We start from the raw sequence: 121,896 nt of genomic DNA, 5'->3' as shown, positions 1-121,896 counted from the left end.
CGATGAGTGAGAATGACCAGAGGAGTAGTCATTGCAGAATTCATTGGCACACATGACTAGGTAAGTGGATCTCAAGACAGACTCTTCCTCAGTCTAGCCTCTCCAGTGGGCACAAGGCAATGGGTTGATGCAATGGGTGAAGCTTCTTAAGGCAACGCTTCTTACCATCCTGGCATTCGTGTCTTCTGAGGTGCAAGCTCTCCACTAAATTCACCTCCTGAGTCACATTGCTGGTTCTGGCTTGTTTCCCCTCCAGCTCCGCGGTGTAAGGGCACACAACTGCAGCTTTGTCCCCACACCAGTAAAATGAAGGGATGTGCTCAGGCTTGAGCAGCCTATCAAGTAAATCCTGATTCTGGATATAGCTGCAGAAAGAGGGGAGTTCCTAAATGTGGTGGCTGGTCTAATGTGATAGCAGACCCATCAAACAGGTGATATGCTTTCCCTTGAAGAAAGCACTGGAGTGTCAACCTTTATAGCAATTTAAAAACTACTATGTTGTTTTTAATGGCTCTTCGAACTAATATTTCAAATCCTTGTATTGCATAAACCAAAAATCTTTTTACTGACGTCAATGGCTTGCGCACACCACTAGGGGGAATAGTTTATCTGCCTTTTAAGTTAGAATGAAGCTGACACTGAGAAGCTGTATACTAAAAATTTTTGAGGGAGTGAGAAGGGTCTTTAATTCCAGTTACATGAACACTGGATAAACCAGACCTCCATTTCCAGAAACTATGTTTAAAACTTAAAGTTAATGCAAATTCTCTGTGACCCTAAGCTCACTAACAGCAACACACTTCTGCTCTGTGAAGAACCATGAAAGCCTCTCCTCCTGCAATTTGTGGAAAAAGCTGTTCTGTAGATTTTTGTTCTCTTGATGAATGCCTTGCTATAATTACTGAGCTTAAAGGTATTGATTTTTTAAAATGGGAATGCAGAAGCCCCATTAGCTGTGCCACTAGAGTGAAACCTAAGACTTCACAATGTCCCTTGCAGGATTATTTTGATGCCTGCTCCACAGACCTTCCCAAAGCATTTCCCACAGATGATGCTGGGACTCATTGCATTGTACCTTTGTGCACACCGTGAGAATGTGGATGAAATCCTGCAGCTACTTGCCAGGTAGCATAGTATGATCTTAATTTTACCAGTAAGAGTGACTCGTCTGAGGTCACAGAGGAACAAAATTATGATCTCGATCTCATCACGATTCTCAGCGGAGTACTCTCTGTCTGACACCTTAAACCGAAGGGAAAAAAATAAATCAGTTGAAAACCAGTGTAGCTTGTCAGCTCTTATCCCTCCATTCCCTGTACCTTTTGAGCTTACTTGATTGCCTTTTAGGGACATGGCTTTTAAATTTAATTAGCCTGTTATTACTCTTTCCTCTATCTGACATGGAAAAGCTTGAATTAATTGAGTATTGACTAGCTGAACTAGTTACAGCAAGGCATTGCTATCATCCGACGGCATGCTCACTGGTGTGTGCAAGAGCTGAGGATGAACTTGGGGCAGACTGGGCTGCTGCTTGCGGGCTGTAACCCCGCTGCATGCGGGGGGGCTGACACCTCCAGCAGCAAATACGAGACCTGAAAGAAATCTTGGCTCTCTTGCTCGTGTTGCAGAGGCAAGTTGCCTCGTCTGTGCCACCTCTGTCTCCAGCACTCACTGTGTACCACACACACATATTTTCTGTATACATATATAGGTGCATATGTCTACATGTTGTATGCATTTATAGGTCTATATGTATTTATCTGTACTGGGTCCAGCTGAGATGAAGTTAACGTTCTTCACAGCAACCCCTGTGATGCTGTGCTTTGGATTTGTGGCTAAAACAGTGTTGATAACACATGGGTATTTTGGCTATCTTCTTGCACAGCCTCAAGGTTTTCTTTTTACCACTCTACCCCACCCCGCAGCAACTAGACTGGGGGCAGGCAAGAAGCTGGGAGGGGACAGAGCCGGGACAGCTGGCCCAAACTGGCCAAATGGATATTCCATGCCATATAACATCATGCTCAGCTATAAAAGCTGAAGTAGAGGAGGAAGCTTTGGCTTTGGGGGTTTTGTCTTCCAAGGTGGCCATTGCTCAGAGACTGGGCATCCGTCTGCTTGTGGGAGCTGGTGAGGAATTGCCTTTGAATTGCTTGGGTTTTTTTCTCTCTTTTCTTTACTTTTTAAACTACTTGTATCTCAACTCACAAGTTTTCTCGCTTTTGCTCTTCCTGTCTTTTCCCCATCCCACTGCAGGGGCTGGGAGCAAGCAAGCAGCTGTGTGGGTGCTTTGTTGGTGGCTGGGGTCAACCCACCGCCATCCTTTATGGCACCCAACGTGGGTGCTTGAGGAGGGTGTTGAGATAACGATGGATTTGATCGGCGCATGTTAGACTGAATTTATAGCTGTGTGGCGGTTACTTGGCAGAGATTACTAATGGCTGCTTCCAGCCTCTGCCCTTTGGAGTGTTGCTGTGTTTTGCCCAGGGAGACCTATGATAAAAATGGCCTTGAGCCTGGTGTTTGGCCCCTGCAGTGCTGCTGTCCCATTGCTCCGGGGACCATCTCATGGAGGTAATTGTTGATCTCACCTTCCTCCTCTTCTCCACAGGGGCACACGTCTTCCCGACCATGCTGCAATGGACCCCCAACTTCTCCGGCATCTATGCACAATAGGGACACTCGTGCTGCTGTGTGCCATCAGCCCAGTTTGGAAGCTGCTCCCTGCTGATGAGGGTAATGACAGTGTCCCCATGATCCCCCACTTTCACCACCTCAGACCCCCAACACAGCAGTCCTGCTTCAGGCCTCAGCAGTGCCTCTGGGGACCGCCCCAACGGAGGATAAGGCAGAGGGATGCACCCTAGAGCAGCCGATTCCTGGGTGGGAAGGGGCATGGGGGGGCTTGGGCAGCTGCCTGCAGCAGTTTTCACCCCCAGGGTGTGGGAGCTGGCACCCGAAAAGAAGTGGAGGCCTGCTGAGGTGGCGGAGCACCTAAGGGCCAGTTGGCTTGTCCACGCCAAGAAGAGACAGCAGCTCCCGGAGCGGGCCTGGGGCCTGGCCTGCTCCTTCTGGGCCCTCCTCCAGCAGCCTCGTGGGGGCAAGCCGGCCTCTGTGTCCAAGCATGTGCAAATGGACATGGCGGCCGAAGCACAGACCCGGCTGTCGGCTACCACAGGGACAAGGCTGTCATTGCTCTGCTCTGGGTGTGAAGCAGAACTATCCTTCCAAGGAGGATCTACCAGGGGAATTGGACCACCATGCAGGAAGGTGGTCTACAGTGACCTAAATAATGACCGGGTCTCCAAAGATCTGGATGATGTCTGGTGCTTGTAGGCATTGTGGTGGCAGCTGATGCAGAGCATGATGCTGGCCTACACCTGCACCATAGTGCCGAGGGACTGGCTGCCGAGAGACTGGCTGGCCACCCAGGCACCCATCATGGAGGAGCTGTCCTGCCACCTCTCAGGAGGAACCTTTGCCTGCCGCAATGCCTCCACCAGGCTGCCCTGCCACTGCCAGCAGCTCCAGACCCAGGAGCTATAAATACATTGGAGAAGGTACACAGAAATAAATCATAATCAAAGTCCATCCCTGGAAGTGTTCAAGGCCAGGCTGGATGGGCCTTTGAGCAGCCTGGTCTAGTGGGAGGTGTCCCTGCCCATGGCAGGGGGTTGGAACTACATGATGTTTAAGGTCCCTTCCAACCCAAACCACTCTGTGATTCTATAAAGCTGTGCCTGCTGCTCGTCCTGCTTCCTCCTACCCTCACAAGCTTCTTCAGAAGGTATCTGTGTGTGATATACATATACATGTATATATACATATATGGCATATATGTGATATACATATACATACATATACATATATATACACATATATAGAGAGAGCATATATGTGTACTTTTTTTTTGTATATACACATATATGTTTGTCTGTATATATCCAGACTTACATATCCCATATATATGTTTTGCATATATACATACACCCATATACACATTTTGCCTATTCTCATATATATATATATATATATTATATACGAGTCTATATTTAGGTACATATACCTACATGTGGTATATATGCACGTTCATACATAGTTATGTACGTATCTTTATATGTATATATGTGTATTTATGCATACCTACATATACCCATAGATGTCCCCATACATGGTTTGTATGCACATATAGATGTTTATGTACCCATATATCCCTATGTCTCTGTATACATTTGTTTGGTGTATATACAGGCACGGATTATGTCTGTTTTGCACGTACACACACGTATATATTCTATATCAAGATGTATTTCTCTACGTGCACCCCTTTGTGGTAAGTAAGCTCGTGTTTTGCGTTCCCGGATCTGTACCTATACACACCCCCGCCATCCATAGGAGCACCTCACCGCTCCCCCGCGGCCAGGCCGCGCCGCGTCCCCATGGCAACGGCCGGCGCCCGGGCCCGGCTGCGGGCCGCCATCGCCCTTCGCCGCCGGCCAGGCCGGGCAAGGGAAGCCGGGGGGCGGCCAGGACGGAGGGGGGCAGGTGAGAGCGGGACGTTTTGGGGGCCCCCGGGGTGGCGGGAGCGCTGCGGGGCCAGGAGAGGGGTGCCCCGAGCAGCGGCCGGCGGTACCGGAGTGAGGGGGACCCTGCGCCACACGAGGGGTGCACCCCAAATCTTACATCAGCGTGAAGGCCGTTAACGTGTCCGTTTGTCCAGTATGTCTTGCATCCAGGCAGAAAGCGTGCTGAAGAAAATCGTTCGCAAAATCGGCCAAGAATGTGCCGCCCGGGGACAAACTGTTTCTGAAACCTTGGTGGTGTTCATGGTAAGCGCAAATTAAATGCTTAGGGTGGTTTTTTTTTAGTTATTATTTCATCTGCGTGTTTTTCTAATCACGTTCAAATTCTGTTGTCGTCCGTAAAATATTAAGATAAATATGTATTGATAGAATCATAGAATGGTTTGGATTGGAAGGAATATTTAAGACCATCCACTTCCAACCCCCTGCCATAGGCAGGGACACCTCCCACTAGACCAGGCTGCTCAAAGCCCCATCCAGCCTGGCCTTGAACACTTCCAGGGATGGGGCATCCACAGCTTCCCTCAGCAACCTGTTCCAGTGTCTCAGCACCCTCACAGTAAAGAATTTATTCCTGATATCTAGCCTAAATTCACCCTTTCAGTTTAAAATCATCACCCCTCATCCTATCACTAGACTCCCTGATAAGGAGTCCCTCCCCATCTCTCCTGTAGTCCCCCTTTAGGTACTGGAAGGCTGCTATAAGGTGTCCTTGGAGCCTTCTCTTCTCCAGGCTGAACAACCCCAACTCTCTCAGCCTGTCTTCATAGGAGAGGTGCTCCAGCCCTAACTAGCATATTGATCATGAGTTTCAAGCCTGGGTGCCCATAGCTTGGCAGTTCAGACTGGTTTTAAGGCCTTTGCGAGGCCGGGGCTTAATTTTACACATGGTGAATAGTTCCCCCGAAGTCACTGACTGGCACTGCTCAGGCTGAATGACATGAAGCGAGGACATCGACCATTCCTCTGGTCTTAAAAGTCAACAAACTTCCCTGCCCAGGCTGGGATGGCGGCAGCCAAGGCTTTCTGATTACCCGCATTGAGAAGTTTTAGAGGGGCATTCAGTGATATTCGATATAGGGTCCAAAATAACTGAACGAGTATTTCATTCCTCTGAAATGCTATCCATGCGAATATAAGGCCCTGAAAAGGCTCCAGATCCTGAGTCCTGGGAACTTTTTGAACCCCAACTTAAGAGTTCTCCCTCAGCTTTCTCCCACAGGCAGATAAAGTGAAAAAGAGAAGTGTTCTCAAGTTTTAATAACATTTCTTCCCACTCTCATAAATGAACAAAAAGGCATGGTGCATAGGTGAATGTTTATTGCAGCAGCTATATTTATTCTTTGATGTTTACTTCTTCTCTCTATTGTGATGGATTCTTTTGTTTGTTTTTCTCTGTGGGCAAGGCCATGTAATATAAATGGGCTGAATATTTGAAGGAGCGGGCTTGGATCCCACTTAAACTAAAAATGAAATGGAATCAATCTCGGTGTTGTCCTTGGTAGACAACTATAAGTATCCTATTATCCTACCCTATTATATGCTATAATATAGTCTGAATGCATCTGCAAAGCTGTGTCTGAAGAAAGATGGAGCTAGGTTCTTTCTTTATTGATGGTGTAAGAACAGAATCAGCTCTTGGTAAACTTATATGTGAATGTAAATGTTTCACAGCAGTACTGTTAAGTCTGCCATTTGTTTTTCCAAAAGGTAACACTGTGGCTTTAAAAAATACATTTGGCTCAAAAGCAGTATTAATTAATTAAGCATGAAAATTTTAATGAGTAAAAAACTTGTACGAGTGGCTGGCAAGATACCTAGCATGCATACCAGTTGCAAACATGCATATATTTCCCTGTATGCAGAACACTATGATTTTTTTATCCAAATGGTAAACATTTAGACTGATGCATGTAACACCAACTGAGAAATTTTTAAACAACCATGATAGTTTTTTATAAAATTTTACTTAGAAAAATATTTTTCCAGGACATTTCTAAAAGCGCTGTATTTAAATATTTCTCTGCAAAGTTTGCCTCACAAATAGATTTTTTTTTCCACTTACATCTGAGAACTGAGATTGAAACTGGCAACATGTGAAATGAAGTAACTTTGTGTCACTATCAAAGATTGAAATGGAAAAAAAATAATAGTAAAGAAATATTGACTGCATCTGAGATTTTTCAGAAAATAAAAGGTTAATTGCAAAGAGTATATGTTGAGATGTAAATTAATAGCTTTCTTTTGGCAATCTCTAGGTGAAAGCTGTTGTTTTAGATCCAAGAAATGACTTTAATGTGGATCAAACCCTTACAAAAAAAGATGTGCAAAATCTTATCCAGGTAATTCTGACATGATGTTGAGAGTCAGTACTTAGCTAAGACTATAGCATTATTTGCTACCTGTTCCTGTAACTAAAATGCCGTTTTATTTTGATATGAATACTTTCAAAAATTTAATGCTACTTTATTCTCTTGGTTTTGTAGCTAAAGACTGGACTGTGTGTTTCCTCATGTTTGCTTATACTTATAGATGCCTTATATAGAGAGAATGGCAGCGAGGGAGCTCTACTGCTGTAGTGAAACCTGTAGCACAGCTACTCTCGGTTCAGGTGTTTCCACAGTGATGACAAAGAACTCACTTGTCTGTCTCTCTTCTTAGCTCTGTGTTACCAGACTGCTTGACACAACAAACCCATCCCTGAGCACAATTAAGATGCAAGTTTACTTTGATATGAACTATGCAAATCGAGGTAATTTCAAATATGTTTTCATAGAAGAATTTGATGCCGAGCTTAGGTTTTAATATCTCTTTCTGCGGGGATAATAGTGATTCCTGTTAAATGACTGCTGTCAGTAAAGCAAAATAAAAAATGCTGGAAAAATATACTATAGAGGAGTATGGTGTTTCAGTACGGATATAGTAGGGAAAAAATGTACATTAGATTTGAGAGTACAGTAATCTCATCCTATCCAATGTACTGAATGTAATGTGAGATCAATTATGCTTTCAGGTGCAGTGGCTAGCTGCCTTCAGCAATAAAAACTTGCGCTGCACCTTTGTGTCTGAAAGAGAACCAGTACCCAGAAGCGCACTCGTGAATCTGAAAGAGAACTTGATGTTTTATCAATATCCCTAATTGACAGATATGAGCAATCTTGAACCATCAGTTACAGTTTTAACCAAGTATGCTTTGGTCTCATCAGTGGTAACTTCATATAGCCTGAGAATGGGAATGTGTAAGAGAACTGAGATGGGGAAAATGTCTCTGCTGTAACTGTAACTTCAGATCTCAATGGGACAGTGAAGACTGGCTGGGACACAGAAGACATAGAACAAGAGTAGACAAAAAATAAACATTTCTGTGCGAGGAGGTCATGAAAATGTTTTCTTGTTAGCATGGATTAAAACCAAAAATTAGCAACACTAAGAAGCTGCTCCAAAGTCTTCTGGACTCAATTAGCTCAATAACCTCAATAAATCCAGTAAGATTCTGATTCAGAATTTAGGCATGTAATTTCAGGTGTGTATGAAATATGTGCGTTAGGCCCTATGGTAGTCAGAGGAGTCCAGAGAGCCACAGACTTGCTGCTTAATTTGGCCTGAATAGTTCTCTGGACTCTACTATGATGTTGACTTTATGATGTTAATCATGCTAATTATGTTAATGGTCAACTCCACTGTTGTTAATTATAATGGTATGGTACCTTGAATATCTCTTCCACGTATCTGTGCTTTAGAAATGTTAAGTTGGTGCTCCGACGGTGGAAATTAATTGCTCCCTCTGTATAAGCCAAATTCCAAAGAATTTAGATAGCACTTTCTAACTGTCCTTCTTTCCTAGCTGAATTACTCAGTGAGCAGCACCGTGTTCTGGAGGGAAGGCTGGCTCCTGTAGTCAGAGATATCACAGAGAGTCGCCCTCATGTACAAGAAATAGAGAGTGTGTATCAAACGATCGTTAGCTATGTGCTGCTGAGCTCCGGCCTGGGATCCCCAACAGATATTGAAGTTGTCAGGGAGGTAACAGGTCAGTAAACTCCCAGATGTGAAAGTGGGCTTTTCTTATTGAAAAATAAAATTTCACCTTCTCTTTGCTGATCTTTAGATACAGATGTGGTAAACTGTGATGAATGTTTACTACTCAAAACTGTCACCACTCAGCCTTGAAGCCTAAATTTGCCATGGATTTCCTACTTTTTGCAGTTGTTCAGGAGAAGGTATTTTTGCTTGTTTAATGATTTTCTTTTCTGTTCCCTCCTATTGAGGGTTTTCTCACCCTTTGTAATGCTTATAGCTGGCCTGCAAAGTGTGTTCCCCCAGAGAGAGATGATTACTTTCATCTCACTCAGTAAGAAGAACAAAGAACAACAGCTGAAAAATCTTGCCAAGCTAGTCACAGGAATTCGTTTGTACAACAAGGAATGCGGGAAAGGAGGAAGCAGCATTGATGACTGTAAGTAGACAACTGCATTTGGGCTGTGTATTCCCAATTAATTCTTGTGGCTTTCTTCACTGGAGCAGCTCCAATAATATCCCATCTCGCTAGATAAACAGCTTTGACTCAGGGTCTGTAAACCTGAGGGAAAAATACATATTTGGTATTTAATTATAGGTTTCCATGTAGGCTACCACGTTTTAGCTAAGCGGGAGCCCAATGTGGTTGATATGGAACGATTACGTGTATTAACCTAATGCACTAATTTACCTCATGATAACTTGTTCCTTGATCCCTTGCCATTAAATGAATTAAATATGTAATGTTTACCTTTAAAAGCACTTAATTAAAATCTTGGAAGGACACTGTCAATCCAATTACAATTTTCTGTTGCATATGTGTAATGAGGAGTAATAAAAGTTGCTGGTGCATTATCTGTATTCTGATAATTTAGTGTAACCTCTCCTGATTCTTAACATGTTCTCAAAAATCTTTTGCATTTTGAATCCTCATCAGCAGAAATGTTTTTGTGAATATGCATGTAGTATTGAAGCTCAGACTTTGTAAGGAAGGTCTGCAGCCCAGTTTTAGAGGAAACGGAGAACTGAAAATTGTGCTAATTGCCTCAAGTGTCTCAGGAAACCCACGTCAGAAGTATCAACTGAGTTGTATCTACTATAAAGCAAGTTTTCTCACAGTCCTTGACTTGACTGTGGTATTTCCTCACCTTTAATTCTGACTATTTATGAGATGATCTTTAAGGTCCCTTCCAACTCTAACCATTCTGTGATTCTATGATTCTATTTGGAACCACTTGACTAGTAAGATACAGTGGCTGAATCTAGTATGCAAGCATTTGGAAATGCATGAATATAAGGACAAAATTTAGAAATTTTATTGGAATTCTACTTTGCTTGAATACTGCACTGTAATCTTTTGCTATTGATTAAATTAATGTTTTTATATGTATTCCGTATAAACAGTGCCAGCCATTCTGAATGAATCCATTCCATCAGCTACGCAGACTGTTGATGAAAGACTTAATACTTGCCATAGGCTTGCCCACCAGTACACAGCTCTGTTGGAATCCATGCAGGAAGACCAACACAGATATGCACAGCTTAGTTCTTTTAAATTAAAAGAAGCACTGTTCAATGTGAGACAATACGAGGCCTTCCTTTGCATCCTTCTGGTGAGATACCATCATGTTATATCCTGTGGGTTTTTATTGCAGGTGGAATGTATTCAAGTTACCTACTTGTACAGGACAGAAATATAAGAAAAATGATTCAGAAATAAATGAAATAAATTTAATCTCAATATATGAGAGCCTATATCATCTGTCATGCTGAACTTTGTACCTAATTTACTGGGACTGGTTACTGTCAGGTAAAAGACAAAATCTATTGATTGTTTGCTGCAGTGTAACTGTGCTTCCATTTCATTTCTGGAGGTTTCCTTTTGTGGTTAAGTTCATTAATGAAGGACTGAAAAAAGTAGGACTTTTTTCTTGTTTGCATACTGATGCCAAAAGGCATGAGAGAAAAAAATCTCCTTGCTCAATCTATAAATCATATTAACTTTAGTCTGCAGACATCCCAAACACATATGGAGTTATCAGAAGTCTTTGAAGAATACAATTTAAATTCTTTAATTTTTTTTTTTTTTAATGAAGACCTTTTCATTTGTCTGTTGAGAAACCACTGAGTTTTATTGTTTTTTCCTGTATATCATAAAATTTGGGAAAATATTTCTCTTTTACCTTTTTCATTTCTTTTCGTTATAAAAAACATAGAGGTTTTCTATAAAAATTACTAGTATATGTTTGAGAGAAGCACCTGGTTTTACAGCTGAACACTTAAGTAAAAATATATTTTATGGAAAGTTAGGGTACATTTCGTTCCTTAAAACAGTTGTCTGAAAATAGTTGAATGAAGAGGGCCGAGTAAATACTTATTACTAAATACTAAATAAATTGATTTTTTGACTGTCATACTTCTTACCTGAAGTAGTTCTCTTTGCAGTCTGATGCAATTACAAGTGCTCAAGAAGTGGAAAACCTGAATGTGCAGTTTGCAGCAACAATGGAGCAGCTGAAAAACACAGTGCAGAATAAGGTTTCCATAGATACCAAAGACGTTTTTGTAAGTGTTTTGAATGGAAAATGTATTTCTTGTTAATTATAAAGAATTACTGAAGTATTACAAAGTACTTTACCAGTGTATTTTTGTATAGTTTGTGTTAAGAAAAAGCCTACTTTATTTTCTATTTTAACAGCATCTGTGATTTTTGAAGGGGCAACTAAACTAAAAGACTTGATCTCAAGGTAAAAGCAAAGCAAGGTACAAAAAGGGAGAGAAGGAATTAAATAGTATTTTACTATAAGTGTCAGTATTTGTAGATTTACAGTGATATTTTCCATTTTGTGCAAATATTCTCTCCTGTTCCTTGCAGAAATAGTAAGAGCACAATGATGACAGATAACAGCACATCAGAGTGTGATTCTTTTAAAGACCCTCCAGAAAGCAATTCCTGTAATTACAGTATGACTCCTTGATATAATTTTTCTAAAGGAATCAGGTTTCTGTGATGGAGGTTTCAGCCTCTTTACCCCTCCCAATAGCTTTTGAGCCTGTTGGCCAGTTTCAGTCAAATTTGTCAGGCTGGAGATCTCAGAGTATGTTATTTTCTGCAAGTTTTGTGAAAAACCAAGCAATTAGAGAGGCACAATTAGAGCCCTCCTAAGATGAGGTCTGAAATGGGAATGCCACAGCTACCTGCTGGTTTGTGTGCTGTCTGGCCAGTGAGTGACCTCTGCGCAGTCGATGTTCCGTACTGTTTCACCCTTAGTTGGGAGCTACAGGACATGGGAGGGAGGAGTTGGAGGAAAAGGGAATGAGTGATGTGAACTGCAGGTATTGTGAAGGAGGGTGCTAGGTGACCTTGTGAAAACCTGGGATTATTATGATGGCATGGTGTAAAGGAAATGGGAGAGAAATGTATCGAAAACCAGCTTCATTTAATTTGCTTGTCATGGAAGAGCTCATTATTTCGTGTGATATGTCTATCATTTTGGTTCCTTGTCGTTAGCTGCTGAACTAGCATGCAGTTAGGTATGTTAGGTTATATTTCATCCTTCTAAACAAATAATTAGAAAGCAAAATAAAGTCTAATATGGAGGAGGGAGGAAGGAAGATCATGCCCCTACCACCTACTCAGGAGTATTTTTTACACTTCCTGTAAGGGCATCTGAGCTGGAAACTCTTGGGAACAGAATTTTGACTGAGATGCATCTCAGATGTGATCTGACACTTCAGTTTATGTGCGCTTGTGATTTTGTAAACCAGATATTCTCATTTGGAGAACATTTCCCCCTCTTTTTCAGCTGCTCAGAGCAGCTTTTTTTTCTTCTTCGTGGGTCTTAAGTCACTGATACACACATTACCCTTTTCCCTGCAATCTGTCTGCTGTTGTCCTCCTCCTTCCTAGCTTTTCTTCTCTCTTTGGGTTGGTTAGTTGTTTTTTCTTCTCTGCTGAAGACAGAATATGTAATGTGTCTTTCAATTTCAGGTCTTTTGGAGGTAGAGATTTCCCTATTACAGCACTATTTAAATAGTTCTTTTTTTTGGCTAGTTGCTGAGAAGCTGGATCCTGAGGGACTGTAGAGAAGTGGGTCATTCTGCCATCTAAAATCTGTAGGATAAGGCCTACATATGTTGTAAACATTTGTTTTAGGAACCATAGTAGATTTCATTAATATTCTTTGTTTATTCTAGTAAGAATGATTTTGATCTTGCTGGCTCTCCTTTAGTTTCTTCCATTTTTGTAACCATAACATTTCCACAATGTTAGTGATGCAGATGAATTCCAGAGCTGACTCTGTTTGCTGTTCTTATAATAATGTTGTTAACATGCATAAAATATAATGTTGTTAGCTTACATTTCAGGTTTGTTGAATCTCTTCCCATAAATGGTCTGTGTGTTTAGATGTAACAGGGCACATTTTATGTCACTGTCATTGAAATCAGCATTTATACTCAAAGCTCATAGGCTTCTTCTATGTTGTGGTTAGAAGAGGCTTAATTGAAAAGTAAAATTACGGAAAAGAAAATTGGTTCCATTTTACCTCAAACCAGGACATTCTGTATGTGTGTACACCTGTATGTCAGCATCACTACTGGGAATGGCAGCTTCCAGTTTTGTCCCGAACCCTGTACCACTCTGAAGAGGCTTGCACACCATTAATTTGACACACATGATGGCCTGGGGGCCGTAGTAGCCAGTCACTCTGGAAGCAGGGCAGACAAAATAACAAAACCTCATAGTTCGTGTGGTTTTACTTCATTTGGTAGTTAAACAGGTGCATTTCTTGTGGTCCTTCTCATTCCCCTACACCTTATTTTCAGTTATAAAACTGTACTGCCCAATTCCAAGGAGGGTCTCAGAGTAACGTATTTGGGAAGGGCTTTGGAGTAAAATGTAGAAAAGTACCATTCTGGACAATGGCCATACATGATGGACATACGTGCTTTGGGTGTACATGATGGGAGCTCCTCTTACAAATCCCAGGAGTTCCCCTGGAATTTCCAGGTGCTGAAAGCTTTGGAGATCAGCCCCACTTTGTCTGTAGCAGGGTTTGTTGTGCACAGGACTTGAGTTATGCTGCAGACATAAACCAGTTCTGGATTTCAGATCATTTTCTTTATTTTCTAGCCTCTCTTTGTTGCACTTTCTAACCTCTGGAGTGGCTTTCAGAATGAGATACTACTGCTAAGCTTCCTCACAAATATGACTAACAATCTGCAACAGTTCTCGGAAATCCAATCACAGCTTTTTCCTGAGGAAGTGCTAACATCTCTTCTGGAAGGAGTGACTGTGAAAAGCGACGAGGAAAGGATAAGAGAAACCATGGGTACTGAAAGTTATTACTTTTCTGTTTTCCTTCATTTTCCAAGATTCTGTGGTTTGAATTTTATTTACAGAAGGTGCTACACATTGATTTTTTTTAATAATCAGAATTTACACAGTAAATTGAAATGGGTTTTGTAGTGTGTGGGTTTATTTTCATGTAGTGTAGTTTGGGCTATTATTTTTATACATAAAATTAAAATATAGCTACTAGATACAAACATACCTTATGAAAATGGCAGAATGATCAGAGTAGAATATTTCTACATTATTTTTTTGTACATTTCTTAAGTTTGCTTATGTCTTTTTATGCCTTTCAGAGCTTCTGAAATGGGGGGGGGGGGGGGGGGGATAAAAAAGCTAATTTAATGATGCTTTGGTTACCAGAAGTATTTGTTCATAAGATGATATCCCTAGTAACCAAGTTGTACTCCAGGGGGTTTGTATTGCGTGAGTGTGTCAAAGCAAAATAGAAGAATAAGATACTGCCTTCCTGTTCTTGCCCCCTGTTTCCAAAGTAAACTAATGCTACTAAAGAAGGCTCATGCAGGACTGATTTTTCAGTAGGATCTCTCCTAAGGCAGGGCTAAAGTTTGGCTTTTGGGATCTGGGCATTGCAGGTCATCCTGTGAAGACCACAGGAATCCATTCATCCTATAACATTATTACATTTTAAACATCTGATGTTTTGTTACTGTAATCCTTCCTTTGTTAAACTTTTTCTTAGGAACCAGAGTGAATGTTTCTGATTTCAAGAACCAAGAATGGCTTTTTCCAGAAACTACTGATAATTTTGATCAGTTGCTAATCCAGTACCATGGTTTCTGTGCACATGCGATTGGTGTGAAAGGCCTAACCCTCCCAGGTACGCTTTGCAGTTAGGTCTTTTTCTTACTTTATCTGTACAGAAGTACTAGTGAAAATGTAAACGCATGTTCTGAATGTATCTTCTTATGTCAAGGCTGGAGTAGTGTATTTTCATGTTTGTAATTTTCACCCCAGCTAACTTATTTCCCCTGTTAGAGCATTTTTCTTTTAAAAATACCCAAATAAACTGTCCTAAATAGAAGGTAGAAGGTCTTCAAGAGAAAGCAGGCATGAGCAAGCGGAGGCAGAAACAAGATGGGATGGATAAATGTTTCCTCCTGGTATATGTGCATCTGTGTAACCGACACTGCATCTGAATGCAGGTTGTTAATGTGTTTTAATACAGGAAGAGGAAAACGGTCATTCCTTCTATTTTGCGTGTCTGTCTGTTGCAAACACACCCATTCATGCCTATGTCATATGTATTTTTAAACAGCGGTTATAAAGTACCAAAAATCTCTGAAAAGAATGCGAAAGTGCACTTGATTAAGTCAACTAATCATAAGAAATTTTTTGGTATCTTTGAGGGTCATTTGTCTTGAAAAACTTATTTCAGCTACCCCATAAGTTTGTGTTTTCTGTCTCCCTATCCTTTAGAGAACTTATATAGAATTTTTTTAAACCTACAGGACGTTGGAAGAAAAATATTGCCATTACTTGGCAGTATTAAAAAATAGGTATTTCAACAGCAATGTAAATTACTTACACTTATTTAGTATTGCATATGAGAACAGCTGCCCTGTGTTGGACTGAAGGTCTCTCTAGCCCTGTATCCAATTTCTGGATGTAGTCAGTCATGAACACATGAAGATTATGAGAAATCAAGGAGGAATGATCCTTCCTTAATTATATCCTTCTCTGTTCTAGCAATCAGTGGTATGGGATTTCCTCAGGTAAATATTGTGTCTGTACCCTTCTGTTGAATAATCCTTGATAGAGGTTTTTCATTTACCTAATTGCTTTTTGAATCCATTTAGAGTTTTCCGTGGGATATTCTTATTGTCAGGAGTCCCACAATTATACTTATATATATTATGAAAAGGTACCTCTTTTTGAGATGGTTTTAAGCTCTGGCTTGATAATTTCATCAAAGACCTGATAGTCTCTCTATTAGGAAAATTAGCAAATAGTAATTTTATATTGCACACAATTTGTGGTTTTATAACCCCGTATCATATTATTTCTCTTCAATTGCTTCTTTTTAATGCTGAAGGGGCCTCTTTCTTCAATTCCTTCTTCTGTGAAAGGTATTCCAACCCTCTCATAGCTCCCACCTCCCTTCATTTTACTTTTTCTTATTCTGCTGTGTTGGAACAAAATGTAGTGTTACAAATGTAGCATATAGGTTGTTATAATGTTGGGGTTTTTCTCCCCCTCTGTTTGCGTCCTAATAATTCCTGACATTCTTTTTACATTTTTGATTGACACTGAGTAGTGCCATTTAATATTTTCAAGGCACTGTCTATGATGATTCTAGGTCTTTCCTGGGCAGTGACAGCTGAAGCAGAGCCTGCCACCGACTTTGAGCTCAATTTGTGTTTTCCTGTATAAGTTATTTGGCCTTTATTGACATTTAATTTTCTCTCTTAATTTATTGTCCAACTTCTCAGCTGCTTCATCTGCTTCTTCAGTTAATTTCAGTGTTATGCCCTTTGGTGTAAATGGACTGCTGACCTGCAATCAAATATTTGCTGGAGATTATAGGGGAAACATTTGTGGGTATGGGCTGTTTTCCTATGCCTTTGCTATAGGTGTTTTATCTGATGTTTTTCTGACAGACATGACTGACCTAACGAAATAGACTTTTCTGTACTTAAAAAGCTTGCTTTCAGGGATTTACTATGATTTCAGAAAAAAAAAGGAAGTGAAACTGACTTGAGGGAAACATAGAATCTTGATTACAAATGTCTTTTGTATTGGATATCATACTGTTCAGTATTTCATTGTGTGGTTTGTTTTGGGGTTTTTTTTTAGGAAATCCTGCTATTGGAATTTTAAAGCACAAGGAGAGATGTTATGTTTTCAGTTCCAAAGAAGCTGCATACGTCTTTGCTCAAGATCCAGATAAGTTCATTCAACTGAACGTAGAAAAAGCAAAAGAACATGCAGAGCTAATTCTGCTGCTTGAGCTTTATCATCAGTTTGAATACCTTGCTCTGCATAAACAGGTACATATTGCCCATGCCTTTTGCTGAAGAGTTGTTGGGTCACTCGTTGTTCTGTCCTTTCTAGAACATAAAAAGAATAGATGATACCCAGCTTTAGAAAAGAAGTATAATCATCTGTCTATCATACTGAATATCTGAAGGTCCATCTTTTCCAGATCTTCACAGTGTTGATAAGAAACATTTTCCTTAAGGAAATGATGTTCTCACCTTATCTCTTCACAGGAGAATATGTAGAGACAAAGGATTGTGGCAGCGATAAAAGCTGTTTGTCCTTAGTCTAGAAAGATCCTGTGTCCAATGTTTCTTTTCCTCGTTTTTGCAAAAGTAACTTAAAGAAACAGTAAATAAATGCAACAGAAGATAAGCCAGATACCATATTAACTGGAGCTTTAGCTCAGCAGTTCATCAGTATGTGCTGGATGAGGGTGTAGTGATATCTGGGGACAGGAATTATGGAATATATTACAAAATGAAAGGGGACTCATTAATAATGAACACGACAATGCTACCATGTGAAATCCAAAGACTTGATTTGGATTCATAGGCATTTCTCTGATACATTGTGAATTCTAGGTCCCCAGCAATGGAAAGAAGGTAGTCTTGAACTGGGCCTTGGTGAGAGAGGTATAGTTTATATCCTGGCTCTGGCAGAGATGTACCCACTTCTCCCAATTATGATTTGTGATTTTTAGTCCATCCATAAAGATAAACTGAGGTGCCTGCATCATAAAATACCGATGGTGATAGTGGGATCCCTTTTTACCAAAATCCAATGACTGAGCACTCACTCAGGATATGAGAGTCTGAAATTCACCTGTGGCCTCTGCCTAAAGGGTTTTCTGTCAGAAATTAAATACATCAAATACTTAATGGTTTCTTCTTTTTAGCAGGGGGAGGGGGAAAAAAATATTGTTGAATGTAAAAGTCATTAGCCATTTGTGGTTTGCAGGTTTCTATTTGCTTTTAAAGAGTAGCATATTTTTCTACGTATGTATGTATTTTTTCTAAAAATATGCTATTTTTCTTAGATGCCTGTATTCTTCTCATTAATGCCTTGCTTGCTTTTGCATTGTTTTTTTTTCATCCAGGCCAGAAATGCAGGCAAATATTTGATGAAACCAACCACAAAATGTGACAGTAGTACTCAAACTGATACTCATATCTTGCCTCCAACAATTGTGACATCCTATGAATGGAATGAATGGGAACTGAGAAGAAAAGCTATAAAACTGGTTTGTACTGTTATTACCGTATTTTCATTATTGGATAATAGAGTTCAAAATAAATTATTGTAAACTTTTGTTCCTTGCATACATCTGACTTTATTAGATTTTAATATTAGATTTTTAATCTTATTCGAAGATGCACACTTCTGTTACAACTGGCTCAATATTTTTTTTCCAGGTATTTTCTCTCCTTATTTCTAGACTTTCTTAATCTCACACTTTTTCCGTATTTTTCCCCAGTTTTATGAGCAGTACTTCCACTGCTAAGTCTATTAATTCCAAATTTTTCAGTTGCGTTCTTTAAGTAATAAGAGTTTGTTGATTAGCGTTTGAATTTTAAAATTGTTTCTCTACGCTGAAATAAATTTAACAGGTTGAAGATATTGCTATATACTTTCTTTGTAAAAAAAAAAAAGGTTGCAGAAAGGTTTGCATCAGGCAAAACTTTATTGCAAGTTGAGCAATTTCTATTAATATTCCTCACCATCAAGTTAGAGGAGGAAAAATGTATTAACTTGCATGCAGGATGGTTAAGAATACCTTTGGAGGTGTTTGACGCTGCAGAAGATTTATTTATCCATCCTTGAAAGGTATCAAAGCATAAGATTGTTTCCTTTTTTTGTGTAATGAAATATTTTTCATTTGATCATGATTCTTCATGTTTGCTAAAACCAATTCTGCTTTTTTTTGGAAAAAAACCCAAACCAAACCATAACAAAAAACCCCCAAATTTTCCCTCTTTCCTGTAGGACCAATCTGGAGAGGTAAGAAACAGAGCAAGTAGGTTTTGTGTTGTGTATATAATCCAGAGGAAGCGTTTGTTATACTATCATGAAGATTTTCTGCGAGACTGGAATATCAACTGGACGCAGAACACTGCAGGGCTGATTTTTTTTTTCTGTGAACAGATGCACTAGGCAGGCCTGTGGTCTGCTGTGCAGCCTATTTCCTTTCTGTTGTCCTTTTTGCCATGAAATCTCCAACATTATAAAAGGAAACCAAAATTTTGGACTGAGAAGTCTTGCCAGTGTTAACTGGTTTATAAAAGATTCTAAATAATAGTTGTTACTGAGGTGTATGGAGAAGCCAATTAGGTTTACAAGAGGCCTAGCTAAAAGTCTCCTTTGCTTCTGTAATGGACAAAAGTACATAAATAAATGTAAGATGTGGTCAGTGGTTTACCTGTAGCATAAGCAAAGATGGATGTTTATTAAGAGCTGAGCATGAAGACCATTCACAAGCAAATTTGTAGCTCATTAGTTTGAAATATTTACAGAAAGTACTTTAAAGTACTGAGGGTGTTTTAGCCTCAGATGTCCATATGGGAGATTAGCGATGCTGAGTTGAAACAAAAAATCCCAGATGCATGCAGAAGTGTTTTGTCTACGGCAACTATGCTGAATTTGTAATATGGAGGTGATATCAAATGCTAAAATAACAGAAACAGCTTACCAACGCATCTGTGAATTTTATACTTTAAGGGGAGCATCGGACATACTTGTGGGTTTTGTTAGAGGATGAGCTCAGATCCCTTGGGATTTTTTTCCGTTGTTCATACTTGGCCAGAAAACTTGTAGTGATATGAAGTGTTAAAATGTGACTTTGTTGGAACACCTATTTGATGTTAGAAGTAAAATTTTCAGCTCACGTTTGTTTTTCTGTGCAAGCACAGTTCCTTGCAATAGCATTCATTCAGTTCTCAAGAGGGACAAACTTAGCAGAGAAACAATACCTCATGCTTGCTCTTGTTTTAATTCTCAGCAAAACCCTTGGGAAAAAAAGACTAAAATATAGTCTGTCTTTCCATGCCATCTCTTCTGTAAATTCCTGATTGTTCTTTTCTGTGTTTTCCACGATGACACTGTGCATAAGATTCAACTGTAGATTAAGATATCAAAATGTGTCTACATATGGGTGCTTCAACTTCCATTCCAGGTGAGAGAGACCGAGCTAGTGGAGTCTGGAGAGTATTTTGGCTCACCCTGATATAAACACCGAATTTGGCCAACTTAATCACTCTCTCCAGCTTCCACTGACTCCAGTCTCCGCTGACGGGACTGGACTCCAGGGACTTTCTCACTTACATGTATGTAGGGGTCTGAATCCTACCACATAAGACTGGATTTTGTATATTTTGATGACAACTACACGTCACATGATTTACAGTGTTTTACCTCATTGCTGACATAGAAGGCTCACTGGAATAGGGAAGATTTTGTTGTTTCAAGTGCTGACTTCGTAACTTTAACGCTTTGTGAGAAGTGGGAGTTTTGTTGTATCTACAGCAGTTTCTGTGATTAAACAGAGCTTTAATCATAAATTACCTTACCTTTTGCCCCTTGCCAAGGGGTTAATGCGCAATGTGTGGAAAGAAGGCTTTTTTTTTTCCTTTTTATCTGATACTTTGTGACACCAACACCCAAACGTTATCGCATTCGGTAGAAACCAGTCCAAGGCTTGATCCTGTATTTTGGTTATCCACAGTATTCAGGATCCTCAAACTTGTTTTAGGTTGCAGATGCCCAGAGAGATTTATCCACCTACCACCACATTCAGATTGACTAAAATTAGTTTGAAGCACTGGAAGAGCTTACCATGAAAGCATTTTATTCTAACAAAACAAAGGCTTCAGCATTTAACAGAACTTGAAGCACAGTGAACAAAGGAAAATACGAAAGCAGTAAAAGGCTGATTTAAAATTGTGTGTTCACATGTCCTATTAGTTCAGGAGTTATCAAATCACAGTTGCAACCGTGTACTGACAGTAGGGTGAGGTGGGCCGTGTGCCAGGTTTGTGAAGCCCATAGATCTAAAATAAATCAATGCAGCGATGTACACACTAGTGCTAAAACGTTCAAACAAAATTTTGCTTAATCTGATTCTTTTTGTGTCTTTAGGCCAATTTGCGCCGCAAATTAACTCATGCCATGCAGACTGATCTCAGCCATATGAGAAGAGATAACTCCACCCAAGTGTACTTGCCAAAAGATGTCAGCACCCAGACGAAGCGTGACAGCTCAAGCAATGTGCCCAGACCACAGGTTTTCTTGGAAGGTCTCCGAGGAGGATCATCACCTACTACTCATATGGTCAAAGTGGACTTAACAAGACCAGCAGATGAAAACTAAGCGAAAATGAGAAACCTAAAGATATGTATTGAATGTGTATATAAAAATCCCTGCATATATCTGAATTAAGATACAAAAGATTTTACTATGTCTGTTGATTCCAGGAGCAGTTGATTTCTTTCATTTATCTTATCTGTTAGGGCTGCTGACAATTTAGAATCAAGTGCAATTTAGAATCAAGATGTTCCCAAAGACTTTAACTTAAACTAACATTTAAATGTGAAGTGTGTGTTCTGGGGTTTTCTTGAAGTTTTAATACAACAATTGCTTGCTGAAACACCGTCCTTAAGAGCCATGTCTTTGGTACATGGAAAGGATGATGTAAGATATATAGCTTTTTTAAGATATGGGGCCGACACTGCAGCTCCTACAGAGGCGTAATTCCCATTGGTGTGAAATAAAACTGACCCCAAGGGGGAGTCACAGGAATGTCACAGCTCCACCCTCTACAGCAGAATCGTCAAGAAGGTCAAACCAGCAAAATGAAATCCATCGGGGTCCTTGGGCCTGTCCATCCGTGCTGTCTCTGCAGGGTAACAGGCGTCAGGGTAATGAGCGTAGGCCAAGGCAGGGAGCTCGAGAGGAGGGAATCGGGTGGCTCTGGCAGCCTTTTAGGTCTCCAGTAATTTCTGTATTCATTGGCTAACCAGCATGCTGGTGGGAACACTGGAAACCACCGGAACTTGACATTGGGCCACCTTTTTGACAGCTCTGTTTCACTTGTGTTTGAAAAACTAAAGCACAACAGGAAAAGGTCTTTAGCTTTATTTCATTGTGGCAGGGAAATATGTGCCAGCTCTGATAAAACGACCTGAACCATTTGAGCTTTAAGATGAAAGTTCTTCCCAAAGTAGGGAGTACTTTAAACAGAGATACTTTCAAAACAACAAAGAGCTCCACAACTTATTATCTGCAGAACGTCCAGGTGTAAACTGTGATTGCACAGGGTGTGCTACGCTTTCTAAGTCTCTTTCTTTGGCCAGGTGCAGCGTGGTGCATCGTGGTTTCCTGGGTCATTGTTACACAAACTTGTGATGACGAAGCTTGAAGATTCAAGCTGCTGGGTGATTTTTCTGCAGCGTTGTGTGAGGTAGCATTCTCTTTCCGTTTCGCTGTCTCCAAGGCTCCACTTTTTATTTAAAGTTATACAACTGGGACAAATCCACAAGGCGTTACACAATAAAAGGACCAGGAGAGGAGCACAGCAAAACGTTAGCTAAAGTAGTTTCCAGCAGGTGATTTTCTGTTTTGTAAAAAACTAATCAGTGGCAGCCAGATGTGCCACTCCTCCATGTTTTTCAATGATGAGCTGGCACCGATTTTTAGATTTATTAATAAAAACATGACCGCTGTTACCAGCTGCAGCGTTTTTTATTCAGAGAAAACACCCTGTTGCTGCTTAATGAAATACTTTCTGTTGCTGTCATCTCCATGTATTTTTATCATCATTTGCTTTGAACCTTTTATGTTAAAGTTCTTACTTTGAACCAACAAACTGGTGTTTTAAGAATACATAAACGCATTGATTTAAAAGAAAACTGATGAGTGACAATCCCTTTTATCCCACTTACTCTTTTCTGTCCCATTTGGAGAAGCTACTGCAGTATTGTAAAATGCTGGGGAATACAGTTGCAACCCACATCTCAGTTTTGTCACGGCAGAAACACGTCAGTACCGATGGGGATTACTCCGGGCAATGAGAAATGCAAGCGTGAGATTTCCGGGTGTTTACTGCTAATAAAATAGTGGGGGGGGAAGGAAAAAAAAAAGAGGAAAGGCTACTTCTCAAAATGGGTTTATTCATGTGAAAGGTGAGACAACACTCAGTTGACGCCCATTTGAACTTGAGTTTTTCTTTATCGGAATCTGGTTCCTCTGCTCGGTGTGGATGTACGACAGCAAGACCACGCGATGTATTGCCAGGGGCTGGGTAACAAAGTGCAGCGCCTGCCATCGCCTGGCTTTAGGGTTATTAAGCGGGTGGCCGAATGTCGCACACCGGCATCCTCTGCTTTCACAGCTGGTTTGGGGGCTTTCTCCTCTTCAGATTTTGCTGGTTTGGGGGGCACCGGGCAGGTACACAGAAGAGACGCATTTGAGGTGAATTCCTTAAGCTCTACTCAATAATTTGCGTGCATCAGTAGAGTCGTCAAAATCACCCTGTGGTTTTATGACTGTTGCTGCACAGACTATTAAGCACCGCTCCGTTTCCAAACCCCCACCGACCCCTCACCCCCCCGCAGCCCGACCCCTCACACGGCCCCGGCGTCGCAGTGAGCCCCCCCCCACCCTCATGGAGCTGGGGCCGCTCGGATACACCGCCGAGCTCCCCTTTTTTTCTGATTTACAGGTTAAAATCGGCAAAGCCTGAGAACAACCGTCTCCGACTGACCCCGGGCCCAGGCACCGCCCGCCGCGGGGACGCGAGGCCGCCCTCCGTCTCGATGGTGAGAGGAGGGAGGCGGGGCGCTCTAGGCGGCGCCGCCGCTCTCTATGGTGTGATGGGAGGAGCGGCGGGGCACGGCGGGCGGCTCCGGCCCGGAGGTCTCGGCGCCTTCTGTGGGCACCATGTCGGCTCCAAAAGGTGAGGGCGGCGGGGCGAGGCGAGGCGCAGTTAGAGGGGAACCGTGGCGCTCGGAGCGGGGTACGGCCGGAGAAGGCCGGCGCGATGAGGCGCGACCCCCCGCCTCCCCCTCCGCCGCGGAGGGGGTGGAACTGTCCGCCTCGCCGGGGGCCGCGGCGCCGGACGCCACCACCATGGGTGCGGGGGGGGGATGGGGGGACAGTGAGGGGGCGCGGGGCCGCGCCGGGGAGGGGCTCTGCCCCCCGCCCCGCCTTCCAGCTCTCTGCGACCGGCTGTGGCCGTCGCCTGTTCGCCGTGTGGGGCTACCCTCGGCCGTCTCCGGAGCGGTGGCGACTCTGTCGCTGGTTCCCGCTCTGGGGGCGCCTGAACGTGGCGCGACGTTCTGGGGGGTTTGGCCCGAGGCCGTGGGGCCCAGGTCGCCAGCGCAGCCGGGCACCCGCCACCCCCGCACCGAGTGGCGTCCCGAAAAATACCGCTGGGCCCCGGCAGTGAGTGCAGAGATGGCAAAGCCACCGCCGGCCCCGAGCGAGAGCCCTTGGGCAAGCCGGGCGGGTGTGAACGCTTCAGGAATAGTGTGTCCAGCAGGACCAGGGAAGTGATCGTCCCCCTGTACTCGGCACTGGTGAGGCCCCACCTCGAGTGCTGTGTCCAGTTTTGGGCCCCTCACTACAGGAAAGACATTGAGGTGCTGGAGCGGGTCCAGAGAAGGGCAACAAAGCTGGTGGGGGGTCTGGAGAACAAGCCTTATGAGGAGCAGCTGAGGGAGCTGGGGTTGTTTAGCCTGGAGAAAAGGAGGCTGAGGGGAGACCTTATCGCTCTCTACAACTGCCTGAAAGGAGGTTGTTGAGAGGTGGGGGTCGGTCTCTTCTCCCAGGTAATAGGCAATAGGACAAGAGGAAACGGCCTGAAGTTGTGCAAGGAGGGGTTTAGATTGGATATTAGGAAAAACTTCTTCACGGAAAGTGTTGTCAAACATTGGAACAGGCTGCCCAGGGAAGCGGTGGAGTCACCATCCCTGGAGGTATTTAAAAGATGAGTAGACGTGGTGCTGAGGGACATGGTTTAGTGGTGGTTTTGTCAGTGTTGCGTTGATGGTTGGACTCGATGATCTGAAAGGTCCCTACCAACCTAGACGATCTATGATTCAAAGACGATGCCTGTCCCCACAGCACGTCTTGCACGAGGCTGCTCATCTCTTGGCTGGGTGGGGAGAAGGGCTGGGGGCAGGAGCTGCCGTCCCTCAGTGTGTGTAGGGCTGGGTCTGAGGTGCCCAGCGCCCCAGCTCCTTTGGCAGGCTGCCGGGCTGTGCTTTGGGTGCCGGGCTTGGCCTGGGGCTGCCGTTGGAAAGAGCCCTGGCAGGGCGGTGAGACGAGCAGCGGCGATGTGTGGGAGGCCCGCGTTTGTATCCTGAGGCTTTTGGCTTCTCTGCTCCCTTTTGCTGGAAGTCGTTTCATTCGAGTGGGATTTACTGAAGCCAGTGAAAGAAACTGTGGGAGAGAAACAACAGCTTCTTTCAGCTCTTTTTTTTTTAAGGCTTTTTTTTTTTTTTTTTTTTTTTCAGGCTTATCAGCAGAAGGTATGGGTGCCCCAACTATGCTTTCCCTCTGCCCCCAGTGCTGCACTGGTACTGATGCAGACGCGTGAGCCAAGCTGGAGAAATATTCTGGCTGAAATCTAACTACAGATAGCTTTTAACGTAACACTAGGACTATCTAGTGTACTTACTTGATTCATTATCATGTCCTGCTGCGTTTGATTTGCCCAAGTTTGCAAACTGTTGCCAAATTGGAGCATTCACTTATTTTTTTAAGATTAGTCAATATAGGCAAGTGTTTAATTTAGTTTTAGTTCAGTAGCACCTAGACTTAAAATCTTAATGTGTAAAAGCACATAGTTAATGATATTTTAGTGCTGATGGAAATGATACGAGGAAATACACTTTTGTAAAACTGGACTGGGTTAATTTTATTTCTTGGTTGTTATGTCCTCGGATTCCCACCGCCTCCGCCCTCCCCGCAATCCAAACTTAATTCAAAAATGGATTACAGTTTGTAAGTCTCTTTTAAGCATTGTTAGTCCAAAAACTAATTGGCTCTACCTTTTAAAAGTGGTTACTGACGTGGGTAAGATTTTTATCTGTAAGGAAGTAGCTAATTTAAATGATTACAGCAGCAGGAGGTATTAACCGTACCTTGCAGAAATGTTATGCAATAGAAGACATCCCTGGCTTGAAAGAAAAATGAACCCAAACATCGGTTGCACTGGATTCGGCAATTCATTCTCATATTAAATGAACAAAGTTATTACAAATCTGGCCGGAGCTTATCTGTTAGCTCATTCCCTAATCAACTGCATAAATCCCTAATCTCTCTAATCAGAACACAAACTTAAACCAATTAAAGTACACTTCTTTAGGATATTCAGAACACAACAGATAATGCCCCAAAGATGCTGCTGAATGACCAACATCCACCCATCAGGCACCATGCATGACGAAGAATAATTCACCAGTTCGAAAAATAGTTTTGTAGACACCAGACGCTTGCTGATGTCTCATGTTGGACCTGCCTTCATGCAGAGCCCTGGTTGGAGTCATGCCCTCTTCTCTTTGCTGGTACAGTTGCAGCTCAGCCATTCTCTGACGTGGGGCTGAACTGGCCTGGCCACGTCTGCCCGATGAAGCTCTCAGGCCTTGGAGGAGGGCGGCTCTGGGAAAAACTGCCTTTCACCAGCGGACGTGGAACAGGCCGACTGCCAAATTGTGCAGGATAGTAGTTGGTCCAGGGCAAAACAGTTGCAAGAATTGCTACTGTTGTAGGAGGATAGGAGGGGGGAAGACAGAGGGGATAACACAGACGATACGTAGTCCTTCCATGGTTTAATTTACTTGGAAGAGCCATAGTCTTGGTGTTTTCTACAGAGAATTATTTTTCAAGAAAGCCCTTTGTGTGAAGTCCTATCACCATTCTGAGCAAGACTCTCTTCTCTTACTAACTTAGGTGGAAAATAAGGCTGAAGGAAATGCTGCCTTATTTATTTAGATTTACGACATTGATTCCCTTCTTTGCTGATACTGAATTTTTCCTCTCTCTTTGCTTTTACTAGTCTGCCCACGCTCTTTGTGTTTGACCTTAGTATACTACGTGGAGAGGATCAGCTGCTGTTGTGAGCAATTACTGTCGGCTAAAGAGCAGGAAAGCACAGAAAGACCTTTTGATTACTATTAGATAAATATTAGTCTATGATTAGTTTTTCTTGAATGAAGGATGATTATGAGGGCAAGAGTATATCTTATTTTCAAACACCTGGCATTCCTCTACAACTTTCTTTGAGAAGAGGCTTTAAAATTTAACTTAAACTTTTTATAGCAAGCATTTCACAACATTGTAATTATTGTATGCTGCCACGGTAGTATTTGATACAGTCCTCTGGTTGGAGGACACCCTGCTTCAGTTCTTAAATTAAAACCAACGGCACGCTGAGTCCTCTGTCCTCGTCTTTGTTTTCTTTCAGAAAATGTCAGCTTACTGTTCAAGTTGTACTGCCTCACGGTGATGACCCTCGTTGCTGCAACGTACACGGTGGCATTGCGGTACACAAGGACAGTGGAGACAGAACTCTACTTTTCAACCACGGCTGTGTGCATTACTGAAGTTATCAAGTTGTTCCTGAGCGTGGGCATCTTGGCTAAGTAAGTATGGAATGCTAATCAGTATTGGGAAAACGAGTGCCAGCTTCTAACCTCAGAGTCTCAGGCACTGAAGTACAGATACATTCGAGAAGGTGGCTGGATAGTCATGCTGTGGAAGAGTTGTTTTAGAGCGGGTTAGAGCTTGTGAGTCCTCCTCAGATGAAACTGCTTTGTAAACACCACAATGTTCAGGTGTGTCCTTTCTGCATATTTTCTGGTTTTGTGTGCTTTGGAATAGGTTCAAAATGTCAGCATGGATTATCAGTGATTTTTTTGGGGTCTTTAAAATACTGGTGTATACGAAAGCTAGACTGTGAGCCATTGTCTGCTGAATTATATAAAATTGTAATGTTCCTACTCATAAATTTTTCCCAAACAGTGCTACAGACACGCATTTTGCTGTCTCTACTAACCTGGGGAATCAAAGCTGAAAGGCTGCGTGGTCAGAAAATATTAGAGTTTCTGTAATCCCAGGCTGCCTCTAAGAGCTAGAACTTCAGTCCACACGTGAGCATCTGAAGTAGGGAGGCCATCAGTCCTCTGTCTTTCCTCTCAGCTTCCCTGTACTACGTCCTTCCTTGAAAGAATCTTTATATTCTGGACTTTTCCAAAGCCCAGTTCTTGCTGTTGTGGTAGAATTCGTTCTTTTAGGGTCTCTGCCTATCTCTTTGTGGCAACTATTGAAAGTTTCCTTTTGGTTATCACATGTGCTTGAGTATGATCAGCAAAATTTGCCAGTTTCCTAGTAATCTCCCATTTTAGATCACTTGCGAATATGCTGAACAGCATAAATTCCAGCATAGTTTCCTTCAGTATCTCCTTTACAACTTCCTCCAGTTCTAAAGTCCTAACCAATTTGTCTCACCCCAGGCAAGGTGCCTTTGTAGTTTAATAACCAGTGAGAAAATAGAATACAATCTGGTTTTTTTTCTGTACAGCAGGATATATTTGGGTGGGTACCTTTTCTTTTTGAAACAGCCAGCATTGATTAGTGCAATATGCAGGATACTGGAGTATGACTCTCGCATTGTTCTGGCTGCAGAATTTGTTTTCTTACACATTCTTACACTCTGCCTTCACTGTGTTTACTTCTAACGTTTCTGCTGGAAGGCATATTGAATGGATGAATGCCAAAATGTTGTCTGTCGAAAGAGAAGTTTATGGTAGTTGTGTTAATTGTTTACTCAACGTCTCATATTTAAAGTCCAGTTCACCATCTGATAGTTACATTGTCTACATTGTTAGATGGTACATAATTACTTAGCAATGGATGAAGAAAAATAGAGCTGATTTGCAAACTCTAGGTTCAACTTCAGCTTTTCTAACAAATGCACGTTTCTGTTGCATCACTGATTGTTATTACTATCACTTATTCAGACCTTTGAAGAAAACAGAATATGTTTTTTTAAGTCGAAGCTAGGCCAACATCAAGAATGGTGAATTCAAGCTAGATGTTTTTTTATTTTCTCATTTGATTTTGCAGTGTACATCTTTGGGCACCTTATTTGCATTATCAGCTGTACACAGAGGCTTGTTTTAAACTCTTTTTTTTATGTAGATTTAAATCTGTCTCCACGTGATCTTTGTACTGAATTCAGCTGTCAGTTAGAGATTCTTGATAAGTGCGTGCTTCAGAAAGCGCACCCACTGCAAAAATGAACTATTAGATAGTTACATCTTCTTGTTCTCAAAAACTCGATTGAAAATGGTGCTTACTGGACATCTGTTATTCTTCACTGCTAAAATTTCATGCTGGAAGTCCAAGTAGACAGATACTGCTGTGGAAGCTACTATTGCTGTTCTGGAACAGAAGCGGGTATAGTTTAAGTATAATTTTCTCGTTCGACAGCCCACCTTAGTATCAGCAAATAGAAGAATGATGTACATTTGTGAATAAGAAAGAAGTCGGGATGTGGGCGAAATATGGGGAATTGGGCTCCTGGAGCACTGAGGAGGATGTGAGCCATTTGTTCATACACGTGTGTAGGGGAAGCCAAAGGAGTGTTAAATTCAAGAGCAATACAGGTGGCAAGTAGAGAGGCCTGTGGGAGGGGACAGGAGTGATTTTGGATGTTGGTGTTTGTCAGTGGCCAAACAAGAGAAGAAAGGAAAGGGGGAACATGGGACTTGGAGAGGGCTGGAAAGGGAACTGGAGGACTTGAGCAGCAGCCACAAGTAAGCAAGAAATGTCAGATTGATGTAGAAATGATAAGAAGAACTAGCAATGTAGAGGTCAGCTTTAATAAGCAGAGGAGCAAGCCACAAAAGCAGACAGCAGCAAGAAGCAACACGTTCTTCCCCATTGCCTGCTCTTGTGTGCGCCGTAATTACATGAAGGAGACGTGTGAAGGTGCGAGGTGACAGGGAGCCACCGCACACCCGCCAAACCTCTTCACATGTGTGCTGGTGCCGGTCCAGCATCTCCCGCAGCACAAGTGGGAAGAGGAACCCAGGGCTGGCTGAGGAATGAGAGGCGTTTCCAGCTCAGTAGTGAGCAAGGGCACAACCTTTCGGCTGCACTGTGAGGTCTAGTTTAAAGGGGATCTGGAAAATCACGGGCATTCGACATCACACACAAATATTAATAGCAAAAAAATAAAAAGGGACACACAGACACGATGACAGCCTTCTGTGCCGCTGCCTGTATACTTACCGACTTATCCCACTGTTTAGTGTTCATGGCTGTTTTTTCATTTGTTGCACATTAATGCATCTAACCTCCTGATTGCAGAATGGTTTCGACTTGTTGATAACCTCACTGTTACTCCCCAGTTAATTTTTCTTCAGCGAGCAGTAGGTACAACTGGGTGTTGAGAACAAATTTTCATCCTTCCCAAAGGATCCATTGATTTGATTGCTGTTTTCAAATACCAGTTGAGAGAGCCCTCAGTTATATTAATATTTTATTTTGCAGAGAAACTGGAAGTCTGGCAAGGTTAATAACATCTTTAAAAGAAAATGTGTTTGGAAGTCCTAAAGAATTGCTAAAATTAAGTGTTCCATCTTTGGTGTATGCTCTGCAAAACAATATGGCATTTGTGGCTCTTAGTAACTTGGACGCAGCAGTCTACCAGGTAATACAATTTTTTGTCAGTAAATACATTTCTCTCTACTGTTTCATTAGACATGTGTGCTGCGTATGTGTCTGCCTAGCGTGCAGTGCTCTCTTTAGCCTCGGTGTTAAAAGCCAAATGATGTTTTGTTGTATTCAGAGCTTAAACTCTGTTGCAGAGCTCTGATTTTCTGAGCTAACCCACTCACTGCTATGGTCACTTCACATTCACTTTGTTGTAATTGGTGATGGTACAAAACCCCAAGGATCTGTAGGAAATCAATGAATATAATTTTTTGTCATTCTGTAGTTGAATTCTCTATTTTATGTTCTTGTTTTGGAGGAGTTTATAAAACCTCATCCTCTGTGCTCCTATTCCCACCTTCTTTAGGTGACGTACCAGCTGAAGATCCCTTGTACAGCTTTATGTACAGTCCTAATGCTAAACCGCACCCTTAGTAAGTTGCAGTGGTTCTCTGTCTTCATGCTGTGTGGTGGTGTCACCCTTGTTCAGTGGAAGCCTGCTCAGGCTACAAAAGTACAGGTAAGAGTTTACATTTTGCCGCTTCACGACGAAGAATAAACTGCCTTGTACTTTGTATTTCGCTTCACAGCAGCTGGGATTAAGGTAAGGTCTCTTACGTTCCATACAGCAGTACCCGTTTTCTATTTCCAGACCCTCCATCTACAACGTAAACAGATCGTTCACTTTCACATTTATTGTACACCAGTTCAGGCAGGCTTGCGGTATTGCTCCAGTCTCACTTGTTGGAAAGGCACCTGATTGCTACAGTTAGTATAAATCACCACAGCCGTCATAATCAGTCTAATGCACCATCGTAGGAGTATCTGAGTAATATATTGTTTCCAGCAGTTGGCCCTGGTATCATCGTAATTGTTGGAGCAGAGAACTTGGAATCGAAGCACTTGGGGCGGAATTAGGAGTGAAACTCCAATGCCTTGTGGGTGTGGGTATGTCATTTAAACACACCCTTCGGAGGCACTGACCTAAGCCTGTGCTAGGAAGAAACATGTGTCTTCTGTTTCTTGGGTCTTAGATGTTGGCCAGCGGCATTAGCAGGCAAGGCAGGTCACGCAGCTGGGAGGAGAGACTGGCCACAGCCAGGCAGACGGTGCCTCTGAGCACTGCAGGGGTTGGTAAGAGCACACGCAGAACGCCACACAGCTACACCGAGCTAATCTGAAGGGCAGCTCTAGCTCAGCAAGTACATTTTATACTGTAATGAAATGCTAATAATTTTGCTGTACTTAACGAAGTAGCTCTGGAATTGATTATTGTAAATTACTGAAGAGTTGCATCCTTTTTAAAATAACGGTTGGTGTTGCAGGTGGAGCAGAATCCATGGCTAGGGTTTGGAGCGATTGCTGTTGCTGTATTATGTTCAGGATTTGCAGGTATAGTATTATTTCCTTACGCAGGTCATATCAAAAGGAATGGAGAACTCATGATGTTTAAAATAGAACATTCTACATTAGTTAACTGTCTTTGATTATAAGATAAAAAAGGACTTTATCTCCTCTGCCCCTAATTACCTTGTACTGATAGAGATTATGACAGATTCATGACACAATTACTCCAGTTGTCAAGCAAGTGACTAGGAGCACATATTGCTGGGTTTAGGTGATACAACTTAGAAGTTTGGTTTGCAAGTGGAAGTGTCTTTCAAATGCTTAGAGTAACACTTGGGGAACATCCATAATGACTCACTCGATACAATTAATTAATGTACATCAATTTTATAAAGTTGGCTTTACAGTGAATAGCTCCCTTATGGTGATCATGTGAAATACTTGCATTTTTCCATACGGGGGACTGAGCTCCTCACTCAGTTCTTGCGCATGCTCAGCCCCGAAATATACATTGCCATAGTCCTGTAGGTGGTAAATCTAACTGAGATGCAGAGGGAGCATAAGCAAGGCAGAGAGGAGGATGAGTAGCAGGAAGCCTAGATAAACTCCATGAAGGACTTTGGGGGTGGGTTTTTTTGATTTTGTTGGGGTTTTTTGTTTGGGTTTTTTTACAAACAGCGTTTCCTCTCAGAGTAGTTTTTCTCTGGCTTCTGCAGAAGGAGACCAGAACTGGAGGACAAGTGATCTGGTACTAAGAAATAAGGAAACGTAAATTACTACTTAATTTGAAACTTGGCTCACAGGGGCATATTTTCCGGTCTGTAAACTGGATTCTTCCCCCCTCCCTCTGTAAGAAAACAAGGTACTATCACCCACCTGCAGTACCATACAATCCTGCAAGAATAATCTTGTGCTGTGCATACACGCTTGGTATTCTTCAAAAACATTCTGGCTGGCAGGGAGGAAAAGGAGGAGGATGTCATTCTTGTTTGGTGTCTTTTCAGTGAAATGGGCACTTTGAAGCAGAAATACTAAATAAAACTGTGTGGAGCTCCGTCACCTTTTCCTGGGAAGTTATAAATTTACTCATTTCAATAAATGCTCCCAAGCCATGAGGCAAAATACAGCATTCACAGTGAAGCCTTCACAGTCTCCAAAAGCTCTCCAGCTTTCTCTGATAATGTGGGGAGAGAGCTGTGCTTCTAACGGCCTGCAAATTCAGGCTGTTGAACGGGCTGATGCAGGTGGCTCTAGAGGATTTAGACACACACGGCTTTCTTCTCCCACAAAAGGATCGCAGCTTGTGTGTTTCCTCACTGACAGCTGTAGCTTTGAGGCAGCTGGGGGGACAGAGTGTTTCATCTGTGGAGCTCCTTGTGGCCTTGGGGCTTTACATATTGAAAACATAAATCCTATTCAAACTCTTTTCCTCCGCTTCCTTCCCCCACCCACATGAAGAAGTTATTTTGGCATTAAACCTTTCGTTTCTGGACTGACCATGTTAAGTGTTTTATATTATTCCATCAAAGATAAAAAAAATACACATTTTTGTCCCTCGGAGTTGGAAAAAAGTTTTTTCTTCAAACTGATGATCCTGTGATAATTTCCAAGTATCTGGGAGCCCAACAATGGGGCTCCATATATATATAATGGCAGATCCTTTGTGACTCGAAACAGTACTGAAGAATAATTTCTCCTAAAGAGCACACCTTCTTTCCTTCATGCTGCCTAGTGGAGCGATTTTTATGCCTTTTTGGGAATCTGAAAGCATAATTTCATTGGCTTACTTGTTTTATAACAAGTTCTAGTTCATAAAGTTTACAGGTACACTTCATACTCAAGCCAGATTTCTGGTACATTGGTTACATCTGGTTGTGCTCTGTGGGTCTTCCCAGCGGGCAGAAGACTCGAGATCAATTACTGTGGGTTCTTTTAAGCACTGTCGTTGTCAACAAGACTGTTTTTTGTTGATGTTGTTGTTTAGACTTTAAAAATGTATATTCGTATGAGAAAAAAACCAAGGAAACTCAACTTATTATTTGAACACCTCAAATATAAATCTCTTCTCTAATTTATTCACTATAAATATTCTATATACTGTAGTAAATTATAAATTGTTTTTCATGAATAAAAGAGTAGCAAGACTTTCCTTGAAGCTAACTCTGCGATTTCAGGAGGAGGAGTCTGTGCCATGGGCGTCTAACCCACAGGTCATCTTTGTCAGTTCCATAGACTCTTCTCATACCGTATGAAGGATCCTGGGTGACATTAATCAGCAATAAGCATTTAGTCAGCAGGACTCAAACCAGGAAGTCACAGAAGTGGCTGAGAAGAACCGGGTCCTGCAAACTGTTGCCTATGTTTTGAAATGTGGAGGAAATTCCAGAGATTAGCAGAGTCCTGGCGTGGGAGCGATGGTTAAAAAGGCAGCTAGTGATGGCCTTGTCAAATGTCGGCCTTTTTCAGTGTGACATACACCTCCCGAGTAGAATAATGAAAAAGTATTTGGGGAATTTCAGTAATGCGAAGCGTAAAAGTAATGCTTGTCAGCGCGGCACTGTGCACAAGAGCTTTAGATTAAAATGAAATCCACTTCCTCAAAACCAATCTGTAGTTTCAATTAGCAGAAGGCATCGGTTTTGATGTGCTCTTGTAATCCCCTGAAGCTGTAGTTTCAGAACGTCGCCACTCTGCCAAGTACTCTGCAAACACAAGGGTTCTGCGGAATTTTCAGTCTCAGTACTGAGGTAATATAGTTCCCACCCCTCTTTTTAATTTTTTACTGCTAAGTATCCCAGTGTGGGGAAAAAAAATTCTACATTATACTAAAATACATAAATACTGTCCTGGGTATAAAATACCAGGTGCTAAGGTGAAAGGACTGAAGCCAGGCAAATCAAACAGAAATGAGTAGTTTCAATTGTTGATAAGATTTGTTGTTAAAACAACTGTAAAGAAATAGAATCTATTTTTGATGTTATGTACCCAATAAAATGATCCTGTCCTGGAAGACACACATTAGCAGGATATGTTTTTGGGCCTTCTGCATTAAGAACTTCGTGCAACGTAACAGTCTGTATGACAAGATGATTCCAGTCTTGTCTGGCTTTAAAACACTGTGATCCATGAATCATTAAGGATGACAGTACATCTCACTGAAACCTTTTTTTTTATCTTTTTTTTTTTAGGAGTTTATTTTGAGAAGGTCTTAAAGAGTTCAGATACTTCCTTGTGGGTGAGGAATATTCAGATGTACTTGTCTGGGATTGTGGTGACTTTATTTGGTGTGTACATGTCAGATGGAGCCCGAGTTCTTGAGAAAGGGTTTTTCTATGGCTATACATACTACGTCTGGTTTGTCATCTGTAAGTATCTTGTGGTTTTAGGGTCTTGTTACATGATTTTGCTGTTTTAACTATGATATAGCTGATTGCATGAAGCTACAAATTCACTCTGACCCACTGTTCCTTACTGTGTTTTGAGGTGGGTTTTTTAATGTATTATTATCTTAGAAATCATTCATAGAATCACAGAATGGTTTGGGTTAGAAGGGATCTTAAAGATCATCTCGTTCCAACCCCCTGTCCTGGGCAGGGACACCTCCCACTAGACCACGCTGCTCAAAGCCCCATCCAGCCTGGCCTTGAACACTTCCAGGGATGGGGCATCCACAGCTTCCCTCGGCAACCTGTGCCAGTGCCTCACCACCCTCATAGCGAAAAATTTCTTCCTGATATCTAAATCTGCCCTCTTCCAGTTTGAAGCCATTAACCTTCGTCCTATCACTACATGCCCTTGTAAAAAGTCCCTCCCCATCTCTCCTGTAGGCCCCCTTTAGGTACTGGAAGGCCACTATAAGGTCTCCCCGGAGCCTTCTTTTCTCCAGGCTGAACAACCCCAACTCTCTCAGCCTGTCCTCATAGCAGAGGTGCTCCAGGCCTCTGATCATCTTCATGGCCCTCCTCTGGACCTGCTCCAACAGGTCCATGCCCTTCTTATACTGGGGACTCCAGAGCTGGACGCAGTACTCCAGGTGGGGTCTCACCAGAGCAGAATAAAGTGGCAGTTCAGTTGTTCAACTTAAAATTGTGCTGAAACAGCAGTCTAAACGACTTGAGTAGTGAGTAGATCATCTTTAAATGCGTCTTAGCTACTCTACTAGATGCCGTGTAGACATCCCATTTTGCTGAATGTTGCATTAAATCACTAATTAGGATGACGTAGCCCAAACAAGAAGTACACCAGTGGAGTAAAATACATCATTTCAGGAGTAACCTACTGCACCTTTACTAATAGAAACACATTATCTGCTTTCCAGTTCTCGCCAGTGTAGGTGGCCTCTACACTTCGGTCGTTGTTAAGTACACAGATAACATTATGAAAGGTTTTTCTGCAGCGGCAGCCATTGTTCTTTCTACTGTGGCATCAGTCATCCTCTTCGGCCTCCAGATAAGTAAGTGCCTTTTTGCCTTTGATTTGACCGTACACGCGCGTTTCCCTCCTGGCTACCAGCTGTACGCAGTTCACACCAAAGCCAGCATTTATACCTCCTTTGAATTTTTCTGGTTTTAACTCCAGGACTCCTATGCACTAATGCGTCGTCCCCCTTGTGTTACATAAGGTGCCTGATGATGCCCTGCTTACAAAGGCATTCACAGTCTTCTTTCAGAAACACCACCCTACAGCCTCAAACGGAAAAGTTCTTTCCAATTTAAACAGGTTTGGAGTTTGTACAGCTTTGTTCATGAACCGCTTCCTGATGCAGTTTAGCATGTGGTAGAGCTGTTTACCTGAGACTGCTGTTGATAAGTTATCATTTCTTGTTGGTTTTAGTACAGCCAGTGCCAAATTAATTCCTCAGCTATTTCTGCAAGGACTTTACACATCCGTGTGAAGTTATACCCATGACTGCCTTAACTTTTACCTTCCCTATTTGCTGGGGCCAACGTCACACGAGAGCGAGTCAGACAGCAGCTGGGGTCGTGACTGATGGGGTGAATTTTTGAGAGGAAACGGCAGATTGCTTTGGCCTGTTCTACAACTACAAAGGACTCAATTCTGTATCTGGTACTGCGCCCAGTAGCTCCTGTTCAGTCCTTCACTGTTTAGTTTTAGGTGTTTTTTACTTTTCTACTGTAATCCAAAGATGGTACGGTGCGATGGCGGAAAAACGCGCTTTCTGATGTGGCATTAGTCAGATGAAACTTAAGGAAAGTTTACGTAAGGAGAAAATCATCAGTGTTTGTCTGAAAAAGAGCACCTTAAAGCAAGCGATGAAAAACACAGCTGGTGTTCGCTTGGGCAGAGCGTTTTCTTGATGCTTGACACAAATCAAACTGGGATCTTTCTGTGAAAGCCTCATTAATGGTATTTCTTAACCCTAGGAGTGGAAAGGCAAACAAAGTGTGTTATTGCAGGCTGCTTTATCCCATCCCCTGTGTCGTTATTGTTAGGTTTATTGTAACGTAAGCCTGTCGGATGGCATCTGGAACTCCAGGAGATGTTTCACGCTTGCTTTTCTGACCATCACCATGTTCTTCCTGATATGAGACTAACTGAAATGGTGTGGGGATTGTAAACACTCAAGGGTTCTCAGTGACAGAGGAAGTCTGGATTCTGTGAATTATTAACATCTTGTTGTCCTGTTTAGTTTTCAGTAACTTTAACACCATCATTCAGGTATCATCATAACTTATACAGCTTAGTCTTCTGGAGGTTTCTTCTTATACAGAGGTGTTTATTTAAACTGTTTTGTCTCCTTTCAGCTGTTACCTTCTCCCTGGGTGCTTTCCTGGTGTGTATTTCTATTTACCTCTATGGATTACCTCGACAAGACACCACAAAAATCCAGCCAGCAGAGACTAAGAGCTCAAAAGAGAGACTTGCTACTGTGTGATGTTGTCCATAAAAATGGATAGACAAGAGAAAAACATGGACTTTAAAAAAAAATGCATTTTTTTAAAATTAGCCTTAAGCTAGTCATGAAATGGTTTAAGTGGGATAGGCTAAAAGCAGAAGTTAGTTCTGTTTTACATGTGAAGTTTCCAGTGGCTGACGCTACGTTACGGCCAAGGAGCTGGACGGGCATTTTACTGAAGGTGTTCTTCATTCACATCGGACAATGAAGAGTCCCATTTACAAGGAAAGCAGAATGAAGGAACTGAACACTTAATTGTATATAATGTACATAATGGAGGGGAAATTGGTTCTTTGTGTATTTGATAAACTGTCTTGCCCTTTGAGGGCAGAAATGCTCAAAAGCTTCATAAAAATATATTAAAAAGAGCAATTGCTGCCAGCATTTCCTCTTAAACTAGTTAGCGATTGCAGTGTGATCAACGACAGGAAAAGTTTCTCTTCTAGGTGATACATGTGAGATGAACAGAGTACTTCTCCAGTGTTTTTATGATGACTTAATAGTGGGTTTTTTCCCTCCATGCAATCAAGTCTTGCGTGTCCTGACACAACTCCACCAGGAGTAATGGTGCTTCAAGACTCACTTACTGGACGTGATTAGAAGCAGCACTCGCTCTTTGGTTTAAAAAGTCAGAATGAAAGACTGTTGCAGATTTTTCTTTCACTTTTCAAATGTTTTTTTTATACCTGCTGTAGCTGGTATAGGGATATTTTATTCTATTCTGTGTGTTTTGCCAAACCCCAGTTGTACGGGGGCAGGTTCATATGTCATCTTGTATCTCTGGCTTAAGTATGAGTGAGTCAACTCAAAGTGTCAGACCAGAAGATTTTTATCTGTACATTTTATCTCTAAAACTTTTTATGCATAACAGAGAGATACTTGAAAAGAGTTCCTGTAACACGTTAGGCTTTGATTTAATTTATGAGTGACAACTGTGTAATTTCAACCTCCTCCCTCATTTTCTAAGGCCTCACTCAGTTCAACCCTTCCAGAAACTCCAACTGTGCATTGAGGGAAAACTTACTTTGGTGCTTTGGGCAACTCATTTACATTCAAAGTGGAGTCAAGAATGTGACCAAGTTTATATTCTGGTGAGGTTCCTTCAGCCATGAGTTAACCAGCTGGGTTTTTACTTGAAAGTGGGGCATGTTAAATGCAGCAATGACAAACATGCATAAATTCGCTCCTTTTTGCCAAGTGCTCTGTGCATTTAAACAGCATGTCACCATAGTGCTGCTCTGGTGGGTATTGTCAGGCATTTTAGTGGCTGGAGTAGCCACCTACACTACCTTACAGATGATGCTCTACCTTTCTTCAGCAGTATGATGGCTCAGGGGTGTTAAGCAGCACCTACCACGTCTGACTCTGTGTACAGTGCTCAGGGAGCACCGCAGTTCCTGTTCCACCAGCTGGGCAGCAAACCCTCTTCTCCCCAGTCATCACGCTGGTGGGACAGAGAAATGGGCGAGGAACAGGATGCGACAGAGTTGGCAGTTAGTCTTGGCTACTGTTACTGAAAGGGAAGTGCAGTACAAGACGCAGGAAAAAAAATTCCTCTGGCATGGTCTAACTCAGTTTGTTACAGTCTAGAACCCGCCTGTAAGCTGTTTTACCATTAGGGCTAAGTACACAATGGCAGCCGCAGAAGGGGAGAACTTTGATTGCTTAGGGCAGCGCAGGTAACACTGCTTCCTCTACCAAAAGGATGTTATATTTACAAAGGTAAGCACACACCAGTTTGCTTTTATGGGAAGACACTAGTCTACCTGGTATTTAAGTATGCTACTCCTGCCAAGTGCCTGGGAGAAAGTGATTGCGACAGCCCTGGCCTCCCCCAAAGCACTGTGGCATGCGTGCCCTTCTGCAGTTGGTATGATGGAGGATACAAACCTCCAAGAGCAGACAGCGAGTTTCCAGACTGCATTAGCCATGACACACAGGAGAGTATTTATATTCTCTTGAAAACAATCCTTTTACTAGGAGATGTGACTTTACATTGCGTACGGCCTCGTTACATTTGAGTTACAGGTGTAATGCCAAGAAGTTCCATGCCGTTGGCTAGAACCGAGCGTGCAGCTTGAAAGAGACAGAGCCTTGCCTGGAAAACAAGAATAGCCGTCAGCTTACAGTATCGCTACAGAATAAGGCATAGTTCTCAGGGCAGCAGTTAGGAGCAGCCTGTCAGAGGTGGGAACACCGTGTGCATCCTCTGTCCCCTTGCAGGGCATACACACACACAGAGTCTGAATACTGAATAACACACCAATGCTGGCAGAATTCACACCTGCTGTTGACAGCCTATTGCTGCGTCAACAGAGGGACACTTTTGTCAATGAAGGGAAGCTGGAAAGCCCAGTCTAGTACCCTCAGGGCAGAGCGACCAGAGGAGATGCCTGCAAAAGAGTAGTGATGACTAAAAAGTGAAAATCTTTCATGCACCACAGGCTGCTACAGCCTGAGGATACTGCTGGAATCTCACTATGCCTGGGTTAGAGGCTGTCAAGGAACTATGGGCTGCTTTGAAAATTTCACTCTTCCTCGTCAGTGTCTTAGCTGTTACACAGCTGGCTGTTTGGGAAGGGCTCTAACAACATTGCCCCAAATAAATAGTTTCTGAAAGCTGTCACAGTGTAAGATATTTAGAAATATTTTTTTTTTACAAGATAAGGAAATGAAATTTTCCTTGTAGCTTGGGCTTAGTTGTTCTTCCCAAGAATGCATGGAACCGTCTTCAAAGGCAGGAATACCTGTAGCATCTAAGCTCAACTACAGAGCGCAGCTCCAATTCCACTGAAATTTTTTCCCCCCACAACCCACCTTGACACTTAAATGTGATTTCCTCCTGAAATCAGATAGGTAACTGCTTTTGAAATAGATGAAAAAGAAAATAAGGAGGGCAGTGCAATTAGTGGATCATTTATGGAGCAGTTAAGGGGTCAGACATTGCCCGAGAGATCAGTAGAAAATAATTTGCATCTATTTGGAACTGCTTATTAACAGTTGTCAGCCTCAGCACTTTAGAAAGGCAGTACAGACAACTTGGGATATGTAGGTGGCGAGAGGGAGGAGAAAGAGTCAGTTACCTCCTAAGTCTCTGTCTTCCCACATAGCCACTAAAGGAAACCATCAGAAATTAACCAGCAAATTAAATGCTCAAATGTTTAACTTTTAAAAAGCTCCAAAGGACAGGTGATGAGAAGGAAAGAGGTTTGACTGGGTTTGGTGCAATTGTCCTTATGGAGTGTTCTGTTTCGGAAAGATAACGCAGAGCAGCCCTTTCCCGAAAGCGCATCCCTGAACAGCAAGCTCTGCTGTCCCGGAGCGGTGCCGCCCACGGGACAGGCTGCTGTTGGCTCATTAGCCTGCAGGTGCAGATTCACCCCGTGGTTACACAGCTGGCTTGGCAAAGCCCTGCTGGATCATTCCTCTGGGGTGCCCTACACAGACTCAAGACACCTAACAATGCTGTGCCATACCTGGGCTACTTCAGAAGCGCTGCCTTTCACAGGAAGAGTTTTATGCGCCACGGCTGCGAGATGGCTGAAATGGAAACCAGGGTGAGAATGGTGAGAACCAGCACGTCTCCTGACAAGAGCAGCGCTACAGGCTACGGAAAGCAGCAGAACTGGAAGAGCCACCACTGCAGTGTGCCAGAGTCGTCTTTCCAACAGCCTCTTCCACCTGGCTGAAGGAGGACATGTTTTTCTGTAGCCTGCATGTTGTCAGGGCATGCCATCAACAACTTAATGCTCATAAAAAAAACCAAACCACAAACAATCTCTCCGCTCCCCCTCCCCCCCAAAAAAAACCAAACCAAAACTGGTCTGGAAAGATCCTTGAGAGCCTGCCCTGTCATTCCCAAGGTGCATGATTCCTTATACAATTTTCCTTAACTTGTTAAAGCCTTCCCCACACAGGCTCTATAGCTTCATCCAGCAAGTCTGCTCCAGCATTTCACTGCGCTGTTAAATCAGACAGGTCCCTGTGGGGACCCTCCCTATGGAGGTCACACGCAGTATGACTTACAGTCATAATATGCTTTGTCCATCTCAACACTTAGGCTGAGATCAGTGGTTAAAAGGGGTTTGGACAAAATTTCCTAGCTGAAATGTTGAGATTTGAGAGCATATTATCAACTGAAATCTGCTCTTTAAGATACGATTAGTCCAGCGTGATTTTGGGTTCAGACACCGGGTTACGGCCAGGTGATTCTTTTTTCTTGAGAGCAATTCATTTCTGAGGAGGCTCCTGGCTCCTTTATTCCTGGTTCCAACCTCAATCTCTACTATTTATTATGTTATTTGCTATCACACTTTACACCTTTCCTGCTCCAGAGAAACCGTCCCACAAATTTACATCTTCCCACTATTTTTACTCTTCAAAGCAGAGCAGACGTGAGGGCTGCAGAGCCAGCTCAGGAAGACCTGTCCTTACCGGAGACAGATGCCAGTATCAGCAATCACCTTACCTAAGTGTGAGGAGGTAGCTGACAATGTGCTTGGGCTGCAGATCCTGAGAAGATCTATACAGCACCTCATCATACCTGTGAAGAAAGACAAGGGTTGTTTGGTGTTAAAGTGGTAGGAAGGTGTACTCATATGTAAGGCTCATCAGACTTGCTTCAGTCAGAACAAATGCGCAACCACAACTGCAGAATTTACAAAGATAATCTTCTGAACCAGACTTAAGCCATGTAATTAGCACACAATTCATTATTTCTTCTTTGTTCACTTATTGTTAAAGGAGATTGCTTCTGCGCCTCTTCATGCAAACACTGTAGATAGCAGAGCTCAGAGAGGCAGGTTATAGCAAAGAGAACACAAGAGCTATATTTGCTCCTGGAACATTATGTCTGGTTTTACATTTCAACACTAATTGTAAGTTCCTAGGAGCAAAAAACATGTATTAAATAACCAAGGCAGTCAAAATAGTCCCTTAGAGGATGTTGCCTTTAGTAAACGCAGCTTAGAATTTTAAGTAGCTAAAGGGAATCTTATAACATTAGAAAAGACAAAAACAAAGTGGGTTTACATAATCCTGGAATAAAATCAACTTATGTAAGACACTATTAATTAAACTGGATAATACAGGCCGAGTCATGGAGATCCATATTTTTTCTTCATGTGTTTTGGTGTCCACTTGTGCACACCCTCTTTTTCACAGCCTGCAAGAAGTTACCAACGCCTCTGGGGCTGAATAGATTTCAAATTCAAAGTGGGGAGTGGAATTCCTGGTCTTTGCTCAGCTCCCAGGCCCATTCCCACCAGCATGCCCATGCTGAACTTCCCGGGATCTTCCTTCTTTAAAGGCAAGCTTGCAGGAGAACTGGGGAGCACCATCAAACAGCCATTAATAAAGCAACAAAGTTGGTATCAAATGAAGGGTCCTTCTTTTGATACCAACTTTGTTGCTTCATGAAGCTGCCATTTCAGTGTTGGCTTATGACAGCTTGTTAGATTATTTTATCAGTTAAATAAACCCGCTTTTGCAGGGATATGCATGCTACCTTCAATCTACTACTCATTAGTCTGAAAAGTTAACAGTATTCAGAACTGGTCAGCTAATTTTAAAGGAAAATGTTTGGTAGCTTTTCAAACAGCAGAAGCAGAGCCATGGGAAGTGGGCTTCTGACAACTCAGGAGTGTTCATCGTGGAAACTTTTCAAGAAGCATCTACTCATGGCAACTCACAAGGAGGGCTGAACGCTAACTGTTACTCACGAAATCATGGGATATTTAAATGTGAGTTTGTTAACCACTGAGTACCTGGTCTAATGGATAACCTAAATGCTGCTTTCTGCTGGAAGTAAAGGCCCCAGGAGACGTTTCATGCAAATTCTATATGGTGCTTGGTCAGACTTTGCAATAAGCAGACCTGAAGCTCTATAAAAGCCAACAGCCCTGGAGTGCAGCAACAACCTCTGTTGGAAAATGGACACATCTGGGATGCAGTGATCCCTGCGAATCAACCTGAAATACATTAACCCTGTCAGTTTTCACACATAAGACAGGCAGCTATACACTAATCTGATAAAAGCCAAGAAACAACCCACGAGCTTTCTGTGAAATACAATTGCATTGGATAAATAAGACACTACTGGTCTTATTTAGAGTGCTGGCTGGTCTTGCTATCCCTCAAGAGAGCACGCAGCATACGATAAATAACAGGCAGCCCTTGAGACAATTACAGTTAATGGTAGGACTCTCCAACCTATAGTTGCAGGCTGGAAGGAGCCACCTGGGACTCTGACAGGAATTTTCAAAGTCTGAATTTTAAACACACGCCCTCAGCGTGGCCAAAGGAATTAATTCTTCAGCACTGTGCAGTGCGCAATGCAGTATACGGGACCTCTCACTAGGAATTCTGAAAGCCTCAATTCCAATTCCATTACGGGCTGCGCAACATGGACAACTCCCCTGCCTCTGTATTTTAAGTATTTATCTATCTATGAGATAATGAAAACAGAAACTGCTGAACTTTAAGACTGAATTAATGAAGAACGTTACTACTATTGACAGGTATTAGTTGTGCACGTTCAGTAGCTCTGAAGGATGTTGAGCTACTCAATGTTCATGCACATACTCACTCCATTTCACTGCTCCCAGAAGCACTTCCTCTCCCCTTTCCCACATGACAAAAGCAGAACAAGAGGGACTGCGATGATGTGCTCTCCCCCCATCCCCAACCTGACCTTTATCTCCCCTAACCCTGCCCAAGCGATAACCACCCATGGTGGTCATCATGGGTGCATCTAATCATGATGGCTGCATCTGGACTCAAAGGTGGTTTCCGGGAGACATATAACAACACAATAGCCAAGGACTAACTTGAGCAACGCTGGTACTGTGGCTGATACGCAAATATGACTATAAGTCAATCTTACCCCCATAAAATGTGAACAGCCCAAGAGCCCTTTGAGCTCTCCTGCACGGAAGTGGGCGCACGCCAGGATCTCCCCTTGAGTAGGGACACATCTCAAGGTTACTTCCCAAGATAAGAGGTTCCTTGCCACAACAGATCCTCGGTAAGTGGTTTATAGCATGCTAAACTTTAAAATCTTAGCCAAGTGACATAAAGGATTGACTGCCCATATATAATCCTTTAGACATAAATCGTTGACCGAGTCTGGGACTAGGACGGGATCCAGCCACACCTAGACTCCTCTCTGAGAAGGAGTTCAGAAAGCAAGGGAGTCTTTTCTGAACCTCAGCTCAATGGGAGGGTCTCCCTGACAGCTCTGTCTGACCCTCTCCCCTCTACAGTAAATAACCAAGTGTGCCTCACCATTGAATCTTGTTAAAACACTGTCACATTTACTATGAAACTTTGTTAAATCCCTGATTTATAACACTAAATGTTTTGCTGCTTCTCTCACGAGTGAAGTGCATCACTCCATCCATGACAGGGACGGAGCAAATCTGCAGCTAGTATTTGTATAGAGCTTAGCATATTTTTGTGAAGAGGCTCATGTATGCAGAGTATATTCCAAATATTGCCTTTCCCTCATATGGCTTCTAGAGTCCATGAAGATTTCAAGGGAGGGCTATCGTTGCAATCAGTGTGACCCAATAGACAAGCCATTGCCTGAAATAGCCATTTTTCCTCCTATGATCGTGCAATCTGTGCCTGCTCAACAGGCTGGCAGCAAATCCAGAAATTTATTTTAAGGGAACTGGTATTTGGAAAGAAAACTAGACAAACCTGAGAAGATGCTGAAGAACAGAGATGGCATCTGGCTCTTGCAAGCACGCCACATTAACGTCAGTTAGCTGCTTATTCCCATGCATCTGTTCTAAACTAAAAGGTAAGCATGAAAAACAAAGCTTGAACAAGAAAAACAGACATTTGTGTTCTTAAGGAAAAAGGCTAGGCATCTTCTGCTCAAGCTGAATGGAACACTGAGACACACTAGCTGACTTCAAAAATTAAAATCTGTGATAGCCATTCAGTATCAACAGGATTAGAGAAATGCATAGACAACAGGTTCAGAAGCTGACGCTAAAAGGATTAGGGAGGTAGTTAATACCCTAGTAATGGTACCCGAGTACCATCAATACCTAGATGATAGGGGAGTACAAGAGAAACAGACTACAGAGAGGGCTCAGGCTTGCACGCTCTCCCTGAATACGATCTCCCTCTTACCATCGCCTCGGACAGAATACCAGGCTGTACGGACCTTTGGCCTTATCCAGGAAGGTATCTCACATGCTTTTATGCAAATACACATCCATGTGTGCATTAAAAATGCTCTGAAAGATCACTATAATTGCTAAAACTGTTCAAATTGGGCTCTTCTAAAATTCTTTTAAAAAAATAATTAAACATGTCAGGTGTTTGACCTGAATCAACAGGAAGGGGTCTGCTTTTCAACTTGGGAACAGTGGGAAGTAACAGAACGTTAACAAAAACCCACGAGCCACAGTGGTAGCCAAAACCATCTAAGTTCTGTGATTTGGTATATTTTATGAGTACGGGCATTTTGTTTTTTACATCAGTTTCCTTAATCCTAGGGCCACTGTTCTTCATCACTGACACCAAACACATAGAGAGGCTGTTCCTAGAACTGGGAAAGTACACAGTTAGCTCAGCCCTGTGGAAATGAGGTGGAAATTTCATTTTAATTGGCTTGCTCTTCTGGAAAGTCGCAGTGATTCCTATCATAAACTCACACCTCTGCTGAAAACATGAACATGTGTCATATTTAGGGAAGGAGTTAACACTACTACTTAACTAAGCAGTAAATTAATAAGGTTAAAATACCTGTCAAATAGTACTTCTGCATACAAACACTCCTCTTACCTGTGGAGTCTGGCATGGGAGTACTGCAAGAACACGCCTGTATCTCCACGACTTTGAAGAGCTCGATCCCAGCTAAACTGATAATCAGATGACAGAAGGCCCCGGAAGTCCTGGAAAAATAATGTCACCTAAATATGGCTCTTCATCTCAATTTTTAACTTTTCACAGAAGATGCAAACATCTCACGAGGCAGCTCAGACTCACCTGAATTATTAGTGCTGCAAGACCAACTTTCTCTGCTGTCTCCATAGGGTCTTCTATCTCTTTGGTTGCTGAAGAGAAACAGAGAAAAAGAAATCTTAAGTCTGTAATAGCATAAGGACTCCCTTGCTCAGACTTGGAGATGCCAATAAAGGTCCAACAGGTCCATGTCTTTCCTGTGCTGAGGGCTCCAGAGCTGGAGGCAGAACTCCAGGTGGGGGTCTCACGAGAGTGGAGGTGCAGAATCACCTCCCTTGACCTGCTGGCCACGCTTCTTTTGATGCAGGCCAGGATACAATTGGCTTTAAAGGCTGCAAGCGCACATTGCCAGCTCATGTCCAATTTTTCATCCACTAGTACCCCTAAGTCCTTTTCAGCAGGGCTGCTCTCAATTCCTTCATCTCCCAGCCTGTACTGATACTGGTGGTTGCCCTGACCCAGGTGCAGGACCCTGCACTTGGCCTTGCTGAACCTCATGAGGTTCACACAGGTCCACTCCTCAAGCCTGTCCAGGTCCCTCTGTATGGCATCCTGTCCCTCAGGCATGTCAACTATACCACTCAGCTTGGTGTCCTCTGCAAAGTTGCTGAGGGTGCACTTGATCCCACTGTCTATGTAATTGATTAAGACATTAAATACTATTGGTCCCAGTACGCACCCTTAAGGGACACCACTTGTTACTGGTTTCCACCTTGGACATTGAGCCACTGAAATCTAACACTTTGGACATGGCCAACCAGCCAATTCCTTGTCCATCTAACAGTCCATCCATTAAATCTGTATCTCTCCAATTTAGAGGTAAGAATGTTTAGGGGGACCATATCAAAGGCCTTACAGAAGTCCAGGTAGACAACATTCATAGCTCTTGCACTGTTCACTGATGCAGTTACTCCATCACAGAAGGACAGTAGATTAGTCAGGCATGATTTACCTATGTAATCTATTAAATCTGCAGAGTTCAGCTTACGATTTGCTGTCCCAGCTGATTTCTCACTAACAGCAGAATTGGAGAATTCAGCTGTTCTCTTAAGGCACTACTTAAGCTCAAACAGTTTTGCAGTACAGTTTTAGTATACTTAGATTTCTGTCTTTCACTTTGCTACTTCTTTGTGCCAGGTCAGCAACGCCAACTGACACAACTTTGAGTACTTCACACACTCATACCTTTGCTATTTACGAAATTCAGAAAGGATTAAGCTTGAAAAGTGTGGGCATAGTTTGTAGCAGCCAGTCTCAGACTGGCTATTCATTCACAAAGACTTATGTTTAGATTACATGGTTACATTTCATAACTGAGATTTGTTTCAGAACACAACAACTGTCTCAGAATTCAGGCTTTCGTTTAGATGCTTGATGAGACGCTGACAAAGCTATCTAAGAGAAAGTAAAGCAGCAAAGGAAATAACAGACATTATAGAGAGGACTTACATGGACTGCAGGATTCATTGCGAAGAGTAGAAAGAAAAAATATGCCAATAATGGAAACTTAAATAGCAGAAGAGCTGTGTATAGTTAACAGCAGAGTTTATACAAAGGTATTTAACGAACCAGCTTCAGCTCCACATAGGTGTGATTTTCAAAGCTAGCATTGGCTGTTAGATGCCCAGCTCCCAAAATCTTTTCAATGAGAGTGAGGCATTTTGACGCCACACACAAGTTTGTAACATCTTCCACTGTGTATCCAAACACTTTACAAACATTGAAGACATTGCTATGAGTCGGGGATTTAAGATTTCTAATTTAAGAAAGGCAGGAGTTCAAACACAAGGGGGGAAACTTCTACAAGCACAGGTAGGATTCAGGATCTAATGGGTAAGCTCTGGGGAATACTGCAGTGCCATCTGAACGCATTACTTCTTTTAGCTGTTCTTCTGCCTATTGCTTGTGCAATGGAACATGGGTCTGTACCTCTGCCTTGTCAGTTCACTCCAGCATAAAAATAAATTTGCTTTGCACTCAGCTACAATACTGACCTTTAAACTGAAGCTCTAAGCTCCATTCCTCTCTTCACTAAAACTGGTTTGAATCGAGGGTTACCCTTCTATCATTCTGCCTGCCCTCCCTTCTCCTTGTCCTATCTACAAGCAAAATCACCTGGATTAAAAAAGGTGAGGAGGCAGAGCAAGGAAGATGCACACTACTTCACCTGATCAGTTCATTGATTCAGTTCAGCACCTAACCCCAGAAAGCACAAGAGGGGGCAGCATTTCACCGGGAACTGCTTGAATCTTTACTGCGTCAAGAGGAAACAGCTCTAGAGCCACAGCCCGAGGTGCAGGTAAACATCCCCTTCAGCAGATTCTGCTGCAGAGCAGTGACCTCCTGGGGACTCTGGAAACAGTCACAAAGCTGGGAGGGTGACAAGGCAGTAGCTGCAGACAAGCTACAGTCAATTTTGCCAGAGAAAACTGTCAGAGCTACAAATCCTTTGGATAAAATCTGACTGTTCCCTGAACTTAAGTCTCAAACCCACTATCGACTAGTTTGTCCCTCCAGAAAAAAGCAACTGTTGTTCCCCAAAGGCAGGTACTTCCTTCCCAGGGCAAAAGCATGATGAAATAATTTCACTGAATGTTAAAATTTGCAAATCTGTAACTTAGGGAAGTTCACAGAGTTGCAAAGGATTATTTTAACACTTGTTTGTGTTACGTGAGACAGAAAAAGTGCACAGATCAGGGCATATCCCTGTGGTCAGTATGATGCAGGGAGAAGTGAAAGGTAGAAAAGACGACACATTTTTGATCAACACAGAACATCAAAAGAAATTAATAAGACCTGAAATAGCTAACTTTTTGCGGAAGCCATGTTTTGTAACATCCTTGAACGAACTTCATTTAAAACATCTTCCAGGAAAATTACTTCTCCTCTCCGAGTCTTCATCCCTTGAACTAGACCAAAAGACACATGCTGGCACCTGTGTTGAAAAGCAGCAGGACCTAAAATTACATTTTAATCAAGAGAAATGTTTGCAGTGTTTGTTCAGAGCTGGATTCTTACCAGGAAACAGCAATAACAGCTGAATAAATAGTGCGCCAACGTGGGAAGCTTGGTGATATAATCAGTAACTCTCATTTCAGCAACCAAAGCTCCACACTTATTATATAATGGGAAAATTATGATCAGAATTATGATAACCTGGTCATTTGCGTGCTCTTGGGAACCCCTCTTGCTACTAGCTTTAGTACAGAGGACTCAATGCAATAAATTGCAATAAATTGAGGAGAGGCAGGATGTAGACAGATCAAATTACTGTGGCAACGCAGATTTGTTAATAACATTAGAAAGGGAGTAATAATAATCCTATTGTGGCCACATTATACTAAAAGTGTAATTAATCATTGCTAATAATAAAACATTCATTGCTTCTGCTCACAATAATCCCAAGCATTATTTTGGATCTATAACCTAAGGTAATTTTAGTGCAACTTTAAGCATTGTGAAAGGAGGCAGACTAATATTCCTGAAGGCTAAAATCCTATATTTAACCACAAAAGACATGCAGTCTGTCAGAGAGGAATACAATTTAGTCTGCAGATCCATTATTGACCTTTGCTCAGATTGCTAACAAGACCGGTAACGACAACGAATAAGAGTGGGGATACGTTTCCCTGCAAAAGATATTTCAAGCCTGAAGCGTGACTCAAACTTAGATTCAGATCTCTGCTAAAATATCATACTTCAAGAAGTAATTGTTTCATATGTGATCACAAAATACCCCAGAAACTATGCCATAAAGTCTCTGAAAAATTGTTTCCCTTTTTCCCATTTTTACATCAAGCAGCTATGAAAGACCCGTTAAATGAGAGACAGGTCTGTTTTTCACACCCTGAACACATGGCATGTGTCCCTTTGCAAATAAAGCAGGCCAGCAGGAGCAGACATATAGAGTGAAAAGGTTGATGCTGAGGACCTGAGGCCCACATTGCACACAATTCTGAGAGTTTTGTTTTCTTATTTTTTCCTCCTTATTGGACTAGCATTAGTTGTGTCCTACAGGCCAAATATCTGCTTGCGCTCTGGCGTTCATTAGCTGCACACCAGCAGCACATCTTGTAGCATGGTTTCATCCAAAATGCCTACATGATGGGTGCTATGGTGTGGTAGCAGGCAAACACAATCAGGAGATTCTCTTCAAAAGACCACTGAAAGAGCACTGAAATTCCAATGTACATATTACAATTCTTAAAAGAAAAAAGAAAAAAGGTATATAATTATGATTCATAAATACATACCTTTCTGCCCAGTCATAACCCATGAGCTTCAGTATTTGGAACAACTGTTGGAAGTGATTACTTTGACTTTTATCTGTCTAAGGAATAGAATTGGTGCATGTTAGAAAACACTCCAAGTTTGACAAGGATTAGCTTTCAACACACAAACACACACCACCGCAGATACTGTGCAGTAAGTCTCTGCAAGGAGAATTAAGACCTATGAAGACAGGCAAGACTTGAAAAATGTAACAGCTGGAATCTATGGCAATGGGATTTTGCATCGTGTCAGAAAAAGTAATCTACCTTTTCAAAAATGATTATTCCTAGGTCATGAGTGTAAAGCCATGAACTGAAATGAAACCACGATGTTCTTTAGTTTCACATAATCTGTGAGCTGCCCATCAAACAAAATGCCTCCACTTCAGAACTTTGCTACTCTTGTTATATTTCCATGTTTTACATGACCAAACTTTTAGGTTCCTTTGGCTTAGAAACAGAACACCTCTTTAAGCTTTCCGTCTCCAGAACCCACTAGTTTCTTTTGTCTCCAGCATGACTTGTGGAGCTTTATGTCATGAGTCAGGTGCATAATTTTTAAATAAAAAAAAAAAAGTATACATGATCACATTTTCATATTAATGATGCATCTTGTGCTCTCTTCCACTTCCAATTACTCTCTCCTATGACTTAAGAGGGTTTCTGATGGAAGTTTCTTTATGTCTAACAATGATCTTCGTTTGTATGTCTAGCTACAGCTGTTGCTATGAAATTCACTCTCCTACCTAGTTGCTTTGACTACATCACTCAAAAACTCCTTCACCCCTCCTTAAAAAACACTGCAGTGACAACCAAATAACCGCTATTTCCTTATTTGCTTGGTGTTCCAAGACAGGGAGTGAGCAGTGAGTGAAGTGCTTATCTGCATTTCTTTCTGAACTCTACCATTGTATCAAGCCTCAAGCACCTGCCTCCTCTTTCGCAGTTCCTCATAGCCTGCTCCGCTTCTATGCATCCCCTCTCCCTGTGCCAATTCACAGGCAAGGCTGATAAATGGACAGCAGTGGTCATCATTTCTAACAAAGCCTTCCTTTCCATGCGCCCTACCTATGAGAGAAGCTCTCTGTACCTGTAAAACAAAGCCTGATCTCTCTCACTAAAAGATCTCAAAATAAACTTTATAAAGTTTAGATTAAGGCCAGCTCACTGTACTGGTCAATGCTGCCTTGCTGTTTCCTCTCCTTCCCTCTAGGTCTGAATTCATCTCTATTCTCCTGTTTTACAAGAGATTATACATTCTATGACAGAAACTGGTTTTGTTTTGCGCGCACAACAGCATGTCCCTCACCACCTGGACCACAATCACAGCATTTAAAAGCCTCTTTGAAGGACTACAGTCTTTTGAGAGTAGATATCGTGACAAATCATGACAATACTCACTGACAAAAGACTCCATTTCTTCTGAACTTAATTGCTTCTTTGCAACTGTTCACCAAGCAGAATATTCAGCTAAAACTAAACTAAAAGCTGACTTAAATTTGTAATTACTTGTCTTGACCAACATATATAGAAATAGCATACAGAAGAATATTTAAAATCATTAACAGAAAATAATCTAATAATAATCTAATAGCTTTTTTTTTAATAATCCTTTAAACTCCCATGGAAATAAGAACATGAAAAGAGAGGCCAAGATAAGAATACCAATCAGGCAGTACAAACTGAATTTCAGGCTTCAGCTGGCCACCTGAAAACTAAGCATCAACTCCTGTGGTTTTGGGATGCTGTATGATACTGCGAGAAGCATAACAATGAGTGTTTATTATGCTTGAACAATCCAGACAATTAAAATTGTATGAAAACCAAATTTGTTAAGAAGGACGCAAATAAATACTAGGAGTACCACACAACTTCATCTCTGCCTAAAAGTAATACTCAAAAGATGGATGTGTAAGTAGGTTAAAAAAGATGAACCTGCAGACACCACCATTTTGAAAACTACTTTTTTTTCATAGCATGGCAAAAACAACACAAATGCTCAAAAAGAAGATTCATATTGTGAAGAATGCCAGGTTTTTTTCCTTGCAGGCCCCAAAATTGTATATGTCTAAATGCAGTCTAAGTAGTTAACTTTAAGAGAGAAGTTTGCAGTCTGACAGCGTGGATTATATTTAACTCTTCATATTTAAAAGTGTGTTCATCTCCTATTTTCAATACAACATCCAATGGAATCTTAGAACCTCTTTAATAATAGCTGTCATACATTTTTAAATGTTTTGAATATTTTGCTCATATTGCTGCATTTTTATGAAATAAGTAGGATATTTAAAATATAAATTGGTGAATGCACTGACTTACAGCATTAAAGCTAATACACCAATTTAATACTCTCTTAAACAAGTTGATCCGATGAAAATAAGATGATCTTATGAAATAAGACTCAAGAGCCTCTAAATAATTTTCTTGTAACAAGGTCAGGATTCTGAAATACATTTGAATTTAATAATTAAAGACTAAAATCATTGGTGTTCTCACTTAAATCCATGAAGTCTTCCCACCTCTTGTAACAATGAATAAAGTCCTAACCCACTATAAAACACTGCCACAAAACAGCAGCAAAACTCAGCAGGGCTGGCAGAGTTTTGCCATCCCACAAACCCTCTTAGCAGTTCATGTCATCGCCCTTTCATTTTATGACCCACTTTCTCAGTCCTCAGAAAGTCAGAAATGGTAGAAATACTAACCATGTTATCCAAAAACTATGCAACCTTAGCAAGGTTGAGAGAACAGGACTAGACAGGCTAATCTGTCATTTCCAGTTTGAATGGGACATTGATTATAATGGTCACATTGATCACGCCACAGTCCGGTTTTGATGCCTATCTATTTGGACTAGGAGTAGATCAAAGAGGCCCAGGTGAGGAAGTGAACAGTTACTGGAGTTCATCTATGAGCAGCCGGTCAGCTCAAGACTATGGCTTCTGTACTTGCTTTAGCATTAGCTTAACATTCAGTCCCCATCCTCATTTGTGCAAAATACCCACCCAGTGATTTTCTTTCTCTCTAACTGTTGCTTCTGCCTTTGTCCCTACCATCTTATGGTATAAAAAATACAAATAATTACCTACCCCCGTGAACTAGGCAGGAGGCTTCCTTAACTCCTAATGCATTGCGCTTTCACAGCCACACTGCTCTTCAATGCCAGCAAATCTACTGTGTTCCAGTCAGTAGTAGTAACCTCCCCCCAAAAAACACAACAAAAAAAAAACCCTGTTCTATGACCACCTGTGGGAATGACAAGTTAGTGGAAACTTCCTGAAGACTGAAAATAAAAAGAGGAATGTGACTTAACTAAAAGTCAGACTTTAAACTACCTGGGTATTTAATTTTATGCTTACTGATTCCTTCCCTCAGTCATGGTATTTGTAACATTAGAGTTGCGCTGGAGAAGATTTATGGGCATTACCAAACGCATCACAAAGAACATGCCAGAAACCTACAGATTTTTTCCACGGGTCATTAATTGACTTCACATGACAGAACATGAGTTTAAACATGGGGGTTTTTTTCTAAATCTGGGAGAAAGAAAATTTAAAAGCATCATGTGATATGTCCTTGTTAAAAAAAAGTTTCACACAAGTGAGGAGATAATCCTGCCACTCATTACTAATACTGCTGGAATTGTTAAAGAGCAAAATAATCAATCCAAGAAATGATAAAAAGATTCCCTGTCTACAACTGCTCGAGATTGATTAAGCAGTACTTTATGTGTGATTTCTACGTAATGAAACCGAGACATTGTTCAAAGCCATGAAAATTTACATTTCAGATAAGATACCAGGACTTGAGAGTAGACTTAGATTCATTTTAGAATATTAATTTCTAAATTAAAATTTCACAACCCCTTATAACACTAACAGCTTTTTCTGACTTGTTTAAATATTAATTACAACATTTATATAGAAAATACAATGTCAATTGAGTAAAAGTTCATTTAAAATGAATTGTAATGAATTTTTAAAACAGAGAATAACTCCAGAACTGATTTTTCAACTGTTCTGTGGGTCATGAACTGAAACAAAACCAAGAAACACTGCCACATTGAGGCACAGTTTCTGGCCAAATATTTTACTGCCAAAAACACCATGTGCCAAAATCATAAGGGGAGTAAGAGGCTCCCTGGGTTATTGGCGAGAGTCAGACTCAAAAGCGTTTGGTGAGTCTAGAATTACTTACCACATAAATCATAGTATCCCAGCTATGCTTATTCATTCGGTCTATAGCAGCAGCAAGATCTCTGAAAAAGATAACGAGAAACTATTTGGACTTTCACTCAAACATACCTCATTATTTGCCTCTTGGGAAAATAATCTACTCTTCTGGAGGGAAGAGGACTGACAGATTAGAGGGATCCACATATGTCTTACACAGGAAAGAGGACATGTCTACTTTGTTCATGACGTGTTTGAAATGTTTTTTTAAACCACCAGCTATGAAAGTTACTGAGGAAACAATTCTTATGCACAGAGTAAGTCTGGTTTCTGTCAGCCTACTGGGAGAATCAATCAGCTGGGAGATCTGAGAGAAACAACCCTCTCCTGGAAAACTAACCCAGTGCTCAGCACCAGGTTATATGATAAAAAGCTCATCTTCACACACACAAAGTAGCACAGAGAAAGAACCTGCTCGAGCCCCTCCCAGGGCTGTCACAGGAAAGCCATCAGCCCCATGTCCCCATCTGAAATCAACCTCAGGGGTCACCAGGAACCACCTTCTGACCAAGGGAGGTTACTGCCTAAGGCACATGGGACACACGGGATGCAAGGGAAAAGCATTTTGCAACTGCACAAGATTTATTACGGGGTGCTTAGGGGAGGAACCAAATATGGGAATAGAGAGGGAGATGACGATAAAAGGGACAGGTGGCTTGTAAGCCGATTGCTGGTTAGTATGTTTTTCCGGTTGTGCCCTGCACCTGATCAGCGCAGTCTATCCTGTCTTCTCATTAAAGTCCATTTCAAACTTTTCCTGGGTGAGGGCATCTCTCCTCTGCATGCACGTAAGTTTGGAGGTCTAAGTATCAGTAACTGGAGCTGGGGACTATGGCTGATACAAGACACACACCTGTGGTGCCAGCAAGCAAAGGGACTGAAGGTCAGTGAAATATATACACATACTTATATATATGTATACACAAACATACATACGTGTATATTTCTTCACACTAATAGATCTTCATTCTAATCATCCAGAGGGGAAGAAAATGAGGCTATTTGCGCTGTCTGAGTGCAGAGGGGTTTTGTCTGCGTTGCCCTGTTTGGTTGGTTGTGTGTATATACATGTGTGTGCCTACTGGAAACAGCCGCTCAGCCTTACTACTGGTTGGACCTGCGGGCATGCAGCTGTGGCAGTCTTGCCTCTATCTGGCTACAGGATTCAGCTGCTCCCTAACGTGCAGGACTGACTGCAGCATCTCTCTAATACTCTTGTGCTGAAAAGCCGTACACAGTTTACCCTGAGGGCTAGACATCTGATTTATTTACATTACTGGCACAAAGAAACCGTTAAGACTTCCATATTAAAATACCCAAGACGAATTTTAGGATACTGATGAGAAGGCAGGAAAACAGTGATAAAATTGATGTTACAGTGCTGGTGGTCCACTGATTGAATGAAGACATGGCTGAACAAGCCATTTTTTTCTGCATCACACTGTCAATAACATTTTAAGGAAAGGTCTTTCTAAAACCTTCATTATTTGGCAAATGTTTATTAGATGAAGAGATCCTAGCTTTGTTTTCAAAGTCAATAGCTGGAGAAAGTATTATGATTTATGGAAAGAGAAGATTTACTAACAGACTTCTTAAGGGGAGGAAAAGTATTTAAAAGCAGTTGTTTTTCCTGAGCCATTTTCATCCCATGATAGTTACATTACTAGTTCCAGTTACAATTACTCATTCATCAAGGTGTTGCATCCCAGAAATAAAGAGCTTCAATATCTGTACTACCAGTTACAAACGTACTCATGTACAAAAGATAACTGGCAAAAAAAATGGCAATAAACACAGATAGACTTACTTGCCTTGTTATATAAAGAGATGTCCCATCACTACGCATGACGGTGGAAAACGATGAGAGGTCTTTCTTTTCTGAAAGATCCACAATTCCTGTCCCTTTTCTATAAGTTAAGAGAAAACACTGAAGTAACTGCAAGCCAGATCCGATATACAGGTAAGTTTACATATGACAGAGGTCAGAACCAAAACAAAGGCCCCTTACCATGGAACCCCCCCTTACTCTAGACAATCTCATTCTCTTCTTTGAATGACTGTCTCTAAGTCTTTTTGAAGACTGTTCCTTTAAGTTTGTTGTCACCACTGCTGATGCCAGGGAATCGCCTGTCCACGTTCTGGGGCGTTCCATGACTACACCTTCTGTCCCAGTTCAGCCATGAAGCTCCTTCATCAAGGCAAGGATCTCATCTAACTCTGCTCGTTAAATGGAACATGCAGCTACCAAACTAATTAACAGCCTAAAAGGTCATTAGGAGTTGAACACTGTCATTGTATCTAATTTGTCATGGCCAGGCTTCTGTGCTAGCTACAGAAAAGGCAAACTTAATTTTTAGCTGTGAGTGCCCAAATCCTGTTGGACAGGAACAGCTACCAAAACCACCTAAAGAAAACTCTTCCCCTTAGATTACGTACAAACCTCACTCATCATATCTCATTTGAAATGCAACTGAGATGTTAAGTAAACTACACCAATAGATTGAATAATGAGTCCATACGTTGTTTTCTGAAGAAGTCCTTTATCCTCCAACATCTTTAGAACTTCCTGGGACTTCTCTTGGTAAAATGATTCTCCAGAATATTCATCAAAGCGCACTCCTAGACGCTGAAAAGTTCCAAGAATATCAAAGATGGGTAACATTGTTAAGATTGAGGCTGATAATTTCTTCAAATTAAGTCAGATGATAGGTCTGTGTCACAGGTCACACAGAGTGCAAAAATTAATTTTATTCCAGGAAATGTCACTTCATTGTTAAAAAGAAAGGATGTATGGATTTTGATTTAATTGATTTCTGTATTAGAATTAATCTCCCTGAGTTGAATACAGTGTTGGATACAATATTAATGAGAAATTAATTAGTACAAAAATTCTAAGGTAGGCACTTGCTGTGCTGGAGGCAAAACCAGTGGACTTTAGAGAAGTTACTTGGGCATGAACCAATCCTATTTTAAAAGGATGCTAAAAGAAATTAAAAAAAGCAGGAGCTCCTCACTGAGCATACAGAAATCACCATTACTTGAAAGGCTGAGAGTACACCTAGGAGAGATAGAATGACTTTAACTGTCAAAAATGAGTGAAACGTAATAGTACAAAAGACAAGGTTTTTAACTAAGTGCAACAAAGCTGTCAGTCCATCAGCTCGATACTTATTAGTTTGAAAAGGAATTGGGAGAGAAAGATCTGGCTGAACCAGTCATCATGTGATCAATGATGAGTAACCATTGTGATGCAGCTGCATACACAGCGCAATACTCACGTACCTTAACAGGGCAACTTTCCCCTAGAATTACCAAGGCCGTGTCTCACTTAGGAGATCTTAAGTTAGAGTACTTGGCACGAATCCAGCGATATATTTCAGGGAAGAAATTAAAGCACAGCCAGGTTATCTGGATTACTGAGGAAGGGGCAGGCCACTTCTCTTTTAACTTTGCAATCAAGGTTGAAAGAAGACATGACCAATTTCTACAAATACATTAAGAGGAAGGAGATGGAAAAGTGGAATTTTAAGTGAAGTGGTATAAAACGAGTCACAAATTCTTCGGTGCAGCAAGTTAGGAAAAAAAGTCTAAGCCCATCGAAACTGGGCACCCATTCCAGAATTTTATTAAAAGAATTTGGGAAAGAAAAACACTAGCTGTTTTTCAGATGGACTCAGTTGGTTCTTGAGTAAGATTATATAGTATTAATACCAAGAGACTGGATTCAGTGACAGGTGTATCTCACTCCTGTTTCCCAAATTCATAAGATTCATTTTATGGTCAGTGGCATAAACATCTCACACAGAACAGTGGACACCAGCTCCATTCTCGAGATCACAGTATGCAACAGATGGCTGTACATTAGCTCAACTCAACCTGCAAGTAACTTATGCACTGATTACTATTGTAAACTCCTGCTGCTATAATATCTTACACTCGATTTAATATGCAACATACACAGCTCTGCATTATAACATTAGGTCAGAAAAATGAAAATAGAGTTATCTCCTAATAAGATTTATTACATGGAAACTGTTAAATTTAGCTGGTTGTTGCTGACTTCAAAGATAAAACAAAACAAACAATATTTATCTAACACTGATTTGCTTTGTTGCTTAGCACCGTACTCCTAGTTTCAGGGCTTCTGAGAAGCAAGAATTAGTCTAAGGGTCAATTATATGGACTTCATCAAATAAAATGTATTCAGGGCGTCAGCAACTAAAGTGACGGCCTGCTTGGATGTTAAATCAACTACCGTGGTTTTTCCAAACAGAATGGGGCACAACCTGGCATGTTGAGAAACATCTTCCCCACAACACTGTAAAGTTTACTGAGAAAGCAACAAATTGACAATGTTACAGCAACTTCTGTTCCTAGGTCAGTTTTGCAGTCTCTTGGATGAAATGGTGCTGTGCACTGTCAATTTCATTGATGGAGCAATAGATAAAAAGAGACCATTTTACCAACAACACAGAAAAAGCAGTGTATGATTTGTACCTTATAAATTCGGATGTATTCTTCAATACTCAAGTCTCTAAATTGTTTCCAAAGGGACAATGTCTGCTCATCATGTTCCTCCAGTTTTCTAAAGAAATCCTTAGCCAGCTCTTTCGTGTTTTCATCTTCTGCTGCTTTATTAATCTGCACATACACCTAAAACATAACAGCACCAAAAATGTTGAAGTATAATCCTCTCCAATAAAAATAAGCAAAGTTCCACAAGAACAATACAAATACATTTAAAGATGACATTTGTAACATCAAAATTTTAAAGATGTTTTAAAGGAACACATTTCCCATTTAAAGGATGAATGAGTAGTTCAAACTCCAATAGGAAAATGTGCATCTTATCTTGAAACAAGACTAACGCCATAATTCCTTACTGCTGTCGCTATCGTCCTCTTCATAACCTTGAAACACCTGCAGCAGCAGACGATGGAAGAACTAATTTAGGCATAAAAGGGAAACTATCAGACTTTTAAACCACAGACTTTTCTTCAGAGGACTACAAAATTGATACTTATAACAACCGCATTGCCTAAAACATGAGATGACAGTTGAAGAAGCAAAATCCTAGATAGACTCGATATTTTACAAGCTCAAAAGACCTCCCCCAGTTCTGAGCCAAAAGCCACCTATAGTACTCTGCACCCATACTAATACCTGCTGTCTCTCTGTGGCTGAAGTCAAGCATATGAATGGCAGCATCTGACACACACACACACACACACACACACGTGCACTGTCAGTTTGCCAAAAGCATTACAAACTCTTGTATTAGCCAACTTTACCTATGTACAATTTTGGCTCTCCTGTTCACTAATGTATTCCTTTATATCTAAAGGCCAAAATATTCACCCAGGTAATGATTCCTTGCTTTCCACATGTAGCATCTTGAAAGCCCATGGAAGAATTTAAAAAAAGTTATAGTACTATGTAAAAATAATTAAATTAACTAGTGGTTACGCTACCTATTTAGACCCAAATAATTCAACGCTGTGTAAGTCTTTGTAAGAGTTTTGATCCCCAAATCATTGCAATCTTGATAAAAATAAGTAATTATAAAAATTTAGCTCCTGCAATGTTCAGACAATGAGTTTGCCAACAATACCTTGCTCAAATGGGTTCCACCTATTGAAAAAAAAAAAAAGAAAGAAAAAAAAAGAGCTTCCACAGCAAAACTCTTGAACTTTTCCCCTTTCTTTTAGGTGCCAAGATTTTTACAGATTTTAACAGGCGGTACTGCTGACAAGCATCAAGATTAACGTTTGCTTAGTTCTGCCACAAAAAAGACATTTAAAGTAGAGGGAAAAATTCAAACCTTTCCAAGAACAATGTTCCCCTTCCCCCATTAGTAGCTTCACACATTATAACACCCTTCTGCCCTCAATCTTTGATGTTATAAAGCAAAATTAATGCAAAAGGCATATTTGCATTTGACTCTTGACCAAAAGTGCAAATATGTTTGGAAAGGTACGTTTGTCTGTACATTTATTTATATAGAAACTGTGCTATGAAAATTTTTGTTTTAAACAAACTACTGGAAAGACTAGTTTCACACAAGAGCAGAAAAAACACCATTTTGAAACACATCTCAGTTTTTGATATAAACTATGAATACAGCTGAACAAACAATTAAAAATTTGAAATATTTGAGAAACTAAGTTCATCTCAAACAACTACTGTTTTAGAACCTTTTGCAGCTTGACTGAATACTGTTCTCTATACTTGAAGGCCATTTTTTAAGGTCATAAAGCCTACATGCTACTGCAATATATAGTATTCTAAAGCTTTAGTGCAAAATTCAAGTATTTGAAATTTAAATTTTAAGAACAGACTGAAATTATAAATAAATTTAAATAATACACAGCAATGCACAACCATGAGAACATGACTACTTTTTCTCATCTCTTTAAATCGTCCTACAGCTCTAAAACACCTCCATGTTGACAATCTATTGATTTTATTGAGCAGGCCTCAGGGATGAGGGAAGAAGCGAACAAAATTTATCTATATCAAAGAAGCTGTCAAACTCAGAAAGAAGGAGACACTCTGCCACATAAACAATCTGCCTAATATGCATTCAGCTGTAGAGTATCCAAGTATTCAAAGACAGTTTGTTCCTTTGCCAGTAAACAGATTTATGCGAAACAATTATCCTGTGACATACTGTCTGAACACCAGCATTAGCAATAGTTCCCATATTCAGCTCAGAGGGTGAAGCACAGCTCAGCTTTGTAGTAAGTGAACACTTGAGAGCGCCACACAAGAACCCTAACAAAGCCCCATTAACACGTGAAATCTTTCTTTTAATGGATGAGGGCTTGAACATTAGCCATTCAGAAAATTTTGTCCACTTATCCTTATGGCTGTTGGATTTGTGCAGGTGAGTACATAAGTCACGTTCTCTTGCGCATCATATGCGCATTACACCAGCACAGTTGTCAACCAAAGATCACTTAGAAGTATCAAAACATTGACAAAAACCTTTTTTGCTCATTGCACTGTATGAAACAAGAAGTGACATAGGAACTGGCAACGAAGAAGAAATGAATACTAACTCAGATGTTATTAGGTATATTTGAATGGAGTAAGCCAAAAGCCCAAACCTGGAAAAACAAAACTTCTTAAACTACCTCAATCTTTATTGCTAACCTGGACAGTCCACCAAGTCGGTTTTGTTCCTGACACACAGAAATGCAACATATAGCACTTGCATCATGCTGGTGGGCATGGTGGGCAACCGAGAGGGCAACCTCCTGCAATGAAACAACCTTCCCTACTACTGAAAGGCATTTCCTGAATGCCTGTCAGCAGAAACTGCACCTTCTAGTGCTCCTGGTTCTTTCACACTCATGGAAGAAAGGAGAGCATTCTGCAGAGCCAGAACAGTATTCTGGAAAGTGATGGCCACTCCTCCTTAACCATATATGCTAAGGCTCCATATTAGATACAAAACACTTTAAAGATCCTTATCCCCAACCACAGTAAATTGTGTACATTCCACCAGCAATGGAAATTAAATATTATTTATTCTAAAAATATTAGCAACAAGAGGATTTTTATACCGTACATGCCTCTTCTTTTCACAACTTTGGTAACCAACATCCTACAGCATCAGATGTGAGACTCCATTTCCACTGCAGTTAACACAGTGAGGTCAGTGGTCACCTACGCCCAGTTAAGACAGTTGATATCGGTCAAGCTGGCTGTGGTGGTAGCAGCAATCAATGCAATCTAAGTATCCATATGATTACGTCCCTTATGGGGCGTATTTTTCAGCCTAATGAAAACTGTCTCTGCTGCTGTGGCCTAGTGAAAACTGCCTCTGCTGCTATGGCCCAGGCTGGCACTGGTCCTTCAGGCAAGGTCATTTAAATCCAACATGAGTCTCATGATGTTCCTGCAGACATACCATTCTGTACAAAATTTACAACTAAGTAATGAAATGTCCTCTGAAGTCCCTAGTTGGTCTTCTCTGAACTTACCTCAAAAAGATGTTGTAAAGGACTGGATTTTAGCTTTTCTTTGTTGCCAAAGCGTTGGAAACCAACACCCAATAAGCCTTGAATAACAATTAAATACAGAGTTAGACAATAGCCCAGAGTACATTGTTTTGTTTAGTTGCTTTCATAAGCAAGTCTAATTTTAACACCGTATGTAATAAAACAAATGCCTTACATTTTTAAGCAACATAATAGTGCATGCTACAAAACCAAATCCACTGCATGGAAAAAAAAAAAAACAACCACAAAACTATAATAGCTAGAAACTAGTAAGAAATACTGTGTTGATTTTCTCAGTTCCTCATAAATGGAACTTGTGTTTCTGGACTCATAGAGAAAATTATCTATTACACAGCAACCAGCTGTAAATGAGAAGCCACACGGTGGAAACTGTCCAGCAACAGAACATGCTCAAAACTCCTTGATTTGCTTCCTCCCTTAGTAGTATTGTCATTTCAAGGACAATAAAAACTGGGACACAATATGGTATTCCACATACCACTCGCAATATTTTCAACAAACTTTTTGCTGCGCACTGAGAATATGCAGCTTTTTTTCACGTATCCAATTTGGCTTTAGCACATTCCAAAAGTCACCTGAAAAGGCAAAAAATCCAAATCCCAATCTTTTTGTCTAAAACAGAAGAGCCCGTTAACTCCTTCAGTAATATAGCAATATTAACCCTGCAGGCTCTTAGATTTTCTGAGGCTCCTTTTAAGGCCATCTCATTCCTCTGAGCTGACAATGAGCAGGACTGATGAGGCAACATCCAAAGAATAGGGAGGCAGGTATCCCCTTTGAAAATCCCACTGCAACTAAACCAATAGTACTGTCTCAAGAACTTCCCCCTTACAAACACTGAGTGCGATAGAAGCTGTGTCAGAGTTAGGTAAGAAAAAGAAGTTAGAGTTTAGGAAATAAAATGAGTCTAATCCTATTGAAAGGGAGTTTATTTAAGGACAGCTTGTTCTATGAGCAATCAGAGCTTGATTTCCTAATGACTTCTCCTAGATATTAATGTACCTACAGATTCCACTTTTCAATGCTGGCTTCACACTCCAACCTCCAGCAAGACTGACAGTTTTTATCCAACCCAAACACATCCTTCCACACATTTCTGTCTTCCCCAAACTATCCCCAGCTCTTGTTACACTCACCAATTATTGGCAAGATCCAGCATGTGTTGGGACTGATTCTGACTTAGATGCACTGAATGGTTAGCCAGAAGGCTAAACACACAAGTTAACTTTCTCTCCCATAGGGCATTACATTGTATTTCTACTCTTACTCAGCTGCCAGCTGCCACAATATCAAAAGAAATTCGTTTTCTTGGACACATTTTTCTTTGTCAGATCTGGATGAAGTTGGCCAATGGGTTCAAAATTTATTAGGAGCAGAGTGACAGGAAGACAGATGGACAGACACTGTGACTGCATAAGCTTTGTTACCTTAAGAAACCTGCCCCAGAACTGCCTAAAGGTTGAGGACTTCTCTGCCAAGTTTCAGCAAAATATGTTTTCACTTATTACGTTTCAAAGCCTCTGACAATAGCAGTTGTAATAGAAATGCTGACAGATCGTTAATTATAGCACTGCTTCTGGGAAAGGACCATTATAATAATATTCCTATGCTATAATTTTGTGAAGCATGACTATATTATTTGCCGTAAAACCTGTCATATATTTGAGCTGAGCCAGCCCAAATAAAGAGGGGAGCACCCATTTTGAAAGAAACAGTTGGAACCACTAGGTGAAAAGCATGACTCTGACAGCTGTGAGCTGGACAACAGGTACACATGTAAATAACAGGCAATGTGATTTTTATACCTTCTGAAAACTTTGTATTAAAATCCATAAAATTCCTGATATTCAGACTTAGGAGTACAATTTAGTATCTTCAAAGACAGAGTGAACGAGCTCAGTTGAGAAGCCCTTTAACCACATTGCATTTCATTGCTTAATTGTCATTGCCACATTCATTATACAATAACATAGTGATAAAATCATGTCTAAGGGGCAAAAATGAATGAAATATACAATGATGAAACGTATCGAATTTTAGGTGAACTCATTCTGAATTCAGTTCCTATGAAACAAATCCTAAGTGAAGAAAAGCTCTGCTACAAACTACTCTCTGATCAGAAACAGGATTAGGAAAGATGAGCTGTGGAGGAAATAATTTAACAAAGGAAAAAATATTCTATTACTGTTCTCACAGTCATAAGAATGTTTTACTCAACTGTCTAAAACCCAGGAATTTACTCTAGAAGGAGAACGAGTAGAACTGAATACATTTTAATTATGTTATCTACACTGCTGAATCTCAATACACAAATGGAGTAGAAGTACAGTATTTACACTAAGGTTCATAAAGTTTCATACAACTCTGTCCCCATAAACAGCGGTGTCGGTGAAACTGAAGGGGGCAGCATAAGGGTTGGAATGAGCAAAAGTGCTTAACAGACATTGTACTTTGTGTTTGCCATTTAAAAGTAAATATATGGACACTGTTTTCAGAATGTACTGCAAAAGATGTGGGGGAGTTTTACAGTTTTCACAGGTGTACCAGATTTCAAGGATGAAGAAGTGGGCATGACTGTATTTTTTTAAATGCCTAAAAATATGTCAAAATCAGCTTTTGAGGGGAAATTTGAAAAGGTGAGGAGAATATGGATCAATTTAAAATGCAAGACTAACGACAGAAATCAACTAAGTTGTGTCCTATGGATTGGTCAACTGCCATATGAGAGGAATATGTGCAGATCCAGTAATTGGACATAAATCATCTCTGGTCAAGTAATAAATATCAACCCAAGCTGGGCTGCACATGAGATTTTTCAGTCCTCACTTATCTGATGGACATTTCAGAAGAGCTAGGAGTCTGTATATGTGTGTATGCAAACGCACAAGCATGCAAGATTGATAATCTTCTATGGCCTATTCATTTGCACATTCTCCACCTACACATCTCTCTTTTGCTACATTTTAAAGGAAAACAGTATTTTGTGGTAAGTGTTGGGATATCTTTAAAGATAAAAACTCTATGGGCATCAACCTGCCAAAATTTTACCACCTTTGGAAGAAGGGACAGGCAACTCAGGAGGAGTACAGAGATCTCGTTAGGTTATACAGAGAGAAAATTAGGAAGGCAAAAGCCCAGCTGGAGCTCAACTTGACCACTAACATTAAGGACAACAAAAAAAGCTTTTATAAATACATCAACAAAAAGAAAGCCAGGGAGAATCTCCATCCCTTACTGGATGCTGGGGGGAAAGTTGCAACCAATGACGAGGAGAAGGCTGAGATACTAAATGCCTTCTTTGCCTCTGTCTTCAATAGTCAGACCAGCTATCCCCAGGGTGCTCAGTCTCCTGAGCTGGAAGATAAGGATGGAGAGCAGAACAACCCACCCATAATCCAGGAGGAAGTAGTCAATGATTTACTTATGCACCTAGACGCACATAAGTCTATGGGGCCGGATGGGATTCACCCAAGAGTACTCAGGGAGCTGGCAGGAGAGCTCACCAAGCCTCTCTCCATCATCTATCAACAATCTTGGTCAACAGGGGAGGTACCAGATGACTGGAGGGTGGCTAATGTGGCACCCATCTACAAGAAGGGTTGGAAGGAGGATCCGGGGAACTATAGGCCTGTCAGCCTGACCTCGGTACCAGGAAAGATCATGGAGAGGATCATTTTGAGTGAGCTCTCACGGCAAGTGCAGGGCAGCCAAGGGATCGGGGCCAGCCAGCATGGGTTTAGGAAAGGGAGGTCCTGCTTAACCAACCTGATCTCTTTCTATGACCATGTGACCCGCCTTCTGGATGTGGGGAAGGCTATGGACGTTGTCTATCTGGACTTTGGTAAGGCCTTTGACACCGTCCCCCACACCGTTCTCCTGCAGAAGCTGGCGAATCATGGCATAAACAAGTGTACCCTTTGCTGGGTTAAAAACTGGCTGGATGGCCGTGCCCAGAGAGTTGTAATTAATGGGATGAAATCCTCTTGGCAGCCGGTCACCCGTGGTGTCCCTCAGGGTTCAGTTTTGGGGCCGGTTTTGTTTAATATCTTTATCAATGATCTGGACAAGGGGATTGAGTGCACCCTCAGTAAGTTTGCAGATGACACCAAACTAGGTGGGAGTGTTGATCTGCTTGAGGGTAGGAAGGCTCTACAGAGGGACCTGGACAGGCTGGATCAATGGGCCAAGGCCAGCTGTATGAGGTTTAAAAAGGCCAAGTGCTGGGTCCTGCATTTTGGTCACAACAACCCCAAGCAACGCTACAGGCTTGGGGAAGAGTGGCTGGAAAGCTGCCCAGCAGAAAAGGACCTGGGGGTGCTGGTGGATGGCCAGCTTAACATGAGCCAGCAGTGTGCCCAGGTGGCCAAGAAGGCCAATAGCATCCTGGCTTGTATCAGGAATAGCGTGGCCAGTAGGAGCAGGGAAGTGATCGTGTCTCTGTACTCGGCACTGGTGAGGCCTCGCCTCGAGTGCTGTGTTCAGTTCTGGGCCCCTCTGTACAAAAGGGACATCGAGGTGCCAGAGCATGTCCAGAGGAGAGCTACCAGGCTGGTGAGGGGTCTGGAGACCAGGTCATATGAGGAGAGGCTGAGGGAGCTGGGCATGTTTAGCTTGGAGAAGAGGAGGCTGAGGGGAGACCTCATTGCCCTCTACAGCTACCTGAAAGGAGGTTGGAGAGAGGTGGGTGTTGGCCTCTTCTCCCAGGTGAATAATGACAGGACCAGAGGAAATGGTCTGAAGCTGCGGCAGGGGAGGTTTAGATTAGATATTAGGAAGAATGACTTTACTGAAAGAGTGGTCAGGCACTGGAACAGCCTGCCCAGGGAGGTGGTTGAGTCACCATCCCTAGAGGTGTTTAAGAAACGTCTAGATGTGGCACTTGAGGGCATGCTCTAGTGGCAGAGATTGTAAATTGTTTGGTTGGACTCGATGATCTCAAAGGTCCTTTCCAACCATGAAGATTCTATGATTCTATGATTCTAAAATGCAGTTGCTGAGGAAGTTAGTTATGGTCTATGAATAATGAACTAGTTTCCAGAGCGAACAAAAACAAAACAGATAAAAAAAATGCCACAACACACACAAAGACAACCAACTACAAAATATACATTTTCATACAATTATTATATTGTTATGTACAGGTATGGCATAGGTGTTAGCAAGCTTACTCTTCCACCACTGTTAGAAATACAAAACCTGAATAAGGAAGACAGTATCACAGTAGACATGGAGCAGCTATGGTAATATGTATGCATTTTGTCTGGAGGCAGCAACAGAAGTCAGTTCAGCTATGAGAGCTCCACAGGTATAACCAGCACACTCAGAAAATATTTATACTGTCCTTTAAAAACTACACTTACATAATCTGAGAGAGGAGCTACTGAGGGACTGAAGCACTGTTGGCTAAATTTTCTCCTGTCGTTTCTTGTACAGTAGTATAGGTCACACTGCTGATGAATCAGTCTGGATTGTTTTGTTCATATTTTAAGGAGATTAACTACACTTCACATGCATGGAAACACAGCATTACCCTTTATGAGCCCAGAGTGAATCCAATGGGCCTGCAAAAACTGAAGCTGGAAACCTAAACCGTACTATACAGTAGAAAAGGGATCAGGAGAAACATATATCAAAACATACCAAACTGCATGCCCCAGTCACCAAGGTAATTTATTCTTGTTACTTCATGTCCCAATGCAACTTTGAGATTTGCTATAAAATTCCCTGGTAAGGAAAAAAAAAGGTATTATTATTCAGTTGTAGGTATCAGAGAGAGGTTCAGTCTCTCATCCCAACAGAACATTTTCAGTTTGTGTATGATCTGTATTCAAAATGAAGAAGAAAAGCAACCAGATGAACTACTCCACAGAATTTGCTAAAATAGTTCACGACTAAAAGCAATAGCATTCTGAGTGGGAAAAGAAAGGCTGGGCATTTGAAAGGCGCCATAAATGATAAAAACATATACATGTATGTGCATGCACATACTGCAAAGTATATGAACATGAAAAACACTTTTTAAAGTCTTCTTGCATTCTCACTAATATACATAATTCCCATACACAAGTATACATAATTCCCATTACAGTCAGGCAACCTCATACAAGGTTAAGCAAGTACTCAAATTCACAAACTGCTATGTCGTTAAGTAGAAAACAGCAAGTCCTGAATCTCTATATACTGTTAGAGCTGTACTGAGCTCTGCACTTATCACACTATGTGTCTAATATGCTCCAAACTTACCATATCGCATAAGCATGTCTTGGTTCTAACTGTTACTACAACAAAAACCCTTCATCTTTCTCCTGAGCTTAGCCACAACCATGGAATTACAAAGATGAAATACCCGCATCATTTCCTCTATTTTCCTCTGCTTCATGGGTACCTTTTAATTACTGACATGAAAGGATGCAGAAAGCTTTCTCTTCTTCTGTTGCTATAACACCATATTATAGCTTGCAATTACCATCCATTCTCTTACTATTGGACAAACATAGATGTACAGAACTATTTTTGAACATGTTTTTTTTCCTATAGCAACAGGTCCAGAAATTGAACCAAAGAGCCAAAAATATGTAATTTCACTCAGCTATCAGCCCATGAAGAGGCAGAATTATTAACTTTATGTAATTAATAATTATACCTGATACATTAAATATAATTTAAAACTAAGACATTATTAGCTGCACAGATGCTGTAGCATCTTCTGGTAATAACCTGTTGGTTTTTATTGTGAGAGAGGGAAAGGAAGGAGAAATAATGTTTTTCATTAGAGTACTGCACAATAAACATTCATTATTCCATTACAAAAGACAGCTACTATGTTAATAATACCGGCATAAAGTAATTAACATACAAAAGCACGCTTTTTGCAAGACAGCCACCAAGATATAACTATCTGACTGCTCTGCAGTCTGGTGCAAATTGGAAATTTAAAATTCAAAGGACTCTCATAACACCTCAATGAAAACTGCCCTGGGTGTCTTTGTCAAACAATTTTAAACTACTTTATTTAATGTTCACAGTCATAAAACTATATTACGTGTGACTTAATAAATCTATCAGCAACACATCACGCTCTTTTCTTCACTGTGTAATGAGCAAAAGGTTTTTAATTAGCAACTCAAGCCTGACGCAGCCACTCCACTAGAGTGAGAGGTTAGCAATGTTCCCCAGTCCAGTGAAACAGGAAGACCAAGAAGCCCTTTTAGGAGGCAGATAAACACATACTCACCTACTATTGTGGAACGCAAGTGTCCTATGTGAAACTTTTTGGCAATATTAGGGGAGCTGTAACAAATTTTCGCAAATAACATTTGTTCAATGTACCAGACTGTCAGATCAACAAGTCAAAAGAATTCAACTGATGCATATAGCAGAACTGAAATAAACCCACAATTTTCAATTTTCCCTTTAAAATTCCCTGATTAGCTGACAGCAAATTTTCCTATACAGCCAGTTTTTCCTCCATTATCAGTTAACAGCCAGTGTTACAAGGAAAGAAAATCAACCCCACACCAAAGAACTTCCCAAAACCCAGCTATACTAGTGGCAAAGGACTTACACTACCTTCTCACTCTTTGCATGTTTTGGACATATGGATCATTCTTATACCTTTATTAGAGATAAATTTCATACCAGAACAGAAGACCTTGTGTACAAGAATCAGTAACTAAAATCACATCTTCTTCTACCAACAGTTGCCCCCTCAAAAAAACCCTGTACCCACAATTATTCACCGCTGATAATAAAATGGAAGTTCAGCTATGAAAAGTCACCCTCCAAATGAAAGACAAGTGCTTACTTTCTGTGACTATGGAAGCCTGCAGAAGGAGTATAAGTGAATAAAAATATTTATACATAAAGAGGTCTGAGTCAGCCACTTTTCATTCCATGAGCAGATGACCATAAACAAAATTGCACTGGACAAATTTTGGAGCCAGCAACTGAGAAGATTTAGCAACACAAATGCCTGGCTGCCTTAGCAAGTTAGGGAGAAAGGTATTAAGGTGAAAAAAAGAAGTGGGTTAGTGGCTGAAAATTCAGATGATGTTTCTTGATAACGAAATAAAAGAAGCCTACTTAAAAACTGAATGCTGTTATGCACTAAATGAGAATATTCTTAGTGGAGGGCAGTGTGAGGCGTGAACTCTTTAAACACCAAAAATATATTCTGGGAAAAAGCCTCAATTCCCTAAACATCACATATATTCTATACTTGGCAAATGTATCAGAGTATCAAATACAGCTGAATATAATACCGTAAATATGGTTTCACTTCACAGGCATCATGTATTACAGCAATGAATATCAATCAGCAAAATATCAATCAGTAGACAAGGCAATTTTCTCAAAGGACTCATCACATGCGCTTACCTGAACTCAATCACTGCCTTTTGTCTAGGCACTGTAGAGAAAAGTTCACTTTTCACTCCGTACTCTGAGCCATCTTTCAAGACCTGCTGCAACACTGTCTAAATCACAAGGAAGACATAAAAAAAAGGAAAAAAAAAAGGAAAATATGTTTCAACAACAGAAAGCGTGATCAGGAAAACTGTTTAACAATCACACCAAAGTCTGATCCCACAGCCTTTATTCACATCAGCAATTAGGTGGCTGGTCTGCCAAGCAAACAAGATCTCATATGCATATGAAAATGCCATTAACTTTTGAAAGATGCATCTGATCACTTAAAAAGTTAGAGAAATTATAGGCAGAGATTTTGGTGGAAACTTAAAAGGAAGTGGAAAGGCTAGGATTTATCATTTTTTAGTTACATAACATGAAAGGGCAAGAGACTAACCTGGGGATAATTGGTGGGAAAGGAAACTAAGTCCAAAAGGGTGGGTAGAACAGTGAACTCATGTAAAATAAGAGCGTTCTCATGTAAATAGGATTCTACCCAGGACCCTCTGAATTTAAACTGCTTTCATTGTTCATCCAAGAACATAAGGTAGATTAATGTTTCAACCTTTTCCCAGCTTTACATCACTGTCCACTGTATTTCTTCATTAAGCCTTTTTAGGAATAGTATCTGTCTAATATTCTTTTGAGTTGTACACTGTAGAAACTCAAAGCAGGTGCCAAGCCTGCCTTTTAAAGCAGAGAGAGAGAGAGGAAGAAGAATTACAAATTATCAGTGAATGGTAGATACTTGTTTCCTCATAAGGATAGGCTTTTTTGAGCCTCATTCCAAAATGCAGGTCTACATAACAAATCAGCAACAGGGATCCTCAAGGAGAAGTTACAAAAGTCTTATATATAAAATACTTTTCTAAGACAACGTAAGTGTTCTATAGTTTTACATTGAGGAATTTATTTTTACCTTAATGCATCTGAAATATAGCACTCACCTTTGCTAATAATTCCCTGTTTATTGTAAAGTTCACTGTTCCTGGACCAGCGCTGATTTCACTCACTACGGCATCACATTTTAGCTAAAAGAACAAAACAAAATAGAAACTCTACATGAAAACAACTAAATTGGAAAACTGTAATTCAATCCATTATAAATATTAATTTAATCCACTATAAACATAAAATGTTATTTATTGGTTTGAAGCAATCACAAATGGATCATTTAACTAACCCTGTTGGAAAAGGGATGATTTTATTTTTTCCAATCCATGCTTAATAGCTCTGAACGTAACTCAGCCTGAAATGTCACACATGTTTTACTTCAGTCCCTGCATGTGTAAAGTCTGTTTTATTTTGACTGGGAGCAGTAGTTGATCTCTTTGTACACAAAAAAGCTGAGATACATTTGGCAACTTACACAGAACGTGATAGCACTTAAAAAAAAAAAAAAGAAAAAAATCAAGATCAATGTTTTAAAGAAAAACTGAGACAGTTTTGGACTGCTGTTTCTTAATGTTTCTGACTTCAATTACAATGTTCTGTAGTACCCAGTGATAAAAAATAAAGGTGTTAAAGGCAAATTTATTAAACATTTCATTTACAATTTCCAAAATGCACGTTTTGAAAATTCTGAACCCGTAAGAAATATTTGGGCACATATCCCCTAATGTCAACCTCCTCTCTACACAAATTTTGTTCTCTTCACAGGCTGAGTTTTGGATTTCAACCTCTCAGGTTTGAGAGTGTCTTATTAAACTAGCTGTCTTTCATAGCCAAGAAATTGTCTCAAAAAAAAAAAAAAAGGGATGGAAAGCACATAAAAGAGGACACAATCACTTTATCACTTGGTTAATATCTTTGAGAGAGGCAAGTTATACATTCCTACTGAAGCTCAACAGCATGAAGAAATTCTATCCCCATGCTAGGTCTCCAGCTTAGACAGTAACTTAACCAGGAGATGAAATCATAGTTAGCCTTGAAGTTCTTTAACCTTCACAAGCTACAATAACAACAAATTCCAATGTTTAATCACAAGTTGCATGAAAAAATATTTCTTGTATTGACTCCGAATTTCACACCTTTTCATTATATGAAAGGTCCTTTTTACTTATGTTACAGGGCAGAGAGAAAACAGAAATTCCCACTGGATTTTCTCCATACCATTTGTTCTGCTAAACGTTTTTTCTACATAATCTGTCATTTGTCATCTCAGTGTCTTTCACCTCTCTTATGAGTGCTTATCTGGCCTCTCCATAACTTTAAGTCTCCTCCAAGTGCCCTGTGGTTCTTTAGTAACCAGACCTCCCTATGCCTAAGGCTTGGACCAGAATGCCACTATGCTATACAGGGGCATAAAAACCCCACAACACAATGTTCCCTCCACAAGGAACTAACAGTCCAGAGATGAAACAAGAATCAGCCAGCCAGATGAAATCAAAAGCCCACGGAAACACAACAGTTCTGACCTTTCTGACAAGCAATTCTCATCACGTTAGAGCACATTATGTTTCATGTAGTATCATGTTGCCTTATTATTTAGGCTATTTCAGTCAACAAGAAATATTTCCATCTTTTCTGTCTAACCTAAATATCTGTATTTCAAGTATTGTGACCTATTTCCTCAGGAGCGACTAAGAACGTACTGTTGAACCTTGAGGCACTCATCAACTGTTTATCATGACAAAAACTGATAATTGCCTACATTTTTCTCTCTGCTAGTTTTTGATATGTGGTCATATTTTGCTAATTTCTACACTACTTACCTTTTTTTTGGATTACATGACCAGTCTAAACAAATTATACTAAATTCATCTCCTTTATCCACTACTCAACAAAAAACATTCTAAGAGATTAAAGTATTTTTTTTCCTGTGTCTAAACAGCATGGTCTATTCAGTTATGGGACTTATATTGATGGTCTGCTCTTCTTTACTGCTACAACTGCTCTTCCATTTAAACATGTGGGGATAAGTGCCCCAGGTTTATTTAATGAGCCACAAACAATAAAGGAGAGAGACAATTTATTAGCTTTCTAACCACTGGGAACAGCGACTGTTTTTAAAGCGACAGACTAGACACACACAAAAAATAAAAATAAAAAAAATTGTTACTGTGATGTTACAGTCTTGAACCAGACTGCTCAGGGAGGCTGTCAAATTCTTAGAAGCTTTTCAAAACCTGATAGGATTTCAAAAGCCCTGAGCAACCTCATCCAAACGCTCTCAACAGCCTGCACTGAGGAGGAGACTGGAACAGGTAACTTCCTGAGATCCTTTCCAACATGAATTATTTTCAGGTTCTAGATCAGGTACAACCTGAGCAACCTGATCTAGTTGAAGATGTCCCTGCACGTTGAATGAGGGTTGGACTAGATGACCTTTGAAGGTCCCTTCCAATTCAAACCATTCTATGATTCTATCATCTTTAAGCTGTTTCAGAACTTTTGATTGTACATCTGTACACCATCAGTTCTTCTTTCACCTGAGTCAGAATATTCATCTGCTACAAGAATTCATCTAAAATAATGGATCTTTTCAACACGTCAGCAGCGAAGAATGAAATGAAGAAATAGTTTAGCTTCTCAGTAGTATTATAACTGGTTTTATTTGTCCTTTTTAACTCCTGATCATATAGCAACCCAACTGATTCCTTCTCAACCTTGCTCTTTCTGATGCAGATGAAGAATCTTTTTTGCACTTTTATTATGCAATGTAGCTCCACTTTGTAACTAACTTTGCAACAACTTCCGAGTTAGTACTCCTCCTCTTTGGCATCAGCAATTTTCAGATTGTAAAGGATTTTTTTTCAGCTCAAACACTCCCTTAAACCTCAGCATGACCTTTCTGATCCCACTTTTGTTCAATTTTACGCACGCCAGCTCCTCCAAATTTTTATTTCCTTCCCTTCCTTTGAGGTTTATGTTACTTCTGTAGACCTTGTTTTGCATGCTGCTTCTTTTTATGCCGTAGTTAGTCTTAACACCTCAGCTACTACCATTTCCCAGACTAACATACCTGAAAAAATTGCTGTTCTAAGAAACCTCAATTTCAAGCATTAAGGATTTGAAAATCTGGCCTGTCTGACCCACAAGCTAAATTTCTCCATTGCCATCCTGGTGCTGGATTTTGCTGTCTTTGATTTTTCAAGCCAGTACACACTCAATTTTTTCCTGAGTACAGACCATGGCATACCCTTTAGATACCCTCCTAACTTCACAAATATTATTTACTCTCAAACTATTTGAAAACAATAACTTCACAAGAACCTTACCTAAAACTGCTTCTCCAATTCCCTGTGAAGATTCTGTGTACAATTATACTAGGTGCAGTCATTAAGCTACTCTGACCCAAGCAGATGTGTGGAGAAAGAATATACCATTTCTTGTTCAACCTCTAGTCTGTAAGTTTGTTATTTCATCAAATATGTAAGATTAATGCATTAGCATACCCTTTCAGCTAGCTTCTGAGCTTGAAGCTGAGGATCTTGTGCTAAGCAATTTCGAGAACTGTCTTCTGTCACAGAAGCAATGGAAAGCTGGAAATCAGCAACTTGCCTGAAAAAAAGAACAGATGAAAATCAGAAAAGAACCCTGTTGAAATGATGGGGAGATTTGGCAGATTCAAGCTCACTCTGCATACGACAAGTCTACTTGGCAAACATAAACCAGTCACAGATACCTAAAAGTTCACTATGTTTAGAAAGCTATAATATAAGGCCAAACATTACATTTGCTTTAACTAATACAATCAGGAAATAGATATGGTAGGAACACCATTTCAGAATGAACAAAATTTATGCTCACGAATAAATGTAATTTACTTGCTAACACCATTACACCTCTTAAGCAGGGCACTAAAAAAAAGCCCATAATAACTTCACATTGGTTCCAAGCAGTTTTACAGCCAGATCTGAAATATCTGCCATTCAACAGCTTCTTAAGCAATTATTTGTTTTGAGCTTTGTTTAAAAAAATACATCGATTTAATTAGATTTAGATATCTTCTTATAATTGGATGGCTACATTTGCTTTGGTTTGTTTTTTCTGTATTTCTTTTTCCCTAAAGTCCTGTTAAGCTCTTGCAATAATAAGCTGAACAGAAAATAATAAAACACAACATAATATTGTATGATAAAGTGTAAACACTACCGTTTTTTGGAGACGGGAACTGCAGATATGGACTTTATTAAATTTTCTGGTGGCAGATCCAAAACCTTTGAAAGCTAAATTCAAAATAAAGAACAGAGTGGCATAAGCAAAAACATCCAGGAAAAATACTGCTCCCTGTTTAAATACTGATGGGGGATGCATCATTATATCTGAAAGCAAATTTCAAACCAGATGAAAAAGCAAGTATTTATTAGCTATTATAAGCAAGACAATAAAAAACCCATAGAATGGCTAGATTTGGAAGGGACCTTAAAGATCATCTAGTTCTGACCTCCCTGCCATAGGCAGGGACACCTCCCACTAGACCAGGCTGCTCAAAGCCCCATCCAGCCTGGCCTTGAACACTGCCAGGGATGGGGCATCCACAGCTTCCCTGGGCAACCTGTGCCAGTGCCTCACCACCCTCACAGGAAAGAATTTCTTCATAACATCCAATCTAAATCTACCCTCTTCCAGTTTAAAGCCGTTACCCCTCATCCTATCATTACACTCCCTGAGTCCCTCCCCATCTCTCTTATAGGCCCCCTTTAGGTACTGGAAGGCTGCTATAAGGTCTCCCTGGAGCCTTCTCTTCTCCAGGCTGAACAAGCCCAACTCTCTCAGCCTGTCCTCATAGGAGGGGTGCTCCAGCCCTCGGATAATCTTCATGGCCTCCTCTGGACTCCAACAGGTCCATGCCCTTCTTATGCTGGGTGCCCCAGAGCTGGACTCAGTACTGCAGGTGGGGGTCTCACCAGAGCAATACAAACCCAAGAGATGTTAAAGGAGCCTTATAAAAAGCGAGACAAAACACCACACATATAGCTTGCTTTTTTTTTTTTTTCCTTCCCTCCATGAAGGATCCCATCGAACCCTCGCGTGCCTTTATCGACTTATCCAGCCGCGGCACCCCACTTAAGTTTTCCCGCACGTCGTAAGCGGGGGACGAGGAGGCACCACACCACACCACGGCCTCACTAATAGGCCACGAACGGCCGGATTCTTGCCAAGATGAAGGGGAAACCGCATTAAGTCGGTGAAGAGACCACCGTCCTCCCACGCCGGTCCCCTCACGCCTCCCGCCAAGGGCTCCCCTCACCGGCCGCCACCGAGGGGCGGGGCGGGGCAGCCCATGGGCCGGGCCCACTGTAAGACGCTCGGGGGGGGGTTGGGGGAGGGTGTCCGGGGGAGGTTGCAAATGGAGAAGGCTCGGTTATGGCGCACCCCTCCTCCGAGCAAGCCGAGGGAGGGAGCGGCGTACCTGAGAAGCGATGCTCCTCCGAAAGGAACAGGCTGCCATGGCTGCGCCGCCAGGCGGAAGGTCGCAGCCGCCCCTTCCCCTCGCCCGTCCCCCCCCGGCTCGCCGTTCCGCCCGCCCAGGGGCGGGCTGAGCCGTACCATTCTCAGGACGGGGGTGGGAAGGGGAGGACGGGAGTGCCTCTCCCCCTTTGCGCCCAGGAGGTGCGCAGAGGCAGAGGGCTGTCCCACCGCGCAGGGGAGGGGGGAGAGCGGCGAGGCGAGCCCAGCAGGCCGCGGCGTTTCACTGGAGCCGAGCGGCTGTTGCCGGTGGGTCCCGCCCTCTGCGGCTCCGGCGGCGGCGAGGCGGCCTGTCCGGTACCGCTGGGCCTGCGGCTCCAGAGAGGCGACATGAGCACGTGCTCCGTCTCCAAGGTGAGGGGGGTAGGGGCACCCTCCAACCGCCGCACCGGGAAGGGGAGGTGGGGGGCGTCTGCCGCCGGGTTTCGCTCCAGCCCTGCCTCGGCGGCCCGGGGCCTCGCACGGCGGGCGGGCGTGCCTAAAGCACTGGGTGCTCCCCCGCCTCGGCGGGACTGGGGTCTTCGCCCGGCCTCAGCGGCCCCTTCAGAGCCGTCCCCACCGGGCCGCCTGAGGGGAAGGGGGCGGTGGTGCGGGTGCTGGAGGAGCTGACCCGCAGAGTTGCCCCGTCTCCCCCGTCGCGTCCTGCTTCTGCTCCGCTCCCTAATCCCCATCCGCTGCCGTTTCCCTCATCCCCTGTGCCTAGGCTTGGTTGTCCTATCCCGCTGTTTGTTCCATTCCCTTGCTGTGCCAAGTCTTGGTGGCTCTTCATCCCTCCTGCTTGACTCAGGGCACTTTTTCTCACCACAGCCAGGCCTCCTGCCTTGCTCCTCTGTCCTGCTGGCAGAGGAAAATCGCTCGTACTTGAAGGGAACCGCACCTAGAAGTGAGCAGTAGCGTTGTGGCTGTAGGTTTTGCCACTTCCAGCTGAAGTCTGGCGGCATCGCTTGCTGCCACTTTGCAATGCTCATTGCGTCTTCCCCCAAAACAAATTTAACAGAGAAATAAAAATAGAAGCCCTGTCACTCACGTGTAATGTTAAAATATCTATTGTCACCTTAATATTTCTGAGCTGAAAAGCTTTTATCTGGCCTATAGTCAGGGTTGGCAGTAGGTACAGCGCATTTGCCAGAGCGTTGATAGGTAGTGAGACTTAAAATGTTGTATTGGAACGTCTAACTTCCTTTGACGCAGGAAGGGATGCTTTTATCATCGGAAGACTCCTCTCCTTTATATTGTTTTTCACTGAATTGTGACGTGCAGCTGGATCCTCCAGTGTGGAAGTCACTGTGCAGGTTATTACTTTTAGTAGTAAAGGGAAGTACTTCCAAACAAAGTTAAAACTTAACCCAAAACAAGTGGATTTCCCTTTCAAAAATGGCCGTTGCCATTAAGTAGTTAGGTAGTGAAAGGTGTGTCCCCCCTTGTCTCCCATGTCTGATATGTAGTACTTTTTTGCCATTTTATATTCTGGTCTCTGTTGCATTCAGTGGTGTAGAGAAATCCAATGCTTGTAAAGCATTAAATAATATTTATGTTTCATTTGACTTAAGCATACATTGTTTCTTCTTTTATATATATGATTTGTAGTTATTTTGGCCAGTTCCAGGAACCTCACAATGAGAGTTGGGGAATGCATGTGATTTCTGATCTATAGGAAATTATTATAACTCTTCAAAATGATGAGTTTTTATTGGAGAGGATGAGGGAAGAAATTTCAGATTTTCTAGAGGAAAAAGAAAAAAATCTTCAAGAATTCAAAGCTTAATACTTGTGTTTTATTTCCTCCTCCTTTCTGATGAAACTGATCTAACTGGGACATGATTTCTGTCTGGAGGACTTCCTTGGAGCCAGGGTTTTTATTTATCTGAACCTTTTCCAATCCATTTATCATTCTGCTTTGAACCACCTTTACTCTTTTTGGGATGCACTCGTCCTCTGTAGCTAGGGTGTGTCATTGACTTTTGTAAGTCACTTAATAATACTTGCATTATTCTGCCTCACCTTTTCTATTCCTCCCAGCATTTTGCTTTTTTTCTTTTGTTGTGTTTTTAGCTGAAACTGTACTGAGAAAACACTATTGATGTGTCCTCAGGGAATCATTTTCTCTTAATTCTAAACCTGTTGGAGGTTATGGGAAGTTTAAAGAATCTGCTGCTGTTCTCTTTGATGGTTGAATTTAAGAATATATCGGAAAGGTGAAAAAGTTCCTACCAGATATGCTGGGATGCTGCTTCCACTAGTTTTTCAGCTTGAAACAGAAACATAAAGGGACGACATGCAAACTGATATCCTTAAGATGCTGGCAATTCAGTTCGAATTGTTGGTTTAATGGAGCACTGGAATTAAAGGAGACTAAAGTGGCCTTAGGCACCCATCAGATTGACACTTATGTTGAAGTTTATATTTTTTTGCTATTCTCTAGGGATGCTTTGTTTTTAAACCAAGTCCCAAGAAGAGAAGGGTGTCTCAGAAAACAGGTTAGTGCATTTTGATATGTGTTGCTATGCTTGGGTTAATCCTGGAAGGTTCACCGCATCTGATTGAATTCTGTCATAGTTGTGTGAGAATTTCTGTTGCTGCTTGATGTCAATATTGCTGAAAACTCATTTCTTCAGAGGAACCCCAGCAAATTGTTGGCTAGTGTAAATGTGGGGTTTTTTCATCTTCATCAATCAAGATCATATAGCTATGTTTGTCTTTGCAGCTACCATAAATTGTTTACTGACTGACAAACTATTTATCTGAAGAGTCTGATTGAGCCACTTATAAGCTATGGTAGTCAGAAATTATATCCCATTCATAAGTCTCATCATATTCTCAGTAGTTTGCCTAAGTTTCTTGAGGAGAAGAAGAAAGAAAAGCCATTTGTGAAGATTCCATGGCTTCTGTTCAGTAGTGTTTGTTATATATTTTTTCTTTTCTCCAGCATATATGCTGTGCGTACAGGTCTCTTGTCATTAGAGGATGGCTAAACAGGAGTGACTCTTATTGGAGACACAAATAACGCTGCTTAAATAGTTGCTGTTTGAGACTCAGTTAGGAATGTCCTTATAAATGTCCTCAGTTAATGTCCTTATTCCCAGGTTAAAGTTTCTTGGGCAGCACCAGAGCTGTCAAAAGGTGTGACAATTTGTGTAAAAAAAGTGGAGGGGAAAGTAATAAGGACAGATTTTTGTGGAAATCACCACAGGCTCATTCATTACCGTAGGGATTTGCTGTAACACCTGCTTTAAAATTAATCTCAAATTATTTTTTCTGTGAGAGTTGGAACATCTGTAGCTCAGGGAATAAGAGGCAGGGAAATAGAATCCAGTCTGTTATTCCAAGTCACTGCAAGTCACAACAACCAACACCTGTGCACTTAAACCCCATTTAAATTTTACCCCTTACTGGATATTATGTTTTCATCTCTGCAAGATCAGTAATGCTTGTATAAATCCTACTAAACATGTTGCTCTACTTAGCAAATGCTTTGAGACAGAAAAATAAATTTAACTACCCCTAAAAGAGAGGCAGAGGTGAGCTAGTCTGGCTGCTCACAGCAGTGAGTTAAAAGGGTGTTCTAAATAAACAGTACTTTGACATGCAGCTGTCCAGTTTGGAAGCCCAAACCTGTCAAGTGTGAAGTTTCAGTTGTGAAACTTCACAGCATTGATAGTTGATAACACTCTTGCACCCTGCAAAAAACCTGCGCGCATTTGCACCTGTAGTTTGAGTTTTGGTAGTACAAAAATAATATTCTGCTTTGGTATATTAGCAGTAATGTGGTGGCTGGATTTTCTTTGACTAAAAGCCTGGGACCTGTGTAATCAGAGTGGGTTATGTATTTAAAGTGATTTTTCTTAGGAATACAAATGAGGTGTAAGTTTAGGGGAGACAATGAGAATGGAGGATGAGAAGTGCCTCTTGTTTGTCATTTACAGAGCTGTTTTGGGTGGTTTTAATGCTTTGGGAGATTGAATGCATGCATCAACTGGCACTTTTGTAGAGATCAGACCATTGCTGATGCTCCATTGAAAGGCCACCAAATGAACATTAATGGATAGCAAATTAAATTTTTTATATGCATATGTTTAGAAAAAAGCAATTGTTATGTTTAATGACACCTTGTAGCAACAGTTCACAGGCTGTTTACTTAATCTACAGTCTTTATGTTCTTACAGGTGGTGTTAGTGAAGCCTTAAAGTTACACCAGGCCTGCAAAATGTATGCTGGGAGTAGAAGGATGGTTCCAAGCCCATGCTTTTCTTTTTTTTTTCTTTTTTCTTCTTTTTTTTTTTTTTAAGGGAAATGTAGACTGCGTGAATGTGGGAGGAAAAAACAGTAAGAAAAATCTCACTCAGTTATAGTAGTTTCTGTTTAGTCTCCCATTTTACTCCCAGCTCTGTCTTTCCTTTTTAGTTGGAAGCTGGTGGAGAGATTCTGTACGCACATCTGTGAGGCAGAGCAGCACCTGGGAAGACAGATGTATTCAGCAAATGTGCCAAGACACTGTTTTACCAAAAAGGATCTGATTCTCCCTTTCTTTTTCATAAAGAACACATAGAAGTAAGAGGCAGTTTAGAGGTTAGCCAGAAATGTAGGCCTGGTTTGTGCTTAAAAGTTTTGCTGGCGTAGTTGTGTCGTTTAAATGTATTTGAAAAAAAAATGACTAAATCTGTATTTCATGTAACCTGACAGTCCCTTCCCAGGGACTGGGAATAATATACCTTATTATTTTCAGGAAATGTGTCTTAGCTACATCGTACCTGGGGAACAGAAAGGATTTTCATGTATCTGTTCTTGCAGGCGTTTATGGTTCGTATCTGACTGTAGTAGTGAAGGAAGATGGAATATTTAATAGGTGAAAGAAACCCACAAAACTTTCTGAAATAAGGGAAAGATTTATTTTTTTTTAATTTTAATAATAAAGGCTGTTTGCTCTGATTTAGTCTTTAACTAATCTGGGATTTGAGATGGAATCCAGTTCTCTTGCCTGCATATGGCAGTAATAGATTCTCCCTGTTCCCTCACTTATTCTACCACATACTAGCAGTTAATTAATTGGGAAAGAGAAAAGTCATCTCTCTCAAATACATAGGTATATTAAGGTATTCTCGTTTCAGTCAGGTACTTTGTTTTCTTCTCAACAAAAAATGTTTTGTTTTAATAATCTTATTTGTGCTTGCCTTTGCTTGCTGTCTTTCTAGTTAACCATTTTGGAGAAAGGAAAGATGATTCAGAGGATACTGAGTTGCGATATGTTACTTGTCAGTCTTTATGGACTGAGATCAAATTGGAAACAGAGGTGAGTCCTGCACCTAATACTAAAGAGGTACTAAAGCATTTGTAACAATGCTGCTTGCTTCTTTGTTTCTGGAGATCTTTTTTTACACGCTTAAAAGGCAATTAGTTAAGCAATAAAAGGGCCAGAAATAATTGACTGAGACTGAAATCCCTGGCCAGAATAGGAAATAGGAATGACAAATCCATCAATTACACATTACTCCTAACCACAGAACTACATGCTTTTGCTGTTTCAAGCTGCTGCTTCTAAGCTTCTCTTCTTACTAATCGTCCTTTTTAATAATTCCTGGCATACTACTATTTTCTACCTTCAATTCAGTTATGTGCTTGCCAGTCCTCTGAGGATTTTGGGCTGCTCTTGACTTCAGTGTTACAGAGTTCACGGCAGCTCAGGATTCACAGTGGATTTATGAATATGACTGCATGGATGTCAAATACTGAATGACACAGCTGCAAGCATAGTCTATTGAATTAGTTTGGACAGTGTCAGTGGGGTTGTCTGGTGAAGGTGGGAGTTAATTTCATACTGAACTGTGGCCTCCTAATTGTTATACGTTAGATGGCATGCTGTTGTTGTGTCCCTATAGCCAGCTGGCTCACATTACAGTATGAATAATTGCTTCCGTACAGCAGGGATTTCCTCCTCTATTCAGTGTCAAGGATTCTGGGCAAGTCTGTTGGACTCTAGATATTATGAGAATTTTTTTTCCAAAGTTTGTTTTGGGATGTAGCGTAGAAGCCAGCTGGATGTAGCTTACAATCTGGACCCTTGGGCTAAACTCATAAATTCCTCTGATTCTGTTCCTACTATTCCAAGGTCCAGCTCACTTCGACTAGTCAGCACCCTTTTCAAACCATAACTAGCCAGCCTGTGCAAAGCAGTGAGCTACATTGTGGTACTGATTATAGAGAACACACAGAAGTTTGTGGAGGTATATTTGATATCTTCCTGCCAACTACTTCAGCTGGATGGGTTAGCTACCAGTGTTGGCAGCTGCACCAGAAACTGCCTTGTCAGCTACACAGTGGACTGTAGGAAAGATGGCATTCTGTAGCTGCTTATGGAAGACCTTTGCTTGGATCTTGTTTCCTTGGCACAGTGTTGTCAAGGCTTTTGAGACAATCCTCCTACATCGCCAACAATGGCTGCAGGATTTTCAGGTTGAAGAAGTGTTGTTGGTTTTTTCCCTAGTGGTCTGGAAGGAATTCTCCCAGAGCAGCAGGCACAGCCCGTCATAGCGAAAGCCTACTTTAACTGCACAGAAGCACAAGAGCCATTGCCATTTGGAAAATCATCATTCTTTCCTACGCTTGTTTTCTTTGAGGCTGCTAGAAGTTTGCCAAATACTTTCTTCTGTTCTTCCTCCTCCTGGTGGAAGACAGTTCATCCTACATTGACAAATTGATATGAGCCTTGCCTTAGAGTTTGATTTGCCCAAGGACAGATTATCTGCAGTTACTTTTGCTGCTATACATAGAATTTTCTTTATCCACCTTCTGGATAAAAAGTATCTCTGATATTTTTTCTGCTGAGCTTTGAATTACCGTTCTTCTGTCCCACTGTTGGCAAACTTGGAGGTGACAATTGTTCTTATATATAAAATTGTGTGATAATTCAGGTTGGAAGGGAAGTCAGAAAGTCTCTAGTCTGAATTCCTGCTCAAATCAGCCTCATCTGTGAGGTCTGACCAGGTAGGTGAGGGCTTTATCCAGTCAGGATTTTATTTCTTATATATACATATATATATATACAAACCGTGGTGTAGTAAACATGTTTCATGGCAGAATACTTGCGAAGTGCCTGGCTTTCTGGTTTGGACTTTTAGTCTAGGGCATCTGGTAGTATGCTAAGGGAGCCTAGCAGGATGTTCTCCAAAGTTTTTGCCAGGGTGCTGCTACCTGACAATTTGTTGGCAGGCCATGTGCTTGTGCTGGTGTTTTCCCACTTCTCTGGTATTTGCTTGAGGTGTTGAAGAATGAAGAGGATATGACCTCCAAGCACCTTGTGGCGGAGCACTCCTGGCCTTTGTATGTCCATTGTAAACTGTGCTGTGATTGTGGCAGCACCATCTGTTGACTGGTGATGATGTCCTTTCAGTCTTCTCGCAACATGAAAAGCTGGCAAAAGTACTGCAGGAACTGCCCATCACTCTTGAAAGATGAATTTTGGATCATTTTTGTTTCAGTATTGCAAAGTATCCCAGTTTTGACCCCTGCTGCCAGCAGTGGCCTTGCAAATGTCTTTATTATGATACATCTCATCAAGGACTCTCAGAAACATTCCCTTCCTGTAAGATGAGGAGTTCCAGTTGTGCTACCAGGATCCAGATTAGAAACAAAAAGCCTAAGTGAGGGTGTAATATGGTAATTTTAGCTCTAATGTGGAGACAATGGTTTTCAGACCACTCAACAGATAATCACGACCAAACCTGGTGTTGTAGCAGGGACTGAACTTCCCGTTCATATGACTTTTCCAGACTAAGCAGTGTCATGCAAGTAAATGAGTTGGTCACTTGAGATCCAGAGCAGCCTAGCATACTTTCTGGAACACTACCAAAATAGTGCCAGTTACAAAGTTGTTTTGACAAGAACAGACTGATGGATTTAGGGACATTGAGGTGTTGGAGCATGTCCAGAGAAGGGCTACAAAGCTGGTGAGGGGTCTGGAGGACAAACCTTATGAAGAATGACTGAGGGAGCTGGGGTTGTTTAGCTTGGAGAAGAGGAGGCTGAGGGGAGACCTTATCACCCTCTACAACTACCTGAAAGGAGGTTGTAGAGAGATGGGGGCTGACCTCTTCTCCCTGGTGACAAGTGATAGGACGAGAGGAAACGGGTTCAAGTTATGTCAGGGGAGGTTTAGATTGGATATTAGGAAACATTTCTTCACTGAAAGGGTTATTAAACATTGGAATAGGCTGCCCAGGGAGGTGGTGGATTCACCATCCCTGGAGGTGTTTAAAAAAAGGGTAGATGGGGCACTTAGGGACATGGTTTAGAAGTGGCTTTTGTCAGGGTAGGTTAAAGGTTGGACTTGATGATCTTAAAGGTCCCATCCAACCTCAGCGATTCTATGATTTTAGGAAAGCTAAGTAAATGTAATGCTATGGCAGATTGAATTCCGTCTTCACAAATGCACACTGGAAGAAATAATGTATGCTGTAACCATGCGAAGTATGGATTCAGGTTCTTGTTTTCATTAAGCTGTCTTAACATGTACAATAACGATCAGAGAAGTCCAAGATCTGATGGATTCTGAAGCAGAAGCTTGGAGGATTGTTATGGAAGATATAGTAATACAGGAGCTGTTACAAAGCTGTTACAAAGCTGATGGTGTAAACTCTTCTTTTTAATATGCCATGTTATAGTTTCTTCTGAGTTTCCATAGAATTTATCAGGTGGGAGCTCAGAGGTGCAAAATCAACATCAGAAAGGACAGAAGGATATTTTTTGATAGGGTGAAAAGAGTAAGATTATGAGTAAGAGTAAGATTACTTTGTGTACAGTTTTATCAGTTGTTTAGGAGAGCAGGAGGAGCCCTTCTGTATAACGGAAATAGAGCTCACGTTTTTGAGCAGGCATCATGCAGTCTCCTGGAGACGTGACCTTGACTCCTTTGATAGCTGCCTCATCAATGCTGCTAGAGATGGCCTTTGCCACTTCATTTAAAATCAGTTTCACTGCTGCGTGTGTCGCTTCTTGTTGCTAATAAAACTTAATGTTGATTTTACTGGGGGAAGGGGTTTAATCTTGTTTCTAACATCTGTGTTCCAGAATATATATTGATATCCTGAACTTCAGAGTACAAGTTTTTTTGGTTGTTCTAGCAGTAGAAGATGTATCTTGGATTAGAGACAGATTGTCAAAGGCACATACATAATAAAAGAAATACAAAGTTCTGCCACTATATATCTGCTTTTAAAAGTTTTGTCTCCTCCTGCTTTCTCTTACCTTTACATGTGTTTCAGCATATACGCATTCTTGCATGAAAATCATCCTGAAGGACAAAAGACAGTGTAGCAAATGTGGCAGTCATGGTTTTTTTTCCTATAAAGCATACTTAATGCCTTCCTTTATTATTTTTTTTTTTCATCCTGAATTAGTTTTGGAGGAGTGGAATGTTTGCGCTCCTATAGATTTCTCGGAAAAATATTTACAGTTGTTTTGAAAGCCAAAAGGAAATAATAGGAATTTTCATGAACATTCTTCCAGAAACTAATTATATTGTTTTATTCCTCCTATGTCACTTTGTGTGATGTTTTTTCAGTATGATGTTTTTTCTTCTTCTTTAAAGCATGTGGTGTGACAACACAGTTAAGCTCATTTGCTTTCCAAGTTATTGTTGAGGCATTTGACCAGAAGTTCCAAGATGGGAAATGTCTGTGTTCGCCACACAGTGAATAAATTTGCATGTTTATAGTTCACAGGAAACTGTAGTGTTACTTAAAATTTTATCCTGGAGTTTTAAGGATTAAAAATTATGCAGGAAAGGGGTAGGAAAATGAAGATATTCTGATGTTTCCACATTTCTATAAATAAAATATTGTTTGTTTACAGCAAATACAGGAAGACTTGAATAAGCAGTTATTTGATAACCTAGTAAGTTTTTTGAGGCGGTCTCATTCTGAGTTCCAAGAGAAGACAACAGAATGGACTTGTCAGATGAAGTCCAGAGAAATCCCTACTGCAGCTCTTGTCCTAGGTAATTTTTTTAAGATATATTTCGTTACATACATCTGCTTAAAACTGACACAGAGATCAAAGAAAAATATATTGCTGATTTCCAGCAATTACTGCGAGCAATATCAGTTTCAGAAATGTTAACATAAGAGATTGGGCTGGGAAAAGGAAGCAGGATAAGACCTCCTTCCCCTTTGTCTGTATGCCTAATAGTGCAGTAAGGTAACACCTCCCCTAAAGGTCTGTCTTAGGCAGCTGGTAATGATTTGTTGGGGTTTTTTTCCTGATGCACTGGAGATGCTTTGATTCTATCTCTGTTTTTGCCACCAACATACTTGGTGATTTCTATGACTAACCATGGAATTACACATTCTGTATTTTTAATATATGTTCTTGGAGTGCATCTTTGTGTGTAGGAAAGCAGTGTCGTTATCTTGGAAAAGGAGCAGAGGGTGAAGAAAATAGAAGGTGAATTTCATCTTCTTGTCTGCAGGCCTTAGATGACTGTGGGTGGCTTCTGAGGGTATGAGGAGCAGGGATGTTAGAAAACCAATCCTGCTCCTTGCAGGTTTGCGCCCTTGAGAAATCTTTCTTTTAAAAAAAAATACAAAAAAAGCCAAGCCAAACTAAATGAGGGGTCTTTGCAGTGATTCCCTGTTTCTTTCAATCAGCTAGTATTAACATGTATGTTTAATTTTGTGCTAGTTTTTCATCTTTCCTCATAGGTGATATGATGCTTTTCATTCCTTTCTTGAATATATGAGATATCTTCTGGGTTTTGTCTGCTGTTCAGTTTATTGTTCAATTATTGTGGTCACAAATCACAGCAGAAATGCCCTTAAAATTTGTCTGTCTTCTAGGTGTAAATGTTACAGATCATGACTTGACTTTTAGAAGTCTCTCAGAAGTCCTTCAGAATAACATTACTCCTTATATAGCCTTGCTGGAAGCCAAAGATTGTCCAGGTGAATACTTCAGTAGCTTTGCTTCTTCATTTGAGTAAGTTGTCAGTTAACTAGAAGTTCTAGCTTTTGTTCCCAAATGTAAGAATAATGGGATGGAGGTATCTTGAAGACTTGCTAAGGACTTGCTCAGTCCCTTGTTAACATAGCAGTAATGCCTGCTGTATTTTAAGAGGTATTCAGTTTTGCTTAAAACACTGAAGATTGAAACACTACTTAGTTCTAGCATAAATGTCCAGAGCCTGCTGCTTAGTGTATTGCATGTTGATGTTGCAGTTTGGTTTTCCTCATGTTTAAATGGACAGTGTCTGTATGCATTCCATTCTTTAAATGCTTACATCACATTATTGCAGTGAGGGAATGGGTAGAATAAAACTTTGTCCCACTCTCCTTACTCCTTTTTTATTTTTTAAGTAAAAAGATTAAAATCACTTGTGGCAGCATCCCCAGGTCTGGATTGGCTGTCCTATTTATTTTTAGGTTGCGCTAATAGCATGTGGCTGCAGTTCAGGAAACAGGCAGGGCTAACATCTTAACCTGAATTGTTGCTATCTAGGCAAATTAATAGGACAATTTTTATTGCATTAACAACATGCATATCATGAATACTTTCAAGCTTTCTGGAGCATGAGGTATGCATTCTGGAGAGCAAAGGAGAATAATTTAGAAAAGTGAAAAATAATAACTGATAACTTAGGGTAATTTTTTAGAGTATGAGTTGGAGAAGTGTTTCCAAATAACCAAATGTCTTTACTGTGTGTCTAAAAATGTGTTGTGAAGGCATAAAAAATCTGATGCAAAAGCTGATGGGGCAGCTGATGAACTGCTATATAGATGTGGACTCGTTGGAAGATGAGGACAATGTGCAGGTTTCGCAGAACAGAATACGTTGTTCGATGTCTTCTCTTATCAACTGGTATGAGAGTGTAATAAAGGTATGATTCTATTTTTTTTTGTATCATCAATTTATAAAAATGCCTGACCTTTAGACGGTTTTAAAAAATAAATTGAATAACTTAAATTTCTGTGCCGTAGTGGAAAAAAAGCCAAAGGTTAGCTTTTCATTTAATACTGAGAATTAACTGAGATTGAGGTGATTTGAATATAAATTTGTAACACATAACAAACGTGGAGTTAGTTTCTGATGAGGTATGGCTGTCAGAATTCTGAAAAACAAGGATAAAGTACTATTTTTATCATATGTTTAATTGGGATCTAGAAGCTTAAAATGCAGCATCAATTTCATGCCAGATGCTTTTCTCCCAGGAGTGCTGAGATATTTTGTTTATTAAAACAAAACTTTAAGAAAGAACAGCCATCCAGGGGAAAGGCACCGTATTGTGCTAATATGCCATTATTTCACCTGCAGCCCGCACTAAGTAGACAACCAGTGAGAAAATCACTCTCAAAATGTTTTTGTATCTTTGTATTTGATAAAGCTAATGAAGTTTTAAGTTTTGTTTCTGTCACGAATAGAAGTTGGAACTGACTTTATGATGACTTCATCAGAGCAGTGCGTTAAATAAGTTTAATAAGTACATACTTTTTTTTATGACTGGGTAAAGATATAGGAAAAGGGCAACGCTATGTACACAACTCAAATCTTCTCCCTCAATCGCAATAGAATTTCACCAGTTCTGTCCCACAGAGCTATTTTTGTCTTTGTTGGAATGTGGATTTTAAAAATTCGTTTATACTTCCATCTGTGCCAAACGGAAGAAAAATTCCAATCCTAGATGCTAATAATAAATACAACTGTAGCAAAAAGTCAGTCATGTCACTCTGGAGCATTCTAATATCATAGACGTGATTCAATCTTTTTATTTTCTTGTCTTCTGTTTATTAATGCATAATGAATGGCTTTAAAGAAAACAGATTCTGAAACTCCAAGAAAAAAAAGAACTTCCTCTTCTAGACACTGGCAGTCTCCTCCAGTTGTAGTTATATTCAAAGACATGGAAAGTTTCACCACAAAAGTACTTCAAGACTTCATAGTCATCAGCAGGTAACGTGAACTGAAGTTTAGTTCTCCACTTCTTTACCCATTTTCTATTTGCAGCTCTTTTGAAGTGGAACAACGAGGCCAGGGAGAGTTGGAATCAAATATTGATGCTGCTTCTTTGCAGAAGTGATTGATCAAAAACCTATTTGCTAGGTTTTGGGGATAAATTATCCTAAAGCTACCTTGGGACTCTGAACCAGCATACCTAAGGGCTAGATTGAGTTATTGAGTGGCTGATTCAATTCTTTACATGAGAAGATTTATTGGTACTAGTTATTAAAGAATCTGTGATTGTGAAACTGATTTTTTTAAGATGCCTAGATCTTTCTTCTGTAGACTTTTAAAATTGTTTTCAGAGTATATTTTTTGTATGACAAGTGATGTAATGCTGCTTAAAGGTCACTAGCTTACTAATAGGACTATATAAAACTGCCCAGAGAATTTCTTAGTGTTTTACAGGATCTGTAATGAGTAGCTGACTACTTCAGGTGCTCCTGTGCTTCTGTCCTTCCTTAACCTGTCTTCCTTAATATCATCTCATGCATTCTAATCAAAACCCCATCCTGCTCTCCAAAAGAGCATCTTGCACTAAGTCCCCAGGTTGAAACTACAGTTGTAACAGAATTGGGACTGCAGTTGTACAATTAATTCAGCTGTAGTGTGCATATCTGACATTACCTCTAAACAAGGCTAGACAATTTCACTTGCTGAGACACCCACAATAAAAATATTTTTCTATTTCAGGTCTGGCAGATGGGTTCTCTGGGGAACACTTCAAGAAGTAAAATCAGAAATGCACACTTACTAGGGTGTAAGGCAGGGGAAAATGAGATTTTGATTTTTTTTTAAGTGTTGTGTTTTATTTTACTTTCGTGGCAAGCATAAATGCCTAATTATGAGCATGTGGAAAGTAGATGAAGTGCAGTTCAGGTCTATCAGTCTGCTATTTGCAAAGACACTTTTTTCATAGACTGTGCGTCTCTTCAGGAAAAAAAAGGTTTAGAGGATTCAAATCATCTTATAATTAAAGATTGTCTTGATTAAAGTAGGGTAGAAGATGGGTAAAATAGAAGCTCAGCAGGACTGCATAATTGTTTGAAAAAGATCTTTGGGATAATTGTAGAGATTGGATTTATCGTCTCCATTTCAGTCTTAAACATGTTTAATAATAAGAGTGAGAGGTTTTTCTAATTTGTTAATCACAAGATTCAATTTCTCTCCAATATTCTTTAGGTTATCAACACTGGACAGTAATACATCAATTTTATTGATTATATGTTTAAGTCTCTAGCAATGACTTTTGGGGAGTTAAAGAAATAAAAGAATTATGTGATAACAATTAAGACACAAAGGTCAAAAAGTTGCTGTGGTGAAAACAGGAAAAGAATAAATCGTCAGTTTTAACCTAGAGATATTTAAGATAGCAGAATTTGTATCTCCTTGAAACTAATAAAAAATGGAAAATAATGATGAAATAATACTAAAACCACCACATTTTTTATAATTTATATGCTGTTCACAAGGAATATGGCGTTCAGTCCTGGTTATCCATTCTCAAAGCATATACTAAAAAATTAGCTGAAGAGGAAGACTGAATCTGAAGAAGTTGGAATTCTTTTTAAGTATAATGGGAACATATTTATTTTAATATTTTTCATATTTTATTTCATAAACATATTTTATTTCATATTTATTTTAAATTTATTAAATAGTGTAAAATTTGTAAATTGTTTTGAGACTGTTAGGTGTTTAGCGTGTCTTCCTATTTTCTCTCTATTTCTTTGGAAAAAAAAAAAATTATAAGATTTACTTCCCTGAGTATAACGTTTCTGGAAGATGGGACCAGTACAACACCCTAATTGAAAAGATGCTTTTTATGCCACTTCCTGAAGTTTCAATCCTAAAACATAATTTAATTTGCATTTCTACTTTAGGGCTTTAAATAGCTTCCTTTCTTTTTTGTTTTATTCCACATTAGAACTCTTTTGGTTTACTGGCAACTAATATTTTAGCTTACCCCTTTCTGCATCTAAGCTCAGTGTTGTAGTAGGAATATAATGCATTTGTTTCATGATTTTCTATAATGTAACTATTATGGTTTGTTTTTTTTCTCCCTTCCCCCATGATCTAGTCAGCATATCCGTGAATTCCCTCTAGTACTGATTTTTGGAATCGCCACATCTCCAATGATTATCCACAGCTTACTTCCCCATTCTGTTTCCTCTCTGCTGTGCATAGAGCTTTTCCAGTCCCTTTCCTCTAAGGAGCACCTGTCTACTATAATTGACAAGGTAATTGCCTTTCTAAATAGGAGTGTGTGTGTATTCAAGCACAGTGTACATATGTGGCCTTTAAAAGTAGGTTTGTCTGAAGCTTTTGAAATAGAATCTCTTCCTGAGAGCTGTGGATTTTGGATATTTTTACTCATGGCTGCAGAGTAGCTTAATACTGAGAGCTTCCTTCTCGCATTGAGACACACTCGCACCCCTGCTTTCATCTTTAATTTGCACTGGCACCTGTGCATACGTATTTTGTCAATTACACTTTGATATTCCCACCTCTTCATTAAAGTAGTGCTTTGATTTGACTTTTACTTTGTTCCAGAAAAAGATATGTTTAAACATAAAAATATTCAGAATTTTGCTGCCTGTCAAAAAATTAGCAGTTATCCAAATGGGCAGTACACCACTTTGTGCAGGATTTCCAGAATCGCTGTTAGACATGCTGAAAGTAGTGGTATCCCTGGTTGTTACAGCAATCTCTGTTCTGTTGTTTGTAATTTTAAAAATAAATACAAAAATAATGTTAAGCAAAACTAACTTCAAACATTGCATATTACTAAAAAGTACTTACAAAAATGTGGTGAAATAATAAACTGAAAATCAGTTTTTGTGTGGGTATTTTAGTAGAAATACTGTCTTTACAAGTCAGCAGTGTATTTAGTATCTCGTTTAGTTGAATGCTCACACATACTGAGAGTTGTATCAGATTGTATATATAAATTTTGCTGAGTTGAATTCAGGAGAGAATTTCTGCTATGGCTATTTTTCTTTTTTGTCTCCCTTAGCTGCTTCTGACAGCCCGGTTCCCCTTTAAACTGGGTGAGAAAGTTCTGCAGGTTCTCATCAACATATTCTTGTACCATGATTTTTCTGTCCAGAATTTTATCAAAGGATTTCAGGTAGGCAATGATAACAAGAACTCAAATTATGGTTGTGAAAACAAAGGGTAATTACTATGCACTGAAAGATTTCTTAGGTCCTAATCTTGCTGTCACTGAATTGGATGCAAAAATGTCCTTTGGAAACAGATTGGTTCTGAGAACAGGTGGGTGTTTTAAAGTTAAAACCTTAACTGATAAGGTTGTAGGACGGGTATGAAGAAGCATGTAAAAGCTTATTCCGCCACAAAAAAAAAAATATTTAAAGGTTACATTTAAAAGGGTAACCTGCCTTAGTGGGTAGAGACACCTGTGTTTTGCTATAGATTAATTTGTATCTTCTAACACCCCTGTCAGGTCTCTGATCCTCTGTACCAGGTCCTTGTACTCTGGTTTGTCATGGTGTGAGTAGGCTACAGCAGTGTCTCTTCCCCACTTGAACTCTTCTGGCACAGCTTCTGGATGCACACTTCTTACCTTTTCAGGGAAATAGGAGCTATAGGGTCACTTACTTTGTGCCTGAGAGTGGGTGGTGCTTGTGTTCCAACCAGCTGTGCAGCAATGCAGGACTCATGTTTACCCTTTCAGGAGACAAAGTGGAAGACTTCAAGGTTTCCAAAGATAGCCTATACAGAGTATGATAATTATATCTTTATTTGCTTGTATAGTTCTTCATATCTAGATGTATTTCTGTGTCTGAGCCTCTTCCTTGCTTTTGTGGATTGCAGACAAGAATTCTCCGAAGAATTTGGCAGTCCCTGTAATTTGTTTTAGTGCAGGATTGTGAAATGGTTTCTTTCTTGCCTGGTTCCATGAGCGAACCTCTTAGTAAAACATGCCCTTTTGGAGTCATACCATTAAAGTGTCTCAGATTCTTTGATATCTAAGATTCAATGATTACGTGTATCCAGGATAAATAACCTGGCTGTAGTACCTCTTTCTACAGACGGGCCTCCATGTGCTTTCATAGGTTTCAGCTCCTCTTATTTGGAAGAGTCACCAGGATTTAATTATTCCCCGTTGTCCCGATACAAAAATACAAATCCCAGCCCTGACAGTATATTGCTGTGTCCTTGTGCATTAAAAGTGTTCAAGGATGAAGCAATTTCATATCAGATTTCCTAACTGATAGATACAAGGGATCACCATTATGTCTAGGAGTGATGTTAACTTTTCTAACAGGAAGTGTCTTTCCCCTTTGACAGTTTTTATGTTTTAAAAGTTTTTAGTGAGGTAGTCTGTCTGATTGGGGTTTTGTTTTGTTTTTAGCAATAGATGTGATGAGTATTTGCTACTATTCTGCAAGGCCCTGATGCTACAAACATTTAGTGCAGCTGAAATTGGTGATAAAGCGCATTTTTACATAGGCATTGTAAGAGCTTAGCAGTGTGGTGTATGTGAAACAGAAACTGAAATTAGGACGTGTGATAACTTTGCTTCTGTACAGTAGTTTCTTTTCATATCTTTAAATACACTGTTTATTATTTGTGAGCATTGGAGCTGAATTTGTAGCCTAAAGAATACATTAATTCACATAAGCGAATAGAAAATATTTGAAAAGCTACAGTTATCATTATGTAAGAGTGGGGAAAGATGAGGTACTGAATATGAACAGTGCATACAGCAAAAAAGGTAATTACGTGACTGTATTTAAAACGGAATAATTGGTGTCCTGTAGTGACCTATGCAATATTTATGAACGGTAATGAATTTTTTTAAAGGAATGCCATTAATACGATTGTACTGTATGCACTGCAGTAATAAGAAAGCATTAAAAGGAGGGAGGATGAATTTTATTAACATCACTGGTTCTTGCTTTGTTTTTCAGCTCTGTATTGTGGAGCACTTCTATTCCCAGCCTCTTAGTATACTGTGTTGCCAACTGGTAGATGCTAAGAAGAGAGTAAATTCTTTATCACACAATCAGTGTGAAAACATTCGAAGGCTGCCCTCTTTTAGAAGGTAAAAGGGGAAATAAATTTTTGAACAATCTTTTACTTAGCTTTAAAAAAGATAAAAGGAATCTGAAAACTGCAAATCACTAGTTCATATGTTTCTATAGCAAAGGTAAATCGATCAAAAGGAGACAGTTCTAAATAATTTCAGGAATCCTTAATCTTCTAGTCTAGACAGTACAGCTTCTGTGATGTGTAATCACTTGAATTTTTTTTTTCCTCTTGTTCTTAATACAGAAACAAGCTATTATGACAAATAACTATAAATCACTTTTGAACTTGTTAAACTGACTTGGAACATGATCTCTAGGGTTTTGGAGTGGCCTTTCAATTTGCTCGATTTAACTGTCCCTTTTTGAATCTTTCCAAAGAAATCCTTATAGCAGCATAAACTTTTTGAATTTTTTTAACCCTATTATCTTTAATCACACTTTGTAATTTTTATGGGTTTGGTTTTTCTTGCCATCAGGTATGTGGAAAGTCAAGCATCAGAGAAACAGATTGCACTGCTGACAACAGACAGCTACTTAAAGGTAAAATTATAAGAATGTCTTTGGAGAGCAAAAATAACTTTCCCGATATATTAGTTTCTGAAGCATAATAAAATACAAGACTAAGATGTGTAGTTCTATATAATGTCTTTCATACAGTACATACTGTGCGTCATGTCCAGTAATGGAAAATTAGGATCGGCAGGTCAAAATTTCAAATCTCTAGGTTTGATAGTTATACCTTTATACAAATCTGCTTGACTTTTCTTTCATTAATTTTTAGCTATGTCTAGAAATATAACTGCTTAAAAAGAAGGTTGCAAGGTTACTTATGGTCTGGCCTTTTAATGCTTACTCAGACTGACTTTCTTGGAAAGTCAGTGAAGTGTTTGAATAATGAGCAAGTAATCTTGGAGGTTATTTCATAAGCTCTTAATGCTCCATACCCTCTGCGTACTTTCTGATCGAACTCAGTAGGGCAGTCTGGGTCCCAAGGCACACGTTCACACTAGATGTCATATAGGATTAAGACTTTAATTTATATTACATGTTTATCTGAAGGTTTGTCAAGTGATTAAGCTCAGGCTACTACTATGTGAGCCCTTTAGGAATTCACCAACAAAGATCTGTTGGTTATTTTCACCAGTTGAGCCACTCCCAGTAGAAGCATTGCTGAGAGTGAAGGGTTTCTCCTAACGCTTCATCACAAATATAGTTAACCTGTAAGGCAAATGGTACTGCTAGAGATAAAGCAATTTGTCCTAGCAGAGCTTCCTGGTCTGTAAGGACTTGCCAAGTGTGAAGAACAATGCTAATGGCTGGAAGAGAGGCTGGTAGCAGGCAAGTTTGCAAGTGCAGTGCTATTATATTAGTCAAGGCAGGATGTGATTTATACATGATTTTATGATCCATAGTCTTCAGTGGCAAAAATAGCTTAAGCTACTGTTATTCCCTTGCTGTTTATTCACATCTCAGCAGATGCGCCAGCACAACTACTTGTGTGGCTGTGCAATAAGTGTAATCAGAGAAACAATATTGTTAAGGTAACTTGACCAAAAAAAAAAAAAAAAGACAAGACATGGGATTTTTTTTTTTACTGTGTTGTTTCTGCAGAATGATTTTCGCCAATGGAGTTCACTCTGCAGATGCATAAATGCTTCTGTTGAAACAATAGGAGGAGGGAAGGAGTGGGAATGAGCAGCTGAGACTTTGAAAGCTGAATACTTGTCAGCTTAAACATTTTTTTTTTTTTTTCATTTTCTATGTTTAATAATATACCCTTTATTTCATAAGCCTCACCCTGTAAGTTTGGGAAAGCCAGGATTCTTGTGCTTATGTGCATATGATGCTTCTGACAAATTTTAATTGAAGGCACTTGTTCTAATCCCTGCAGTAGGGGTGGGGCTGCTGTTGCATTGCCAAGCTGGCAGTGTAGTCTACTTGGGGAGAAAAGGCCCTACTGCTGCACTGATGAGGTGCTGTTTATTCTGTATGTCGTACTAATCTACAATATCATTCCGAACTTTAGAAACACTTTCAAAGTCACTATGGTACTGCTTCATATAAATTTACTGTTCATGTTCAGGACCAGGTAAACTTGCTGTTCAAGTTTAGCACCTAAATCTGCAATACCCTTTGTCAGCTGCAATTTATATTCCATGTTGTTACCACTCTTTTTTAATGACTATGGTAAGAGTTCCACCTATTTAGAATAATCAGTTTTGAAAGCAGTTTTACATCCTAATTACTTGCAGTTCAGTTCTGAAAGTTTTCATGGCAAATTCCATTTGAAATTATGTGAATGTGGGTATCTGTATTTATGGAAATAACACTGCATAGTTTCTAATAATCTTTTCAAACTCTTCTAAATGAAGATATGCATTTCCACTCCGTTATTTGGCAAAATACATAGTCCTACTGCATGTTATTTATGTATACTAACTACATCATTCTTGCGCTGGGAAACAAGATGAGGGAAATACAGGTGCTATATTGCCCTGGGTTTGGGGGAATAAGATTGATGTAGCAGCATTAGCAAGAACTTGTTTTCTTCTCTCAGCTTTTTTTTTATGGTGGGGATAATTTTTTTTTTAACGATCCTGCTTAGAATTAAAATACAAACCTGTGTGTAAAATTTTAAAATACAAATTCCAAGGTCTTAGAAGTCATTTAAACAATTGTTATATCAGTGACCCATAGAATTTTGTCTATTAAAATTTAAGGTGAGAAATGTCTTTAATGTTTTTAATCATCTCAAACTTTTTAACATCGGAAAGCTCTCTGCAGCACCAAGTGTCTTACTTTCAGTCTTTGCAGTATGATAATTAATCTTTCCACATGTCAATACTTCCTTATATCGTCTGCAGATAACGTTTTGCTTTTTTTTATTAAATCTTTTATACCCTTTGTTTCAGTTTAATTTTAGAGAGCTTCAGTGACCTGTTCTATTTTTCTCATTCCATTTGAAATAGTGTGCTCAGAGTTCAGTAAAATGGCAATAAAATATGTAGAGAATCCTGTGATTTTTTTCTTCTTTATCTTTGACTGAAGACAGGTGAGAGAAAATCTTATGATTCACAAACTTAAATGTAATGACCCGGAAGTATTTTAATACAGCTACCAGAAATTTTGAGTGTGGTTTTCCAAAAGTGTTACATATGCTTCCATGGGAGGCCAGTGATGAGATGCTGTCCAGTAAATTCAGTACCAGCAGTTAATAATTTCTTTTTCCTAATACATTATTTTATATTTTTTTTCTGCAGTTCTCAGTCTATGAATAAACAGAAATCAAATTAAGAGCACATAGGAGCAGCAACTGCATATTTCTTTATTTTTCTGTGAACTGGTCTCTTTACATATATCTGACTAATAAGCAGCCACCCACAATATGAGAAATAAATTTTATATGCATTTGTGATATAAAAGTGCAAATAATAAGGATTTGAGTAAAAGAAGCTATATAATTTCTCTTTGTGTATTAAAGGTATACTGAATAGTCTTGTTTTTGTGAGATGAGATACCAAATCTAAAGGCTAAATACAGTTGCAAATGGTAAAATAATAATGCTAATCAATAACAATTCCCCAGTCAGATGGATGAAGAAAGTAAAGTTAACAATATGTAACGTGATTCCAGTGAACTGTTGAAATACAGCTTTCTTGCATAGTGGTCTTAATTTAACACTGGTGATTTAAATCGTAGCACACCACAGTGTCAAAACTTCAGAGTCATTTTAAGTACCTTATGGGAATTTTAAATAAACGGATGTCAGAAAGACTTATAAAACAATTATTCTGTCACTACAGGAAATAATACAGAAGTTGCTGGAGGACTTGCATGTTTATCATGAAAATTATGTCTTAGTTCTGAGATGTCTTCACGTTTTCACATCTTCTCTTCCAAAATATCCTTTGGGCAAGCAGGTGACGTACTGTTATTCCATTTTAGTGAAACGTGCCTGTTATTTTTTTTGTTTCAAAGTGTGACATCTGAATAAGTATTTATTCTTTCTCTTTGTTTACTATTCTGCTGCTTTGCCCCCTACTTCTTAAAATGGAGACAGATGCTTTCTTACTATGGGGAGGGGGCAACAGCATGTGGTTTGTTTCATGGCATGGATGATACCTTGTCAGTCAACAGGAAATGGTTTCCAGGAGGAGGCAGATGCACAGAATCCACACATTGACTTTCCCACATACGGGATTATTTGCATGCATTGCACACAATGTATATTCTTCTACCACCTATTAGTTTGGTAGTCAGATGAAGAGATTGAGTTTTAGCAATCTTCTGTACAGAATAAAATGATAGTAAGGGAACAGTGATAATTGCTTTTACTAGCCATATTGCTCTAATGTCATTAAATCCACCTTCTCATGCAAAGCAATTTCTTCTCCATTAGAAGAGCAGTATACTCTGTGCATGTGCACTTGTCTGTCAGTTCTCAATGTATTCCACACTGTTATTAGAATCTGTCCCTAACTACAAAATCAGTATGAACTGTCCCAGTATTAGCAAATAAACAGATGTTTTAGCTGGGACATTTGATTAGAGTTCCTCTTTGTTCTCTGCATTTGAATGTTAGTTGTTTGAAACCTGGTGCAGAGCAACACGCAGACTCCAGCAATACTAGGAGCTTAGTTCTGCAAGACACTAAATGCTCTCATTTCTTTTGCAATCATTCTGCATGTCTGGAAGACAAGCTGCAAAGGAATTACATATTACTTTGAAAAGCTTGTTGTAAGTTCCGTGTTACTTTGTTTGTAAAACACTTCATCCTTTCTTCACCTTCTGCGTAACAGATCAGGGAGCTGCACTGTGCATGTTTGGAAAACCAAGTGTGGGAGACGGAGGAGTATGAGTCATCTCTTCAGCTAGCAAGGTGATTATTATTTTTTTTCCCCATTTTGTTTTAATACCACTGCACACATGGAGAATATCAGTCATCAGTTATTCTGGAACTTAAAGCTGAGGATATTAACTGTTTGCAGCTAGTTGTAGGATTGTTTGCAAGTATAATTGACTGATCTTTTCATTTTGTCTTTCTACTGTTTTTCATGAAGCTCAACCACGTTCTAATATCTCTCATGCCCTGAGTAGTTATGTTGAAACCACTGAGATTACTGTGTGTGAATGAGAACATCAGTTGGGTTTTGTCTTTTAAAGTATGATTGCGTTAGATATTATCAACCAAATTATTAGTTTTAGTTGGCCTAAATTTTAATCCGTTGTGAGAATTAGAATCTGTTCCAAGTGAGTAGCTGAGGCCTTTCTTATTTTTTTATTTTACTGATTTCCCCCTGCCTCCTTTGTCTAACAGTTTGTACAGGGGCTGAGTTAATTTTCTGTTATTGCAAGCTTAGGACTTTAGGAGAGCCTACACTTGTGTTGTCTGCCAGCGTTTAAAATGGAAAAGTCATCTAAGCAAACTTTCTTAATAGAAAACCCTTCAATTGCAATGTGGCAGCTACAGACTTTTAAACATACTTTATCACGGCAAGTGGCTGTTTCCTGATAGCTGCATTCATTCAAATAATACCTTGGTTCTGTCTCACAAAGAGCCGATGCAACACCATTAACATAACTGCCTCTTCAAGAGCCTCTGAGCTTGTGAGGTTTGATGTGTCTGACAGTAAAATTGCATAGAAAAACCATGTCAGCGGTGGGTGGAGGATAACTTTCTGGGCTCATGTAGACAAAGAAACATACTCTCCAAACTGTAGCTTTGCCATACTGAGTCGTTCTTATGTGTTGCCACCACACTGTTATTTACCCTCATCCCTTTGAAAGGATTATATGCTTGATTTGTCATTCTACGGTCTTTCCTTCTTAATCCTTCTCTCACTGTCCTGAATCTTGACAGCACTCAATCACCTGTCAACCCTTGCCCACAAATGTGCCATTTTGCTTTCCTGTACTGTCTGTTCTGTCATCTTTAATAACTCTTGGCCATTTTTCCTCTCCTTTTTCTCTTCCTATGTTTAATTTGCTTTCTTCAACTCTGAATTCATCTGCCTCTTCTCCGATCTCAAAGTTGATGCTGCCATTAGATCCTGGCTTTGGCTTGCTCTCCCTTCATTCTTATCTGTTCATCTCCCTCCTGTTTCTTCTCTGGCCCTGGCTTCCACCATGGGAGCTTCTGATAGAAATACAGTGATCACGGTCATTCTTTTCACAGATAATTCTTCTTCTTTTTTTTTTTTTTTTTTAGATAGGAATTCTGTAATTTTTCTAATAAAACTCCTTCAACGTGATTCCTTCAAATACTTGAGATTCTAGCTGTGATTATAATTTTTTCAGCTTTTAACTTTCTCTTTAATTCTTTTCCATTTTACACATACTTCCTCTTGTCTGCTTTTTCTACGTAGAGTCTTGCTTCAGTCTTTTAGAAGAAAATGATAAAATATGATCTTTCCCTTCTACTTGCAATCTTCTTTTTTTTCTCCTTTGCTCAGACGTGGAAGTTACTCACTGTTCCTTAATATCTCTGCCTTTCCAGGGGCCACATCACCTGTTGATATCCTTATATTCACCCTTTACCATCCCTTATGCTTCTTTTCAATGTTTTTCTGGAGTCCATCTTTTTTTTTTTTTCCTTGCATTTAGAAAGTAGAAAATAGAGAAGCTTTTGATCAGCTTATTTCTCGAATTGTAACAAAGTCTCTCTTTTGCCCTTCATGAATTATGTTTGAATATGGGGTTTTCAGTTGTTGCATTGAGTTTCTTTTGTGGTTGGTTGTTTGTTTCTCTGCTTCAGCCTTTCATTGTACTGGCTTTTATCCTTTCTGCTAAGAGTGCTCTCCCTAAACATGGTGTTTCAGGTGATCTAACTTTAGCAATCTAGACAGTAGTTATTCTACTTTAGTCTATATCTAAAAAATAAATAAAATCTATAGTCTAAAAAATATCATGGGGAGACAGGAAGAGTGTGTGAGTTTTAGTTCATGTTGGATTAATCCAGTCAGAAGAGAGATAAGATGTTGGAGTGTGTCTCACTTCATTGGTTATGGAGAGCTAACTGGCTGGGACATTTGGTCAAGCTTTTAGGTGGCCAAACTTTGAGGACTGTCTGACCTATTGCCTTCTGTCTAGATACTGTACTCTGTTTTTGTCTCTAATCATTGATGCTATTCATCACATACTGCTTATCACAGTCCTGTCCCTCCGTGACTGTCGTCATTTTGTTGTTGACCAATCTCTGTCATCACTTCTTCAGATGATTCCCTACTTCAGCATTCAGAAGTTTTTATGGACTTCATCCTAGCTTCCTTTCTTATCTTTCATAACTTGTCTCTGAATAATCAGAGACAGATTTATTTACTGTCTTTGGGTGATCTGAGATCTTGAAGATCTCTGCTTTAAGCCCGTCTCCTAGCCAAATTAAAATCTTAACCCTACTACTCTCTGATACCTGGTGTACCTTGCAGTAATCTCAAGCCTAAAATGTTGAAAAGGATCCTTTGCTGTTTCCAGATACTTGATAACCATCCTCTTGTCTGTTATTTGGGCCATATAATCCCATTGTTGTCGTAAATAAGTTTTTCTAGCACTTGCAGCTTCTTTTTGAGTAATATTACTAAAATAAATTTGTTCTTTGCCATTCACAGATCTCCAAATCTGGTTATCCGCTCTCCATCTTAGGTGTTTAATTATTGCAGTGTTTTGTCTGGCCTGGAAGGAGGCTATCTTGTTTATCCATGATATTCTACAAGGCTGTTTCAAAATGTTTTTCTAGCTTTTTGTGTCGTCAGAGTCACCCTTTCTGTTGTTAACTCCTTATGCTTTTCTGTACTAAACAAGCGTATCTGAAGGCAACACCTGACTTGCAAAAATGCATAACCCTGAATCAGATAAACTGCAGTTTCAAATCCTAGGCTTTACAAGCATTTAGAGTCAACTGCCAGTTAAAAACTAGAGCTCAAATTGCAATTCCCCCTCCAGACATCCATAAAGCTTTCCCAGCCTCTTCTAATTTCTTCCTTAAATCTCTCTTAGTCAACCTTGCGGTAGCTGCTACAGAGACCCGCTGCCTGACACACTGATCACCATCATTTCATTCTTTTGTCATACTCCCTTTTTTGTGTATTTCTGGTTTTTGTATCTTCTAAAATCCTTAAATTGTTAACACCTTTGTTTTGTATTAGCATCTTTGTCTTGTATAAGACAAAGCAAAAACACAATAGACTGGGAAGGGCTCTTAGTAACAGTGGGTATTACAAATGTGTGATTGTTCAGAACCAGAGTGTTTAGCAATGGGAACCTCTCATACTCCATAAAAAAAGTTACATGCATGCGTAATGGTACTGGCTTGATGCAATGACTGTAATTCTGGATTTCATTTATGGATATTTGCAAGGATTTGCTTTGATATCTTTTAAATTAAGATTCTGAGACTGAGCAGTGCTTGGTGACATTTATAAAACACCCTAACATATAATTAAAAGTAAATGCTAGGCTGGAGGTTTGACTAGATGATCTCAAGAGGTCCCTTCCAACCTAAATGATTCTGGTATTCTAGTGGTAGTTAGGTTTATAACAAATACAGAAAACAGCAATTTGGATTTTGTTTGAGAATCCTTCTGAATCACAGAGAATAATGGATTTTGTGGATGTGTGAATACACACTAATCTGATTATTTTTCCTCTTACCATTTCATTTACCGTTCTTGGGCATGAGTTACGAACCCTACCATACTTTTTTTTTTTTTTAATCTGACTCATAGATTATCAGAAAAGCTTTCACTGTCAGTTCTGCAGGAAAATGTGGAGGAGACATCTATCCAAGTTGATTTGTTTCTTTCTGTTAATGACAGCAAGGAAAAAATTTGACTATACTGCAAGATGTAATGCTTGAAATCTTGGAGCTTTTCTCTTTTAAAATGAGTTTTTCAAATTATTTTTTGTTTTTTTCTTCAACTGAGAACATTGAAAGTTGTTTCATCATTCTGCGTTTCAACTTCAGCCAACAATTGTGTCTTTTAGGATGTTGAATAAGTCTGATTTGGTAACCATGCTTCAACAATGTGTGGAAATTTTTGTGTCATCTTCTGGAAAGGAGTTTGATAAGACACTAGAGAAGTTGAAGGAGTTCTTGACCCAGTTTCAGAAACTAGAAGGTGGGTGTGTACCATCATACATTCCATTGCAGATTATATTAAAGCTGTTTTATAGTCTAACCAACGGGTATAATTTTCCCTGGTCGTTCCTGTCATTGTGTCAAACCATCAGATTTTTTCAGGATTGTTTTTTTTTAAATACATACACAAAATTAGGAAATGCTTTTATTCTTTATTGGTATGTGGTTCATGCTTTTTATAATACAGAAGAATGATGTAAGATAAGAAATTGGACAGATCAGGAAGCATTGCTCACTAAATCTGTCGTATGTTTATTTTGAGCTTCTTACCGGATGTTGCAATCATTAAAAACATTTAACAAATAAAACCAGATATTGAAAGATAAATAGGAGCAGACTTCCTTATGACGTGGTACTTAATCCAGATGTATATAAAGTTCTTTCACCTGCACCTTCAGTTAAATTCATAGAGGGGCTAGGACATGAAGTGCCAGTTGTCAGGGCTCTGCTGACGTGCTGTAACTTGTCAGGCCCATATATTTGAGTGTTCATGGTAGAGGACGTATTTGAAAGTTTAGTAAGGCAAATGAGTAGCAGCCCTCCATCTTTCAGAGGCAGGTTAACAGAAACTGCTGTATTCCTTCTGAAATAGAAATATCACATATCCCAGCATTCTTCTGGAATAGGAATTTCGTTGCTTCCCCTGAACTATGGAGAAGGGTTCCCCTATGATTCCCTTTTGAAGACAAAGTGGTTATCATCTGGTCTGTTTTATGCATATTAAGTGAAGTTCGTTATCAGTGTGGTTGCCACCCAGCATTTTGACAAGTAGGCAGTAAAACACCAAATGCAGTCTAATATTAAGTAGTCATGTAATGCTCTAGGGTTAACTGAGGCTTGTTTAGAAGAATTGGCTCTTTCCTGTACCATGTTTTTTTGAATGGATGTAGTAATAGCAGGGCTGTGATACAGGAAACAGATGATCACTTTGAAAAAGCCATATATGCCACTGAAGATTCTGACCTATGATGGAAAACCTAAAGGTTCATCTAGTTTGGAAAAAAAGAATTGAAGCCAAGGGCCTTTAAGTAGTTGGATTTTTACCTTGAGGGAATAAATAAAAAAGAACAACTCTGGGAATTCAGGGACATGGAGAACTATAAAACAAAAAAGGCAGTATTTATTTTCAGTTAGGATTTGAAGATGTTTTTTAAAGAAGAGAAGGTCTAATGAATTCATGAATGATCTTAGTTTGTTTTCAAAGCAGATTTAAGCTATAATGAAAATGTGAGAAGGGGAAGTTAAGGTAAACTTCACGTGAATAGGTTGCTGAGTTAGGTGTCGTCATCTTGTATGTTTCTGTGACTGTGTTGATCTTCAGCGAGTGTTTTCAGAAGTCTGCCAGAAATGTTATGTACCCAAGTCCCAAGTCTCCCACAGAGCCTGTAGAGTGAAAGGATAGTCCAAAATATTTTTATTTTTTTTTTAACAACAACGAAGTCCATCTTCCCAACTGCTTAATGAACTGGAAAAAATAAAAACATGAAGCACGAGGAAACAAAGTATCTTTCTGTTCAGGCTGTTTTGAGCTGAAGGATTTGATTAAAAAGTATCTCAAAATAGATCGGTGTAGTAGTGAGGAGAGGAAGTTCCCTGTTTTTAAGTCTTCAACACAAATACAAATGTCCACAGGGCACTGGAAAATACCAACTCATTCTATGTAGGTCACGAAAAAGCTTGTATATATCATGATTGTTAGTGCTGATTGGAGCTTTATCTGTGATCTGTAGGTGGAATGTCCATCTTATTACCATCTTCATAAGTAAGGCAAGAAATCTTGTTACCTTTTGTTTTGATTTTGATTATCACTTATCCTGGCATTGATTGTGCTTTTGTAGTTTTTGTTTCTTTGTTTTTACCTAAAAATTACTAATTATTAGTGCAATTGATCAACAAACTACATAGCTATGCAAACAAAATTTTGTTATAAATTAAGATCAGAATAAAACTGGACAATGAAATACTTTAGCACACCTTTGGTTTGCTGCTCTTGTTGCAGTTTCTGGGTTACGGAAGGGAGAACTCATTTCTTAGTGGTTTTTTGCACACGAGAAGGAAAAAATATGCAGCATGTGGCTTTTTGAACACTCCTAAAGCATCAGTAGTATCTAGTACTAATCTGTCCAATTTACAAATATTGAGAGTATGACCTAGGGTGACGTAGGCAGAGTTCCAGTGATGTGCAAAGCTTAGGCTGGATCGTTGCTCAGGGCTGAATTGCTTTGGTTACTTAATTGCTCTTGGTTAAGCTGCACTGCAAGAGCCCTTTTTTAACAATCTTTTACAAGGTGCAAGACTCAAAAGCTGCCTGTGTTTGGGTCTGTGTGAACAAATAACTGAACGTATCAGATTGCTTGGGTTAGGGGATTTATATAGGTAGTCAGGAAAAGTTTACCCCACATATCAAACGTTAGTTTTGTTCTAGTAGCAGATGCTTTCCAAGAACGAGATGTGTCCGTATCATCACAAAAGGAGCTCCAGAAGAAGACAGACCTTTATCATCTTCAGAAGGTTAGGCCTGCGTAGGCTTTACTGACTAGTTCCTTAACTGAATCTCGTTTAAGATGTAATTGTCCATGGTTAGTTTTTCCCAGCTTGCTGGAGCTCTACATAAAGGTTGTGCATAAGTAATTCTTCTTAAAAATGAATGAGTAAATAACAACTATGTATGTCAGGCCCACCTGAAGCATAGAAAATTATAGAAAATATCTGTCATAAACTAAGATTTTAAAATGCAAATTAGGAGTTTTCTTCTTATTTAACTTGTAAATTGCATATTCTACCTAACACGTATTTCTTTGAATTTCCCAAACTCCTACCAGTTTGAGAACTGAATACACTGGCCTAAATAAAAATAACTGTGTGATCACACTTTCAAACATCATCAGTGAAGACATGCCAGCAAAAATGAATTATACATGTTAAACATATAGATTGTGTTCTCTAGAGAATAACTACCTCCCATGTAGTTTTATGCACCACTTTTTTTTTAAAGACCTTGTTGGAGTTGAAGGAATCAAGGCGGTCTAAGAAACTGACAAAGTTTGAAATGCTTCGTTTTGAAGTTGTTGACTATATAGACAGTCTTGTAAGGTGAGCTTTCCTGTTTTATATTCCTGCATTGGCTTGCACCATAAGTTGCAGCAGAAGTTTTGCTAACATGTTAGTCTTGTCAAAATTGTGTCTTGGTCTCTACAGTATGAAACACACCTTTTTTCCTTCCTTTTCTTTCTTTAATGAGAGCTCTAAAAATGATATTTAAAAAAAAAAATCTCTCTTCCGTAGATTAGTAGAAGTAATTGGCCCATGAATTGACCAACTTATTTTAGCTACAGAAAATAGTTGAGGCAGGACTGGGTATATGTGGTAAAATAAAGTCAAGAATTTTTACCCTAATCTTTGCTGATCTGTTCTGGTTATGAAACTATAGAGATGTTAAGTGTGATATCCTATCTGTTTTGGGAACTGTTTTGGTGAGCAAGGCATAGCAGATAGGGTTTTAGAGGCAGCTCTGTAGCAGAAAACGTGAAAGGCTTGGGGTGGGGGAAGAGGTGAAGGCACTTGTTAATTATAAAGCCTTGGGGTGGGGGGGAGGCAGAGAAGCTAATAGAAGTATGACTGTGCCACGAAAAAAGCTTCAAATATGAAGACAAAGGTGAGCAGAGATTCATCAGGAGGCCTCAAGATGGATAAGCATGATCTGTGGAGAAGAGAACATGACTGGTTTCAGCATTTCAGTTGCTGCCTTTTTTTTTTTTTTTAATCTGTCAGTGGCCCAGCTAGAGTTCTATGCTAAATCCATTAGATGTAGAGTTGATAATACTTACTTCCCTGCTTAAAAGTTGATTTCAGTGCTGTTCGTCTTGTTTTTTCAGAAATTTGTCAGTATTGGTTGGGAAACATACATTCCTGTAGTCTCTGACTGCAGTTAACTTCTGTTGTTTCCCTTAAGGTAAAAGCTTGTATCTCCCCTCCCTCCCCCATACCTCATGTGGCTTTTTTCAGAAATTACCTTGTTCCTGCAGACCACAAGACTCTGCATGAGATAGTGTATTTCAACACAGCCAGTGTTCTCCGTGAGCACTTGAATGCTGCCCCAAGGATTGCACTTCATACAGCTTTAAATAACCCCTACTGGTACCTGAAGGTAAGAAACAAGTGAGTTGTTTGTGGTGCTGGAGTAGCTTCTGAAGGCTACACATAAGGATGATGTGTAAGGCTTAGTTTTGCTGTTTCATGAAGCTTGGCACACATTCAGCTGTTTTGCAGAGAACCAACAAGTTAGCCTTGATAAGCAACTGGGGACTTTGCAAAGAGCTAGGGAATCTGTCTGGCTGAAATAAAGAAGCTAATTATGGAAAGAGTTCTATATGGCGAATCCATTTTCCAGAGCCCGTCTTAGTCATGATCTTTTCTTTCTCCTGTAGATGTAGCAGAAAAGTCATTTTGTCCTCCATTACAAGTGGGATGACTGTCCATGGGGAAAAATACAGTGTATGCAGCTCTTTCCAGAGACTTTCTTTACAGGGTTAGTGCTTAGTCCTCACCATGTAGACTTGCTGTAAGGTGAAGGCTCTCGTTCAGGTGGAGTGATGACAATAACAATAGCTTAAATACAGCGTATTTAAAGGAGTCCTTTGTTCTTCTTTGTATTTGATTTCTGTAGTGTATTGAAATCGTACCTTTTCTGAGTCCAAGAAAAGGATTGTCATTGATTCTATTAGTAAACCCTGCCCTTTTCTAGAGAAGAAAAGCAGCCGCTTTTCCACTTATTTCATAAATCAAATTCACAAGATGACCGAAAGAAAGAAAGCCCCCAAGAAAGGGATTTGGAAAAGGAGCGAACACACATTTCTTTGTTTTGTCCTTGATTATAGATGCTACTTGGAGTTATGCCCTAACATTTCCCTTAAAAATGTGATTACAGCTCTGAAGAAAACATTGATTGTAGCTGTATCTGAGTGATTATATGTTACTTGAGTCGAAGCCAACACTTATCAGGAATCATACTTGATAAAGATCAGTCTTTCAAATCTACACCCAATTCGTATTGGGTTTGTTGGCCTTGTGCCTCTATTTGAATGAGGGTTATCGGTTTCGCTGTGTGCAGGAGTTATTTCTAAAACCACTTAAAGAGCTTATTTGTGAAAATAGTAGTTAGCAAGTGGGCTGCCATTAAAGAGACCTAATATGAACCTCAGTGACTTATATTTTTAGAAAACCTGTAAAAATATAGATTAGGAGCAAAATCTAGCTGCTGATGTGTTTAAGTATTCTCTTTGACTTGACGGGATTTAAAGCCCTCTGTCATCCTGCACTTTGTTCTTTGACATACTTTAATGTATTTCCGATGTTTTCTGAGTAGGCTGTGAAAGTTTGGCATAGTTTCTAACAGTAGCAGTATTGGCTGAGTACCTTGCTTAGCATTTTAATCCCTGTGAGTCAAAGAAATATTTTTTCGTGGTGGTATCCATGACTTCTGCATGGCTTGTACTTTCCTGGGCCATGACCAGAGCAAAGTTCTCTAGAGCTGTTCCTTCCAGAAGCCTAGGACAGAAAAGGATCTGCTTCACTGGAGTACCAGCAAATGATTAATATATGATGCATTTCTTACAGGAATCCAGTTGTTTATTTAGCAAAATGCCAAACGAGGATCATACTTATCCTGGAAAAAAAAAAAACCACAACCCCCAAAAAAAGGTTTAATTCTGTTTTGACCGATCCCTTGAAAATTCAACAAGTTTTAACTTGGAATACCAGCAAGGCACTGTATTGTGTCAGCACAAGGAAATCTGATCTTGGATCTTCCTGGGGTTTAGATGGTCATGCAAATTTTGCTCTTGACCTTGGATAAGAAGGGTGATTTTTCACATTGATCTCAAGGAATGAGCCCTGTTACCCATGAAGATGCTTGGATTGCTATGAAGTGAAAATCCTCGAGTTGCAATTAAGCTCCTGTATCAGGGAAAGGGGATACTAGCATTTGGTCCTTGGGAAAGATAGTAACATTGATTGCGGAGCAGGCTACGAGTCTGTCCTCTGTCTGGCCCCTGGGGGCAGGGTCAAGCAAGAGAAACCACTCATCAATGGTGTTCTGGGTTCTCTTTCTGAGACAGCCCCTCTGTGCTGTACGGGTGGTTTCAGGACTGGCTGCTCGTTCTAGGGCAGCTTCCTGCTTGTCAGTCTAGTTATTTCCTCTTGGGGACGACATGTGTGCTGCCACCTCAGGAAGCTGAGGTTTCCCTGCCCGCAGCTGCAGCTCCCTCCCGCTATGCTGTGAAGACTTGGCCTAATTATCACAACTGAGGCTGAATTCTGTCATATTGTCATGTGAAAAGGGGTGAAGCAGTTTTGGCAGAAGATAAACCCCCTTGCGTTATAACACTCCTGACCAAGGTGGAAGGTTAGGTGCGGCTAGGTTTAAATTCTGAGTGATGCAAATTCAGCACTATCAGTCCAATCGTGTTTAATATGTATTAAACTATTACGATTTGGATACACTAATAGTGGACTGCACCTTCAGTCTAGTCGTGCTCATGAACTAGCACAGCCTCTCTTGAGTCTTTGGTCGCGTTCAGTGAGAAACCAAAACGGCTAGCTACTTAAAAAAGTGCAGTTTATTTAAACAACAGATATATAGGTTCTTTAGGATTGCCGGTGATAAATACACTGTCTGCAAAGCACGTGCAAATAAAGATATTGTTAAGTATACAAAACGCGCGGCAAAGTTATAAACAATACAGCCTGGCTATAAATGTAGGATAGAGGCTCTCTAGAGAAATTTTTAAGTTCCCTGAGGAAACACTCGGTATAATCTAAGTCCTACCCAAGGGCGTCCCTATGGGGGGGAAGAAAGGCTCAGCCCGTCAGCTAGTCCCAGAAGTCAGTGATGGAGTTCTCCTGACTTGTTTGCGATAGTGTCTTCCCTGATATCCCCCCTCTCTCTGGCTATTTTTATACTATTTTTTTTATCTTCAAAGTGAAGTTTGAGTGACTTTAGTCATAAATGCTTTTATTATGATTGGTGTACTCAAGGAGGAGTGGTCGCACCTTGGGGGCGGGTAGCCTCTGGGATGGAGGTGTGTTTGGTACATTGTAATGAGCAAAGTTCGCACAAAGGACAGCATTTTATCAAAATTTGATGAAATGTTGGCTCAGGTAGCGAGTAGTCCACTTATCTGTTTTGAAGTAAGCAAGCAGGCAGCTTATCAGTTCCGTAGTACCATCTCGTCCCCATATCTGCTATTCGTCACAAGGGAAGGCCACAGAACAATCGCGTTCCATTCCATCCCTCGTGTAGTTTCGCAAACAACCTTGTACAGGGAATCGCAGATGTTGCATTCTTCACGTGCCAGCTGCAGCTGTATTCTACCTCAGAAGCCTCTTGATTTTATGACTTTCCTTAATGTGTGAACAATGCTGTACTTTTGTATTCTTGGCCAATTTAGTAATTATTCCACACAGGTGCTGGCAGGGACCCTGCAATGCTAATCTGTAATATCTCTTCTGGATCATTCTCTGCATTTACATGTGGTCCAGCTAGATATTCATTTCTATAGATGAACCTGTTTCATGAGAGTGCGGTTGCTGTAGAAGTTCCATCCTCTCTTGGTTGTGACAACTGTTCTGGCTTTAAGATTAGAGAATCAACGCAAAGTGTCCAGCAATGCCAGAGTCGGCACACGGGCGAGTGGTAGGAAGCCATAGAGTTAGGTGGAGTAGCAGAGGGGAAAGGAGGAAGGCGTAGGGTTATCCCTCTGTGCAGTGGTGAGCCACTGGATCAGACGGAAGGTGTAACTTCATCTGTGCCGGTTAGTAACAGTAGTATTTGAAACTATTACGGTATGATCCTGAATTATATTCTGGTAAATTAATGTCTGGATTGTAAATTAATGTCTGGATTGTAACATTTGGAAGGTTTAGGCATGTTACTCTGAATTTATCCGGAGACCATCTGGACTGAACTGACAGACATGAACCTAACGACTGCAGCTTTTGTGTTCCTTGTACAGAACAAGTAAACTTGGAAATTGTTAGGCTTTCTGGAAAATGTGAAATGACTCCTAAGTGCTAGAGTCAAAACTGAATATGAGTCTCACAAATTGCAGGGATTGAGATCTATGAAAGGTAAGCTAGAGATTCTTGAGCGAAGTTATATTCTCTGCCTAACCTTCTTTCCTATCTTGAATAGCATTTATTTATGAAAGTATCCTTGTTAGGGCTTTATAGATTTCCCAAAAGCAATCTGCATGTTTTACTAGCATACAAAAGCATTTTAGCAAAAAATCTCATGAACTGAAAGGAATGATCAGTGGTTGCTCTCATGTTAAGAGAGCTGGCTTCGTAGAGTGCATGAAACCGAAACTGGGAAAAAACATCATGAACTGATATGAAATGTTGTACACTTCTGCAGCTCTAGAGACCTTTGCCTCTGCCTCTAGTGGCTTTTTTATTTCTCAAGTAAATCGTTCTGTGCTGATGACCTGAATTTCCTGACGTATAGAATAGTTTGTGAGAAATCAGACTTTTGCTTTTATAGGTGCTGAGTTTCAAGTCAAGGAGAAATGATTGTTATGTTTCAAAGATAAATCTCTGAGATGAAAGAAACAATTTTGCTTTTTAGTACATCTGACAGGTCTATACTAAGATTTCCTCTTTCCTTTTTGGGGGGTGGGGGGAAGGGACACTTTTCTGTTTTCTATGTAGTAGGGTCTGAGGCAAATCATGACTAGTTTCTTTTCCTGAATCCATAGATCTTTGATATGTAAATAGAACTAGCAAAAGAATTGGGAAAAGCCTAATCAGATAACACTCATTAGAGTAGAGACTGCATAAGCGTACAAAATCGTAGAAAGAGCAGGAGCTGGGTGTTTCTTTGTTGTTTTGGGGTTTTTTTTTTTAATGGTATGTTTTCTTATTTTCCTGTTTTGTTTTCCTTTGTACCATCAACTTGCCATTAAACACACCAACAGTTAGCACTTGGTTAAAATACCTAACCTGAATTTCCTGAAATAATGTTATATTTAGCCCTTAAAATTGGTCAAGATTAAGAACTGATCAAAGTTACTACCTTTGGGTTTTTTCACCAGAATCAAGCTTTGAAAAGTGATGGAGGAAGCATCTCTAATAAAGCCCCTGATATATGCATAGTGTATAAGCTTCATTTGGAGTGTGGCAGATTGATCAATCTTGTTGATTGGTTAGAGGTATGTGACAATGCGAACAGTGCCTTTACCTGCTTTCACTATTCTGATTTTTCTTTTTGCTGCATGTCTGCTTTTCTTTAGTGCCCCTTTTGACAGCTTAAATCACTGCACACCTCAGTCCCTCCTGTGCAAGAACACACAGTAACTCCCATCACCAGCCTACGGTCTTCCTCTGACTACTGTGAATCATTCATTTACAGCATCATTACTCTCTGATGAAAATCTTTTGCTTTTGCTTCTATTTTATGCTTGGCACAGATCAGATTTTATGCTTCACAAAATTACCTTTCCCCCCTGCCCTTTGTTTTTAAGTGTTCTGTGACACTTTTATGGAAACAGGCAAGTGCTGCTGCTTGGCGTGTGCAGGGTTCTTGGAGAGAACACATGTGCTAGGGAAAAGCAAAGGTCCTTCTAGCCTGATAACCTGTCTCATACCGTGACCAAAAGCAGAGAGTACAACAACAGAACATACATTAATATAAGTTCTTCCCTCATGTTTTAGCTCTAGTTTCCTAAACTGGAATGGCTTCTCTGTATTTCGTAAGCCTACCTGGATGACATTACCAATATAACTTCTCAGCAACCACAGCATCCTCTGGCAAGAAGTTCTGTAGCTCAACTACATGCAGTGGAGAGCACGCTCCTTGTACTTGTTCTGAGTTTGTTTTGTTTGTGTATTGGAAATTGGACACAAGACTCCTACCCAGGCTCTTGTTGTCCCTCAATTTTATAGATTTTCTCACAGCCAGCTATCTGTTTTGTTTTTCCAGAATGTTTAAGCAGTCTCGGTTTGAGAATGTGTTCTGTATTTTTTCTGAGAATGGGTCAGGGACCAGAACTGTACTGGGATTTAAAATGCGGGCACATGAGTGATGTTTTTCATTCTGCATTCCTGCCATGGTAATATGTAACCTTGCTTGCTCTTTTGATTGCTGCTGAACTGACATTCTCCTGGAGTTACCATTCCAAGATGTTATTCCTCCCAAGTGATAGTCATCAGCTCAGAGCTTATCATTTTATATGCTGCTCTGTCTGTCTATGAAATGTGTTAAATCTGGGCTGCTTTTCTCTTTCTAGGCTTTCTCAACTGTGGTGATGGCAGTTGAGGGACCAAATGCAGACGCAGCTTCCTCAGACCAGGTGGATGATGTTATCCAGTATCCTTTCCTATTTCTCTCAAGTTTGACATTCAATGCTTACAGGAGTAATGAACCAGGACTCTAAGACACAGCTTCACGTGCACTGATAACTAACTCCAGAAAAATGACTAGTTTAAACAGCCTTTTAATGTACTGAAAATGTCACAGAAAGTAGATCAGCTGAAATAGCTGGGCTGGAGGTGGTGAGATAAGAGAGCAGCTTTTGTCCATCGGAGCTGTCTGTAAAAGTCTGTAAAACAAGTTGAAGCTATTCTACTTGGTTAAATCATCTGAGAGTTGGTACATCTGCTGTACAGGGGGAGAGCATTACTGGGGAACAGATGATAGGATAGCTGCAACCTAGAGAGCAGATGGAGAGACAGTAGTTCATTATGAGGAAGGTGGAAGCATTAGCAGAGGAAAGGCTTACAAAAGTGGTGTCTCTCTAGAAGCCATGAGTTCTAGTACTTTAGAGCTGAGAATTTTAGTTCCCACAAAACACCCATTCTGCTTCTCATCTGGTCCTGATTCTTAAGTGAGGTCTGCAAAATACTTAAAAGGATGAGCATTAAAACCAAAACTCATGGCTACAACGGTCGTGCTGCCACAGAGAAGAGATGAATTGTTGTACAAAAGGAGGCTTAACTACAGGGAGAATATTTACATGCTCTAATGCTACACCTAGCTTTCCTGTAGTATAAGGCCCTTCCTTTTTTACAAGCTCCACTGGTAATACAAAACTAAGTTCTCTATTTAGCTCAAGGATATATAGTTGTGTGTCACAAAAGCAGCAAGAAACATTAGTGAATAGTGAGTAAAAATGTGATGCTGTTTTATGAAACCTCAAAAAAAAATCTCTTATAATTATCTATCTACCCATTTTTTTGTCACAGAGCATGAAAGTGTACATTCTTTCTTCTGAGAGACTACAAAATTAGTATCTTTGCAGGCCTTAAGCTTCTCTTAGCCGTGGGGCAAGAAAATCTGCCTTCATTGCCACATTTTATGTATGTAGCAGAAGAAATACTGATTACATGATTGAAGATTCGTGCTTCTGTAGGCAAATCACGCTCTGCCCTTATTTCCAACAATTTTAGCATGCAACACAACATTTCGTGTGATCTGTGCTTACTGTGACTTACCATTCTTTCTAGAAAGGGAAGATTTCTGTCTCCATCAACAAGTGTCATAAAAAGCACACTCAATTTCCTTTACTGAAATGGCCAGCGCTCGTTTTATTCGAGCGGTTTCTGAACTGGAACTCTTAGGCTTCATAAAGCCCAGCAAGCAGAAAACGGACCACGTGGCAAGGTTAACGTGGGGAGGCTGTTAATGTGCCACCGAGATCTTAATAAACCTGTTCTTTATAACATTGTGCAATGGCTGTGTTCCCACTAAACTAGTCCTGGCTAACTGCATACTGAGTCAAAGTCAACGCTGACTGAATGGCGAGAGATACATTCGGAGTGCCCAGATAGACTTGAATAGCAATGTTGTTTTTTAATACTCTGCCTCACGGTGCACTGTACTGCTCTATTAATGCTCGTGTTTCAAATACTGTATCATTGTGCCAGTTTTAATCTTCTTTGATGTGTGATATTTAACACTATACTAATATATTTCAGACTAGCAAGCCAAAAGCACGACGCTAGCTGTGTAAGCTACAGAAGTGATGAGGCAGTATTAACTTTCTTAAAGCCGACAGGATTTGTGTCATCATTATAAAATGCCTTCCACATCCTTGAACTACAGATTTAAAAATAAATAAAACCAGTATGCTAAGAAAGACAGTTTAGCTTCTGCTGCATGCTCTTCAAACCAAAACTGGTCCTACTCCCTTAAAACTCCTTCACAAGGAGGAAAAAGGGACAGACTAATTCCAAAGATAGATAGAAATTTTTGCTCTTTGGGAAGAGCAAAAGCAAACTGTTCAAATCAGTCCCTTTTTCTAGTGAAGTTGATCAGTACTAGCTGACTCTTGCTGTCAGGAGAACTTGTGTCAGCATAGACTGAATGAGCACATGGCACTCGTGTGCACTGGAAGAAGGCAGCACAATCCACATGTAAAGTGCACACAGTAACTTTTCTCTTTGCTGAGGATTCGTACTGTACACAAGCCAAGGAAACAGCTGTGTGAAAATAACAGCTATTGGCCAAGTGTTAATGCGCTGCTTATCTGACAGCTGGTGGATCAAAGAACCTTCTTGGCCACTTGGCCCTGTGTAGTAAGCAAGCCCAGGATGCACCCTCTGAGCTTCCGCCACCACAGAGCAGTGCCTACACCTGAGCACAGGTTACCAGTGCTGTCCCCTTTGTAGGAACAAAGGACTGGAATGGCTCACCGCCGCTTCTGATTTGGTCAGGACAGACCAAAGCATTGCTATTCTCTGCCTGATACTGTGACAAAAGCCACAAGTAAAGTACTGTGCCAAAAAGCTGGAAAAACCCAGGGCCATTGCTGGAGTTCTGGTCCCCAAGGAAGCTGAGGCTGTTGTTAAGAAAAACCTACACCTGATTCCAGGTATGAGAGTAACGTGGGTATGTCCCAACCAGCCTGGTCTTTTCTTTGGCACTCAAAAGCTGCACTGCACATCTTCCAGCACTGAGCTTCAACTTCCCCCAAGACTTCGTTTGGGCAGCAAATGTGTTTATGCTGATGTCAATGTCCCACGTCTCCCAGCCACGGAAAAAGCCTTAGAAACCGAAGGGGAAAAGCTGTATTTCCCTCCAGAACAGCATGCATGTCTGCCATACATTGATAAACCATCCCAAGGGCCTCAACACGTGCATTTCAACAGTACGGGCGGAGACTTCAGGTCAGTCTTATCACCTAGGAAAGGGCTGCAGTTAAAGAGTTTAGAAGTGTTTAGACTTTGTCCCTCCCAGCCTACTTAAAAGCTGAATGGTGATTACTTTGTTTATTGTAAAAGACTGTATGTACCTCCAAAAAAGCTCCCAGATGTCCTCAGATGACTGAGAGGATTAGAGCCTTCATTTTGAGGCATTTAAGTGCTGCTCTTAGTGCATGCGTCTATCACTAGAATCCAGATGCTCCCCCTCGGTTGCACTGGCACTTCAGCCTGCTCAAAACAACTGGAAATGCGCAACAGAAAACAACAGAGCCTGCAGCTCTGAAGATTGAATCACTCGCATAAACCAAGTCTGTAGTAGGAGGCGGGGGAAGTCCTATTACAAGAACCTATAACTTACCAGGCTCTTTAACCAGGAATGTATGTAAGATAGGCTCGGCTTGTTTTAAATACCCTCAGAGAGGGTAGGAGTCACGTATTTTCCAATTGCTGTTAATTGCAGACACACAGTAACGCTTCCTGCTGTACTTAAGGGAGGGCCCAGGTCTATGTTGCCAGGCAAATTAAGAGGCTGAGGAGGACGAGTCATTTATTGGCCTTTATACTGCCTGAACATACAACTTGGGAAACGTAATGGTGAAAACTCAGAGCAAGAATTCTTAGGATCTCAGTGGGGCAGTTGCAAAAGTTTCTCGCTTCCACCAAGCCACGGGGGTAAACAAACACAACTGTTCTTCATTCCAGAGACCAAGGCAGGGCACCCATATCATCGTGGTCTCTGTATGTAAGGATTTCAAGCAGCAGAGAGGCAAGTGAGACATTTCAGCCGGAGGGGAATGCTGAATAGCCCTCCTCTGTCCCGAACCTCACCTATTTGTCCTCCCCCTACACTCGACAAATGGAAGGGAGCAGCAGAACACCAAATGTCTCACAGATCTGCGAGAGGTCATGGAGCAAAGTGCTCTGCGCAGTGGTCCTCTGCCACCTACCTGCAGCCTCCCCTCCCCTCCCCTCCCCCAAGGCAAGATAAGCCCACACCATCTGACTTTCACACCTTTGCAGGGTAAAATAGTTGGAAATAAAAGAGAAGCAAGCCCCAACGGTGTGTGGCTTTTAATCCCCAAATGTGCAGGTAACATGACATTGAAACAGAAAATTCACAGTTAATGGCTGTTTCTTAATTTTCTCCAGCAAGGAGGGCAGGAAGGCTGGACAGTTAAAAACGCTAAAAAAAACCAACCTGGTTATAAATTTCATTCAGTTTGCCTTTCTTCAGAGGCTGGACTTTGTAGTTAAAGTCCTGCAAAAAGCTTAACATCCCTAAATTCTGAACCAACATCAGTAACAGCAGATACTACAGCTATGAAAAAACACCTTGTGCTTTTCCTCCTTTAATGGAATTCTGGTGCCAGGGGTCTAGTAACACCAGGCTTTCTGTTTGCAGATAATGTGGCTATATAGTATGAATTTTACATTTGGCTCCTCCCATATAATTTATTTTACTACTTTTTGTTGTAAATATTCTAAACTCACCCTCACATACCTTAGCTGAAATACACAGGAGATTTCAACTGCACACATATACGTAATTTTTAAATGATAGTTTCTACAACTGTCTGCACAGTAATAACGTTCTGCAGAGACTCCAAGAAACCTTCTCTGTCTGCAACGTTCACCGAAATCAAGTAAGACACACCAAAAAAAAAAAGCCAATGGTTGTATTGTGGTACTAGCTCTGAAACTCTACCAACGTAAAGCCTGACCTCCAAACTGATAACTGTTTTATGTTATTCAATAGCCCCAACTTTCAACAAAACTACTGCCAAAAATCAGACCTGAAAGTAAGTTCACTCTTGTTTGAACAGTTTACCGTTTTTCTCTGTTAGAGATGCTGTTCTTTGACACCTCTTTACACTACTGCACTCCTGGTTTCAAACACAAACTTGGTAATTTTTCTTTTATCTCAGAACCTATAATAGCAGTAAAATATAAGAATTAGCCAGGTGCCTGTAAAAGCCAAACATTCATCCTCACATTTTTCATCTCAAGAGAATAGTTTCCAATACAAAGGTCACGAGCACTGGTTCACATCAAGAGCAGAAACTCTTAATACTTCACTTGCCTTGTTTTTTTTCTCCCCACTGTGGAATCACAGAGCTAAATCCTTCCCAATTCCCAACTCAGGAATGAAGAGAACTTTCACAAAATAGGTTCTAACCAGAATCTGCTAATGGTCTCGCTGTTCAAGAGTACACAGGCAGTTTCTAAGCATCGACACACAAGATTGCTTGAATCTCCTTCCTTTTCGACCTTGAAAAATGCTGAATAATCTTATGGCTATATGCTTTGCTTTCACATCTAGACACAAAAATCCACAGTCGGGATGTACATCCTGCTTTCAGTAACCAAGACCTGCTTGAAAAGAATTTACACATCACTACCTTAAAAACAGGTTAACCAAGATCTTTGGTTTCACTCTGTTAAGTTGCAATTAACTGTCCTCAGCTTGCTTTGCTTTTGGATAGACTGCAGTTACATACAAATTGCAAAAATATTCTAAATGTGGCTACCACAAAACGTAGTGCTAAGAATTCAGTAGTTATTGAATCTTACCCATTTCTACTTGACTCAAAAGCCTTTGAAAAGGCTCTCCAAAGCAGTTTTGTTTTTAAGCACCAGCCTGCTCCTCGCAGCACTCCAATTTTCCTCATTTTTTCCAACAGTAATCAAGCAGCCAGCCATTTTCCTGCTCAAGAGTAAGTCACCTGTTAGAACAAGCCTTTCATGTGAAATTCATCACATCAGATATTGGCACTGAGAGTAGGAAAAGGAGCCAGTTTGAAGTCCAAGACAGAACAAGCAGCAGGTTAAAAACCGAAAAATTTCAAAGAATGCAACCTTGTTTTCAAAGTGGGCACAAATTAAGCATACCACAGCTGTGATGCATAAGCACCCATGGTGGCATTATATTTCATCTACCAGAAGACTGCTTATTATGCATTAACTTGGAGCAGCACAGGAGTTGCTGGGTGCTAACATGACATCACTTCTTATTTATAACAACTCTTAATATCCCAAAGGAAAAGATAAGCAGAGACAATCACAGTGGCTGGTATCTTAACTCTACTCCCATCTCAAATTATCAGTTAGGCATACATGCATTTCTATCAAGTCAGAACAATGATTTTTTTAGAGCACAGGAGATACAGGAAACGTATCAGGATGCTGGAATTTGGGTAGTGGTCCACCTAGAAGCTGTAGTTTTCCTACCCTGGGCAAATTAACAATAAAATGAGGTCAAAAAATGA

The 121,896-nt window shown here is 40.4% G+C and overlaps 4 protein-coding genes across 18 annotated transcripts; 3 read left to right on the top strand and 1 right to left on the bottom strand.

The window, feature by feature from the left end:
- Window positions 1–4,261: 4,261 nt before the first annotated feature.
- On the top strand, window positions 4,262–21,416 carry CFAP206 (cilia and flagella associated protein 206). Of its 4 annotated transcripts, none has more exons than XM_074578340.1 (13): window positions 4,262–4,333; window positions 4,721–4,829; window positions 6,842–6,925; window positions 7,245–7,335; window positions 8,428–8,613; window positions 8,881–9,039; window positions 10,005–10,213; window positions 11,046–11,165; window positions 13,735–13,933; window positions 14,657–14,794; window positions 16,771–16,964; window positions 18,053–18,196; window positions 21,088–21,416. In XM_074578340.1, exons 1-13 carry the CDS (start codon window positions 4,305–4,307, stop codon window positions 21,316–21,318), a joined length of 1,893 nt encoding a protein of 630 aa, XP_074434441.1. In that variant the 5' UTR covers window positions 4,262–4,304; the 3' UTR covers window positions 21,319–21,416. The 4 variants fall into 4 exon arrangements, with proteins under 4 accessions (XP_074434441.1, XP_074434443.1, XP_074434444.1 ...); XM_074578341.1 differs by lacking the exon at window positions 4,262–4,333 and adding an exon at window positions 4,510–4,545; XM_074578342.1 differs by lacking the exon at window positions 6,842–6,925.
- A 2,353-nt stretch (window positions 21,417–23,769) lies between these two features.
- SLC35A1 (solute carrier family 35 member A1) lies at window positions 23,770–38,838 on the top strand. Of its 2 annotated transcripts, XM_074581198.1 has the most exons (9): window positions 23,808–23,902; window positions 25,464–25,478; window positions 27,416–27,593; window positions 30,508–30,667; window positions 31,037–31,189; window positions 31,995–32,061; window positions 35,205–35,381; window positions 36,335–36,469; window positions 37,782–38,838. In XM_074581198.1, exons 1-9 carry the CDS (start codon window positions 23,887–23,889, stop codon window positions 37,910–37,912), a joined length of 1,032 nt encoding a protein of 343 aa, XP_074437299.1. In that variant the 5' UTR covers window positions 23,808–23,886; the 3' UTR covers window positions 37,913–38,838. The 2 variants fall into 2 exon arrangements, with proteins under 2 accessions (XP_074437300.1, XP_074437299.1); XM_074581199.1 differs by lacking the exon at window positions 25,464–25,478 and having other exon boundaries at window positions 23,770–23,902.
- A 133-nt stretch (window positions 38,839–38,971) lies between these two features.
- RARS2 (arginyl-tRNA synthetase 2, mitochondrial) lies at window positions 38,972–78,320 on the bottom strand. Of its 4 annotated transcripts, none has more exons than XM_074581194.1 (20): window positions 78,207–78,320; window positions 76,946–77,019; window positions 76,246–76,351; window positions 72,796–72,879; window positions 71,819–71,916; window positions 70,677–70,732; window positions 69,083–69,166; window positions 63,404–63,480; window positions 59,913–60,068; window positions 57,935–58,041; window positions 57,227–57,322; window positions 55,381–55,441; window positions 51,166–51,242; window positions 49,723–49,847; window positions 46,937–47,004; window positions 46,733–46,842; window positions 45,635–45,730; window positions 42,402–42,476; window positions 41,410–41,473; window positions 38,972–40,031 (listed from the first exon to the last, which is right to left on the bottom strand). In XM_074581194.1, the coding sequence occupies exons 1-20, from the start codon at window positions 78,243–78,245 to the stop codon at window positions 39,945–39,947; spliced, it is 1,740 nt and encodes a 579-aa protein (XP_074437295.1). In that variant the 5' UTR covers window positions 78,246–78,320; the 3' UTR covers window positions 38,972–39,944. The 4 variants fall into 4 exon arrangements, 3 of the variants coding, with proteins under 3 accessions (XP_074437295.1, XP_074437297.1, XP_074437298.1); XM_074581196.1 differs by lacking the exon at window positions 78,207–78,320 and adding an exon at window positions 77,829–78,061; XR_012586305.1 differs by having other exon boundaries at window positions 39,869–40,031; window positions 41,410–41,618.
- Window positions 78,321–78,355: 35 nt separating this feature from the next.
- ORC3 (origin recognition complex subunit 3) lies at window positions 78,356–117,598 on the top strand. 8 transcript variants are annotated; one of them, XM_074581190.1, is made up of 21 exons: window positions 78,450–78,616; window positions 80,685–80,739; window positions 82,664–82,810; window positions 83,452–83,549; window positions 88,106–88,250; window positions 89,089–89,193; window positions 89,971–90,125; window positions 91,059–91,195; window positions 93,324–93,483; window positions 94,260–94,373; window positions 96,181–96,314; window positions 96,777–96,840; window positions 100,104–100,220; window positions 101,100–101,179; window positions 105,280–105,413; window positions 107,862–107,944; window positions 108,429–108,526; window positions 109,439–109,580; window positions 114,523–114,639; window positions 115,717–115,796; window positions 117,006–117,567. In XM_074581190.1, exons 5-21 carry the CDS (start codon window positions 88,211–88,213, stop codon window positions 117,109–117,111), a joined length of 1,866 nt encoding a protein of 621 aa, XP_074437291.1. In that variant the 5' UTR covers window positions 78,450–78,616; window positions 80,685–80,739; window positions 82,664–82,810; window positions 83,452–83,549; window positions 88,106–88,210; the 3' UTR covers window positions 117,112–117,567. The 8 variants fall into 8 exon arrangements, with proteins under 8 accessions (XP_074437287.1, XP_074437288.1, XP_074437290.1 ...); XM_074581186.1 differs by lacking the exon at window positions 82,664–82,810 and having other exon boundaries at window positions 78,356–78,616; window positions 107,859–107,944; window positions 117,006–117,558; XM_074581187.1 differs by lacking the exon at window positions 82,664–82,810 and having other exon boundaries at window positions 78,357–78,616; window positions 117,006–117,598.
- The last annotated feature ends 4,298 nt before the right edge of the window (window positions 117,599–121,896 follow it).

This window comes from Larus michahellis, chromosome 3 (assembly GCF_964199755.1).
Source record: "Larus michahellis chromosome 3, bLarMic1.1, whole genome shotgun sequence".
Classification (NCBI taxonomy): domain Eukaryota; kingdom Metazoa; phylum Chordata; class Aves; order Charadriiformes; family Laridae; genus Larus; species Larus michahellis.
The sequence above is the reverse complement of the archived record's forward strand: the minus strand, read 5'-3'. Positions and strand labels throughout refer to the sequence as shown.

What these genes read in the sequence shown, in the direction of transcription:
- SLC35A1 (XM_074581198.1), top strand. An exon ending in TGGACGCAGCAGTCTACCAG is followed by an intron (nt 30,668 to 31,036) that starts GTAATACAATTT and finishes CACCTTCTTTAG; the next exon opens with GTGACGTACCAGCTGAAGAT. An exon ending in CTACGTCTGGTTTGTCATCT is followed by an intron (nt 35,382 to 36,334) that starts GTAAGTATCTTG and finishes TCTGCTTTCCAG; the next exon opens with TTCTCGCCAGTGTAGGTGGC.
- RARS2 (XM_074581194.1), bottom strand. Translation starts at nt 78,245, where the DNA reads ATGGCAGCCTGTTCCTTTCGGAGGAGCATCGCTTCTCAG. An exon ending in GGAGGAGCATCGCTTCTCAG is followed by an intron (nt 77,020 to 78,206) that starts GTACGCCGCTCC and finishes TTTTGAATTTAG; the next exon opens with CTTTCAAAGGTTTTGGATCT. An exon ending in AAACATGGCTTCCGCAAAAA is followed by an intron (nt 47,005 to 49,722) that starts GTTAGCTATTTC and finishes GTTTCTCTTCAG; the next exon opens with CAACCAAAGAGATAGAAGAC.
- CFAP206 (XM_074578340.1), top strand. Translation starts at nt 4,305, where the DNA reads ATGTATTTCTCTACGTGCACCCCTTTGTG. An exon ending in AAACCTTGGTGGTGTTCATG is followed by an intron (nt 4,830 to 6,841) that starts GTAAGCGCAAAT and finishes GGCAATCTCTAG; the next exon opens with GTGAAAGCTGTTGTTTTAGA. An exon ending in GAAGAAAAGCTATAAAACTG is followed by an intron (nt 18,197 to 21,087) that starts GTTTGTACTGTT and finishes TTGTGTCTTTAG; the next exon opens with GCCAATTTGCGCCGCAAATT.
- ORC3 (XM_074581186.1), top strand. Translation starts at nt 78,593, where the DNA reads ATGAGCACGTGCTCCGTCTCCAAG. An exon ending in TGTCTACTATAATTGACAAG is followed by an intron (nt 93,484 to 94,259) that starts GTAATTGCCTTT and finishes TGTCTCCCTTAG; the next exon opens with CTGCTTCTGACAGCCCGGTT. An exon ending in CAGGTGGATGATGTTATCCA is followed by an intron (nt 115,797 to 117,005) that starts GTATCCTTTCCT and finishes TGAAATGGCCAG; the next exon opens with CGCTCGTTTTATTCGAGCGG.